At 50.4% G+C, this 139,573-nt stretch overlaps 4 protein-coding genes across 14 annotated transcripts in view; all 4 read right to left on the bottom strand.

Annotated features, from left to right (window-relative positions):
- The window catches only part of Srp68 (signal recognition particle 68), a 33,972-nt gene extending 17,310 nt beyond the window's left edge, over positions 1 to 16,662 (bottom strand). The window contains exons 1-8 of the mRNA XM_069992962.1: positions 16,389 to 16,662; positions 14,011 to 14,077; positions 12,057 to 12,170; positions 9,254 to 9,449; positions 7,467 to 7,549; positions 6,392 to 6,501; positions 5,665 to 5,747; positions 2,660 to 2,800 (exon numbers count right to left, since the gene is read on the bottom strand). Coding sequence (XP_069849063.1) covers positions 2,660 to 2,800; positions 5,665 to 5,747; positions 6,392 to 6,501; positions 7,467 to 7,549; positions 9,254 to 9,449; positions 12,057 to 12,170; positions 14,011 to 14,077; positions 16,389 to 16,578 — 984 coding nt within the window. The 5' untranslated portion in view covers positions 16,579 to 16,662. The remainder of the gene's footprint in view (positions 1 to 2,659; positions 2,801 to 5,664; positions 5,748 to 6,391; positions 6,502 to 7,466; positions 7,550 to 9,253; positions 9,450 to 12,056; positions 12,171 to 14,010; positions 14,078 to 16,388) is intronic.
- A 7,183-nt stretch (positions 16,663 to 23,845) lies between these two features.
- On the bottom strand, positions 23,846 to 41,771 carry Exoc7 (exocyst complex component 7). Of its 9 annotated transcripts, XM_069992953.1 has the most exons (21): positions 41,639 to 41,770; positions 41,488 to 41,553; positions 40,130 to 40,314; positions 39,820 to 39,925; positions 38,162 to 38,384; positions 35,635 to 35,802; positions 32,714 to 32,806; positions 31,807 to 31,875; positions 30,699 to 30,844; positions 30,381 to 30,533; positions 29,979 to 30,077; positions 29,706 to 29,768; positions 29,358 to 29,424; positions 28,587 to 28,625; positions 27,849 to 27,914; positions 27,298 to 27,418; positions 26,978 to 27,073; positions 25,607 to 25,670; positions 25,339 to 25,380; positions 25,100 to 25,233; positions 23,846 to 24,647 (listed from the first exon to the last, which is right to left on the bottom strand). In XM_069992953.1, the coding sequence occupies exons 1-21, from the start codon at positions 41,696 to 41,698 to the stop codon at positions 24,545 to 24,547; spliced, it is 2,163 nt and encodes a 720-aa protein (XP_069849054.1). In that variant the 5' UTR covers positions 41,699 to 41,770; the 3' UTR covers positions 23,846 to 24,544. The 9 variants fall into 9 exon arrangements, with proteins under 9 accessions (XP_069849054.1, XP_069849058.1, XP_069849055.1 ...); XM_069992957.1 differs by lacking the exon at positions 29,979 to 30,077 and having other exon boundaries at positions 41,639 to 41,771; XM_069992954.1 differs by lacking the exon at positions 28,587 to 28,625.
- A 16,350-nt stretch (positions 41,772 to 58,121) lies between these two features.
- Positions 58,122 to 62,835, bottom strand: Foxj1 (forkhead box J1). Its single transcript, XM_069993273.1, has 3 exons — positions 62,761 to 62,835; positions 61,583 to 62,251; positions 58,122 to 59,935 (listed from the first exon to the last, which is right to left on the bottom strand). Exons 2-3 carry the CDS (start codon positions 62,081 to 62,083, stop codon positions 59,168 to 59,170), a joined length of 1,269 nt encoding a protein of 422 aa, XP_069849374.1. The 5' UTR covers positions 62,084 to 62,251; positions 62,761 to 62,835; the 3' UTR covers positions 58,122 to 59,167.
- Positions 62,836 to 66,276: 3,441 nt separating this feature from the next.
- On the bottom strand, positions 66,277 to 132,149 carry Rnf157 (ring finger protein 157). 3 transcript variants are annotated; one of them, XM_069992951.1, is made up of 20 exons: positions 131,889 to 132,149; positions 116,883 to 117,001; positions 95,067 to 95,155; positions 92,187 to 92,333; positions 90,601 to 90,718; positions 90,165 to 90,231; positions 89,749 to 89,792; positions 88,663 to 88,710; positions 85,861 to 85,932; positions 85,218 to 85,377; positions 84,975 to 85,087; positions 79,286 to 79,524; positions 78,445 to 78,553; positions 75,875 to 75,986; positions 75,441 to 75,613; positions 75,163 to 75,225; positions 74,005 to 74,053; positions 72,086 to 72,196; positions 67,839 to 67,879; positions 66,311 to 66,398 (listed from the first exon to the last, which is right to left on the bottom strand). In XM_069992951.1, the coding sequence occupies exons 1-19, from the start codon at positions 131,974 to 131,976 to the stop codon at positions 67,839 to 67,841; spliced, it is 1,962 nt and encodes a 653-aa protein (XP_069849052.1). In that variant the 5' UTR covers positions 131,977 to 132,149; the 3' UTR covers positions 66,311 to 66,398. The 3 variants fall into 3 exon arrangements, with proteins under 3 accessions (XP_069849051.1, XP_069849050.1, XP_069849052.1); XM_069992950.1 differs by lacking the exon at positions 67,839 to 67,879 and having other exon boundaries at positions 66,277 to 66,398; positions 78,463 to 78,553; XM_069992949.1 differs by lacking the exon at positions 67,839 to 67,879 and having other exon boundaries at positions 66,277 to 66,398; positions 131,889 to 132,148.
- Between the last annotated feature and the right edge of the window lie 7,424 nt (positions 132,150 to 139,573).

The raw sequence follows: 139,573 nt of genomic DNA, 5'->3' as shown, positions 1-139,573 counted from the left end.
AGCAATAAGCTAGGGCTAAAAATTTGTGATCCAGTTCTTTGAGGATAGCAGGTGGGATAAGAGGCAAACTAAGTAGTCTATATTTCTAGGGCAAAGCTCTGAGGTTCCCAGGGTAAAGAATAATACACTATAACACAGAACTGTCAGGCAGTGTTATATCCAACCAAATAATCTGACAGTGGCACTATGGGGCAATTCTCCTAAAGATTAACCTCAACGGTCCAAAGGGCATTTCCACATATTTAATAACCCATGAATCACTCAATGGGTATGGATATGTAATTAATTACAGTGTTAGACCTGACATCTAAGAATTTTTTTTTCCTTTTTCTTTTGCCAGTACTAGTACTTGAAATAAGTTTTCACGCTCATGACCAATTTTATTTTTTGGCCAGTCCTGATGCTTAAACTCAGGGCCTAGGCTCTGTGCCTGAGCCTCTTTGTGCTCAAGGCTAGCACTCTACCACTTTAAGCCACATCTCCACTTCTCATTTTTGGGTGGTTAATTGGAGAGAAGAATCTCACAGACTTTTCTGCCCAAGCTAATTTCCAATAAGATCTTCAGATCTCAGTCACCTGAGTAGCTAGGACTACAACCGTGAACAGCTGGTGCAGAGCTTGTTTTTGTTTTTTGAACCAAGATCTTCCTGACATCATCTCCCAAGGGCTGGGATTAACAGCCCTGGTGCAGTACCACATCTTGCTTAGAAGCTAAAGATGGATATTAAGGGCTAGGAACGTGGCTTAGTGGTAGAGTGCTTGCCTAGCATTCGTGAAGCCCTGTGTTCGATTTCTCAGTACCACATAAACAAACAAACAAACAAAAAAGCTGGAAGTGGTGCTGTGGCTCAAGTGGTAGAGTGCTAGCCTTGAGCAAAAGAAGCTCAGGGACAGTGCCCTGGCCCTGAGTTCAAGCCCAAGACTGTCAAAAAAACAAACAAACCAACACCACAGTAGTGTGGCTTATCTTTCACAAAGCCCTAGATTCAATCCCCAGCACAAATCAAATCCAAACCACCACTACTATCTTCTAAAGGATTACTGTTTTATAATCACTTAAACACTGGAGCCTCCACTTACGTGTACCTATGCTCTCATACACTTCCTATTCTTACTAGAATTTGCCCTGTTATCTTTGGTGCCTACTACAGAACTCAAGCAATGATTTTTTTCCCCCCAGCATTTATAACTTAATAAGAAAATGTACTCAATCTCATAATTAAAATAGTTGCTACTAAAGCCCTAGTCCAGGAAGGAACTATAATCCAATTGTGCCAATGAAGTACTCTGCTTAGAGTTCCTCAGACTTTAAGGAAGAGAACTTTTTATTATTGTCATTGAACCAAATAAAAAGGAAATGAGATGGCAAGATGCAACAGACAAGGATACCATCTTCCAATGCTAGAAGCAACCTGAGACCCAAAGTAGCCATTTTAGAGTGAGTCTCTAAAGAGCCTGGATACTTACCACAGTTAATAAGACACCCTTCTATATCCCAACACAAATGATCAGGGCACAAGGGAGGACTGAGGAGTCTTAGAAACTCCTCCAATCCCTGCCAGGCCACAGTCAGCAGCCCAATTGGGGGAAAAAAAAAAAAAAGATACTCTTGGCTGGGTATCAGTGGTTCATGCCTATTATCCTAGCTACTAAGAAGGCTGAAATATGAGGATCATGGTTTAAAGCCAGCCCAGACAAGTAAGTCTGTGAGACTCTTATCTCTAATTAACTACCAAAAACGCCAAAAGTGGAGCTATGGCTCAACTGGTAAAGCTCTAGCCTGAAGCAAAAAACTCATGGACAACACCCAGGACCTGAGTTTAAGCCCCAGGTCTGGCACCAAAAAAAAAGTTTTTTACCTCACACGGGGAGCTCTAATTATGTTCTGCCTCATACAAACTGAGATCATCAAGATCTCTCTTATCTTTGGGTATACATTTGGTTATTCACAGCCAAAAACATGTAATTATATCAGTGTGTAGCTTCAAGTACAGCTTTACATGAATATTACATGTATACCAGATGCAAAACAAGATATTCTGGTTTAACCAGGCTCTTCAGAAAATGCCCAAAAACTCAAGAGGTGAACCCTTAGGGTGGGAAGGTGAGGACAGAGGCTCTAGGAACAACACTTGGGCTGCTGCACCTCCTGCTGGGCCACACATGTCCCTTGCTTTATTCTCATCTTTTTTTTTTTTTTTCTCCCTCCCAGTCCTTGGGCTTGAACTCTGGGCCTGGGCACTGTTCCTGAGCTCCTTTTGCTCAAGGCTAGCTTTGAAACGCAGTCATCAGATGTCAGCCTCCTGAGTAGCTAGGACTACAGATGTGAGCCACCAGTACCAGCTTTTTGTTAACTTTTTTTTTTTTTTTTAACCCAGGGCATTGTACTTTCTTGGCAAGCACTATATCCCACCTCTCACCATTCTTTTTCCCTTGATCACTGTCAATTTCTTTGCCCTGTAAACATAAAGCCCCTATAAGACTGGTTTTCAAAATAACTGTCAAGAAGGTACATTTTCGGACTTATCAACTTGCAAACAGCATTATTATAAATTCTTGTTTTGTGAGAAAGGAACACCCATCAACCAATGCATTGTGAATACCTAGGTCAACTTTCAGGCAAGGACAAAAGAAAACTGGATAGGTCCTTCCTCCTCACCTGGGCGACGGCTGCTTCGTTGTCAGCCAGTCCCAATAAAAAGATCCTCACTTTGTCGATCTTCACTGGGACTGTTCTTCCTCTCCATTCCACTTCGCTCATGGTAGCTGCCTGCTTAGCTCGAGTCTGAGTGATTAAGGCCTGAAAAGTAGTTTAAAAGTTAAAACTTTAATTGGGGACATGTATGACAGTTTATCTACTTCTATAACCAACAAGAAAGGATACAAGGTTCTACTAATCATCTTTTTCCTTCTTTCATTCCTTCCTTTCTGTCCTTTACTACCTCCTTCCCTTGTGTGTGTGTGTGTGTGCGTGTGCGCACGCACACTGCTTCTGGAATTTAAAACTTGGGGCCTGAGTACTGTCCCTGAGCTTTTTTGCTTAAGGTTAGAGCTCTACTACTTGAGCTCTAACTCCACTTCCAGCATTTTATAGTTAAATGAAGAGTCTCACCATCTTTTCTGCCCAGGCTTTTTGAACCGAGATCTTAAGATCTCAGCCAACCGAGAAGCTAGGATTACAGGCCTAAGCCCCCAGCCCCAGCCTTTCCTTTCTTTTCTGTACTAGGGATTAAACCCAGAGTCTCAAACTTGGAAGGCAAGCATTGTACTACTTGAGCCATGTATCCTCAGCTCTTCTGTCTATATCAAGCTAATTTTTCCTAGGCTAGCTTAAACTCAGCTTAAACTCTTCCCCTTGCTTCCAGAGCAGTGAGATCACAAGTGTGTACCAATCCCTCTGACCTACCTACATCTTTTTCTAACTACTTAAAAATAGTAAGCGAATGTGGTTCAAGTGGTAGAGCACTAGCCTTGAGCTGAAGAGCTGAGGGACAGTGCCCAGGCCCAGAGTTCAGGCCCCACAACCGGACCCCCCGGGCCCCCCAAAAAAATAGTAAGTGAAAAGGTACTTTGTTAAAAATATACGATGACGCCGGGCGCCGGTGGCTCACGCCTGTAATCCTAGCTACTCAGGAGGCTGAGATCTGAGAATTGCGGTTCAAAGCCAGCCCGGGCAGGAAAGACTGTGAGACTCCTATCTCCAATAAACCACTAGAAAACCGGAAGTGGCGCTGTAGCTCAAGTGGTAGAGCGCTAGCCTTGAGCTGAAGAGCTGAGGGACAGCGCCCAGGCCCAGAGTTCAAGCCCCATGACCGACAAAAAATAAAAAAATAAAAAAAATAAAATAAAATAAAAATATACGATGGGCACCGGTGGTTCATGTCTGTAGTCCTCGCTACTTAGGCAGCTGAGATGTAGAGGAAAAAAAATCCAAGAGACACTATCTCCAAAGTAACCAGCAAAAAGCAGGACTGCTACACCTATCCAATTTACGAAGATCAGAGATGAGTTTGGTAACATACTGAGAAATGGGTAAGAAGTTGGTGCTCCCTGCCAGAAAATTATTGCCATCTTTAATGGAGCCACCTTCCCAGCCTCAGACATACATTTTGATTAGGACAAATGTGCAAAACCCCCATTGTACAACATATGCTAATTAAAAAAAAAAAAAAGGTACAAGTGGTAAAGCACCAGCCCAGCTAAGTGTAAGGTTTGAAGTCCAAACCCCGGTATCAGCAAACAAAGCAAATACAAATAAGCAAAACTAGACATATGGCTGGGATCAGTGGCTCACAACTGTAATCCCAACTAAACAGGAGGTGGAGATGGTAAAGCTTATGGTTAGAGGCCATTCTGGGCAAAAATTTAATGAGCAGCCGTCGCACAAAAGAAGCTGGGCCAGGGGCTGGGAAGGTGGCTCAGTGATAGAGTGCTTGTCTCACATGCATGAGGCCCTGGGCTTGATTCCTCATAAGCAGAAAAAGCCAGAAGTGGTGCTGTGGCTCAAGTGGTAGAGTACTAGCCTTGAGCTGAAGAGCTGAGGGACAGCACCCAGGCCCAGAGTTCAGGCCCCACAACTGACCAAAAAAAAAAGAAGCTGGGCCAGGTGCTAATGGCTCATATATGTAATCCTAGCTACTACTCAGGAGGCTGAAATTTGAGGATCACAGTTCAAAGTCAGCTTGGACAACTAAGTCTGTGAGATTGTTACTTCCAAAAAGACAAAGTGGACCTGTGGTTCAAGTGGCAGAGCACAAGCCTTAAGCAATAAAGCTCAGAGACAGTGTCCAGGCTCGTAGCTCAACCCCCAGGACCAGTGTACCTACGCGTGCATGCACACACACACACACAAATCACAACTACAGAAAAGAATTGGTGGAAATGGGGCTGGGAAGGTGGCTCAGTGGTAGAGCGCTTGCCTTGCATGCCTGAGGCCCTGGGTTTGATTCCTCAGCACCACATAAGCAAAAAGAAAGAAGTTGGAAGTGGTGCTGTGGCTCAAGTGGTAGAGCGCTAGCCTTGAGCTGAAGAGCTGAGGGACAGCGCCCAGACCCAGAGTTCAGGCCCACAACCAGACACCCCCCCCCCAAAAAAAAAAAAAAAAAAAAGAATTGGTGGAAAGATTTTGCCTAAGACTAGGATCAAAGTACCCCAAAATACCCCACCTAAAAAATAAACCATAAAAGAGCTGCAAGTATAGAGTGCCTAGCTGCCTAGCAAGTACAAGGCTCTAAGTTCAAACCCCAGTTATGAAAGTTTAAAATAAATATATATTACATATATTATATATGTTAGAAATAAAATATATTAGGCTGGGAATGCAGCTTAGTAATGGAGTGCTTGCCTAGATTTAATTCCTGGATTTAATTCCTAGATTTAATTCCTAGAATTAATTGCCTGGATTTAATTCCTCAGTACCACATAAGCAGAAAAAGTTAGAAGTACTGTGGCTCAAGTGGTAGGATGCTAGCCTTTAGCAAAAGCAGCTCAGGGACATTGCCTAGGGTCTGGGTTCAAGCCCCACGACTGGCAAGAAAAAAAAAAAAAAGAAAAAGACAAAAAAAAAAAAAGAGAAATGCATATATTAATAGTAAATTATCCCCAGTGGATAGACTGAACTCTTTCAAGTCAAAGCTTTCCACAAAAATGTACATATAAGATTACCTCTAGTTTTTCAGCAAGGAGACCCTCAGTACCCCCAGATCTCAATCTCATCTGCATGAGTTCATTGATAGCCGACTGGTCCCCTGAGGGAAGAGAGAGAGCGAGCGTCAGTAGACTCATCTCCAGCTCGGGAGCCCTTCCCTCCACAAGCACACTTCTTTGCATCTGAGGCTTGGTCTATCCGGTGTACTCTGAAGACAAATCTTTTCACAAAGAACAAATGTGGAGGAGCAGAGCAAATACTCTGTATGGAAGATGCGTATCATTATATCTTTGTCCAAAAACAAGAGTCTTCAAGGCCAAAAGAGAATGCTAATGCAAACTGTTGATTCTGAGAAATTAGGATCTGTTAATGGGGAATCATTGGTTGTAATAAATGTGCCAATCTCATGGGGGCATGAAGATAATGAAGAGACAATGCACGTGTAGGAACAAGGTATACGTGAAATTATCGTTTTCTTAGTTTTGTTGTGGACTTAAGCTAGTAAAAACATCAATGGCCTCCAGTGGACACTCAAAACTGTTCCTCAAGAGTGGAGCAGAGGGTAAGATGGAGACAGAAGCCAAGCTGCCATCTTGTGCCAAACTAAGCTGGCTGACTTAGAAAGCTCTAAGCTCTCATCCATGAAAAGTTCAGCTATGGATGGAACAAGGGCGGGGGAAGACAGTGACCCCTGCAGGCTCTGACATGGACTTCAACAGAGGCCAGCTGTCAGTGCCTGCTCACCAATATTATATGCACAGTAGCGGATGTTGGGCGAGATTTCCTCCACGCGCTGGTTATAGAGCACAGCCTGTTCCTCTGTGAAAGCACTGGCCAGCTTCTCGTAGATGGTCCTGTGAACAAACAGAGGGCAGCCTTTACAGTCGTCTTATTTTAAGAAAACACAGCCAGGTGCTAGTGGCTCACGCCTAGAATCCCAGAGGAGACTGAGATCTGAGGATCAGGGTTCGAAGCCAACCCAGGCAGAAAAGTCCTAGTGAGACTCTATTTGGTGGGTTGCGGGGCTTCAACTCAGGGCCTGGGAGCTGTCCCTGAGCTTTTGCACTCAGTGCTAGCACTCTACCACTTTGAGCCACAGCGCTACTTCTGGTTTTCTGGTGGTTAACTGGAGATAAGAGTCTCACAGACTTAACCTGCCCAGGCTGGCTTTGAACCACAATCTTCGGATTTCAACCTCTTATCTCTTATCTCCAATTAAGACTGATCTCTAATTAATCTCTCAAAAACCGGCAGCACAGCTGTGGCTCCAAGTGGTAGAGCACTAGCCTTGGGCGAAAGAGCTCAGGGACAGCACTCACACCTTGAGTTCAAGCCCCGTGACCAACTCCCCCCCTCCAAAAAAATTCATTCATAAGAACTGTGTGGTGTCAGATGCTGGTGGACCACGCCTGTAATCCTAGCTACTCAGAAGGCTGAGATCTGAGGATGGCAGTTCAAAGCCAGCCCTGGAAGAAAAGTCTTCGTGAGACTCTTATAATCACTCAAAAATTGGAAGTGGCATTGTGATTCTAAGTGGTAGAGCACTAGCCTTGAGCAAAAGAGCTTAAGGACGGTGCTGAGGCCCTGAGTTCAAGCCCCACAACAACAACAAAAAAGTGACTACAAACAAATCCAGTCCTCCAAAGCTCTGGTATCAACAGTCAGAATGGCGTGTTCTAAGGATAAAAATGAATAATCAACATTTCTAGAGGGGGATATAAAAAACATACTCATAAGCAAACAAGCTATTAAGAGCCTACAGCATAAATATGCCTACCTAGAATGAAAATGCCCACGGCCCCTGAACAAGAGGACTTACTTGCATTTGTTAAAAGCTTCAATGGCAGCTTTCCATTCTTGATGTTCAAAGCGCAGCATTCCTGAGAGGTAAGCTGTGTAAGCCTGTAAGAGACCAGAATGACAACAACCAGAGCACTAGAATCATCTTCCTCTAAAGTTCCTGACTCAGTCAGCGAGAGTGCAAAGGTGAGCCAAACACTGGTGGCTCATACCTGTAATCCTAGCTTACTCAGGAGGCTGAGATCTGAGGATCTCGGTTTAAAGCCAGCCCAGGCAGGAAAGTCCGGGAGAAAAGCACCAGAAAATGGGAAGTGGTGCTATGGCTCAAGTGGTAGCATTCTCACCTTAAGCTGAGGGACAGCACCCAGGCCCAGAGCTCAAGTCCCATGACCGACCAAAAAAAAAAAAGCTGAGACCTGAAGATAGCAGTTCAAAGCCAGCTTGGAAGCCAGCAGGGAAGTCTAAGAGACTTATCTCCAATTAGTTACCAAAAATCTGGGAGTGGAGCTGTAGCTCAAGGTACCCAGGCCCTGAGTTAGGCGCAGTGAAGGCACAAAAATGAGTACTAAGCCAGAGATAATGTGGTTCAGTGTTAAGAATACCTGCCCAGAAAGCCCTAGGCTCTGAGTGTAAACCTCAGAACTGAAAAGAAAAACAGAAAAAAACAAGTGTGCAGACATATTTGGGAGGCAGGGCAGAGGTAGATATCAAAGTCCACACAGCCAGCATGGGGTACATAATGAGTTCAAGGCCAGCATGAGCTACAAGAAACCGTATCTCAAGAAACAACAACAACAACAAAAAAAAGTTCTATTTCAGCTGAGATTATCAGCATTACCACCATGTCCAGGTGTATTCAACTTTTTTTTCCCCCCAGTCTTGGGGCTTGAAGTCATGATCTGGGAGCTGTCCCTGAACTCTTTTGCTACAGATTGGAGCTCTATCACTTGAGTCACATCACCACTTCTAATTTTCTGGTGGTTAATTGGAGTTAAGAGTCTCACAGACTTTCCTGCCTGGGCTGGCTTTGAACCAAGATCCTCATATCTCAGCCTCCTGAGTAGCTAGGATTACAAGCGTGAGCCACGGGTGCCCAGTTCTTCATTTCTCCTTTTAAAAGCACCATCAGGGCTGGGGTAAGCTCAGTAGCAAAGCACTTGCTTAGCATGAGAGGCCCTGGGGTAGGAGAGGGGAAGGAAGGTGGCTCAGTGGTAGAGTGCTTGCCTTGCATGAATGAGGCCTTGGGTTCAATTTCTCAGCACCACATAAGCAGAAAAAGCCAGAAGTGGCACAGTAGCTCAAGTGGTAGAGTGCTAACCTTGAGCTGAAGAGCTGAGGGACAGCGCCCAGGCCCAGAGTTCAGGTCCCACAACTGACAAAAACAAAACAATAACAGAAAAGAGGCCCTGGGTTCCATTCCCAACACCAGGAAAATAAGAAAAAAAGAACAGGGAGCTGGGAAGTTGGCTCAGTGGTAGAGCGCTTGCCTTGCATGCCTGAGGCCCTGGGTTCGATTCCTCAGCACCACATAAGAAAAAAGCCGGAAGTGGCGCTGTAGCTCAAGTGGTAGAGCACTAGCCTTGAGCTGAAGAGCTGAGGGACAGCGCCCAGACCCAGAGTCCAGGCCCCACGACCGGACCCCCCCCCCCAAAAAAAAAAAAGAAAAAAAGAACAGAAAGTTTTTCCTCTTTCACTATCAATTAACAGTGAAAGAAGCTCTTCTGTTTAACTATAGTTCTGTTTAAATTTTTGAAGTCAGACCTCTAATTTGCATAACAAGGCAAAGCTAGATGTGAAGACATTAACCTGAGCCTCTAACTTGGTCTTGGCATCCACACGATTGCTCTCACACAAGCGTTCTAATTCTTCTGCATGCTTCACGGCTTTACGAAGGCGAGAGAGCAAGTGAAACCGTTTTCGAGGTTCAGTGTTGGCTTCCTGTTTGAGCTGCATGGCGTAGCTCCAGGCTCTTTCAGCATCCATCAGGACCAGCAGCAAATATCTAGACGAGACAGAGATGGGAGACTGAACAACAAGGACCAGGAACATTAGACCCCTGTGCATTCTCTAAGACACAATCTCCTGCCTCTTGGCTTTTTTCTCCACCATCCCTTCCCTCCAGGTTCCCCCTTCTCAGTATTAGTCACAAACCAGCATCTCCTATCCCAACCTCGCTCCACCTCAGTCTTCTAGTTATCTACTGGACACGTTGGTGGTAGCTCATGCCTGTAATCCTAGCACTCAGGATATGGAAGCAGGAAGATTTTGTTTTTATTTTGGGCCAGTCTGGGGCTTGAACTGAGGGTCTGGGCACTGTCCCTGAGCTTTTGTGCTCAAGACTAGCGCACTACCACTTCAGAGATACAATTCCATTTCTAGCTTTTTTTTTGGTAGCTAATTGGAGATAAGAGTCTTTATACACTTGCCATCCAAGCTTCTTTTAACTGTGATCCTCAGATCTCAGCCTCCTGAGTACCTAGGATTACAAGTATAAGCCATCAGTGCCTCACCATGAAACAGAATTCTGCCAGGCACCAGTGGCTCACGCCTGTAATCTTACCTACTCAGGAGGCTGAGATCTGAGGATTACGTCAAAGCCAGTCCAGACTCTTTTTTTTTTTTTTTTTTTTTTTTGTCGGTCGTGGGGCTTGAACTCTGGGCCTGGGCGTTGTCCCTTAGCTCTTCAGCTCAAGGCGAGCGCTCTACCACTTGAGCTACAGCGCCACTTCCGGTTTTCTGGTGGTTTTATTGGAGATAGGAGTCTCACAGTCTCTCCTGCCCGGGCTGGCTTTGAACCGCGATCCTCAGATCTCAGCCTCCTGAGTAGCTAGGATTACAGGCGTGAGCCACCAGCGCCCGGCTCCAGTCCAGACTCTTATCTTCAATAAGCCACCAGAAAACCGGAAATGGCATTGTGGCTCAAGTGGTAGAGTGCTCTCCTTGAGCTGAAGAGCTGAGGGACAGCGCTGAGGCCCAGAGTTCAAGCCTCATGATCGACAAAGAAAAAAGAAACAGTACAAGATCAATTTGGGCTATTTAGCAAGACTTTGCTTCTAGAAAGAAGGAAAGAGGAAGGGAGGGGAGGAAATACAGATGAAGATGCAATGTTGCACGGTTTTAAGATGGGGTGCTGGTGGCTTACATTTGTAATCCTAGCTACTAAGAGGCTGAAATCTGGGGATCTCAGTTCAAAGCCAGTCCAGGCTGAAAAGTCTATGAGGCTCTTATCTCCAGTTAACCATAAAAAAGCCAGAAGTGAAGCTGTGGCTCAAGTAGTAGAGTACCAGTCTTGAGTGAAAAAAACTAAGGGAGAAAGCCTGGGTCCTGAATTCAAGCCCTAGTACTAAAGCAAAACAAAACAAAAAAGAATTGTGGGCTTTGTAGGCGGCCAGTCTGTCATAACCACTCTGCTATTTTAACCCAAAAGTACCTATAAACAAAAATTAAATAAATAGGCATGGATGGCTCTGTCCCAATAAATTTTTTTTTGGGGGGAGCAGGTCCTGGAGCTTGAACTCGACCTGGACACTGAGCCTCTTTGAGCTCAAGGCTGAGTGTTCTACCACTTGAGCCACAGTGCCATTTCTGGCTTTTTCTGTGAATGTGGTACTGAGGAATCAAACCCAGGGCTTCATGCATAGTATGCAAGCACTCTACCACTAAGCCACATTCCCAGCCCCCAATAAAATCTTTATTTATGCAACAAGGTAGCTGGAAGCTGGTGGCTCAGAGCTGTAATCTTAGCTCTTCAAGAGGCTGAGATCTGAAGATCATGATTAGAAGCCAGACAGGGCAAGAAAGTCTGTGAGACTTCTATCTCCAATGAACTACTCAGTAAAAGTCAGAAGCGGTGTTATGGCTCAAGTAGTAGAGTACCAGTCTTGTGTACAAAGAGACTCAGAGACAGTGCGCAGGACAAGTTCAAGCCCCACAACTGAAAAGAAAATTAAAACAAGTAGGTGACAGGAAGACAATCTGGTCCAAACTGAAGATAAACCTTCAGCAAATGTTAAGAACTAGTATATTCAGCAGAAAATAGAATGAACCCTTAATACTTCTGTAATAATTTACACAAAACCAGATTTCAGTGTAAACAGACACTGAAATTTACATTTACTTTACCTAATAACTGGTTAGACGCCAGTCACTAATTTTGGTTTTTTGTCCATTGTAGGGCTTTAACTTAGGGCCTGGGTGCTGTCACTGAGCTTTTCCACTCCAGGCGAGCGCTCTACCACTTTGAGCCACATAGCCATTTCCCGTTTTTGAGTGGTTCATTGGAGATGAGAGTCTCATGGACTTTCCTGACCTTGCTGGCTCCAAACTGCAATCCTCAGATCTCAGCCTCCTGAGTAGCTAGGATACCAGGCATGAGCCACTGGTGCCTAGCCAGTCACTAACTTTTAGCATTTACGATCCCAACACAGTTCTCGAAGAAGGAAGTGAACCTCCTGAGCCTCTATAACACAGGAAAAGTAAAAAGCACTCACCCATAGAGCTGCTAAGACAGTCACATGGGGTAAGTTTGACATAATGTCCTGCTCACTCTAGCTGTTCAATAAATGTGCTAGCAAGATGGACTTGGCTCAATGCACTGAGCAGTTAATACCTATTATCAGTCAGAAGATCTTCAGTTACTTTTTTCCCTGTGAATTTGTGTCTGTTCCCCATTTTAAAGTTGAGTGTTTTCCGGAGACGTCTTTGCCTGCGGGAACAGTAGCCCCTGCAATAAAATACAAACAAAACCCAGTCAGACAAGCTACTAGAGTAGCGCAGGTAGGAGATTATATGAAGGTCAGAGGTTGCAGGACTCTATGTGACATAACTGGCAAACATTTATTGAAAATTAAAGCATGCGAGGCAAAGGCTGGGTGCCAGTGGCCCACACCTCTAATCCTAGATAGTCAAGAGCTAAGATCAGCAGATTGCAGTTCAACACCAGCCTGAGCAGGAAAGTCAGTGAGATTTTTTTTTTTTTTTTGGTTGGTCATGGGGCCTAAACTCTGGGCCTGGGCACTGTCTCTCAGCTCTTCAGCTCAAGGCTAGTGCTCTACCACTTGAGCCACAGTGCCACTTCCAGCTTTTTCTGCTTATGTTGTGCTGAGGAATCAAACCCAGGGCCTCATGCATACAAGGCAAGCACTCTACCACTGAGCCATCTTCCCAGCCCCAGTGAGACTCTTATTTTCAGTTAACTTCCCAAAAAACCCTGGAAGCTTTAGATCAAGTTGTAGAGCTACAGCCTTGAGCCAAAGAAGCAAAGGACAGCACCCAGATCCAGAGTTCAAACCTCAGGAGTGACACAAACAAACAAACAATGAAGGCAAAAAATGGTTGGGGGCATGCTGCCTAGCAAGCAGAGGACCTGAATTCAAGCCCTGTACTGCCAAAAAAATATTATTTTTACAGTAAACAAGGAATGAATTACTAGTAATCTTTGCCCAAAGAGTTAGCTACCAGATTTATAATAGACAGGACTCTAGAGTGCAGTTCAACTTTTGATGCCAAAACAAGGAAAAAGGAGCTGAGTACTTGCTTTCTACTACTTGAGCCACACATCTTCTTCCATTTGTTTTTTTCCTTATGTTCTTCCTTTTATTATTATTACTATTATTTCCTACTGTCCTGGTGGTTAAGCTCAGGGATTGGGATCTGTACCTGAGCTTTTCTGCTCAAAGCTAGTACTAACACTGAGTCACAACTCCATTTCTGGCATTTTGGTGGTTAATTGGAGAGAAGAGTTTCACAAGCTTTTCTGTCCAGGCTGGCTTCAAACTTAGATCCTCAGCTCTCCAGCCTCCTGCACAGCTAGGATTACACACATGAGCATACCAATACTCAGCATTGTTGGATTAATCCACTGTTTTTTGTTGTTGTTGTTTTGCTTTGAGCAAAAAAAATGCCAACTGAGAATGTGAGGCCCTGAGTTCAAGCCCCATCATCAACACACACACACACACACACACACACACACACACACACACACACACACACACACACACACACACACACGGTGGGGGGGTAGGAAGGTGGCTCAGCAGTAGAGTGCTTGCTTTGCATACCTGGGGCCCTCAGCACCACATAAACAGAAAAAGCTGGAAGTGGCGCTGTGGCTCAAGCGGTAGAGCATTAGCCTTGAGCTGAAGGACAGCGCCAAGCCCAGAGTTCAGGCCCCACGACTGACAAAAAAATTTAAAGAAAAAAAAAAAAACAGAGGAAGTAGAAAGTTGAGTGTTATAACTGGATTTATGAGCTTCACTGAACTGTCATCTCTACATTTGTGTCTGACAATTTCCTTAATAACTGAAAAGCCAGCATAGGAATGGCCTGCTTAACACTCTCTCATGGCTTTCCATGACATACTCCAGCACCTGAACTCGTTACCCTGGCCTGCTGAGCCCTATATATCCTGGTCTGCCTGTTCTTCCCACTTAATCTCAGACTACGCCCATCTCGCTCAATCTGCATGGGCCAGATATAACAGAAAAAACAGGGTTTTAGCAAAGTAAACCTAGTGTGAAAATCCCACTATGACCTTCATGGATGGTATCCATGATACTAACCTGTACCTCTGAAAGTCTCCATGCCGTAAGCCATGCTGCTGCTGGGATTCCTTAATAATCTGAAGAACTAGAGCCAAGATTAAGGAAAAGCTTTATAATGGCAAGAACCTGAATAAATCAAAACCTGTACTGTTAAGTCTGTATTTGTGATAAACCTCAGCACTTTAAACATTTGTGAAATATTTGTACCCATTTCAAATAGTATCTTGTCATAATATAAGGCTAAGTTTGTAGAAAAGCTAATTCCTCAACCTGTTAATATGATCAAACTTAAAAGGGAAGTTACTGCCACTGGGGAATTGCTGAACCCCAGCAGTTTTTTTTTTGTTGTTGTTGTTTTTGTTTTTAAAGGCAGAGAGCTGGGTGCTAGTGGCTCACAGCTGTAATCCTAGCTACTCAGGAGGCTGAGATCTGAGGATCATGGTTCAAAGCCAGCCCAGACAGGAAAGCCTGTGAGACTCTTATCTCCAATAAAGTACAGAAAATGAGAAGTGGTGCTGTGGCTCAAGTGGTAGAGCTCTTGCCTTAAGCTGAAGAGCTGAGGGACAGCGCCCAGGCCCAGAGTTCAAACCCCATGAATGACAAAAGAAAAAAAAAAAAGGCAGATACTAAATGCTGGCTGTAACTATAGTGGCTTCCATCCATTTCTACTTGTATTACCCATTTTATTATTCACACAGATTCAGATTAGAAGTAACATCTCCTAAACTTCTCTTGCTAAATCTCACTTTCCTTAACAGCTGCAATGCTTCCAGGGAATCTCATTAGCACATATCAACAAAAATAGGCTGCAGTTACCATAAAAATGTTAGAAGTTTTAGGCAGACTCATGTCTGAAATCCTAACTACTTTAGAGGCAGAGATCAGGAGGACTGTGGCTGGAACAAAAGATTCAAGAGACACCTTCTCAAACAATCAAAGCTGGGTATTGTGGTACAGAGCTATCATTTCAGTTACTCAGGAAGTGGAAATGAAAGGACCACAGTCCTTTCAGGTCAGGCTGAGAACAAATGTGAGACCCTATCTTAAAAACAAAGCTAGGCACCACTGGCTCACATCTGTAATCCTGACTATTCAGGAGGCTGAGGTCCTAAGGATCAAGATTCCAAAAATCCATGAGACTCCATCTCCAAAATAATCACCAAAGGGACCAACGTGGTAAAGTGGCAGCTGAGCAAGCACAAAGTCCTGAGTTTAAGCCACAGTCCTAAAAAAAAAAAAAAAATCATCACTGCAAATAGGGCTAGGGTCACGGCTTAAGTGTTAAAGACTGAGTTTAACCCACAGTTCCGAGGAGGAAAATAGGAGGAGATGGGGTTCAATGTCAGCTAACATTCCATAATCCTACTGATTCGGGAGGTTGAGATTTGAGGACTGAGGTTCAAAGCCAGCCTAGACAGTCAAATAGAAGAGACTCCTATCTCCAATTAACCACTAAAATGCCAGAAGTGGAATTGTGGCTCAAGTGATAGACATCAACCTTGGGAGAAAAAAAAGAAAGAAAGAAAGCCAGGAGACAGAGCAGAAGCCCAGAGTTTTCAAGTCCATTTACAAAAATAAACATTTTTTAAAGGTATAAACTAGACGGAAGTAGTAGCAGCGCAGGCACTCAGGAAGTAGGGGCAGGAGGATTACACCGGAAGGCCAGGGTGGGCTACATGATTAGACCTTGTCTCAGGAAACAACAACAAAAACCAACCAAAAGAAAAGAAAAGAAAAAAAAGCTCAGGAAACTAGTGAAATATGCATACAACTGACATCCACAGGAAAACTGGAAACCAATTCCCTCGTGGGTCTTGTGAAGACTCCAAGACAAAATGCCTACAGACCCCTGTTAAAATGAAAACGCCACCCCACACGAACAGGCCAGAAACTTGACTGGACAGGGCCAGCACTTTCCCTCGCAGCGGCCAGCCTTCACCTCTACTTCCAAAGCACCAAGCGGTGATTTTTTTTTAAATTAACAAACAAACAAACAAACAAGGCCAAGTCTATGACAGCTGTCGGGCAAGACTCTCAAAAAGCCAAAAAACGAAACAAACAAACAAAAAAAAAAACCAACCCCAAGACGACAGTTTCCCCACCCCAGTTGGGAGCTGAGCGGGGTGGGCACGAGGTCAAGCCCAGCCCCCAGCCCTCCGACTGGACCCACCGGGGAACCGTGGGGTGGCCGCAGACACCTGCCCAGTACCTGCCCAGTGCCGCCTGGAAGAGGCGGCGGGCCCTCCCCCAGCCCGGCCTGCGGGCGACCCCCCCCCGCCGGCCCAGAGACGGACACCCGGCCTCCGAGGAGAAAGCTTGGCCGCGCGGACCCGCGCCGGGCCCGCCCGCCCGAGCGACACGTCGTCACTGCGACCCAGGCCGAGACTCCAGGATACTCTCCAAACTCAGGCTGTCTCCGAACTCCTTGTTTGCCTTCGATCCGGCCGAAGGGCGTTCGTTCTCTTTATTTTCCTCTCCTCCGCGTCCACCGCCACTACCGCCGCCACCGGCGCCGCCGCCGCCGCCACCACCGCCACCGGCGCCGCCGCCGCCGCCGCCACCCGGGACTTGCTTCTCAGCCGCCATCTTGCCCCTGCGCCGCAGAGCAGGACGGGAAAGAAAAGGCGAGATGGCCAGTGGAGGGAGAGAGCGGGACCTTCCCGGAGGGGCTGATGGGATTTGGGAGGACTGGGCGGCTGACCGCGCCGTTCTGCAGCCTGTACCCATTTGTCGGAGCGCGCGTGCGCGCTTAGGTCGCCTGGTCCGTAGACGGCGAGGCTATGATCCCACCTCCTGTCCATCCAGGTCGTGAGAACTTGGAGCTGGACGTCCGCCTCCTGTATCCCGGCACCAGGAATCAGCCCTGGTCCCGCACATCAGGGTGGGCATCAGGAGGATCACGAGTTCGAGGCCAGCTTGGGATGTAAATGATAGATGGTACAACAAATTTGGCATTTTTATTTAATCGCTGTTGTTCTTATAAAGGTGATGTACAGAGGGGTTACGCTTACATAAGTCAGGTAAAGAGTACGTTTCTTTTTAATCTTATTTATTTTAGTCAGTCACGGGGCTTCCCTGAACTGTTGCAGAGTACACTTCTTTTTTGGACAAGGCCACTCTTTCCCTCACTTTTTTTCCCCCCTCAGTTTTTCTCTCCTGCCCCAACCACTAGTTGTGTAGCTCATTTTCAACATAGTATCTAGTGAGTACCACTGCTGTATTTGTTCACCCTTTGTGCCTCCATTTCTGGGGGGGTAGGGGGTGGAGATACCCGCCCTAATACAGATAAAGGGACAAAGTCAAAAAGAAGAGAGGAAAAAACAAAGAAAAAACAACAACTCATTTCCATTTCCTGGAATTCATCTTGGTAAATATTTTATGTAATCAGATGCACATAAGCATTGTGCTTTTGTGTTCCCCTCCTTTTTTTTTCTTTCTGTTGGCCATGGGGCTTGAACTCTGTCCCTCAACTCTTCAGCTCAAGGCAAGCACTCTACCACTTGAGCCACAGTGCCAGTTCCAGTTTTCAAGTGGTTTATTGGAGATAAGAGTCTCACGGACTTTCCTGCCCGGGCTGGCTTTGAACCACGATCCTTAGATCTCAGCCTCCTGAGTAGCTAGGATTACGGGCGTGAGCCACTGGTGCCCAGCTTGTGCCACCGGTGCCCAGCTTGTGTTCCTCTCCTGAGTGTCCTCCTTTGGTCTCACTGTGTGTGAATGCCCACAGTCCTATATAATTTATCATGTTGCAGTGTATTTTAGGTCTAGTTTGCACGTATAACAGAAAAGATGCACTGTTTGTATCTCTGAGCTTGCCTTACCTCAGCAAAATTGTAGAAACCTTTTGAAGTAAACCTCTAGCCTGTAATTTTTTTTGGGGGGGGTCCGGTTGTGGGGCTTGAACTCTGGGCACTGTCCCTCAGCTCTTCAGCTACACACACACACACACACACACACACACACACACACACACACACACACACACACACACACACACACACACACACACACACACACACACACACACACACACACACACACACTCGGACCCAAACAGGACATGAGAAGCTGAAGCAGAATTTACATTGCAGCAATAAAAGGTGGTGATTTCCCGACTCCAGGAACTGGAGGGTGAAGTCCTATACAATAGCAAAAATAGCAATAATTCAACCACACAAATGACTGATCCTGAAACAGCTATTTAACACCTATGTTAACCTAAGCACCATCCAGAAAAAAATGCTGCAGGTGCATGGAATTTTGCTGTTTTGAATTCTCTGAAAGGATTTCTCTGTGTGTGTGTGTGTGTGTGTGTGTGTGTGTGTGTGTGTGTGTGTGTGTGTGTGTGTGTGTGTGTGTGTGTGTGTGTGGTGTAAAATCTGAATGGGGCAGAGGGAAAAAGATTTGATTCAGATTTAATGAACTGGATTTGGGCTTCATACCTGCCACTCCCTGAGAAGCAATATTCACTGGAGTGTGTGTGTGTTTACACGCACACGTGAGTGCATGCATGTACACCAGTACTGGGGCTTAAAAATCAGGGTCTTGAACTCTTGCTTGGCTCTTTCACTAACAGCTGGTGCTCTACCACTTGAAACACACTTCTACTTCCTGTTTTTTGGTAGTTAATTGGAGATAAGAGCCTAATGGCCTTTGCTGCCTGGGCTGGCTTCAAACTGTGATTCTCGGATCCTGGCTTCCTAAGTAGTAGGATACAGGCATGAGCAACTGTCAACTGGCCTACTTACTAGATGTAATTAAGGGGAGACAGTAAAAGTAAGGAGTGAGAAGACACTAACGTCGTTATTCAGATGCTTATTTTCTGGCTTATGTTTTAGTGCGTGTCTATAATCCCAACACTCATAGAGTGGAGGCAGGAAGATGGTGACTCCAGCCTGGGCTACATAGCAAAACTTGTCAAAAGAAGAAAGAAAAAGAAGCTAAGCGCTGGTGGCTTACACTTATAATCCTAACTACCCAAGAGGCTGAGATCTGAGGATTGCAGTTCAAAGCCAGCCCAGGCAAGGAAAGTCCATGAGACTCTTATCTTCACTTAGCCACCAGAAAACTGGAAGTGGTGCTGTGGCTCAAATGGTAGAGCGCTTGCCCTGAGCTGAAGAGCTGACAGCACCCAGGCCCAGAGTTCAAGCTCCACAACCCACAAAAAAAAAAAAAGGAAGGAAAGAGAAAGAAGGAAAAAGGAAATCTCTTCCTTCATACAGCTGTTATCTGGGATTCCTGTGAAACCTGCCATTCAGGCAATTAGAAGCAGGCAGAGACTTGGAGCACATGACCAGCCGTCCCACTTGCCAGTTTTGGGGAAAGCCGGCATCAACACCTGCCCCCTTCCCCAGAACTCTTCAGGTATCTCCCGCTGGCTCTGGGAAGACCATGGTGCACAGCCAGGCTGCGGCCCAGCATCTCAGGATGCACCTTCCAGGCGCCAGCAACAGGACCAGGTGCTCCTGCAGGAGAGACACCCTCTGCCACTCTTGGTCTTCAGGGAAGTTAGTTCACCAGACGCAGCTGGGATCAGGCTGGAGATCCAGAGCATCCCCAAGGTCACTTCAGCCAGAGCCAAGGAGCCACTGCAGGGGACCGCCCCATGTCTGGCACCCTTTGGCTGTTGTTTCCTTCCCCTGGCCCCAGCACAGCGGGGCTCAGCCCAGCCACCTGCAGCTCAATGGGGTCTGGTTCCCAGACTGGCTGCTGCTGGAGCCCCAGGAAGCCTCAGGCTCTGCGTGCAACATGAACATCTCAGGCGGCCTGGGAGCAGGGCTAGTGGCGGGCTCAGCCGGCAACTCAAGGCAGTCCTGGTGCCCCTGTTTTTGTGCTCATTTTCCTCGTGGGCACTTTGGACAACGCACTACTGCTGGCTGTGCTAGTGCTGGGATGGAGGGACACTCAGGATGGGGACACCAAGACAAGCAAAGGAATGGGGGCAGTATGACACAAGTGGGCACAAGAAGTTCGAAGTACTAAGAACAGACCATGCTGGGGTTGCTCAAGTAGATCCTGCCTAGGGCCTAAGGCCAAAGAATTTGGCTCTCCAGCACCTCCTACATCTGACAGAAGTAGCATTTCTCCACGCCAGGCTGGTACTAGAGAAACTGCTGTGCCCATTTTCACTGAAGAGCTCTAGTTCGTTAATAACTCAGCTCAGAGAGCCAGCTGGTAACAGTTTGCATGAAGTGAACTGCCTCTTAGCTTGCTGGCTTGGGTCCTGACTGTGAAACTTGGGTCCTCCTGGAAAATCCATGCCCGAGTCAAGCATCTCCAACTCAGACCAGGCCTGCCCTACCACCCCTGCCCCCAGGTCAAGGAACATGTGCTGTGGCTCCCCATCCCTAGCCAGGGGCCAGAGAGGAGCCTTCTGGAGCATTCAGGACTCAAGTGGAGCTTGGAAAGACACCAGGATGAATCCTGGGGTCAGGTGTGATATAGGTTTACTGCACTATCTCCAGTGTGCTGGTACTGGGCCCTCAACTCGGGGCCTGGGTGCTGTCCCTTAGCTTTTTCCAACTCGAGGTTGCTACTTCACCACTCGAGCTATCCCTCCATTTCTGGATATTTTTGCTGCCCAGGCTGTCTCTGAGCCATGATCAAGACCAGGGATCTTGTCTCAAGACCCCCCTACACCCCTTCCCCATCTCAGGCCCAGAGACTTCTCAGTGAGGAGTTCCTCCTCCTAGCTGCCACTGCTGTGGTACTCTCATTCTAGCCAGAACCCAGGAGCTAGGCAGGGCTGGTGGCACCTGTCCCACAGCTCAGAGTGGCGTGGAAGGCCCAAGCAGGACCAGGAGACAAGGATGTAGGTGGGTGGGGTTTAGGCTGGCCTCACTACAGAGGCCAGCTGCGACTAGAGACCCTTCCACTTTCCCAGGGACCACAGTGACCAACTGCAGCTTCAGCACATTAGTGCTGGGGGAAAGGGGGAAAAGACCAGGATGGTGCCTCCAGCACACATCTCACATGAAGTTCTGTCTTCTACCTTCGGGCTTAGGCTGCATCTCCTACTCCAGCTGCAGCCCCTTTCCGGTTCTCTCTGCTGTAGCCTCACCACCCTCGTCCAGGGCCACAGTTCCAATCATCACAGCTGCTCCACCATCACAAGATCCTGGTCACTTCCCAGGGGAGGAGATGAGAACCTGGGTCCAGCCTCAGAGCCGAGCTGTGGTGGCTGGGCCACTTACAAGCCAGAGGCTCAGGCGGCCGCAGCTTTGTTCCTCAAAGGGTAGCCACCGATAAATATCCACAAACCCTTCAGGTGATGTCCTAGCGCCTTGGCCCCATGGTCTCCAGTATTTCAGGTGTGATGGCTTGTTAGAGGATGAGTCTATACCCCTTTCCCTGCTATGAAACAACACAAAGTGCATTTATTTTTTCAGGGCAAACATCTCTGAATAATAAGGACCTTTCTTTAGCTGGAGACCATCTGAGATGCTGAAAAAGGTCCTCCTGTGGTCCAAGGGGGTGCCCCAGAAGCCACCAGAGAGCTGAATCATCTTTGGGCTCCAGTTCCTACTCACAAGAGATCTACGGGCAGGGTTATCTTCCTAGTGCCCCTTTCCCAGCCCTGGAGGTCCAGACGTGTGTGGTGAGAGGCTGTGGCTGTCGAGGGAATGTGAAACTGGGTGCTACTGGCATACACTTGTAATCCTCGCTCCTCAGGAGGGAGGGGTCAAGGATTGTGGTTCAGAGGCAGCCTTGGCAAGAAGAGTCTGTGATGCTTCTCTCCAATGAACCAGCAAAAAGCTAGAAGCATAGGTATGGATCAAGTAGTAGAGTACCAGCCTTGAGTGGTGGGGGGGAGAACTCAAGCGAGAATGCAAGGCTCTGAGTGCAAACCCTAGTACTAAAACACACACACACACACACACACACACACACACACACACACACACACACACACACACACACACACACACACACACACACACACAGAGGGAGTATGTAGTTCATGCTTTGAAAACTCAGGCTTTACATAGCATCTAGTGCCCTGCTTCCAGGTGATGAGTCAAAACGGAGAGAATATAGAGGCTGATGGAGGGCACAGAGTGGAGGCACGGCGCCCTCCCTCCACACCCTGGCAAAGGCCTGACTTTTTTCTACAGTCCCCCCTGGTGCCTGGGTACTGGTGAGCTGCTGCTATTGGCTGATGGGGGGGGGGAGGGGAGGGAGCTGTGGACTTGTGAGAGGCACAGGGACAGGACAGCTCTACCTGGCCCATCTCTTTCCTCCGCCATCTGCTGCCGCCTGAGCCAGCCCAGCCAGGCCTCGTCTTGACACCCCCTTGTACTTGCAGTTTACTTTAAAGCCAGGCTGCTGCAGCTCTTCTCTGCACCTGTGGAGAACAGGCTGCTGGCCCAAGGCAGCCTTGGACACAAGAGCAGCACTGGCTCAGGGCAAGAGGAGGATGAGGGGGTGAGGAGAACTCAGGGTCCCACCCTGAGGGTGGGCAGAGGCCAAGGCCCCTCTGAGGTGGTGAGGGTCGGTCTGGGCAGGGGAGCATGCGCCAGAGCAGAGCTGACAGGCTGCATGCCCAAGCCCCGGCTGGGTGTGCTGGAAGCTGCCTTCCCATTGACGCTCCAGGCCCTGGGGCCACAGCCTGATAGCGGGGAAGAAGCAGGTCTGTGTGGAGCAGCCGAGCCTCCCGAACAGCCCAGATGAGCTCTGGTCCCTGAAATAAGCTCACAAGGTCCTGAAGAGCTCTCCTACGAGGATGCTCACTCCCCTGGAGGTGGCCGAGGTGAGCCAGACCCAAACTTTCCTAGCTGAGAATCCAAGGAAGGAATAGTATCATCTGATGATTCCTCCTCAGTAAGAGCATTTTGGAGAAGTCTCTCCACCCCTTGAACTCCCGGAAGAGGGAAGGGGTCAAGGAGGAGCTGGACTGAGGCTGCTGTCCACATCCTCGGGGCGGTGGCCAGCATGGTATACAACAAGCTCATCTTCACTCGAGTCTGGACTTAGGAAGTGTGAGACCCGCCCCTGCTCAGGTTGCCCATCATGGCCGCATGCCTTAGAACATGGTGTGGTTCCCTACAGCTGGAGTGAAGGCCAGAACAGGGTCTTCAGAGAGGAGGAGCACAGCTCTATCCTCTTCCCTTGGAGGGCTCCAAGCACCGTGCTGTCCCCTCTGTATGCACACACATGGCGGGTGAGACAGACCCAACCCCCAAGGACCCGCCTCCCTGAATTCAGACCTGTTCCCTATTATCACAAATAGGTGGGGCGGACCCCATACACTGACCTCCCACTTCCGCGCCCCCCCCCCCCCCACCTGCTCCTCCTCCAGCTACTGTGGTCTAGCCATGGGCCAGGAGGTCCTCATACCGGGGATCAGGGGCAGGTGCTTGAGCAGCTGGCCTCAGAATGAGGGTCAGAACTCCTCTTGCAGTGGACTGAACCCAGAAAGGAATGGAAGCAGGGCATACCTATTCCCTGTCACCGACAGGTCTCTTGGGAGGCTTAAGACTATGGAAAACATACTCAATCCAAGAGAGCAGGGCAACTCTGTTTTTGTTTTGTTTTGTTTTGTTTGTGAGTCGTGGGGCTTGAATTTAGGACCTGGCCACTGTCCCTGAGCTTCTTTGCTCAAGACTAGTGCTCTACCATGTTGAGGCACAGCTCCACTTCTGGTTTTCTGGTGGGGTTCATTGGAGATAAGAGTCTCACGGACTTTCTTGCCTAGGCTAGTTTAGAACCTCAATCCTCAGATTGCAGCGTCATAGGCTGGAGTGTGGCTTAGTGGTAGAGTGCTTGCCTTGCATGCATGAAGCCCTGGGTTCGATTCCTCAGTACCACATAAGCAGAAAAAGCCAGAAATGGTGCTGTGGCTCAACTGGTAGAGTTCTTTTTTTTTTTTTTTTTTTCCAGGGCTGAGGACCGAACCCAGGGCCTTGCGCGCGTAGGGCGGGTGCCTTTCCACTGGGCTAAACCCCCAGCGCCTCAACTGGTAGAGTTCTTACCTTGAGCAAAAGAAGTTTAGGGACAGTGCCCCAGCCCTGAGTTCAAGCCCCAGGAATGGCAAAACAAAGACAAAAACAAGATTTCAGCCTCTTGAGTAGCTAGAATTACAGACATAGGCACCAGCTTCTAGGTGCTTTTTCTTTAGGTCAGTGACGACATGATCTGCTCCCGAGCCCCAGCCACATTTCTGAGCTGAAGAAGAGTTCTCTACCCCAGATGCTCAACTAGGTCAAGGGCGGGGCTTCACCCTTGTTCTCAGTATACACAAGGCAGTGGAAGCCTGGGCCTCGGCTTCCTTCTTTCTTGTCACAGAAGCCACCTGTTGCCGGCTGCTGGCTGTGTTTAGGTGTGAATGGACTCCACATTCTGGGAGAGTTCTGGTTTGACAGAGACTGTGGGCTGCTGGGAGGAGGGGGCCTGGGACTACAAGGCCGAGGGACAGAGCTCCTGATTGGGGAAGTGAAGGAAGCTCTCTGTTGCAAAGGACTTCAAACTCACCCAGCCCAGAAGGAAGTTAACACTGGTTTATCTGTCCAATGACAGGGTTACTGTGTGGAACCAGGCGGGGACACTGGCGAGCTCAGGCGGAGGTGTCGAAAAGGCGATCGATCATGTCGCCCACCTGATCCACTTGGTACTTGACATACTTCTCAGGGTTCTTGGTGAAGGGCACGTTGTTGTACCTGACCAGGCAGGCACCAGGGTCAGGGGTCAGGGACCAGGGGAGGGTTGGTATCACCCTCAACCCAAGCACTTTTTTTTTCTTTTGGTCAGTTGTTGGGCTTGAACTCTGGGCCTGGGCGCTGTCCCTCAGCTCTTCAGCTCAAGGCGAGTGCTCTACCACTTGAGCCACAGCGCCACTTCCAACTTATTCTGCTTATGTGGTGCTGAGGAATCGAACCCAGGGCCTCATGCATGCAAGGCAAGCGCTCTACCACTGAGCCACCTTCCTAGCCCAACCCAAGCACTTCTGACACGGTCTCAGAGATGGCAGGCAGTGCCCTGAGTGACGCCCCACAGCCCACAGCACCGCTCGTACTGCCCAGCCCTCCCTCCCCCTCCTTCTTTCCCTGAGGGAACGTGCAGGGCCCATTAGGAAGTGGGAGGTAGAAGGCTGGGAGAGGGAAGGGCTCACCTTTGCAGAAAGGCTCCATAGGTCTCCTTGACGATATTCTTCTGGACCTGGCGGATCTTGTCTCTCTGCTCTGTGTCTGGAATGGCCCAGGCCTTCTGGATCTTGCATAGTTCTTCAAGGCCATCATTGAAGCCCTGGCCAATGAGTAGGAAAGAAAGCAATGGAGTCAAGAGATAGAGCTCAGGGTCTGTGTTGTTCCATCCATGGAAGCAAGCAGAGGGGAGAGGATCTAGAATCACCTTAAAACGTTCCTTGATCATTTGACGCTCCTTGTCTCGCAGCTAGAGGCGGGGATGGGGGGGGGGAAGGCAGAGAAAGCTCAGAAGCCGCTCTGCCCTGCCCCTGCCCTCCAACATGGTGGTGGGCTTGGTCCTTGATCCTGCTGTCCTCACAGCTGCAAACATTGTCCATCCTCTGGACAATGTTTGTCCAGAGGGATGTTTGTCCATTCTCCCCCAAGATACAACACAAAGAACCACATCTGCTCAATATCCATCCTCAGCTCACCTTGACTCCAGACTGGAACACAGGTAGATTCTTCTCTGAGATGTAATCTGTCACCTTTAACCAGCTGCCAGACACCAGAGAGAGACGTGTGAGGCCAGGGAGGCCTCTCAGAGAGAGAGAGAGAGAGAGAGAGAGAGAGAGAGAGAGAGAGAGAGAGTGTGTCCTGGGGCTTGAACTGGGAGCCTGGGTGCTGTCTCTGAGTTTTTTCTTTGTTTTTTGTTTTTGTTCAAGGCTAGTGCTCTACCACTTAAGCCACAGCTCCACTTCCAGCTTTGTGGTTGGAGATAAGAGTCTCATGGTCTTTCCTACCTCAGCTGGCTTAAACCATGATCCTCCGATCTCAGCTTCCTGAGTAGCTAGGATTATAGACGTGAGCCACCAGCATCCAGCAGAAACAGAGAAGTCCAAGAGACTCCATCTAATAAACCATCCAAAGCTAGGCTGGAGGCATGGCTCAAGGGATAAAATGCAACCTGAGCAAAGCTCAAGGCCCCGAGTCCAAACTCTGGTGGTGACAAAAATAAAAATGGAGCTGGGAGACTCTTATCTCCAATTAACCACGACAAAATGGAAAGTGGCGCTGTGGTTCAAGTGGTAGAGTGCTTGCCTTGAGCTGAAGAGTTCAGGGACAGTACCCAAGCCCAGAGTTCAAGCCCCTCAACCAACAAAACAAATAAATAAATAAAAATGGAAGACAGGAAGCTAGGTTAGGTTCACACCATAAGGCTAGCTACTAGAAAAACTAAGAGTGGAAAGCCATTTTATTTAAAAAAAAAAAAAAGTTCACGCGATGCCATCTGAACAGAACAAAGCTGTGCGTGATGACACACACCCGCCATCCCAGCTGTGGGCGAGAAGCACCAAACAGGATGGGTGGTCCAGGTACAGGCCTGGGCAAAATGTGAGAGACCCTATCTCAAAATATTCAGTGCAAAAAAGTGGACGCTTGTATTGTCCAGTGGAGGAATACCTGCCTAGCAAGCATGAGGCCCTGCGTTTAAACCCGAGCACAAGCAAAACAAAGAAACACGCAGAGAAGAAGCTGGGGGTGGTGGCTCATGCCTGGAATGTCAGTACTCAGGATGCAAAGGCAGGAGGATCATGAGTCTGAGGCCTGGGCTACATGGTAGTAGCCTCTCTCAAAGAAACAAGTCAATGAGTGAATAAATAAACAGAAGGTTAGGGGTACAGCTAAGTGGTGGGCCCCACACTTAGCATGCACAGAGCCTTGTGGACTGGGTCCATGGGACATCAGTTGCTGAACCTAACACGCTGAGTCGCTGATAAGGCACAGCGTGTGGAGGTGGCCCAGGTGTGCAGGGAGTGGAGACCCCTGCGGCCAGACAGCAGGGTAGATAGATGGTTGCGCACCTGCGCTGGTAGGTTTGGATCTGCTGCTCAATGTGCTCCCGGTAGGATCGCTCAGCAGTCTTCTGGGTCACAGCCACCAGCTGGATCAGCTCAGACCTGGGTGCAGGTTGGGGAGAAAGGAGAGAAGCAGAGAATTGGCCCAGAGGCTGCTGGCCTTGGCAGCAACACGAGGAAGGAAGCCCCCCTCCCCCATCCCACTTTGTCTTCCCAAGCTGTAAGCCAGCAGCACTCACCCCTCCGGGGATGGAGGATTGAGAAGAGGCTGCAGAGGGCAGAGGCCTGCATGGTCAAGCCCCGCAGCTAGGCCTGCAGCCACTTACTTCTCTAGGGACTTGAGGATGTAATTATAGTTGTTGTGCAGGAAGATGGCGCTCAGTGCTGGATCCTCATACACCTTGGATTTGCTCAGCAAATTCAGCTGCAGGTTGCCCAGCACTTTACCTGCACAGGGAAAGATGGAGTTGCAGGCTGGGAAGGTGGCTCAGTGGTAGAGCGCTTGCCTAGCATGCATGAAGCCCTGGGTTCGATTCCTCAGCACCACATACACAGAAAAAGCTGGAAGTGGTGTTTTGGCTCAAGCAGTAGAGCGCTAGCTTTGAGCCAAAGAAGCTCAGGGACAGTGTCCAGGCCCTGAGTTCCAGCCCCCAGAACTGGCAAAAAAAAAAAAAAAAAAAAAGTTAGGGCTGCAGCCACCAAGGCAGTCTGCAGCCACCAAATGCCCCAACCTCAGGGCCTACTACCCAATTCCTGTCCATTGCTCCTTACCCTGGAGCTTGGTTTGCTATTCTGAGGTCAGAAAGAGGGACCCAGGAATAGCTGGAGGAAAGGGAGGGAGAAGGCAGGGAGTAGGCTCTCCCCAAAAGACACTCACAGATATAGGTGCTCAGAAGTCGCTTGCTGAACTCGGAGCTGTAGCTGGTGGCTGAAGAACTGGTTTCTGAGAGGAAAAGTCCTGTTACTGGGTGGCCGAGGTTAAGACCTCTGACAGCCTTTTCCCACCCAAGGAGCAGCAGGGAAAGTGCTAGAAGAGGATGGAGGAGCTCAGGAAGAGCCGCGTGCCTACTGAGCTGAGGGCTGGCCCTCTGCTGGGAAATGCTGCCTCTGGTCTCATTCTGGATCCCAGGGCTATCTGACAGGGAGATGGAATGAAGGCTACCCAGGTTGGCAGGAAAGCTGGTTAGGCACAAGCAGGCCCTCCTGTTTTTCTCCCCTTGGCAGGAAACTAGGCCCCCTTTTCCCTATTTTCCAACAACAGTCTCAAAACAGAGCCCCCAGCCTGCCTCTCCACCATCTCCCCATTTCCCTTAATCCCCCTCTTCTAGGCCTCTGAGAAGGTGAAGACCTGCTGATGGCAGAGCTGAAGGCCAAGCAGGAGGGACGGGGCTAGCCAGGAGCGGGCATCGAGGTGCTAGATTCGGCAGTGCTGCCCAGATAGGCTCAGAGACAGAAGCTGGCCATGAAGGGAGCAGGGAGAGGTGAGAGGGCCCGGAAGTTCTTGTATCCCCACTGAACCTGCTGTCCCCCAGCAGGTCCTGAGAGCGCATCCCCAGGGAACTTCACCCCCGGGGCTTCGGAGGGGAGGAGGGGGCTGTGGAGCCATACTGCTTACCTCGGGGGTCTAAAGGAATATTGTATGTGTCCCCAAGAACTACGGAGTGAAAGGCAGTGCACACAGAAGGGGGTGGGGGGGCAGAGGGAGACAGAGAGGGAGAAAGATGCAAAGTGCAAAAAAACAGGTTAGAAATGGCTGTGGTCACCCGAGTCAAGCAGAACCTCTCTACCCACTACAGCCAGACAGCAGGGCACACCAGGCCAGGCCCTCTCCAGATGTGCTGGACGTACTGGACAACACACATCTGGAGAAGAGACCAGTGACAGCCCCTTGGCTTCTTGTCCCCAAAATGGAGGTGGAAGGGAGGGCCTGGAAAGACCTACAAGAGAGCTCCTCCTTGCATGCAAATCCCCCCCCCCAAAAAAAAACCCCAGTCCCAGGGTGGTGGCCAGCAGGCCCTGAGAGGCTAGCCCACTAAGAGTCAGCTGTGAGGCCAAGCAGAAGTACAGGTAGACGAGAGGCAGTGGAGAAGCATGGAAGGAGCGCGGGAAGGGCACCTTCGGGGCAGCAGTACCCTCCCCGGAGCGAGGATGGCCAAGGGAGGGGCTGAGAGCACCAGCAAATCTTGCTCTCCAGCATGGCCCTGGGGGTTCGGAGCCCCCACAGGTTATGGCTCATTCCTACTCCATGCAGGAAACCCCTCACCAAGCCCTGCTCTCACCTAGTAGAGGTCACAGCCTCCTGGGGCAGGGGGCGGGTCAAGGGTCTAAGCTCCTATCCCTAGGCAAGAGAGAGGGCCAGGGCACAGGCAGCAGGGGTGCCAAGTACCTTGGGAGGCCAGCATGGCGCCTGCTGTTTCTTGGAAATCCAGCAGCTGCTGCAGGAAGAGGATGGCCTGGCAGGGAGAAGACAGCAGGGAAGAAGTTCAGGGGCAGGGCCCAGGCTGATGGCCTCCCCTCCCAGCTGTTCTGGTCAGCAGGACGGGACTCAGGCCAGGGGTCTGCTCAGGTGAGATTTCACAGGTCACCCTCTGGCCCTGTCTGCAGGAGACATTGCACTTTGTCCATCTGCCACTGGTAACCAGCCATGGATGTGAGGACTCCGGGGTACCTCAGGTCCTCTACACAGTGCAGTGCCCAGAGCCTCACCTTCTCTGAGTCCTCAGGCAGCACTTACATTGCTCGTGAGCTCATGCACGGTGCCATCCTTGGGCATGTTGTATTCCTTGTCTGGATCATTCTGGGGAAAAAACAGCCCGGATTGCCTGAAAGGGCTCCCTGACCGCCTCCGGCCCACCCCAAGCCCATCGGCCTGCTTATGGCGCCACCTGCTGGAAGATGCAGCCTCCAGCTGAGAGAGAGGCAGGAAGGAAGGGAGGGCTTCCTGTCTGAAGGTTCCAGAGCCAGGCCACCCACCTAAACGGGAGGCGAGCAAAGGGAGGGCAGGCACCTTGATGTTGTCTGCAAAGTCCTCCAGGGCTTTGGCGCCAATGGTCTCCATGGAGGTGATGAGACTGGGCAGCTTGTTCTTGGTGCTGGCCGCTGTGCCCTGTGGAAGCACATGGCTGCGCAGGCAGGCCAGAGCCCCGGCAGCATCTGTGCATGCAGCCTAACTTCCAGCTGCTTCCCTGTCCTCATGCTGGCCCTCCGTCTCTAGCCCAAGGCAGCCACTACCTCTTCTTCAGTCACCTTGTGTCTGTCCTGACGCATCCGGGGCCCCCCCGCTCTATTCACTCAGAAGTGAGGTGTGGGAGCACAGGATGGGCTATCCCCGAGATGGGGGGGCGGGGAGGCCGTGCAGGGAAGCCGAGGTCCTCCTTCCCGCTTCCGCAGGGCCTCCCGGTCCACCTACCTGGAGCACGTGGTCGAACTCAGGCTTGGTCTGCTTCAGGTGCCGCAGGATGGGGAAGACGGTGAGCACTGTGGAGAAGTCATGGCGAATGATGGCCTTCCGGGCAGCAGACACGATGTTCTCCCCCTCGAGCATCAGGCCATCCAGTGCATCCTGGGAGGTGGACAAGCACCCGGCTCAGGGAGGAGCGGAACAGACAGCCCGGCTCCCCGGCGGCGGGAAGGACACTGGAGGGCTGTGTGGCCTGGCCCATGCTAGGCCACAGGGTCGGAGCCTCTGTGCAGGGCGAGGTGGGGGGGGGGGGGGGGAGAGCGGGACCTGTATCAAGGAGTCAAAGGTTTTCTTCTGATGGTGTTCAGGAATGATGTCGGTCAGCAACTGGTACTCGCTCTGGGCCAGCTTGACAAAGGCGCTGACGCAGTGAATGTAGGCGTCTGTCTCCACGTCCAGCATGTCATCTCTCCCTGGGGGGACAGCAGAGCCCCAGAGTTGCTGGGCTGGGAGGGGCCGCTCAGCCTGCTGGAGGGGGGTATGGGTCTCCCCAGCTCCTGGCCTGTAGCCCAGGCCATCAGCCGTTGGGAAGAGGCAGGCTGTTCTGTCAGGAAGCCATGAGGACTCTGGCAGGCCCAACCAGCTGGCTGGGGAGGGGAAGGGGGGAGGGAGGGGAGGATATCAAGAGCTGAGTGCAGCCTTTGTCCTGGCATCGGGTTCAACTCTGGGCAGACGGTACTTAGTCCCCAGAGCACCAGATACAAGACATGTGGGAGAAGGACAGAAGGAGGGAGGATTCCTAAACAAAAGGCCAGGCGAGGCCTTCTGGAATACGTAAGAGGGGGTGTTGGGATGCCCGTGAAGAAGGCCGGCCCAGGGTCAAAATGTGAGAAGAGGCTGGTTGTAATGGTTCACACCTGTCATCCCAGCACTTGGGAGGAGGAGGCGGGAAGACAGTGAGTTCAAGGCCAGCTTGCACTACAAAGGAGACATTGTCTCAAAAAAAAAAAAAGCAAAACAAAAACAAATAAAACTGACCAAACGAAGCAAAAGTGGGAGAAGAGTTAAGTGAGCTCCAGACAGGAAGGGGTCCTTGCTGGTCAGCTGTTCCAGGAAGAGCGCGCATCCGCTATTGCAGGCCAGCGAAGGACAGCCTGGCCCTGTGTGGCGAAGGGCCGGGCTCTGAGCAGCCTCCTTCCCTCCTGCCTGCCTCCAAGCAGTGAGCAGCAGCTTTTGCCCTGGCTAAGGCCTGACAGCCAGGCACGCGCTCCCCTCTCAAGAGAGAAAGGCCCAAGAGACTGGAGTGGGAGCCAGGCCATGGGCCTGGTCGGTCCTCAGAGCAGAGCGGCCCGCCTGGGCTCAGCAGGAGCAGGCATCCCGGACGGCTGCACGGGGAGTATCAGCAGCTGCCCTGGGGCTGGGCGTCGATACTCACCGGCCACTGGCCCGTGCTTGTCGTTCAGGGCCTCGGACAGGTGCTTAACTCGGAAATCATGCTCGTGACCTAGCGAGACGTCAGCCGCACAAACACAAGCAGCGTTTATCCAGGGGGGCTGGGCAGCTGCCCCTTGGGGTGTGGGGAAGAAGCCCTTGATCTCCAGAAGGGGGATGTGAGATGGGGAAGGAGGGAGGGGGCCTGGGGAAGGGCTCTGAGCCCCTCTGCTGCCTCAAACCACGGTGGGAACAGCCCTTTCAAGCTTGACTTGCAGGGAATTCTCGGGACCATCCTTGCCTGACAGAAAGGCAGGTGGACTGCAGCGGGTCTGATGTCAGAGACGCCCCCAGGGGCCCTCCTGTCCTCGCCATGTTTGGGACAGGCCCAGGGTAAGGAATGAGGCCAACCTTTCCTTGCTCTCCAGAGTGATTCTTTATAGGAAGTGTCAAGGTTCACCAGGACAGCTGGCCTCTCTGGATAGAAGGGAGGACATGGCCTCTAGGGAGCCTGTCCCCTTGCCCCATGCTGTCCCCTTTCTAGAGGAGGGGGGTGGCCAGGAGGCCGTGGCCAGCTTGGTCCTGCCCTGCTGATCTGAGCGTGAAAGGGCTGCCCCAAGACAAAGAACTTTCTCTGAGTTCACACAGGAGACAAGGACAGAGACGGGGATGGGGGGGAGGGAGCCTGAGGGAGGGCAGAGCTGCCATCGAGCCAGATCGGACCAGGCTGAGGGCCACAAACGCTGTCCCTGGACCTGCTGAAGCCGGAGTGGTACCAGGGACAGGTGTCCCACCCTGCTCCCCCTTACGGTTGCTCCCGAGGCCCTGCTGGGGGGAGGCTCTGCCCTGCCCAGTGACTGGACACACAGTGGAGAAGGAGGGAACGGAGGAGAACGTGGGGTGATGATTACCTTCCAGAGGAATGAGGTTAGAGCCCCCCTTTTTCCCATCTAGACCATGCTGGGAATACTGTTTCAGAAGGTTCTGAGCCTTACGGATCGTCCCTGTCACCAGAGCCACACAGAGAGGAGATAAGAAGACCTAGGAAACGAGTGAGAGAAAACAGCAGCGGCCCTCCACCTGCCCAGCCCGGGGCCCACCCCAACAGCGAGCATGCCCGACACCTCTCAGCAGGCCTGGCCCCAGGGCCACTGTGGGCCCCAGGGATGGAGAGAAAGAAACAGCTCTGGGCTCAGCAGAGTTCTGGACTTAAGTTCATTTTAGGAGGTGCAGAGGGTGAAGGAGATCAGATGAACAAAGAGCCACCAGGAAAAGTAAAAAGTCAAAAAGGAAAACAAACGCTACCAATGGCATTTTAGTCAGCACGGATGGAGGCGCTGGTAGCTAGGATCTCAGAGCCAGCCCCAAACCCAGGCTGAGCTCCCGGAGAATGCTCGGTGTTGGGATGTAGGCCAAATAGCAGTCCACGGCAAGCAGCCCCTGGGGGTTGGTGACACGGAGGCACAGAGCCCCAGAGGCAGGAGCCCCCTTCGCCACGGAGTCACCCAAGCCACCACAGCAGTGGGTACACATCAAAAAGCCAGGAAGGGGCCAACAGATGCCACCACCCAGGAGGGGACAGCAGGAGGAGGGGACACATGCTCTTGGCATGGGGGCGGGGAGAAAAAGAACAGTTAGTATCACAAGTAAAAACAACCATGAAACTGCCACCCCCACAGCGTCCAGGGAGGAGACACCTCAGGGCAGAAAAATGGGGGAGCATAAAACAGAAGCACTGAGGCGGGCAGTACCGCTGCCCGCGTGGCACTTGTCCTGGGGAGGGGACGCTGCTCCATCTTTCCTGGAGACCCCCCCTACCATATCTGGACCCAGCAAGCCTGCTGTATCCTGGCAGCTCCCCACAGGCTGGAGGAGCCAGGGTGAAGTCCAGCGGGCTCCTCTCTGTCCGCACCTCACTACAGTTAGTTACTGACAGCTCAGTCTGGCGGCCGGTTCTGTCTACCCGGCACATCCTCCTCCAGCCAGGGCCTTGCTAATGAATGAATCGGATTCCTGCTCTACCACCGACCAGGTGCAGATTGTCTGCAGGCTCGGAGGACACCCAAGCACTCCAGTGGCTTGCAGGAGACTGGCCAAGGCAATCAGGTGCCCCAATCAGCGGGGGGCAGGGGTATGGCTGAGGCCACAAGCAAGCCGCCCGCTCTGCTCCCTTCCTTGAGTGAGCACAGGTGTCCTAGGAGCCTGCTCTGTCTTCACTAGCTCTACCCACTCTTAAAAACCCATAAAATAGCCGGGCGCTGGTGGCTCATGCCTGTCACCCTAGCTCCTCAGGAGACTGAGATTTGAGGATCAGGGTTCAAAGCCAGCCTGGGCAGGAAAGTCCATGAGACTCTTATCTCCACAGAAAACTGGAAGTGACCCTGTGGCTCAAGTGGTAGAGTGCTCACCTTGAGCTGAAGAATTGAGGGACAGCGCCCAGGCCTAGAGTTCAAGCCCCGTGACTGACAAAAAAGTAAAAATAAACCGTAAAATCACAGGGCCCTCACAGCCAAGTCTGCCTCTTGTGACTCCATGCCAAGGGCAGATTGGAGACAGAGAGAGGGTCTTATCTTCCTCCCAAAAGCCCAGGGGGTGGGGTAGGAGGACCCTGCATGACCAGGGGGCATTTGTGGGGGTGCTGCAAAAGAGTCCTAGGGTCTCTGGAGGGCTGCTCAGAGTACAAGGCAGAAGAGGAAGCAAGCACAGAGGCCTGGACAGCCAGAGGCCGCACGGATGAAGGTCCAGACACGAGCCAGCCATCCACGAAGGCTGGCAGGCCAGGACATGCACCTGAAGGTTAGAAGACATCACACTTCCTGCTGGGGTCCCCAGACTGGCACCCTCCACCCCCAGAGTGGGGCCTGACTTCCTGCCCTCAGGTTATCACTTTAACCTGAATCCACTGGCTCCTGCCAACTCACAAATCCCTGGAAAATCTCCGCTATTCACCTGGGTCCCTGAGGGAAAACTCGAGCAGCCATTGGCCCCAAACCTGGTCGCCCATGAACAGACCCCTCACTGTCTGCACCAGCAGGCGCTGTCCAAAGGCATGTCTTCTGGGCCACACCAAGGGAAGGGCCTGCAGGAGCAGGACTCTGGAACGGAGTGGGTGTAGCCTCTGGCCTCACTGGCTTCCTTTCCTGATGCTACATCTCAATTTCCACCCCAACCCCCAGCCCTTCTGGAGCTGAGGTCAGGCTCCCCGGACTGTGGTGGACACACGCAGATTCAGTTTACCTGGCACACAGGTAACTGGGGACATGATGAAGGGAGGATGAATAGAGAGTGGGCTGCTTCTGGGATGCCCAAACCCCACAGTCCAGGCCTCTGTCCCCCACGGTCTTCACTGAGTTTCCCCCTGCCAGGCACAACCTCTGTACTGGAGCCCAAACGCCTGAGAATGCTCCAGATTTCCGTCCTTTCTAGATCACTGTTCTAGATTTCTGTTGTCCTGGCTTTCTGGAAGGCGAAGGCTCGAGAGTCTGCCACCTGCCACCCCCACCATGGCTGTGCAAGCATGCCTAGTCTCTGGACAGGACCGAGTCAAGGAAGGGGACCCAGAGAATGACCAGTCCTGAGGCCCCTGTGACCCTGCCTTGGGCAAGAGAACTGACTGCATCTGTGAACCCCACACCCACTCCAAAGAGACTGTACAGCCCCCGAAACTCTGCTAGGAGTAAGAGCTCCCTTACTGGGCCTTGCTCGACAAGACACTTGCTTTTGGCTCACGTAACTAAGGCTAGGGCTACCACAGGACAGGCTAGAGGGTCTGCTCCTAAGCCCAGACTGACGTCAGCATTCCAGGACCCAGATGGCAGGGCAGGGGGCTCACCTGGCCGCTTGACTGGCTTCTTGGTGGGTGTGTCCTTCCTCTTATTGGGGATAGCGGGGGAGTAGGGAACCCCAGAGGAAGAACTGCTTTTCCGAAAATGTTCCTTCAGACCCTTGATGGAGCGGTCCAGCTGGCTGGAGCGGATCTGGTAGTAGACGTTCATGAAATCTGAGGAGAGTCAGCAACAGAGATATGGCAGCTGGGGTGGTGACCTGTGCCATGCGCGGTGCCCCCTCTGCCCCACGGCAGGGAGCCTGCCGGGTGAGCGTCAACCCCTTGCTAGCCGCCGCCGTGGCCCGCAGCCAGCCATGGGGCCTCATCTCAACCCAGGCAGTGTTAAAGAGAAAACCATCCCTTCCAACAGGACTTTGAATTATGAGACGTTTGTTGTTGCTCTGTGGTGCCAAGGATCAAAACCAGGGCCTCATGCATGCTGGTCACATGCTCTACCACTCAGCTCCACCCCAAACCCTGCTTCTCTGCTTATAAGTTTTGAATGTTTGTGTGTTGGTTTGTTTTTAAGATGTGATCTAACTATGTAGCCCAGAATGGCCTTGAGTTCTTGGGCTCAAGCGATCTTCCTACCTCAGCCTCCTAAGCAGCTCAGCTTACAAGACTGTTCCACCTTGCGTGGCTCTTCTAAAATTATTAATATATTTATCGACTTTTTGGCAGTGGTGGGGCTTGAACTCAGGGTCTGGTCGCTGTCCCGGAGCTTTTTAATTAAAGCTAGTGCTCGACCAGTTTGAGCCACAGTGCCGCTTCCTATACTGGTGGCTCATTGGAGTGAAGAGTCTCATGGACTGGCTGGCTTTGAACCTCCATCCTCAGATCCCAGCCTCCTGAGTAGCTAGGATGACAGACTTGAGCCACTGGCACTGGCTAATTTTTCTTTCTTTTTTTTTTAAGCCCAGGTTGCCCTTAAACTTGAGATCCTCTTGCTTCAGCCTTCAGACTGTTTGGATTATAGGCATGCACCACCATACCTGGATATAAGTTGTAGAAAGTTAAACATTCAGATTTCATTGGGGCAAAAGATATTCATAATTTGTGGAGGACAAAAAAACAATTAATGTCAATGAATACAAAGAGGCTGGGAAGGTGGCTCAGTGGTAGAGCGCTTGCTTTGCATGCCTGAGGCCCTGGGTTCGATTCCTCAGCACCACTTATAAGCAAAAAAGAAAAAAATGCGAAGTGGCACTGTGGCTCAAGTGGTAAAGTGCTAGCCTTGAGCTGAAAAGCTGAGGGACAGCGCCCAGGCCCAGAGTTCAGGCCCCACAACCGGACCCCAAAAAAAACAAATGAATAAAAAGATATCCTGGGCTGGGAATGTGGCTTAGTGGTAGAGTGCTTGCCTAGCATGCATGAAGCCCTGGGTTCAATTCCTCAGTACCACATACACAGAAAAAGCCAGAAGTGGTACTGTGGCTCAAGTGGTAGAGTGCTAGCTTTGAGTCAAAGAAGCTCAGGAACAGTGTCCAGGCCCTGAGTTCAAGCCACAGGACTGGCCAAAAAAAGAAAGAAAGAAAGAAGGGGCTGGGAAGGTGGCTCAGTGGTAGAGCACTTGCCTTGCATGCCTGAGTCCCTGGGTTCGATTCCTCAGCACCACATAAGCAAAAAGAAAAAAGCCAGAAGTGGTGCTGTGGCTCAAGTGGTAGAGTGCTAGCCTTGAGCTGAAGAGCTGAGGGACAGTGCCCAGGCCCAGAGTTCAGGCTCCACGACCCCCCCCCAAAAAAAAAAAGAAAAGAAAGGAAATCCCCAAAGGAACAAAGCAAATCCCTACAAATACGTTCACCATGGCACCAGATCAATACCGGGGAAACTGGAAAATTCCAGAGTGCATGCAAGCGTGGAGACAAATATGGAAACCATGGCACATTTCATCATTTGCCAACAAATACTGAACCACGAACCTTGACGTAATGAAAGAAACAGAGAGGCTCTGGCTTAAGGGTGCTCAAGGGTCAGGAGGCTGCCCACTGGTCTCCCTCTCCACCCCAAAAAGAGCCCCTGCAAATCTTCCACCAAGCTCTAGCTTCCCTTAGCGCAGTTCCCGAGCCACACATAATCAACACGTTCAAATCTACCACAAACGTAAGACTGCCACTAGTCTTTGTGGAAAGCTGGAAATTAAACATAGATAAGACCATGTACACATGGAGAAAGAAAAGGAGCGTTTAGGGCTGAGAAGTATACACTGTAAGATCCACTGGAGCTTTTATTTTCTGAAATTCTTGCTCAATTCAAGATTTTTTTTTTAGTGAGGTACTGATGGCTCACACCTGTCATCCTAGCAACTTGGGAGGCTGAGATCTGAGGATTGGGGTTCAAAGCCACCCCAGGCAGGAAAGTCCATAAGATTCTTATCTCCAACTAAGCACCATAAGAAGTCAAGTGGTAGAGCACTTAGCCTTGAGCAAAAAATGCTCAGGGCTGGCACCCAGGCCCTGAGTTCAAGCCCCAGGACTGGCACCAAAAAAGGATTGGGAAAGCCGTGGGTGCGCAGAGTTCACAGGTGGCTTCTCACCATGGTTGCGGCCGTATTCCACCAGCCAGCGGGAGATGCGGACCACGTCCTGGAGCGCACTCTCCGGCAGGTGCTCCAGCACCACCTCCTCCTGGACCTCTAGCTCATCATCACCACTGATCAGATCCAGGATGAGCACGGGGGAGACGACCTTACTGTGCCGGGTCATCAGGCTGCGGAACTCAGACTCCAGAGACTCCTTCCCCCTCTCAAACAGCAGCTTCTGCAGGGACAAGAGAGCAGCAAGTTGTTGTCTATGCTGCTGCTGCTCGCATTGCATTCTGCCGCCCTCACCCTCCTCTGTCCTCCTGGCTCAGGCCTCTGCACTGACGGCACTGCCCTCCTCCCTCTATATAACCCAGGGAAGAAACACCAGGAAATCTGACTTGTTTATATTCTTTCAAAATTGATGCTCACAGGTAAAACCCAGGGTTTTACAAGAATGAGCTGTTTAGCCATTCACTGGTGGCATACACTTGTTAACCTAGTTACTCAGGAGGCCAAGATCTGAGGACTACGGTTCAAAGCCAGCCTGGTCAGAGACAAATCCAAAAGACTCTCCAATTAGCCAGCAAAAAAAGCTGGAACTGGAGCTGTGGCTCAAGAGGTAGAGTGCTACCCTTGAGCAAAAAAAGCTCTGTGCACATGTGCGTGTGCGTGTGCGTGTGTGTGTGTGTGTGTGTGTGATAATACCAGGGCTTCCACTCAAGGCCTTGTACTTTTGCTCAGCTTTCTTGTTCACAGCTGGTGAGCCATGCCTCTAGTCCAGCTTTTTTGCTGATTAACTAGAGATGAAGTCTCACAGACTTTTCTGCCTGAGGTGTCTTCTATTTGTGATCCTCTAGATCTTGGCCTCTTGAGTAGCTAGTATTACAGGCATGAGCCACCAGGGCCTACCTATGATGTATTTTTTTGACACAATGAAGAAACCACAAGTGCACTTATAAAAACCAAATGTCAGGCCAGGTGCTGGTGGCTCATGCCTGTAATACTACCTTTTCAGGAGGGTGAGATCTGGCATCATAGTTCAAAGCCAGCCTGGGCAGGAAAGTGCATGAGACTCTTATGTCCAATAAACCACTCAGAAAAAGCCAGAAATGGAGTGATGGCTCAAGTGGTAGAGCAAAAGAAGCTCATGGATAGCATGTAGGCCCTGAGTTCAAGCCTCAGGACAGGCTAATTAATTAATTAAAATAAATTAAATGTCAAACTTACATTTGAAGTACAATTCATAATTTAGCTAATTATCAAATATAATAAAAATGTATACTTACCATTCCTGAGGCAAAAAAACTTAACATCTGTAACCTGCATACTGTATTCTATATCTACCTATTCTTCTATTCACTTCTTTTTAAAAAATTGTTATTATAAAGGTGATGTACAGAGGGATTATAGTTTTGTAAGTGAGGTAAAGGGTTCATTTCTTTTTGGACAATGTTACCCCTTCCCTCCCTCTCTCCCAGCTTTTCCCTCCCATTCCTACCCACGTTGGATAACAACAAAGAAAAAAACCTTATTTTCATTTCCTGGAGTTCATTTCAATAAGTATTATTTTATATGGTCAGATGTCTTTTCACGTCTTTGAAATGGCCAGGTGCCCTGCAGGAGACTGATATCCCCAAATGTCTCACATTATTCACAGATCCCTTACTTACCACTTTGTTGAGCTCTGGGCTGTCTGGACTGTTGTCCTGGAAATACTCCACAGCCTTCTGGATCTTGGCCATGCTTCCCAAGTATTCTTCCAGTCTACCTGTGGGGCTGGGAAGGCAAAGGGCTAGTTCAGCCTGGAAGGATGGAGGATGAAGAGAAGGGATGAAGGGCATGGTATGTGGAGGAGAAAGAATTCACACAGGACAGGAGAGCTCCAAGCATAGATCTATTCTAGGCCCGCCACTTCTCACTGAGTACTAGTGCCACTGGTCCAGAAAGCACTAGGGATGTGCCAGTCTGCACGTAGCTCACCCCTCCCTGATGATCTTCTCAGTGTCGCTAGCCACATGGTAGTAGCTGATGACATGATCCAGGCAGGACAATGTCTTCTCCACATTCTCCTGCAGCCGCTGTAGATTCTCGGTCTGCTTGTGTACAGGGATGATGGAGTTCTCCAGTTTCATAAGGCGGCTCTCAAAAGATGACAAGATAGACACCTGCAGGAGGAAAGCAGGGCCAGCATGGATTTCACCCACTCCTGGGCATTTGGAGCTTTCTGCCTTTTCTCTGGTTATCCAGATAATAAGCTTGGCACAGGAAGGGACATGGTTTAACTGTTCACTGCATTCCTAACACCTACCACTTGTCTAGTACATGGTACGTGATCAAAATATGCTGGTTGACATTTGATTTGAATGCAAATCAAGCACCAAACTAATTCTCCCTAAGATAGTCACTCCCACGATAGCATCTTCTAACTTTTTTCTTTGGCATATGCCAGTACTCAGGGCTTTTTCCACTTTTAGCTTTTTAGCTTTTTCCACTCAAGGCTGCAACACTTGAGCTACAGCTCCACTTTTACCTTTTTGCTCATTAACTGGAGATAAGAGTCTTCTAGATTTGTCTGCCCAGTCTGGCTTTGAACCATGATCCTCAGGCCTCAGCTTCCTGAGTAGCTAGGATTACAGGTGTGAGCCACTGGCACTCAGCCTCTTCTACCCTCTAAAGACAAATCTTAATTTATGTTCTCTCTGAAGCTTTCCTAAAGAGATAGCAGCCTCATAAAGAGTAGAATGAAATATATCACTGGTACCTTCAAAACCCTGTCTTAAGAGTGAGACTCAAGAAGGACTACAACCTTGCAATGACTTAATCTATATTTTTCCCTTAGGAATAAAGCGCTATTTGCTGAACATCTATCGTCTACCAGACTCTGCACAAGGTGAATTACGCTGCTCAGTACTTCACAGACTTATGGGGGAGGGGAGAGGGATTGGCCTGGTCTCCGTTTCAGCAAACAAGTTAATGAAAATTCAGATTTATCTACCAGGAACCACACGGATAAGCAAGCTGCCCAGCAAGGACGAGCCCCTCTTGGGAAGGCTGAGTATCCCCATCACTTGAATTGCCGGCACCTGACCGATGCCAGCTGTCTACGTCACCCGTTAAGTGACCACAGAAGCCGATTGGGGAGAAAGCTAGGGGTCGGACAGAGAGTCCAGCGCTCGGGGGCCGCGGTGTCTGTCCTCCGGGAGGGGAATTGGGGAAGAGGGACGCGAGGCCACTTGGAGATGACACCATCCAGGGCCGCCATCACGGCCCGCGCCCCCGGGCCCGCAGGATCCGGCTGCCGACGCTCCTCCGCTGGGTCTGTCTGCAGGGCTACTCACCATGTTCTTGGTGAGCTGGTCGCTCTTCTCCAGGCTGTCTCGGATGAAGGACAGCGTCTCCTCCTCCTACGAGGAACCAAGCGGGAAGCTAAGGGGAGCCCGCGGCTTCCCACCGCCCTCCCCGGCTCGCGCCCCCGGGCCCTCGCCGCACCTGCTTCAGCTTGTCCTCGATCTCCCGCCGCCGGGCGGAGGCCTCCTGCGGGGGGATCATGGCCCCGCGCCCCGCCGCTGCGCGCCTCAAGAGTGTTTTCTGAGGTCCCCGCTCGGCTTCCGTCGCTGTCACACCCACTTCCGCCTTCCGCCCCGCCCCGGAGCGGCGCGGGGAGCCACTGGGGGGGGGGGGCGTGGCGCGCGATAGTGCGCCTGCGCAGAAGGCACGCGCGAGCCCGGCTCTGGAGCCATTTTGAGTGTGGCTGGAAAGTGAGTATTTCCCAGAGCTTGAGCTGTCCTCTCTCCAAGGTCGGACCTCTGCATTAGGGGAGAAGGTTCTGGAAGGGCCTGTTGTCTCTCGCGGCTGGCCGTCTTTGTTGAAAGGCGGATCCGTTTGATAAAGGCTTCTTGGAGGGACAAGTTCCTTTCCCCAGATAACATTCTGGGTGCTGGTCCCAAGGCCCTGTTCATACACTGATGTCTTCTGTGGCATCTGTGTGTGTGTGTGTGTGTGTGTGTCCTGAAGGTATCCATGAGCTTTTTCACTCAAGGCTGGTGCTCTACCACTTGAGCCACAGCTCCACTTCCGGTTTTCTAGTGGTTTATTGGAGCTAAGAGTCTAATGGACTTTCCTGCCCAGGCTGGCTTTGAACCGTGATCCTCAGATCTCAGCTTCTTGAAATAGCTAGGATTATAGGTGTGAGCCACCAGGACCCAGCCACTGTGGCATTTTAAGGGATTGTTTCTCCTTCTGTCTCATATTGTGCTGGTCCGTTGGCTCCTACAGGACTGGCATGGCCGCTTTGGCCCCTTGTCCACTGCAGACCATGCAGGTTCTCCTAACCATCTCCAGAGCACTGGATCAAGGCCCCATCAGGGCTGGATATTCTGGACCAGTTCCTGAAAAATCTAGCATTAACCCTCCTTCCATTCCAAATTCCCTGGCTCTGGCTGAGAAGGTGGCTTAGTGGTAGAGCAGTTGCCTTGCATGCATGAAGCCCTAGATTCAATTCCTCAGTACCACATACACAGAAAAAGCCAGACGTTCAAGTGGTAGAGTGCTAGCCTTGAGCAAAAGAAGCTCAAGGACAGTGTCCAGACCAAGAAGAGTTCAAGCCCCAGGACTGGCAAACTGGCGAGAGAGAGAGAGAGAGAGAGAGAGAGAGAGAGAGAGAGAGAGAGAGAGAGAGAGAGAGAGAGAGAGAGAGAATCCAAATTCCCTAGCTCTCCTGTCTGTGTGGGAAGAAAATGGCCATTGGGCTTTGTTCAGCCCCTCAGTGGGCTTTGTGTCCTGGCACAGGAAGATAAGCAATGAGGCAGGGACTACTAGTGGGTGAGAAGTTTTGAAGTCAAGTTTTCTTCCAGGTCCCAAATAACCAAAGAAGAAGAGGAAATGAGTCACAGAGCTTGGAGAAGGATTAGTCAGTTTTCACTGGGACCAGAGAGCATTTTCAGCGTTTTAGAACTTGTGCATCACTATGAAGATGGTTGTTTCCAGAATGGGAACCAGTGAAGTTTCAGGGAAGAGGTCCCCAAATGGGAGGACTCTGTGTAGGTTTCAGGAAATGAATCCTTATGCTTCTCAATAAACAGATGTCTTAATTTTGTACACTATCACTTCATGTTTTGTAAAGAAACTAGTGTGCATTTTTGCATTTTTTTTCAAATTGCCTTCCATGTTTTCAGTGTCTAAGTGTGATTTTTGCATTGAGAGCCTGCTGTTTGCTCATCTCTGTTACAAACACCATCTTTGCATTATCTCCTGTAATCCTCATAGTAAACCTCCAAGCAGAGTTGGGAGTAGCTGTTGTCTCCGGTAGGCAGAAGAGGAAGCTCAGGCTCAGGGAGGTGAACTGTACTGAGTCAACACAGCTGGCCAGGAGAGGCTCCCTCCTCCCTCCTCAGGGTGGTCAGCTCAGGATATTTGCTTGCTATCACGCAGACCTGCCAACCTGACTTTGACACAGTTCATTGTGAGCCAGGTTCAGGAGAGTCACGCCTGTAATCCTAGCTACTCAGGAGGCTGAGATCCAAGGATTGCAATTCCAAGCCAGCCTGGTCAGGAAAGTGAGACTTATCTTCAGTTAACTACCAAAAAGCTGGTAGTGGGGATATGGCTAAAGTAGTAGAGAGCCAGCAATGAGTAGAAAAAAGCCAACTAAGAGGTAGGTCCTGAAATCAAGCCCAAGTACCAGCACAAAAAACTAATGCAAAAGGGGCCTGGAAGTTGGGTGCTGGTGGCTCATGCCTGTAATCCTAGTTACTCAGGAGGTTGAGATCTGAGGATTGTGGTACAAATCCAGCCTGGGCAGGAAAGTCTGTGAGATTCTTTATCTCCAATCAACCACCAGAAAACCAAAAGTGGCACTGTGGCTCAAAGTGGTAGAGCACTGGCCTTGAGCTAAAAGAGCTCAGGGACAGCACCCAGGCCCTTAGTTCAAGCCCCACGACTGACAAAAATAAGGGGGAGGCTGGAGGCATAGCTTAAGTGGTATAACCTTTTTTTAACAAGTTCAGAGCCCTGAGTTCCATCTTGAGTTTAATTGTAAGGACTGCAACAAAACTAATTAAGCAAGCTTTCCTACTGAATTATACATTTAATGTAAACTTCCTATGTTTTATCCTTGTACTTGTTTTTCAGGTGCACTTTTAATTCCTCTTCACAACTCCAAATTGTCCCCTGAACAGCTGTTTGGTGTTTCAGACCTTTCAAGTGGCTGGGGCATCCCTTGGGAAAACCATGTCCTTTTAAGGGGTGAAGGTAACACGGGAGCCTGGAGAAGGACCTTCCTGTGGAGCTTGTAGGTGGCATCAGAGAGAGGCCCACGGTGGGGACAGACAGATTCCTGGGCCTCACGGGCAGTAACGGAGGACATGAGTAGCTGGTCCAGCAGGAGCCCCAGTAGACAGATGGAACGCAAGTGTGGGGCCACGCTCTTCACAGCTGACTGACATAGCAGGAGGAGAGCCGGCAGCCAGCTGATAGGATCACCATGACAACCGGGGGACCTCCACAGGCCCTCCACAGGACTGCAGATTCTCTCCCTGCTCCTGGCCTTGGCCCAACATGGGATAGTTACGATGTGCAATAAATCTAAGTGAACAAATAAGCAACTAAGTCCAGGAGGACTAAATCCAGAAAGGTGGGGGAGAGCCAATGGGAAAGTGATGCCATCCCACTGGGGAAATGGGGAATGGGGAAAGAGGCTACCGTGAACCTGTCTGACCTGAGACACCGCTAGGGGCTCACAAGCAACACTGTAGGCCTTTCTGCCTCTCTTGTGGCCCTTAGCCTCGCATCCCCACTTCTTGTCTTAACTCAGGGCAGGTCCAGGAGAGGGCTGCAGAGCACGTGGAATTCGGGGTGGGGTGGGGTGGGGTGGGAGAATCCTGGACCGTGTGCTCCCATGGGTGGCTGGTTGCTTGTGGTGGTTGATTGCTGTCAAAGTTGATGCTTGTATCATAAAAGGCTCAGGGTGGAGGAGAAAAAGTCCAGGTGAAAGGTCAGACAGGACTCTGCCCATCCCAGTCCTGCCACCTGTGTGTGCGGCCTCAGCCAGGGGAGGGTCGTTCCGCATAATGTCCCTTGTGCCCCAATGGATCCCTTAGATGTGGGGTGAAGCAGTGAATAGTACCCCACGGCCCCTGGTGCCTGTGGCTCTCATTCTTTAAGGAACCCATCCAGCACTTGGCACTAACTATCTGGCTGGTGACTTGGTTTCCCTGATCTTTAAGAACAGCCTCCCTGGGGAGGGGGAGTATCAAGGTAGCGCAAGATGCTATCAAGGACTTGGGACTGCTTTGTGGATGATGGTTTTCTGGATAAATCTGCAGTGTGGAACTCAAAACCCTGGGAAGCACAGGTTTCCTCATGACATATTAGGCCGACTCACACAATGTCAGGATGGCCCTCTAGTAAAAAGACCTGTCTGGGGACCATCCGGAACATTCTGTGATGACCGCTACAGTCCCAATGTGCTTGGAACTAACAGCAGCCAGGGCTCCTGGGGCATCCTGAACACCCAAGTCCAGCTAGGGGACTTGGGGTGGAGTCCACACCACACCAGGCAGACACATGAGCAAGCAGGTCAAAGGGGGACCCAGCTGTTAACCACACTCCTGCTGTCCCCAGGCCAGGACTTCTGCTGTCCTGAAGCCTGCGGAACTTTTGCCTCCTGTCACTTGAAGCCCCTGGCTTTGGGACATCCACATTGACATTGACCATTAGACACCAGCTTCTCCACCATCTGTACTTGGAGGGTGACAAGGGCTTAGGAAAATCTTCCCATTTTATCATCATTATCATCATCATCATCGTCATCATCTTTGAGTAGTTGTATAAACCAATCAGTTTATAAGTGCAATGCATCTTGATGGAAGTCAGCCCTTCCATCTTTGTCCCCCACCTTTCCCACCCATTCCCACTGGATTGTCAAGCTCAGCATCTTCGGTGGCTGGAGGGGTGTGGACTGGTGAGCCCGTGCAGCCCAAGGCCTGGTAATCAGCAGGAGAGGCCTAGCTGCTTGTCCTGCTCATGTCCCTGGACCCTGGAGTCAGTTCCCATCTCTACCCCTGCTACAACACCACACAAACACACAACTACAGCACCACCACCACATGCAAGTGCGTGCAATACAACACATAGAGTACAACACAACTTGCACACAGCACACAGTGCACACAGCACAGAGTGCACACAGCACACACATAGTACACACAGCACATATACAACATATAGCACACAGTACACACAGCACACACAATGCACACAGTGCACAGCACACAATGCACCCAGAGCACACAGCACACACACAGCACATATACAACATATAGCACACAGCACACACAACACACACAATGCACACAGCGCACAGCACACAATGCACCCAGATCACAGCACACACACACAGCACCCAGCGCGCACCGCGCGCACAGCTCGGCCTCCTCCGTCCTGGGACCCCGCCGGCCGCCGGGGGGCGCTCACCAGCCTTGGCGTCCACGTCCGGGGCCGGGCCGCGCCCGGGAGCCCGCGCGGGCGGCGCGGCGGGAGGCCGGGGGGGGGGGGCGCCCGGAGGAGGGCGGCCGCGGGCTGGGGCGCAGCCCGCCCGGGGCCCCGCGCGTGCCCCCACACTCCTCCGCGGCCCGGGCGGGGTCGCAGTGACGTCACGGAGGGGGCCCCCCTCGGATAGCGCCTGGGCGTGGGGGGCGTGGGGGGGACCCGGGGACACCCAGGCCTCAGCGGCTCTGAAGGTGGAGAGAGGGGTCCCCAGGAGGGGCCTGGGTGACCTGAGCTGCATTTGGGGCGCAGCCTCGCAGGGACACGAGTGACCCAGCCAAAGGGAGCGGGGGAGCTGGCCAGGACTGGAGCAGACTCCACCTGGGGAGCCGAAGGCATACCCCAAAACAGGGCCCTGAAGTGGGGGTACCCTGGTATACTCTTGGGACCCAGTTTTGACTCCGCCTGCCTGCCTGCCTGTTTGTATCTGTCTGTCTGTCTGTCTGTCTGTCTGTCTGTGTGTATGTATGTATGTATGTATATATGTATGCATGTATGTATTAGTGTCAGTACTGGGGCTTGAACTCAAGGCCTAGATGCTTTCACCTGACTTTTTTTTTTGGGGGGGGGTCCGGTCATGGGGCTTGAACTCTGGGCCTGGGTGCTGTCCCTCAGTTCTTCAGCTCAAGACAAGCACTCTACCACTGAGCCACCTTCCCAGCCCCATCTGACTTTTTCATTCAAGGCTAAGGCTCTATCACATGAGCCACAGCTCCAACTTTTTGGTAGTTCATTGGAGATAAGAATCTCAGGGCGATGGGGCTGGGAAGGTGGCTCAGTGGTAGAGTCCTTGCCTTGCATGCCTGAGGCCCTGGGTTCGATTCCTCAGCACCACATAAGCAAAAAGAAAAAAGCTGGAAGTGGCGCTGTGGCTCAAGTGGTAGAGCGCTAGCCTTGAGCTGAAGAGCTGAGGGACAGCGCCCAGGCCCAGAGTTCAGGCCCCACGACCGGACCCCCCCCCAAAAAAAAAATAATCTTAGGGCAGGGCTGGGAAGGTGGCTCAGTGGTAGAGCGCTTGCCTTGCATGCTTAAGGCCCTAGGTTCAATTCCTCAGCACCACATAAGCAGAAAAAAAAGCCAGAAGTGGCACTGTGGCTCAAGTGGTAGAGGGCTAGCCTTGAGCTGAAGAGCTGAGGGACAGTGCCCAGGCCCAGAGTTCAGGCCCCATGACCGGACCCTCCCCCCCCAAAAAAAAAATCTCAGGGCCCTTCCTGCCCCCAGCTGGCTTCGAACTATGATCCTGAGATCTCAACCTCCTGCGGAACTAGGATTACAAGCAGTACTTGGCTATCTCTTTGTTGGGAGTTGATGAATGAGTGAATGAATGAATGAATGAATGAGCAGAGAGGCGCCAGTGAAGGATGTGCAGTTCTCCGTGTATCTTACCTGGCAAGACACGCACACAACTAGACCTTCAGAAAGAGCTTATGTAAGTGAGGCCGGGAAGGAAGCCTGGGGAATGCCGGGATCGAGGAGGACAGGCCTTCGCTGCATTTCCCACGGCTGCCCAGTCACAGGCTCGGGCCTTGATGTAGAGCTCTGCTGGTAAGTCTGAGCGAGAGCTGGGCACAGCCCGCCACCTCTATCCATTCTGCCATGCTCAGTGGAGCACGGCTGCTACTCCCTGCGGCCCACAGATGCCAGGGAGAACCAGGCACCGACTGTGTCCTCCAGCCAAGCAAACCTGCAGTGCCCAAAGGAGGGCGGCCTGTGTTGGCAGCAGGGCAGGCCATGAGTACCAGAGGACGGGGTCCCCCACCCCACGAGCCATACAGCTGCCAGACAAAAGGGGTTCAGGGTCAGGAGGAGGGGGAGCTAGAACCCTGACTACACCAGCCACTGTGGGCTGGTGACCGAGTAACCTGCCAAGTGCCGGCTCAGAGAGGGGGTAGGAAAGGCCGGGGATGGGGCGCTTGGGGGAGGTCCTGGCAGGATGGTCCATGGGTACTGGGTGCCTGCCATCTTGCTGGGTACAGGAGGCCCCTGCGAACATGGGCTTTCCCAGCCAGGCAGTGGCGTGACAGCAAGAGTGTGTTGGGGATGCGGTGGGAGCCCCCACCTCACAGGTAAGCTAAGTGGAATGATGGGGTGGGGGTAGGTGAAGGGCAAAGGGCAAAGGGCATCAGAAGAGTCAGACCTTGACCAGGAAGCCACTGCAGCGATCAGGTCAGAGGAATGACATGGCGGAAGTGCTATGGGTAGGGGTCACACTGGCTTGGTCCTGCCCAGGGTTGAGGGGCTGCGGTTCCCTGGGTGTACCAGCAGGGCTTCCTCTCCGTGCCTTCCACACCCCAGCTGCCTCTTCCTGTCTCTGCTGGAGCGACCTAAGAATCAGCTTGGGAAGCCGGGCCCAGTGCTACTCAGGAGGCTGAGATCTGAGGATTGAGGTCCCAAGCCAGCCCAGGTAGGAAAGTCCATGAGACTCTTATCTCCAATTAATCTCCAAAAAAGGCTGGAAGTGGCACTGGGGCTCAAGTAGTAGAGTACTAGCCTTGAGCAAAAGAAGCTCCAGGCTCTGAGTTCAAGACCCAGGGCTGGCACAATAAAAACCCTAAAAAACATCAGAGTGGTCCACTTAACTTGAGTCTGGCAGACAGATACAGATGAGTACGTCTTCTCTTTCCAAACCCCACCCAAGTGAAAGTCAAAGAGATTTTAAAAAACACACACAAAAGCTCTGCTACAAAATACCCTGTACAAAGATGTTCACAGCCACTTATTTACAACCGCCCCAAACTAGAAAGAGCCCAGCTTCCATCAAGAAGAGAACAGGAAAACAAACAGAATACTTAGCCAATGGAGTACTACTCAGCCATAGAAGGGACAAACCACTGTTGCATGCAACAACAGAGTTAAGTTTCCAAAATGATATGCCAAAGGAGAGGAACACGAAGGGCTGGCTGGATGATGGATGCCGTGTACATGAAATTCTAGAATAGACAAGATAGATCCTGGCAATAGAAATTCAGGTAGTGGTTGGTTGAGGGTGGGATGGAGCAGTGGTGGGGGTTGACAGGAATGGGGTGGGAGGGAACTTCTTGTGTCTTGATAGACAGCTGTCAAAATTAATGGAGCAGGGGCTGGGAAGGTGGCTCAGTGGTAGAGTGCTTGCCTTGCATGCATGAGGCCCTGGGTTCCATTCCTCAGCATCACATAAGCAGAAAAGGCCAGAAGTGGTGCTGTGGCTCAAGTGGTAGAGTGCTAGCCTTGAGCTGAAGAGCTGAGGGACAGCACCCAGGCCCAGAGTTCAGGCCCTACGACCAACAACAATAACAACAACAATTAATGGAGCAGTATGTGTACTGAAGATCTGAGCATTTGGTTAATGATATGCAGATTTCACCTCAATTTTAAAAAATCCAAAGTTTGTGTGGGGGGAACAGAAGGGGAAAAGAGAAAATGACTGAAGAGAGATTCTACACATTGAGGCCGAGTTCAGATGAGGATGAAGACGGGAAGCCGCCGCCTGTGGGGCTGCAGGAGGGGTGGAGGGGCTCCACAGTGCTCTCCCACCGTCTGTGACATTCAGAACACAGCGCGCAGCTGCAGCTGCGTGACTGCTGTGCTCTGAGCAGGCCTCAGGCCTCGCCTCCTCTTGCTGCCTCCTCCCCAGTGCAACCTGACCTCTCTGGAGCAACTGAACCAGGCCATGGGCCAAGGGAAAGCAGGCAGCTTGGGTGGGAGGGATCAGATGCTGGTCTGCACTTGGCTTTTCTCTCTCCTTCCCTCCCTCTTTTCCTCCCTCTTCCCTCCTTTCCCTCTCCTCCCTCTCCTTTCCTTTTTCTTTTAACTCAGGTCCTCAGGAATGCTAGCAAGCACCCTACTACTAGAGCTCCACCTTTTATGTGGGGCTTGAACTCTGGGCCTGGGCACTGTCCCTGTGCTCTTCAGCTCAAGGCGAGCACTCTAACACTTGAGCCACAGCACCACTTCTGGTTTTCTGGTGGTTTATTGGAGATAAAAGTCTCATGGACTTTCCTGCCCAGGCTGGCTTTGAAGTGAGATCCTCAGATCTCAGCCTCCTGAGTAGCTAGGATGACAGGCGTGAGCCACCAGCGCCTGGCTTTTATTATTTTTTGAGACAGCCTGAACTCAAACTGCAGATCCTATTGCCTCTGACTCCTTTGATTTTTTTTTTTCTGGAATATTAAAATGGCCGCCTTAGAAGAAAGGACCGGAACTGATCATTAGTGCTTCTCAACAAAACTACGTCATTATCCTACAGTGACGTAGGATAACTGAGCTTTTAACCAATTTTGTGTGTGTGTGTGTGTGTGTGTGTGTGTGTGTGTGTGTGTGTGTGTGTTGCTGAGGTTTGAACTCACGGTGGGCTCCATCACTGAGCTGCAGTACCACGATCTGTGTTTTAGAGTTTCCATTTTAACTGTGAATCTACAGCCACATGAACATTTGAAGAAAGCCATCAACTCCATAGCAAGAGATTAAAAACAAGTACCTCCCCCCAAACAAAACAAAAACACAACAAACTTTGCAAGGAAAAGGATAAAATGGGCACCGTGTGTCAAGCCTGTAATCCTAGCTATTTGGGAGGTGAAGATTGGGGGATTGTGGTTCAAGGCCATCCCAGGCATAAAAGTCCTTGAGACTATCTCAACCGATGGCTGAGTGTACTAGCATGCACCTGCTATCGCAGCTACAGGGAAAGCACAATGGCTGGGTACAGTGGGGGGGGTGCCTGTCACAAGTGGGACCCTACCTCAACAATAAACGGTGTAAAATGGCTGGAGGAATGGTTCAGGTAGTAGAGCTTCTGCCTAGCAAGCATGATCCACTGAGCTCAAGCCTTAGTACCAAGGAAAGAGAGAGAGAGAGGGAAAGAATGTGAGAAAATGCAAGAGAAAGTGGGAGAAAGAAAGAGAATAGGAAAGGCAATGCAACTTAAGTCTAAACAGCTGAAAACAGTGGTTCCAGACAAAATGAAGGGAAAGAAGTTCTTAGATAAATCACTCACGTTAAAAAGGCCCAGGGCATACCTATAATCCCAGCCCTTGGGAAACGGAGGCAGGTTTGAGACTTTGGCACCAGCCAAAGTCTCAAACCAACATGGCAAGACCCTGTGTCAAAAATCAAACCAAACTGGGTGCTGGGAGGCTGAGATCTGTGGGTTGGTTGCGGGGCCTGAACTCTGGGCCTGGGCGCTGCCCCTCAGCTCTTCAGCTCAAGGCTAGCGCTCTACCACTTGGGCCACAGGGCTACTTCCAGCTTTTTCTGCTCATATGGTGCTGAGGAATCAAACCCAGGGCCTCATGCATGCAAGGCAAGCGCTCTACCACTGAGCCACCTTCCTAGCCCAGCCATGAGAATTTTGATCTCCAATTAACCTCTAAACAGGCAGAAGTGAACTGTGGTTCAAGTATTGGAGCACCAACCTTGAGCTAAGAGATAGCATCTAGGCCCTGAGTTCATCTCTCTCTCTCTCTCTCTCTCTCTCTCTCTCTCTCTCTCTCTCTCTCACACACACACACACACACACACACACACACACACACACACACACACATAGCTGTTTCTCTGGAAAATGAGGGTGTTTGGCTTACTCCAGGGCACGTCCAGAAGCTGGTGGTCCTTCTTCTTTTTCACTCTGCCCTGGGCCCAACTGGGGAGCAGTCTGGATTAACTGGGACCCTCTTGATGTTCTTCGCCTCCCAGAATAACCCACATGGGAACTAGAGAATGGCAGAGAATCAGGGAGGAGGATTTAAGGTCCACCTGACCACCCACTCCCATCCTGCCCCATCCACCCAGGCAGGTGGAGATTAACCCAAGCCAGGGTTAATCTGCAGCCAAAGGCCGGTTTGTGGAGCTCTGTGGCCTCTTCTAGGTTCTCCTGCTTAGCATAGGCCTGATGCTGGGGTTACCAGGGGATCAAGCCTGGCGGCTCCAGGGCCCTATTCCATCCAGGAATGGGGTGGGGCAGCTATGCCCTGGTGACCTTGCATCTGGGGCATAAATAGGTGGAAGACTCATTGGCTGAGGGAGTGAGGGAGGCGTGGGGAGGTGGATGCGGGTTACCCGCTCCACCCTGGTTTAGCACCTTCTGTGAAGCCCCTGGAACTCAGCCCCTGGGGATGTGGGGAGGAGGAGGAATGGGTGAGAATGAGCAAGACCTTCTCCATCCCTCCTCCTACCACCCGCCTCTCTCCATCCCTTCCTCTTCACCCACAAATCCAGGCAGGGCAGCATTCGAGGCCCCCCACTTCCACAGGTGGAAGAGACCCAAATCCACAGGGCCCCCATATGGGCTTCTTCCTGGCTTCTAGAACAAGCAGCATGTGAAGGTGCCCAGTGGTCCCTGGACCTTCTGGAGCTTCAAGAATGTCCCCAGCCCAGCGGTCCCAGCTCTCTTGGTGTTGACTCCACAGCTCTTGGCCAAGGCTTCTTTGCTGATTTTCTTTTTTTTCCTCTCTTTTTTTAAAAATTATTGTTATAAAGGTGATGTACAGAGGGGTTACATTTAATTTTCATTCTTTCATTGCTCTGCCAGCCAATATGTTCATCCATCCAGTCATTCAGGGAATAACTACTCAACCAGCTGGTCTCTAGGACGGATGCTTCAGAGACCTGAGAATTGGGTGTCGGTGGCTCTTGCCTGTAATCCTAACTACTCAGGAGGCTGAGATCTGAGGATCGTTGTTCAAAGCCAGCCTGGGCAGGAAAGTCCATGAGACTCTAATCTCCAGTGAACCACCAGAAAGTCAGAAGTGGTGCTGTGGCTCAAAGTGGTGGAGCGCTCACCTTGAGCCAAAAGAGACAGGGACAGTGCCCAGCCATCAGTTCAAGCCCTATGACCAAACAAAACCAAAACACAGAGGCAGGATGGATGATGGAATGAGCTATGGACAAGTGAGACTTAAACCACTCAGAGGCTCTGTGTGCCGCCCTGCCTCAGCCCTCCCTGCCCAGCTCAGACACGGTTAACTTCAGACCAGTTGGAGGCAACCGGGATGCTGTGTCATGACCAGTAAGACAGGAGGTGGGGGCAGGCAGGGGGAGCAGACACTGGCAGAGCTCACGGGTGGCTGAGTGCGGGGAGCACAGTTGGCAGATTCCCAGTCTCGGCTTAATGTCCTGGGCAAACAGCAGCGCTGTGGGGGCTGCCTGTGGCTTGGACTTCAAGGGGCCCCAAGGGTGGGCTGGGCTGATGGGGCGAGGCGGGTGGAGGGGTAGGGGTACAGTGACATGCTCAGGGGCGCTGTGGCTGCCTCCCAGGCCTGGGGCCTAGGTCATAATAAGTTCAGGCTTTGCACTCAGAGCAGGTCTGAAGGGGAGGGGGTGTTCTGGGTCTAGGACTCCAGCGTATCTGCGGGGGTAGGGGCAGCAGGGAGGACTTTGGTCAGGCTGGTTGGTTACTGGGGGACAGCGTCCTGCAAGGTACCCCTCCCGTTCCTGATGCACACAGGACATGTGCAGGCCTCGGCTTGCCCATCTGTCGGGGTGGCTCTGACCTAGGGCGGCAGAGCCGGACAGACATGCATGGTCTGGGGGGGCAGGCAACCCCACGGGGCTTCCTCAGGCTGCACCCCCTGACCCCCTGCCCCTGTCCATGCTGGTGAACACAGCGTTCCCCCTGCCACCACCCCCAGTGGCATCTGAGAGCCCCATCCCCTGTTCTTCTCCCCCACCTCCTCCCCTCCGTGACACCTGTGTTTTCCTTCTCCCACAAGAATGTTTCAACCATCCTGGGCCCCAGTCCCACCCCATTGTGAACAACACCCCATTTCCCCACCTTGACAGGCCCAGGCCTGCCTCAAGGGCCCAGCCTGCTACCCCCTGCTGGAGAAGGCCAAATATACCTGTTTACCTTTGGGCCTCAGCCCAGCAAGGAGCTGCACCTGACTCCTGTCCACCTGCCCACTTCCTTCCCGGCCTGCAGCCTTTGCCAGGAAGCTGGGGGCAGGATGAGGGGCCTGTGTACTGCCCAGGGGGAGGGGGGAGGGCTGATGGTGGGATGGACTGCCATATTCCTGCCCCTGGTGTAGCTCAGCGCTGAAGAGGGCCTTGGCCAGTTTGCTCCAGGAAAGCAGAATACAAAGCAAGGCTGGAGGAGAACTCCAGGGGCTTTTAGGTCTGAGGGTCACTGCCCTCCCCCCATTGTGGCTTGTCCTATGGAATAGGAAGTACTTAGGGTGGGAGGGGAAGGCCCCAAGGCCCCAGCTCCAATCCTTTCTTCTCCCCTCCTGCTGTAGAATTCTTGGCTGGGGGTTTTCGTGGGGAAAGGGAAGAGGCAGGAGTTTCAGGGACAGAAGGCTGGCTCCTTCTTTTGGGTCCTTGAGAATGCAATCACCTCACCCTGTCACTAGAGTTCTAGAGGTCCAGCCACTCTCCTCAACACATAGAATAAAGAAAGCAACAATGAAGCTGGGAGTCGGGGGCTCACACCTGTCATCCTAGCTACTCAGGAGGTTGAGATCTGAGGATCACAGTCCCAAGCTAACCTGGGAAGGAAAGTCCATGAAACATTTCATTCTAATTGATCACCAAAAAAAGCCAGAGGTGGAGCTGTGGCTCCAGTGGTAGAGTGCTAGCCCTGAGCAAAAGAAGCCCAAGCACAGCACCCAGGCCCTGAGTTCGAGCTCCGGGACTAGAACAGAAACAAAAATAAATCAGACAGTATGGGAAGAAGCAAAGGGCGAGTTCCAGCTCATCTTAGGGTAGAGGTAGGAGCTTTAGGTTTAACTAGAGGAAAGATGAGGGGAGACAACTTGACTTGAGTGAAGGGTGATCTGGCTGATCGTGACCTCTGACATTGTCATGGCTGCCCCTCACTGGAGAGGAGTGATCTAGAACTCTTACTCGGGGTACAGGCTCCTCCTCAGAGATAACTGTCCTCATTTGGGGAATAATGTCCCATCCTGTGAGGCTCTGGGGTTCCTTCCATTGCAGGTAGTTTTGATCACTTGTCATAGAGGTGTTTTCCATCCATCCTGTCCTTCCTGGAACCCAAGGGGATCACAGGAGAGACTCAGCAAAGGAGACAGACACAACATAGATGCAGAGATGCTAAACTTTTGTCCTGCTTTTAAGTTCAATCCTAAGGAAGGGGTTGGTTTGCTTTCCAGCCAAAGCTGTTTCTAAGTCCCTGTTGTCAACCTGTTTAGAGAACCTGTCATGGGCTCAAAAGAAGTAAGGTATCGAAGGTACCAGGAGATTTTGAACTAAAGAGCTGGCACAGAGCTTGCACATGCTCTGTGGATGGGTGACACTAAGACCCAAATCCTGGTTATAGGAGGTTCCAGAGAGTGCATCCTTGCTTTAGGGACATCATACTGAGATTAAATGAACTTTTTTTTTTTTTTTTTTTAAAGAAAGAGCTACCCTGCTGATTGGTTAGAGCAGGGATGCTGAACTGGGCTGGGAATGTGGCTTAGTGGTAGAGCGCTTGCCTAGCACACATGAAGCCCTGGGTTCCGATTCCTCAGTACCATATACACAGAAAGAGCCAGAAGTGGTGCTGTGGCTCAAGTGGTAGAGTGCTAGCTTTGAGCATAGAGAGGCTCAGGGACAGCGCCCAGGCCTTGAGTTCAGGCCCCAGGACTGGCAAAAAAAGAAATACACTGAACTGAAAATTCAGACTTGCCCAACCCCTAGTTCTGCCCTCTGAAAAGGTTATGCAACTCCCCCCCCTCTCCTGTTTTGACTGCAATATTGGTGATTTTGTGTGTTTGTATGCCAGTGCTAGGGCTTGAACTCAAGGCCTCATGCTGTCCCTTGGCCTTTTTTTTTTTTTTTGCCAGTCTTGGGGCTTGAACTCAAGGCCTGGGCACTGTCTCTGAGCTTCTTTTGCTCAAGGCTAGTGATCTACCACATGAGTCACAGCACCACTTCCAGCTTTTCCTGTTTATGTGGTACTGAGGAATTGAACCCAGGGCTTCATGCACCCAGGGCTTCATGCATGCTAGGCAAGCGCTCTACTAAGCCACCTTCCCAGCCCCTCTCTGAGCTTGGCTTTTTCACACAAGGCTGAAGCACTTGAGCCACAGCTCTACTTCTGGCTTTTCGGGCGGGGGGGGGGGGGCGGGGGGGCGGGGAGGGGTGGTTAATTGGAGATAACAGTCTCATGGACTTTTCTGCCTGGGTTGGCTTCCAACTGTGATCCTCAGATCTCAGACTCCTGAGCTAGGATTACAGGTGTGGCCACTGATACCAGGCTCCTGTTTCTAGGGATCTCAAAGAGAATAAGGTGGATTCTGGGCCCCACTAGAGATCTGGCCTCAGACTGTGTCCTTCTCCCTTTCAGCATGGGCCTGGAGCAGGCTGTGACACACCAACTGTCCTTCTAGAATGTTCCCATCTTGGCCATGGCCCGAAGCTGATCTTGGGGGGCTGGTGGAGAAGGCTGGTGCTCCCCTTGTTCCCCTCATGTTGCATGGGTCTGTGAAGAGGAGGTGGGGGAGGAGGGGAGGTGTGAAGAGTTGGGGCTGTGCTAAGCCAGCCCCTTCTGGGTGCCGCACTGGGAGAGGAGGATGGGCGGGCTGACTTCTGGGCTCAGAGAGGCCTCAGCCCTTCCTGCTGTGCAGTGAGTGTGCCCTTCTGGAATATTTGAAATAATTAGCAAATGAAAGCAGCGAGTTAGCCCCAAGAATGCCAGGTTGGCCTACCGCCAAACTTGAGGACAGAGAAAGAAAGGGACATGGAGAGAAAAGAGGTCTGCGGAGCTGGGCAGGAGTGTGTGTGTGTGGGGGGGGGGCTGGGTGGGGAGGTGGGTCCCAAGCAAACCTAGGGGAAAGGCACTGAAAGGTTCTGGACCCTCAGTCACACACATCTCGTGCCTCAGTTTCCCCATCAAGACCCTAGTGGTCTGGACCCTCATAAAGTGAGTCTGCCAGTGTGAATGAGTGGGGGAGGAAGATCTGAACACACTCCCCCCTCCCCCTCCATCTCCATTCTCTGGGGTTCTTCCTCCTCCCTAGCCTTGCCCTGGGCTGGGCCAGGTAAATAAACACACCAGAGTGGAGAAACAGAACCCTGGAGCCCCCCCCCAACCTCCCAGCCCATCCTTCCACACGGGAGGACCAGGGAGGGAGGTGCTGGGAACAGACCCAGGCCAGGGATGCAGACGAGCCTGGGCAGGCCCTCTTTGTGGGGGATGGCAGGAGCCTGGGGCACGCTGGCCTTTGTGAGTCCGTGGGGCCTGGCAGGGTGAACCTCCTCCAGGCCTCCAGCCCCCCAGAGCTCTGGGCAACGGCTCTCCTCAGTGCCTGGACGGAGCCCCTGAGGTGCAGGCCTCCTCTCAGCCCCTTCTTCCTCCAGGGACCCTGAGGCGGCGAGGAGGGGTGCTCATGGGGGGGGGGGGTCCCTGCAGGTCCTCACTCTTCTTCTGCCCCCCTTACCCCCCAACCAAAACAATAGGTTCTCCATCTTCCCAGGGAAAGATCTGAGGACATTTTGATGTTTTTTTTCTCCAAATTTTATTTTTAAAAATGTCTTTTATTGTAAATACGTTTCCATGAAAAATGTTAACTCGCTTCCATGTGGAAAGGTGGATGCAGGTCACAGACCCCGGGGTGGGGGTGGGGGTGGGCGGTCAGGGAAGAGCCAGGCCCGGCTGCCCCTCCCCCAGTGCAGGCAGGGGGGGGTGAGGCCGCCCCTTCCTGTGCCCGCAGGTTCCAGTGAGCTGGGCACATCTCGGTGAAGGCTTAGCTACGGCTACAGTGTGCACTACCTTAGTCTGGCTGTCCCCACCCCCACCCCTGCAGCTTGGCTGCTCCTTCCCGACACCCCCCCAGCCCCATCTTCCTGCTGCTCTCAGCCTCAAGTCGGGCTCAAAGATTAGGGGGTTCGTATCCTCTGCCCCATCTCTATGGATGGGGCCAGGCGAAGGTCCCAGAGGCCTCAGGGAACATCTTGCCCCCCTGGGCATCCCCTTACCTCCGTTCTGCCTTTCTGCGCCCCTCCCCCAGCCCAGCCCCTTCCCTGCTCCTTCCTAGCAGCAGCAGGGACCCCAGGGAGGCGCTGCTGGGAGAGGCCTCCCGGGGCTTAATTTGCTGTCAGCTAATGAGCATTTGTTGTACCTGGGAACTTTCTCTGGATGGAGGCCTGGGGGGAGGCAGGAGGCAGTGGGTGAGGAGGGAAAGTGGAGGTGCTCTGGGGAAGACCCAGTTCTGCTCCTCCCCAGCCCAGCTGGGCCCTCCAGGCCTCGGCTCTCTTCAGTTCCGGGGGTGGGGGAGAGGGGCAGGGAGGTGTGAATCAATGAAACACTGTGTGTACATGGGGGAGGGGGGTGCCGACGAGGGGAGGCAGCAATTCTGGTCCTGGACCCCCCCAGTTCGCAGCCTCCTGGGCTTGGATCTGAGGACATCCTCGGCTGGCAGCAGTGTGACCTGGTGGAGCCAGCCCCGGGAGACCTGGCCCAGCCCCTGCCTGGGAGGGTGGGCTTGTCCATGGGCCGGTGTGGGGGGACAGTTCTGGGCCCTGACTTGGGCACTGTCCGGAGGTGGGGTGGGGTCTGGCCTCTTACAAGAAAGCACCCACACTGGCCCAGTCCTGCAGGTCAGCGGCCAGGGTGGCATCCCCCACCTCAAAGAGGGGCTCGGGGGGCAGGCAGCTGCTACCACTCTCGTCCCATGGGTGCTGCAAGAAGGACGTAGCCAGGAAGGTCTCGTCAAAGTCCAGGCTGTCGGCGGCCTGGTCCACGGAAGGACCCCAGGTAGCGGGGCAGTCGATGTGGTGGCCGTGGACGGTGAGGTCCACGTCCCCGTGGGAGGCGGGGCTCAGCGGCGGGCTCAGCTCCAGGGCCTCCAGGGTGCTCAGCTCCCCCCCCAGAGTCCCAGCCTCAAAGATGGCCTCCCAGTCGAAGTTGCCTTTGAGGGGCTCCAGCTCCCCCTGCTCCTCCTGGGTCAGCAGCAGCGTGGTGGAGGGCCGCAGCACCTTGGCCACACGCTTGGGCAAGGGCTGCTTGCGCTTATGCCCCAGCCTACCCTCGCCCGCTCCCCAGCCCCCCTCCCCCGTGGCCTCCTCAAACTCCCGCAGCAGCTGCTGGGCCTCCGTGTTCACGGTCAGCGGCCCGGCCCAGGGGGCGGCACTGGGCTCCGGGGGCGCCTGTCGGGCGAAGGCCGGGTGGATGTGGACCGGAGGCAGCCGTCGCTTCTTGAAGGCCCCGCTCAGCAGCCGCTCCGCATACTGGGGGTCGATGCGCCAGAAGCCCCCCTTGCCTGGCTCGTCCTTCTCCCGGGGCACTTTGATGAAGCACTTGTTCAAGGACAGGTTGTGGCGAATGGAATTCTGGGCCGGGGAGAGAGCAAGAGGAAAAGAAGGGCTAGGGGTCAGGGGGCAGCGGTGACGGAGGGACACCGGGGGCTCCTCATGCCTCCTCCTCCGCTCCCCCCCCACCCCAACTTTCCGATGGGGGCGGGGAGGGAAGGGGAGGACAGATCCACTCTCCCTGACCAGGCATCTGAGGCTCTGGGACACCAGCCACAGGGCGCTGGGGGCCCCCGAGTGCTGCTGGGGACTTTTGTTCTCTGTTGCCGGGATATCTGCCTGCTCAGTCATCCGAGCTCTGAGCTGCGGGGTGGCTCTGAGCGCTCCCCCCACCTCCCTACCACCGTCCAGTTGAGTCCCCTGCTGTCCCTCCCTTAGACTGCTGTTTGTGGCTTGGCCAAAGCCCTAGGCTCCCCCAGGGCCTGGACTGCCATCTCCTAGCTGGCCCTCTATGAAGCGAGTGAGGTGTGTGTGTGTGTGTGTGTGTGTGGTGTGTGTGTGTGTGTGTGTGTGTGTGTGTGTGTGTGTGTCCGAGGAGGGTGTGTGTAGGGATGAGGGGTGGGGGGGGGGAATCTAGTAATTCCTTGTTTGTTGAGCCAGCTGCTGGCCCGGGCCTTCACCCCTGCAACAAACCCTCTCTTTCCACTCAGGCTCCGTTGATTATTACCCAGCCAAGAGCATGGGGCTCATTCCTGAGGCCTGAGCTGCACAGCACCCGAGCTGCACAAGCCGTGGGTCATGGTGGGGTGGGCTCTCCTGCCCTCAGGTCAGGGAATTTGGAATGGCCTGGCACTATGAGCCGGTGCACTGCCCCAGGGAACACTGGGCATCCTTAGATCCCGATGGCTGAAGACTCTCAGGGCAATGTCTACTCAGCCGTACACCCATCCTCCTCCTGTCTTGTCCGTTCTTGGATTCTTAGTTCTGTCCACACCATGTCAGGGGTCAGGGGTCCTGGCTAGAATAGCAAGTGAGGCAAGGTGGGCAGTGACCTCAGCGAGGCTAGGATGTTTACATGGCGGCCTGGGCCCCTTGGCTGCTCTGTGCCGGGTTCCGGAGACTGGGAACATGAAGCCAGTGCAGCAAGAAGAGCCCCTGTGGAAAGCACCTGGCTCAGGTAATTGTTCCCCTAGGGAGCCTAGCTGACAAGGGGAAGAGTGAAGGCAGGAAAGTGGGGAGAGGTTGAAGTGGAGGCTGGGACGGTGGCGTTAGGAAGGCCCCGTACCCCCTGCGCTGGGCAGCGGCGGGCCCTCACCCCCCCCCCAGCGCTCTGCCCTGCCCGGCCCGCCTTCAAACCAGCGGCCTGCAAGGCACCAGGGCAGAGGCAGGCAGGCAGGACTGCCTTTCCTCTTCTGAGCCTGGGTCCCTGAGAAAGTCCTGGGTCAGTTTGTCTAGGAATTCTAGAACTTGGGACAAGAATCTTCCCTCCACCAGTCACCCTCCCTGGGAGACGATGCTGGTCCCTTAGAACCTGGAAATCTGCGTCCTGAAGCCCTGTGTCCCCCTCTTCCCCCATCGTCTCCTCCCTCCGTCCTCTGAAGTCAAGAACTGGATTCCACACGTCGGGGTGTCCTAGCTGCACCCCCCAACACGTGGCCTGGCAGATCCGGGAGGAGGCCCGATGCGGGGCCGGGAGGACGGAGCGGCGGCCACCCGCGCCTCCCCTACCTGCCAGGTGGGGTCGGCGTGGCGGAAGTAGCAGAAGTTGTCGGTGATCCACTTGTAGATGGCCGACAGCGTGATCTTGGTGGCCTTGCTGGCCTGCATGGCCATGCAGATGAGCGTGGCGTACGAGTAGGGCGGCTTCACGTGCGGGTTGGTGGCGTAGTCCACGTCGTCGGGGGGCGGGGCCTGCAGGCCCGGGGGCGCGCTCCGCGACGTGCAGGACGACGTGGGCTTGCCCGGCGTGTGCGGCTGCCCGAGGCAGGCGGGGTCGGCCGCCAGGGGGGACCCGGGCGCCACCGAGCCGGGCACCTGGCGGTAGCCGTGGGGGTCCGTGAGCCCCGGGGGCAGGGTGGGCGCCTTGGCGTTGAGGATGGAGAACTCCTGCAGCCACTGCAGGCTGGTGAGGCTGTCGTCCAGGGCGTCCGGCTCCTCCAGGCCGCCCTCAGGCCCGGCCTCCTCCGCCGCCGGCCCCGCTCCCGAGAGGCGCAGCCAGCTCTCCGCCATGTCTGCGGGAACTCTCCGAGGGGGCGGTCAACAGGCACGGGCCGAGCCCGGCTGGCCCGCCGCGCTCTCCGGCCCGCCGCTTCCCGAGGCTCCAGTTACGCGGCCTCCGGGATTCGCGCTTCCATCCCGCGACCCGGGGGTCGCCTCCTCCAAACACCAATGCGGGGCCTGCGGGAGCAGGGGGGGGGGGCTGAGCGCTCTCCCGCCCCCCCGGGAAGGGCAGAGGGGGCGGAGGGGGCGCTGCGCGTTCACCCCGCCGGGGAGGGCTCTGCAGCGCCCGGGCCTGACCCCCGCCGCTCCCGCCCCATCTCTCCCATTGCCCTTCGACGGTTCTTTCGCCACACAGGGAAGCGGGGGAGAGGAGGGCAGCGGAGTCCAAGCGCGGGAAATCGGGACGACCCCCAGCAAGCAGGAGGAAAATAAAAGTGGGGGGACAGAGGGGGCAGAACCACGGCTGGGGCGAGGAAGGTGATCCGGACCCCGAAAGGAGGCTCTAGGATCAGGGATCCCGGGACGAGAGGGGAAATGAGTTACGGGGGAGGGGGCAGGAGCGGGGTCCCCGAAACCCCTCAAATGTCAGTCCCCAGCCCCACCGTTTCCGTCGGGGATCGGTGGGCAGAGCAGGCTGGTAGCGACGCCCTGGCTTCCCGTGACCCGCAGCCCTCCCGGTCCCTTACCTGGCTCAGAGCGCAGCCCGGGCCAGAGGAAGGTTCTGGAAGAAGTTCCTCCCACACCCCCGCGGCTCTGTGCCCCCAGCTCGAGGGCCCCGCCAGCGCCTCTCGATGCCCCCCCCCTCGCCCGACGGCGCTTCTCCGAGTGCCCGCGGCCTGGGGACCGGCATTAAGTAGCCGTTCCGAAGGCTTCTCCCGCTGCCATGGCGACGCCCCGCCCCCGTAAACAGCTTCCGCTGCTGCTATTGGCCAGCGCGTCGCCAAGGAGACCCCGGGCTCGCGCTCCTCTCGGCGGCGGCGACCCTGTCGGAACTCCCTCCCCGTGCCGCCCTCTCCCGCGCCACCCAGCCCCCTACCCGCCGCGGGTCGGGGTGCGTTCCCGCCGGAGGGCCCCGCGCTGGGTCGCCCAAGCGCGCGACTCGCGCCCGAGGCCCCGGGAACGGCCACGCCCGCCCCTGCCCGCGTCGGGCTTCGGGCGGCGCGGAGGCCCGGCCGGCTGGGCGGCGGGGTCGGGAGGCCAGCGCTGGGCCCCTGCCCGCGGGCTCGGGCTCCTCCACCCCCCCCCCCGCCTTGGGCCCTGGCCGGTGGCCGCGGGCAGGTCTGACTCTCCGAGGCCACCTGCCGCCCACACCCGCAGAGCCGGACCCGCGGCTCGCACCCCGCGCCGGGCAGGGTACCCCAGCGCCTCCCGGTAAGCGGCTCTCTCCCTCCCTGTGCCGCAAGCTCCTGGAAGCTGGCATTCCAGAAGCTTCTGCAGGGCTGCTCACCCCCCCCCCCCCCGCCTACCCCACGCCATTCCAGTGGCCATGGGGGGGAAGGTCTCCGGTTTAAGGCGGCCGGGCCCAGAGCTGGAGCTGAGGCTGCAGGCAGGTCAGGAAGTGGAGGCAGGAAGGCCACACACGAATCCACCGTGGGGTTCACACCTCTCCTTCCCATGTAAACAGTTTTATTCATTTTTAAGAATCATGCAGCAATCCATAAATATTGCATCCTCGACGTCCCCACTGCAGTGCGCGTGCGCCTCCTCCGGCGGACGGCGCCCGCAGCGCGCACGCGCACACACCAGGTATGCCAACACCAGGTGGGCAGGACCTCGCTTCCAGAAAGCCAGCTTAGTGTTTGGGTCTGTGCCTGGGAGGTGCCCCTTGCGGGGGAGCATATACTCTGGTGGGATAGAACGGGGTAGAAGGCAAGAAGATTCTTTGAGGGAATCAAGACCACTAAGAAAGCAAGAGCACCCCGGGGCCAGGCTGTGTGGTCTCAGAGACAGGCCTCCGTCACACTCCCTGGGCAAATTCAACATGAATGCCTCTGTAACAGACTAGGGCAGGAGTGAAGGTTGTCCTGTTCCTGGTCAGGCTGACGGAGGCCCATTCGGGCGGATGGGCTGTTTCTGCTTACCATGAGCTCAATGAGAAGGGGAGCAGGAATTGGACAAGGCAGTATAAAGGGCACGCTGACTACCCTAGGTGTGTCTTGACCACAGAGCCGAGGCCCACCTAGGAGGGTTATGGCGCACTGGCTTGGGAGGAAGGGCTGGCCATAATGGCTTCCTCTTGAGAGTTCCTGCTGTTTACCTGAGTCTCCTGCACCTTGGCTGTGGATCACACCACACCGTGAACACTGCCTGCCTGCTGGGTGAGGGGGTGGGCCTGTGCGCCACCACCCAGGCGGAGGGACCCTCCCTGTTGCCTGCTGCTTCTAGGGTCATACTGCAAGGAAGTTAGGAAGTAGGGTTATTGCTCAACTTATACTGGCTCAAACCTGGAATATCAAAAGGGTCTGAGAATGTCGGAAAGGACGTCCTGGTGGGGGCGGGGCTAGGTGGGTTGGAAACAGCAGAGTCCACTGTGGTACTTGGAGAGGGTGGGCACGACATGGGAACTCAAGCTCACCGGGCAGGACAGAGGCCCCTCTCTAGAAGGGCAGGCCATGTGCCACAACCACTAGGCAGAGTGACAATCACCGTACTCCTGGGCCTCTGCCGCTACACCAAAAAGAGCCACAGCTCCTTTTTTTTGGAAAGCTCACCTAGGTAGGCAACAACTGTCAATCCTAACACATAGTAGGCACAGCCCAAGGGCCTTCCGCTTCTAACAGTAATCACTTCTGGTTCTATTTTCCAGGCTATCACATGTCCCACTAAATAAGCACATTTTTCAGAAGCCAGAAGACAGGAGGAATACCTTGAGATGAGAAAGGTGGACAGCCAACAACTTCCAGGCCAGCCCTGCTGATTACAGGCATGGTTTGGTAGCCAACTGAGCATCCCTAAATCGCCTCTACCTGCCCCTTGCCTGTCCCGCTCAGGAGATCTGGAAGGCTGGGAATACCTCAAAGCTGCGGAGGGACCTCCACGGGAAGGCTCTGACCCCAGTCCTCTCTCTGGCTTCCAGGCCACTGCTTCTGGCCTGGGGCTCTGCACCATGTTCTTTGGTGACCCTGAACACTTTTTTTTTTTTTTGGTCGGTGGTGGGGCTTTTATTCTGGGCCTGAGCGCTGTCCCTCAGCTCTTCAGCTCAAGGTCAACGCTCTACCACTTGAGCTATACAGCGCCACTTCTGGTTTTCTGGCGGTTTACTGGAGCTAAGAGTCTCACGGGCTTTCCTGTCTGGGCTGGCTTTGAACCATGATCCTCAGATCTCAGCCTCCTGAGTGGCTAGGATGACAGGCGTGAGCCACCAGCGCCAGCTTGAACACCACTTTTGAGTGGCACTAGTCTATAGTTTCCTTAGCCTATTTTTTCAGTTATTTAAGAAAAAAAAAAAAGGTGGAGATGAGGGCAGTAGTATAAAAGACCCCCTTGCTCCCTGCCCCTGGATATGCACGGAGAGGTGTTCCAGAAATGAGCTTCTTGCAGAGGTGCCTTCCTGACCACTCCTGATGAGGCCTTGGGCGGGGGGAGGGGGTAAGTGCTCCTACCTGGGGTCTCAGACAGGCACGTGAACACAGGAGCCCAGCCCCACGACCACAAGGAAGAGCTGGCTGCCAACTCATACCTGGGTTGCCCCATCTCCCTGCCCTTCAGAAAGCAGCTCTGGGTGCCCTAGGAGGGGGCAAGTCCACAGAGTGCAAGCTGGCCCTCCCTTCTCATAGGGGCCTTCCCCACACCCATACCGCGGTTCTGAAGTGATTACGAGGCGCAGAGACCAGAAACTGCCAGAGATGGGTGTCTGTAACGAAGCTGCCCGAACTCTTGCTGCTTGGTCCACCGTCTCAGGAGAAGAGGGGCATCCCCAGCTCCACCTGCTGAGCAGATCAACGGGCATATGCCAGTCTCTGCGAAGGGTCTCATGGGCGTGAGCCCACAGGAGAAAGGAGAGCTTCTGGTCTCTTCTGAGAGGGTGTGTTTGGGGGGGGGTCAGGTATAGGAAACCAGGTTGGGAAGAAGAGTGGGCTGATTCCGTGTCCAGCTTCCCTTGAAGTGTGCACATCTCGTGGAGGACGCCCAGGAGGCCAGTGGTCCAGTGAGGATGGATGGAATGCACACAGGAGGGGCCTGGATACAGGGGGTGGGTGTTCTCAGACAGCCAACGGACCCCACGCACAGGGCCTGTTCTCCTCGGGGTCCTCCAGGCTGCTGGATGATAAGCGCCGGCGCTGGCTGTTCCGGTGGCTGACAACATTGTCAGCCTGCCAGGTACCTGGAGAAAACAAAATGAAGGTTACAAGAGCCAGGCCGCAGGGCAAGTCCACACAGCGTCTCCCACAGGGCAGTGCAGCTCAGCGGAAGCTAGCAGGATGCTTGGGACCTGAAACTCCTGTGTGTGCAAGCCACAGTAAGGAAGAACGGGAGAAAGGGGTGCCGACATATGCAGGGCCGCGGAAGCATCACTGTGGCACGTGCCAGGTGCTCTCTGTTCGGGAACGTACCCTAGGATCCACTGGGGTGTGTAAATTATTTGGGTCTGGAGTTCACCTGTTCCGTGGACGAGGACAAGGCAGTGGCCTCGCTGAGCTGCGTCTTGCAGAGCAGGGGAAGTGGGAGGAGTGAGAAGGTGCATGTGTTGGCTGGGCGCGGGGGGTGCTGGCTGAGGACAGGCAGGAAGGGGCTAGCCAACCAGCAGGGTCCAGGGGTCAGACAGTCTGGGTGGGACTCAGCTTCCCTCCCCCACGTGACTGCATTGCTGGTGCTGTCCCCACAGGAGACACTAGCACTGATTGAACTTCAGTGCCTGGGGTCCCCTGTGTCACTGACTATATTCATCTTACTGTCCTGGAAACCTGCCAGGCCTGGAAACCCACTCCCAGCACACCTCTACGCCACATCTGCCAGCATGTCCCATTCCCGTTATCTACACCAACCAGGGCCTCACGCCTGGTTTACAGCACACTGGGCACTTGGGCATCCCTTTGATGGTGACACCCTTTGATGGTGATCCCAGGATCATATAGTGTGCTGAGCAGAGTCCTGTCTTCCAGAATTTGTTCAGGCCTCCCTGTCTCCCCAGGGTCTCCCTTTGATTGTCCTCCAGCCAGCAGGTGGCTCCATAATCATTCTCTCCAGGGAAGCTAGAGTGGTCCATCGATGATGAAAGGCAGGGTTCTGGCCTCTACCCCTGGCTCTGCTGTGGGCTTGGGCCGCCTTTCACAAGGCGCCTCCTAGCTGCTCCCTAGCAGCTTGGACCCCACTCCGTTCACCTACACTGAGGAAGCTGTGGCCTTTCACACACCTATCAGACACCAGTTCCCCCTGGGGGGTGGGGGTGGGCATATACACCATGGCACCTGGTGCCCATGGGGAGGTGTGACTGAGCATGGTCCAGAGGCCAGGTCAGCCTTGGGTCTGGCCAGCCCAAGACACACAGCTCTGTAAGTGGCAAATCACCAGGATGAAGCAGGATTGTGGGCTGATTCCCCATAAATGCCCTTAGTGAAAATCCATCCTGAGGCTGTCATAGAATGTGGCCAGAGCCCACAGACTGCCTGCGGGCTCCAGACCCTTAGGACCCAAGTCCAAACGTCCTTCTTCCCTCTGAGGGTGGTGCTCCGGGCAGTGTCGGGGTGGGGGATTATCAGGTGGTTGAGTTTGGAACCCCAAATAAAGTAGATTGTTCATTTACATAATTTGGTAGATGTCATACCTATTCCTCAATGTTTATGGGGCAGGACTCCGGAGCTGCGGCTGTTTAGTAGGAAAGACCAAAAGCAAATGGTAAACAAGAGATAAGACACACATGCACGCACACACAAAAAACAGCAGCAGCCACATCACTACAACCACTGCCACTGCGCCTGTGTGGGAGAAGGTGCCCAGGAGGGTCATCCTGACCAAATGCACAGGTGTCCTTGTACGGACTCTACCACCCTGGGAGCCTTGGCCAGGATGCCCATTAGCTCCTGTAGAACAGACTCAGATGGGCAGTCTAGGGAGGGGAGGCTGGCAGAATGCAGAGCCTTTTGGCCTGGATGGCTGGAAAGGGCCTGCAGCACCCCGACTGCGGCCCCTCCTCGGTGGGCCCACAGGGCGCCTTGTGGCTGGACACGTCTGGGTGCTGAGGACGTCCCCGTGGCAGCCAGGCCCTGTAGCCAGAAAACGGAACGGGAAACTTGAAATTGCTACAGGGAAATAAGGGGACATTCCTTCAGTTCCCTTTAGGAGAGCTAGAAAAGAGAATGAGGCGTTGACAGGCAGATTTGGGGAGCTCATTAGGGAGATCTGGCATACCCCCTTCCTGCCTCTACCAAGCACTGATTGAACTTAAGCATTATGATGGTTCGATTGTATTTGCAGTTTCTGTCTGGAGAAAAGAGAAGCTTAACTCTTATTCCCTTAGAATGCATGATGTGCAACGTGATTTTCAACAGGTATTTTTAGCCTTGTTATGAGGCTTGAAGGGAAGAGTAGACAATGTCAGGTCTCCACAAATTATTTTTGTCATTTCTGGGACTTGAACTCAGGGTCTGGGCTCTGTTCCTGAGCTTTTTGCTCAAGGCTAGCGTGCTTCTACTTTGAGCCACAGCGCCACTTCCAGTTTTCTAGTAGTTAATTGGAGCTAAGTCTCACAGACTTTCCTTCCCCAGGCTGGCTTTGAACCTCGACTCTCAGATCTCAGCCTCCTGAGTAGGTAGGATTACAAGCATGAACCACCAGTGCCCAGCCACAAATATTTTTATCTTCTTTTAGTTTTTGGTGGTATAAGAGACTGAACTCAGGGTCTCATGCTCTATGAACTTGAGCTACCCCGGCAATCCCTTTTGCTATAGTTACTTTTCTGGGAAGGCCTTGCATCTTCTTGCCCAGATGGGCCTGGAATGTGATCCTCCTATTCATGCCTCCTGCATCTCTAACTTTTTGCCTAGGAGTGAGTACAATCCTCTGGATCTCCACCTCCCTGAGTTAGCTGGGATTACAGGCATGGGCCCGTGTGAGGGCTTCCACAGTACTTTTAGGTTTACTGACCAGGCCCACTGCTGTATGTAGATTCCTCTCACAAGTGCTGGTCTAGAAGTATCACTTGCCCCTCCCCTGTCACTGTGTCACGTTCCACTCAGCTGGAACCACACTGACTTGGCAGCATGGTCCTGAAACTCTAATTCTTTTTTTTTCCCCGCCGGTTGTGGGGCCTGAACTCTGGGCCTGGGCGCTGTCCCTCAGCTCTTCAGCTCAAGGCTAGCGCTCTACCACTTGAGCCACAGTGTCACTTTTGACTTTTTCTGCTTATGTGGTGCTAAGGAATCAAACCCAGGGCCTCATGCATCCAAGGTCAGCACTCTACCACTGAGCCACCTTCCCAGCCCCTGCAACTCTAATTCTAAGTAGATCTATGTCAGCCTGCTTAGACACCACTAGCCCCAGATCCTTCCAGAATCCGTCTCAGAACATACCATCCCCTAGTATAAAGAACCAGAAATCTATGCTGGGTCTTGAGGCCCCAGAAAACCTGGAAGCTTCTTTGAGGAGGAGTGGCTGGTGACCCAGGTGCCCTCTGAGCCCGCGAGTTGGGGGAGTCACTTGGTGAAGTGGTGTGTGCCCAGCCCAGGGCACAGAGCAGCGCAAGGTGCCTCCCTGGATTCCCTTCCCTGGTGGTCCTCATGAAGGGCAGGCATGCACGCAAGGGGCACCGTTTGCACCAGGAGCAGTCTCCAGGGAGGAGTCCTACCCAGAGAAGCTGGAAGAGCCGTGACAGCCTACAGATCCCATGGTAAGATGGAAGTCTGGCCCTACGGCTGGGTGTGAAGAGGCCCTGATAGTCCATGGACGTTCCAGGTGATCTCCTGTCTTTGACCCAAGAGATGCTTTGCCACAGGCATTTTCCCTGGGAGAGCCTTCAGACTCTGCTGAGGAGACAGGGAACTCTTCCCCGATCCGTACCACCAGCCTTTGATTTCATGTCTGGCCACACAGTGAACTGCTGCTTCTAGAAGTCGCACTAAAGGCCCTAAAGGCTGCTTTTCCTCTTTCCTGGGCTTTCAGCCCTTCCCCTCTCCCCTCCAGAAGTGGAATAAATATAAGCAGCTTGGCTGGAGGGAGGTAGAAGAGGAAGCAGAACAAATAAGCTCATTTCCACAGCCCCGTTGGCTCAAACCACTCCCAGCAGTTTCCTCTGCCAAAATCAGGGTTGTGCTGGGGAGCTTTGAGGGGACAGGCTGCTGGCAGAGCTGGGCTTAGGCACCATCCTCACCTAACTATCAACTGAGGAGGCCAATTACAAACAAATCCCCCTCACCAGCCTGGTCTCTCAAGCACGCCCACTTTCGATGAACAGATGTTTGTATAACCTCGCAAGCATTTTTTCCTTGGAAGCTCTTGGTGCAGTGAACGCAGCAGACCCTTTTGGGTAGGACCTGAAAGCCTGCCTACAGCCCTAAGCAAGAGCCCTCGAAGTGCACACGCCAGCAGCTTGGTGTGGGACCCAGCAAGGCAGGGAGGACGGTGCTGGCGCAGAGTGAACATGAACTTTCACACTAGTCAGAGAACAGAAATGAGCCGAATAAAAAAAACAAACCAAAAAACCAAAATCAAAACCGAAAACAAACCAAAACCACACAGACAGGAGCTACATTTGGTAAAAAGACGTGAAACACAAATGGACAGACAGAGCAAGGTCGGAAATGGGGAAGGCAGGGAGTGAGCTGAGCCAAGGTCCCGAGCAGCTCTGGTCCAGGCTGAACTGGGCAGGCGGTGGCCAAGTGGGAAGTGGGTGCGCGTCCCTTCACCATGCTCAGGAAGGGGGAACGCCCTGGCCGAGGGCGGGGGAAGCAGGTGAGCTGATACTGTCCCCTGCGCCTCACCGAGGCCCCGGGTAGTATCTGCAGGACAATCTGCAGAATGACTGAGGTGCCCTTGGAAAGGCGGGACCACGAGTCTCTTGGCTTCCCACAGGCTGGCGTGCGACCAGGGCCTGCTGGGACCGTGACTGGCACAGGCTGATGGAGAGTGGCAACCACGGACGGCCGTGTGGCTCCAACACCTCCAGCCACTTCGCTCAACGAGTAAAGCACTGGACCCAGGAGTGGCCGTTCTGAAGCTGAAGCAGGTCTTCACGCCGCCATGTTGGGAGGATTGCAAAGAGCACAGCATGGAGACAATCTCTGCGGTGAAGCCAGGGGGGAGGGGACTTTTGACCCAGTCTAGTTGGGCAAGACTTTTCACAAGTGGTTCTTAGAGCCCTTGAATGTGCTCAGAGTGTTCTGAGTAGCATGGCTGCTTGAACATGGAATTAATTATCCTGGATTCAGTTTGGTATCGTGAAGGGGAATAGGGACAAATTGAAAGCTGGGGCTCTGGGGAGCAGGCATCCCTGACCCCGGCCTCTCCTTTGGCATCTGAACCTATTATGTGCAATGCATCTGGCAACCTGAAGCTCACTGGCTCACAAAGCCATTCGCTGGCCTATAAAATGCTGCCTTTGAAATTCCTTTCTGATACCCACTAAGCACACATCCTCTGAGGAGTATGGTTTCACTGTTAATGGGCTCAGGCTATGGTTCCAAGACTTGGGCGGGGGAGGATGGGAGAATGGGGGGAGGTGCTTGTCTGCTCAGACTTCCTGCTGATGATAACAAGATAGGCCACCTGACACGGCATCTGCAGGATGGCAACGGAGGGCATACTGTCTGGCCAAATTGCAAGGAGACGAATTTTTGCCCTTTTCTTCCTACCCCATTATTCTCAGAGCAGGACTTGCTCTTTGTAAAAAGCTCAAGGACTGTCCTGAGGCCTCCTCATTTGCCTCTCAGCGAACTGGTCTCCAGCACCTGAGCACACCCCAGGCTGTCTTGGCAGGAACTGCGGGGCTCCCGGGAGATGGGTGCACCAGGGGGAGAGCGGGGGCAAGAGCAGAGGGGTGTCTCCCACCAAGTTCATGTTCAGTAGACTGCCACTCACCAGGTAAGCAGACCTCAGAGCACAGCTTATTGTCCAGTGCTTTCACGCTTGCGATGTCAAAGTCATTGTTATTGTCACACTCCATACCTAGAAATGCGCATGTCCTCTGGCCTGAAACGGAGTTAATGCAGTTAGAGAGAGGGGCTGGCTGGGTTTTTCCTCTACTTTGCTGTCCTTAAAATAAAAATCTTAAGGATGGAGACAAAAAAAAAAATCAAATCATATGCTTAAAAAAAAAAAGACAATAATTAAGTGGGTAAAGAGCAGACAAAAAAAAAAAAAAAAAAAAAAGGAATCGAATTGTGTGGGCATGTCCGAGTCCTGGCGCCATCCTGACCGGCTCCTTACTCAGGCCTCTCCTCGCCACTGTTCACTGGGAGAGTGGCCACTGCAGAGTGGCACTATGGAGAAAGCCGTGCTGGGCGGGGCCTCAAAGGCTGTGCGTGGCTGGCCCCGGTTCATGGTACCTTCATGGTACCTGTGCCTCCAGCGTGATGTTTTTATGACCAGATGTGTTTATGACCAGAAGGCCCTGAAAACTGATACGTACATAAAACAACAACTAAAGACCTTCACTTCCCTATCTGAAACATCAAACTGGAATGATCATATTCACAAACGTATGTTTCACTGTCTTTTGGTGCCAGGGCCTAGGTGTTGTCCCTGAGCTTTTTTGCCCACAGCTAGTGCTCTACTGCTTGAGCTATAGCTCCGCTTCTAAGTTTTTTTGGTGCTTAATTGGACCTAAGAGTCTCACGGAGTTTCTGCCGGGCTGGCTTTGAACCGTGATCCTCAGATCTCAGCCTGACAAGTGGCTAGGATTACAATTGTAAGCCACCAACCCCTAGCTTGTTTTACTGTCTTCTGAGACTGAATCTATTGAGTAGCTGCCTGGAAACCCGCAGGCAGGTAGGAGGGGAAGGGAAGTTGTAGGAATGATTTTTTTTTGAGCTCCCCCTTTCTCCTTGGTGAAAGGAGAGAAGCCACTTTGTGTGGGCTGCGAGGGTCAGGTGGAAACAAGCTGGCCCCGTACTTCTTGGAAGCAAGTACTCTGTGGGGGAGCCATCCCCCAGGATGATCTGGAGCCGTGGGCCCTGAAATCATCCACTGAGGTGGTGAAGCTTCAAGCCCTGGCAGGGGTGCAGGAGTGGGAGGGCCGGCCTGGCGGCATGCCTCTCCTCCAGGCTCCCCTAGCAGGAGCTGACCAGTCCACATGCACACCCCGGACATCCCAAAGCAATGGCCAGTGCTAAAGCTGAAGCAACTAGGATGACATCTGCTGGCGTGACTGCATGTAGGCCACAGCACTCCGGTGCTCTGAGTGCCCCGGGCAGAGAGGAGGGCGGCCCCGAGCTGTGGCTGCCTCCTCTTTCCTTGCCCTGGGGGGCCAAACTCTTCCAAATGAAGACATCAAGGAGGCCTGGGTCATAGTAAGGCGGCCCAGGACAGCCTGCAGGTCCTTGACTAGGCTGAGCGCCCTTTGTGTGTCTGCTGCCTCCTAAGATCACACACTCTACATTCTCCCACTAAAGCAAGCCCAGACAAGCTGCCAAAACTCCTGCCTATGTCACTGAAGACTGTGCTTCTGCTGCTCTGCCTGGTGCTCCTGGAGGCTACCTGGGCTCAGCTGTAGCAGGAGGCCAGTGGGAGTGGCCAAGAAGCATCAGAGTCTTAAACTGCACATGTGTCCTCTGCAGCATCCTTACCCTGGCTCCCTGAGCTGAGTCCTGGGAGGAGCTGGGAAGGTCACTAAGGCCACTAAGATCTTACTTGTGTTGTCACACCATCAAGAAGACAACCATTCCCCCAACAGACACACAGCTGAGCACTGCCATCAGTCACAGTGGTTCCCCTTTCTTTGCCCCCTAGAGAATACCCAGGCAAGAATCAACACGAGGACAAAGGACTGGGTCTTTTACCATCTTCTTGCATGGGAGATCCATCCTCTTCCTCTATGACGTCATTTCCCTAGGATGAAAGGAAGGCCCTATGAGTCTACAGCAGTCAGAGGCACGGAATGACTGGCTGAAGACAATGTGGTGATGCCTGGCTCCTAGGTCTCTGTCCATAGTGCACTTCCCACCTAATGTGGTAAGAGGGTCAGGGGGAGCTGAGAGCAGAGAGGGCAGCCACACTGCAGGCATATGCTCATAGTATGTCAGGGATAACCTTGTTAGCAGCTTAGTTGATCCTGTTTCTCTGAGATGGAAACAGAAGTTGTTAAATAAAAAAGCAAATTGTAGCCAGGTGCCGGTGGCTCACACCTGTAATCCTAGCTACTCAGGAGGCTGAGATCTGAGGATCATAGTTCAAAGCCAGCCCAGGCAGGAACGTCCGTGAGACTCTTATCTCCAGTGAACCACTAGAAAACCAGAAGTGGTGCTGTGGCTCAAATGGTAGAGCTGAAGAGCTCAGTGAGTAAAAAAAAAAAAAAAAAATATATATATATATATATATATATATATATATATAGCAAATTGTGAGATCATAAATCATTTGGAAAAGCCTTAGGCTCCCAAAGCATACTCTGAGAGGATTTGGCTCCAGAAAACTAAGGCCTGAGAAGTGTGTGTGGTGGTGCGCAGGGGGGAGGAGGGGGTGGGGAGAGGGGAGGGGGTGGCGGCAAATGGTATAGCTCATGCTGAGTTGTAGCCCTGCTTGCCCTGGTTGGGGGCTCCTGGGTGGGGTGCTGGGATAGGGGCTGGCAGAAGCTTCTTCACTCAGTCTTGTTCACATCCCGGTGCCAGTGAACACTTGTGACCCAGTCACCCTATTCCACCCAGGTCACCAAGGCCAGCATGTTCTCCAGGCTCAAGTAGGGCCTAGCATGGGAAGGCCCCTCTTGAACTCAGTCCACCATAGCTCATGCTGGAACTAGTGTCCCCTAGTAATGGACACTGGATAGAGTCCAGGCCAGAGGGTGGGGCTGCGCTCACTGGGACCCCTCCCCCCCCACTCCTTCTAGATATATCACCAGGAAGCCTTCAAATATCCCCCTACCCACTCAAGCCAAGGCACCCAAGCCAAGGCAGGAGCTCCTGCAGTGGGAGAGGCGCCGCTGCCTGCCGTCTGGTTACCTCTGCATCCTGCTCTGCCTGGAAGCCAGCGAAATTGCTGTCTGGAGACTCTGCCGGCGTCCCCTGCGAGAGAAAAGAAGCCAAGCGCACAGCTGCCACAGGCTCTCGGGTCAAGCATGGCCTCAAACTCAAGCCCAGTCTGCACCAAGCCAGCAGCGGCCCGGAGTCTGGTCCCTGGGACCAGCCTCAGCACCCCGCTCTGGAGAGGCCTTTATTAAGCTACTTGGGCCTACAAGTGAAACACAGGGAGCAGGGCAGCGCGTGAGCCTTCCCCTTACCTCGTCTTCTTCTGAGGGGGCTCTGCTGGCACCCTGCGGCGAGGGGACAGCCTCTCCTTCCTCTTCGTTGCCAGGCGCCATGTAGGAGCCCGACATGGAGGAGACTGTGTCAGTGCTGATCTGGGAGGAGGCCATGGACATGACCGACTGGGCCAGGCTGCTGCTGGCGGGGTCTGTGGAGGAGGAAGAGGAAGGAAGCCTGGTCAAGCTGGCCAGAGCAGAGCTCCTTCCTTGCACGCAGGCCTTAGAGTCTAAGATCCTGCTCCTCTATAGTTGGAGCTCCGAACTCAGCTCAGGGACCAGGGGTACCCGTCCTGCCGCAGGTTGAGGCCTGAGTCTCCTCCCTCCCCAGCTAGCTTCTCCCACCGGAGGAAGGACAGCGCTGGCTACAGAGCAGAGGGAGCACGGGCAGCCCCTCCCTGCCCGCTCTGTACCTTCAGGGGAGGAGATGGTGGAGGAGAGCGGAGTCCCTGTGCAAGACGACTGGTCAATAGCCCCTGATGAAGACAGGGTGAGGTTTTCGCTTTCTGGGGTCACACCACATTCCTGGGGATGGAGGACACAACAGGACACAGAGTAAGCACACCCTCAGCCTGTGGGAGGAAGGGGGTGAGCGCAGGGGCTGGAGAGGAAAGGGGACATGGAGGGACAAGGGTTCCTTGCGGACAAGAGAAGAGGTATCATGGCGTCTCTCCTGTCAGCACCTCCCCAGCCTGGGCCTGGGGAATGTCTCCCAGGGGAGGTGGAAGTGGCAGTCAGCATCTCCTGTCCGAGGGCCAGCATCTGCTGGGCCACACAAAGACTGCAGCTCGGGTGACACAGGTCACCCAGCAGCTGTGACATGGGGACACCCCCTGCTTCCCCAGGAAGAAAAGAATAGGCCAGCAGGGGCCCCACTGTGTGTGCACGACTGGTGAGTTTCTGCCCCATTGAACTGAAAGGAAAAACCTCACCTCTGCTCCTGTTCCCCCACCCCATCGGCCAGGCGGCCAGCCGGCACACAGCCTCGCCAGATCAAGCCTAGTCCTGTGGAGCCACTTTCCTGCTCCTCCAGCTCCTGTCTGACCAGGTCAGCGCATGCGCATCAGTCAGGTGACGCAGCATTCTCACTGGACCCCTGGCCTGCTCCTGCCCTACCTGGCTGCTTCTCTCCCCTAGCTTTCTTTTTCTTTGGTTGTGGGGCTTGAACTCAGGGCCTGGGGGCTGTCCCTGGGCTCTTCAGCTCAAGGCAAGCATTCTACCACTTCACAGCACCACTTCCTCTCTTTCCCTTTCTTTCAGGTCTAAAGAGTTCCAAGATTCAGCTCAAATGCTGCTTTTGATCTTCCCTACAAAATGATATGAAATTTTGTGTATCTCTATTACTATACTTTAATGGTCTGTGTTTAGATTCTCCCCTTCCCCATGGTGTATGTATGTGTGTGTGTGTGGGGGGGGGGATGGCTCTGGGATTTGAACTCAGGGCCTGGGCACTGTCTCTGAGATTTTTGCTCAAGGCTAGAGCTCTACCACTTGAGCCACAGCTCCATCTTTCTTACTTTTTTGGTGATTAATTGCAGATAAGAGTCTCATGGACTTTTCTGCCTGGGCTAGCTTTGAACTGAGATGTTCAGATCTCAACCTCCTGAGTAGCTAGGATTACAGGTGTGAGCCACCAGAATCTGGCTCAATTTTTCTATTTGAGACACATCACTGTAACTGTTGCAGACTGGTCTATACTTTGATACTCTCCAGCCTCAGTCTCCCCAGTGCTGGGATTACAGGTGCACATCACTACATCTGGCTGAGGGCTCTTTCTATAATTAAGATTCATTCATAATTTGCTGGGTGCTGGTGGTTTACGCCTGTAATCTAGCTATTTGGAAGGCTGAGATCTGATGATCACAGTTTGAAGCCAGCCTGGGCAGGTATGTGTGTGAGACTTTATCTCCAATAAGCTATGGAAAAAGCTAGAAATAAAGCTGTGGCTCAAGGGGAAGAGTTGTAGCCTTGAGCAAAAAAGCAGCTCAGAGCTGGGTGCTGGTGGCTCACGCCCGTAATCCTACCTACTCAGGAGGCTGAGATTTGAGGATTGTAGGGTTCAAAGCCAGCACCAGCAGGAAAGTAGGACTCTTATCTCCAACAAACCACTAGAAAACCAGAAGTGGTGTTGTGGCTCAAGTGGTAGAGCGCTTGCCTTGAGCTGAAGAGCTGAGGGATAACACCCAAGCCCAGAGTTCAAACCCCACAACTGACAAAAAAAAAAAAAGAAGAAAAAAGAAAGTATCATCATTTGACAAGCACTTGCTCAGGAATGACGCCATGCCAGCACAGCGCTGTCCCAGATAGACCTGGGTTTTTAGGGCTGAGTTACTTTGTCTACAAATGTGCCACCACCCCTAGCTCAGTGCCACTGAGAGCAGGTGGCTAAAGAAAGCCTGTAGAGACCCACAGGAAGTTTGTCCTCTGCCACTGCACCCCAGCGGCCTCCCCGTAGCTTGCCCTCTACTTTCCCACATCTAGAACCCTCTTCTCAGCTCTCAGCTCTGCCGCTCCCTGCTCCTGGGCCACTGGTTAAGTGGCAGTGCTACTTCGGGCCTCCAGGGTCTACACCCCTGTCTCCCGTTGCACACACACACACACACACACACACACACACACACACACGGCACACACACACACACACACACACACACACACACACACACACACACACGGCACACACATTTTCACCCCGCTCTTGTGTCAAGCTCCATCCCGGTTGCAGGATGGAAGCACCAGGAGGCCAGCGCCTTCCGTGCTCTCCTCATGGCTTCCATCTCTGCTTGCAGGACAGGACAAGGCCACAGTGACCAGGCTCTGCACACCGAGGAGCACGTGACTCTCATGACACTTTGTGGCCACCGCCTGGGAGGGGCTGAGGGTTTAGTAAACACATGAAATAGGTGGACATGAGGAGCTGGGGGGGTGGGGGCATGGCAGTGCCTGGCACCAGCACCCAGGGAGGGAGAAGAGAACCAGTCACCTCCCCGGGATGCTGAACCTCGGGTCTCTGAGATAGCTGGGTCTCTGACTCGCTGCAGGAGTGCTCGTCTTCCTCTTCGTGAAGCACAGAAGAATTCTGGGAAACAGATCTGTAAAAGTCCAGAGGGAAAAGCAGTTGCACCCACTGTCCACGCAGAGTTGGGAGCTGGCCCGCACTCCTCTCCTGCAGACGGCATGGGAAGATGACACCAGGGGAGCCAGCCAACACCAGGCCCCAGGGTGAGGGGAGAGGTGTGGAGAGCGGGGACAGGAGAGACAGAGACCCCTTCTGCTTCTTGCTCCTTTAAGGAAATGCTGCCTGATCTTAGGGGAGAAAATGACCAACACTGCTAGGGTCTCAATACTTCCACGTGCAATACCCTCTGTGGTAGACGCTGTGGTGGTTATCCCCCCATTGGATTTAGCTATTTAAGAGTTAGGGTCATGAGGTGCCTTCAGTCTCAGAGTCTGGTACTGGGGTTTGAACTCAGGACCTTGCACTTGCTAGGCGAGTGTTCTCTACTGAGCCATGCTTCCAGCTAGATCTTTCTGTCTTCAGAGTAAGCCACGGTCCCCAGGGGCCTGAGTGGTCCTGTCCCCTCATTGGTTCAATGTCTTCTGCCCTGTGCCCCTGGCTCCCTCTCAAATGAACAAGTGGCAGGTTCATCTAAGGGGAATTCTCCAGACAATTTGTTTCATCTCCTAGGGATGGATGACCTTTCCCCCGGGGACTGCTCAGGGGTGTGGTGAAGCAGCTCTGGGCCCAGGATATGACAGCATGCGGAGAAGGGACAGGACGGTTTGGAATATGGCCCAGGGAGGCACACGTGCTGGCTACTCACTTGGAGAGACTCTTTTTGAGCTTGAGTCCTTGGCTGCTGCAGTCAGACAGGCGGTCAAGGGGGGACAGTGTCCTGACGGGGGGCAGGTGGCTGTCACTGCCGTACGAGGGCAGCATTCCTGAGAGGTGGCCGTCCCCAAGCACATGAAGTGGAGGCACCGCCGGGGACGGGCTCAGAGGCCCGTTGAGGGCTTCCAGAAGAGACACCACTTCATAGCCTGGTGGAATGTTCTCCGAGGACTAGGGAACCAGAGACAAGTTGAAAAATTACTTAAGTGCGTATTGTTTGGGGGGCACCATCACGTTTCTTTCATTTTTTTTCTTTTCTGTGGGTTGTAGGACTTAAACTCAGAGTCTGGGCGCTGTCCTAGAGCTTTTCTGTTCAAGGCTAGCACTGTACCACTTTGAGCCACAGCTCCACTTCCAGTTTTCTGGTGGTTAATTGGAGATAAGAGTCTCACGGACTTTTCTGCCCGGGCTGGCTTCGAACTGTGGTTCTCAGATCTCAGCCTCCTGAGCAGCTGGGATTATGGGCATGAATGACAAATTGCTGGCTTCATGTTTCTTACTATACGCTAAAATTTGCTTTCTTTACATCTGGTAAGAAAAGTTTCTGTGTCAGATGTAAAGGAAACATAAAAAGTCAAAGAACCAGGCTCCTAGCTCATTCTTCACAATAGCTAATAATAATATACATAAATAAGCACTAAGGACATTTGGAAAACATCAAAATAGAAGGAAAAAATTCCAATAATGAGTTATCCAGAGAAACTTTTTTATTTTTTATTTTTTTGGTGCTGGGGCTTGAGCTATTGTGCTCAAGGCTGATGCTTTACCACTTGAGCTAAGGTTCCACTTCCCACTTTTTGTGGTTAATTGGAGATAAGAGTCTCACAGACTTTCCTGCCCAGGATGGCTTCAAACCATGATCCTCCAGATCACAGCCTCCTAAGTACCTAGGATTGTCCGCATGAGCCACCGGTACTTAGACCAAAGTAACTTTTGTTAGCATTCTAGTACAATTTCTTCCAACTATTTTCTTTGTACTATTTACACATTAATGCTCAATCTGTTAAAAAAAATGCAAGGCTGGTTTAACACACACAAATCAATAAATGTAATTCACTACATCAACAGAGCCAAAAACAATAACCACAGATCACAGATCACGCTGGGCGTCGGTGGCTCACACCTGTAATCCTAGCTACTCAGGAGGCTGAGATCTGAGGATCATGGTTCAAAGCCAGCCCGGGCAGGAACTCTGTGAGACTATCTCCAATAAACCACTAGAAAACCGGAAGTGGTGCTGGAGCTCAAGTAGTAGAGCACTCACCTTGAGTTGAAGAGCGCAGGGAAAGCGCCCAGGCCCAGAGTTCAAGCCCTGTGACGGACAAAAAAAAACAACAACAAAAAGCAATAAAAGTGGTATCAAAGACCTCAAACTCTATTACAGAGCCATTATAACAAAAATAGCTTGGTACTGGCACCAAAAAAATCAGACTGGGAAGGTGGCTCAGTGGGAGAGTACTTGCCTAGCATGCATGAGGCCCTGGGTTCGATTCCTCAGCACCACATAAGCAGAAAAAAATGGAAGTGGCCCTGTAGATCAAGTGGTAGAGCACTAGCCTTGAGCTAAAGAGCACAGAGACAGTGCCAGGCCCAGTATTCAAGCCTCACGACCAACAAAAATTAAAAACAAACCACCCCCTCCCCTCTACCAAACATAGACCTTTCCTATGACCCAGCCATACGTTCCTAGGCATCTACCCTGAACATCAAGAACCAGGATATAAGGACACTCATATATCCATGTTTATTTACATTAGCCAAGATATGAAAACAGCCCAGATTCCCGACAATAGATGAGGGAATCCAAAAACTGTGGAAAGAATAAAATAGAATAGGGGATTGGGGAGGTGGCTCAGTGGTAGAGTGCTTGCTTTGCATGCATGAGGCCCTGGGTTCAATTCCTCAGCACCACATAAGCAGAAAAAGCTGGAAGTGGCGCTGTGGCTCAAGTGGTAGAGCGCTAGCCTTGAGCTGAAGAGCTCAGGGACAAAGCCCAGGCGCAGTTCAGTCCCCATGACTGACAAAAAAAAAAAAGAAAGAAAAAAGAAAGAAAGGAAGAAAGAAAGAAAGAAAGAAAAGAAAAAGAATAAAATAGAATAAATACAAATATATAATAATAAATATCATTTGCAGGGAAACTGATGGAACTAGAACAAATCACGTTAACTGAGTTAAGCCAAGCTCAGAGAGACCAATGGTGCATGTTCTGATATGTGGAAATTAGATCTAAAATGCACTGGACTATGATAAATTATACAGGATTCTAGAAACTCACAGAGAGTGAGACCAAAAGAGGATACTCTTAGGAAAGAAACACAAGGCACAATGCCTAATTGACTCTTCATAATTCTATAAAATAATACACATACTGAAATGAACTCTATGATACAGAAACAAGAGACTTTTTCCCCCCTTTCCCTTTCTTTCTTTTTCCTTTAGTTTTTATTTTTTGATGATTCTGTCTTCTTTATCTATGTACAGTGCATTCAGAGTACATCTCTGGAAGGGTTGTGGGGAAGGTACAGGACTTGAAGAGCAAAAAAGTGCAGCAGTTGAGTTCACTGGACATGGATAAAAGTGAACTATACAATTCATGGGTGGAGATGGGAGGAGGGGCTGGGAGAGAATGAGGGAATAGAAGACACCGTATGAAAGAAAATGTACTTATTGGGCTGGGAAGGTGGCTCAGTGGTAGAGCGCTTGCCTTGCATGCCTGAGGCCCTGGGTTCGATTCCTCAGCACCACATAAGCAAAAAGAAAAAAGCCGGAAGTGGCGCTGTGGCTCAAGTGGTAGAGCGCTAGCCTTGAGCTAAAGAGCTGAGGGACAGCGCCCAGGCCCAGAGTTCAGGCCCCACGACCAGACCCCCCCACAAAAAAAAAAAAAAGAAAAGAAAAGAAAATGTACTTATTACCTGACTCATGTAAATGTAATCCCTCTGTACATCACCTCTATAATAACAAAAAGTCAACCAACTAAAAAACAACAATTCTAGTTAGGCACCTATGACTCATGCTTTTCATCCTACTGACTCAGGAGGCTGAGGTCTCAGGATTGAGGTTCAAAGTTAGTTTAGACAGATAAGTCTATGAGACAGATCTCCAATTAACTAGCAAAAAACCACAAGTGGAGCTGGGCCTCAAGTGGCTGAGCACCAGCCTTGAGCAGTGGGGAAAAAAAGCTATTAAGGGCCAGTGCCCAGGACCTTAGTTCAAGTCCCAGTACTAGTACAAACAATAAAAAGAAGAAAAGAAAGGAAGAAACAATTCTATATCTTATTTCACCCAACATAAATATTTGCCTACCTTTCTGAAACCTTTTCAGATCTGTCCCTTTTTTATAGACAACTGTAAGTTTCCTAACTACTCTACCAGTGCTGATATTGAGCTATGGCAGACATGTCCTACTGTTGGCTCCCATGAACCTCCTTATATATGTTTATGAAGCTCTTTCCTAGCTGGATGTGAAGCTCACTGGCCAGAATGCATATAAGCCCCAAATTCAACCCCTAGAACTGTAAACAAAACAAAAATACCTTCTTCAGATTTTCTTTCCTTCTTTTTTCGTTTGGTACCAGTCCTGGGGCTTGAACTCAGGGACTGGGTACTGTCCCTGAGCTTTTTTGGGCAAGGTTGGTGCTCTACCACTTGAGCTATTACAGCTTTACTTCTGGCTTTTCAGTGGTTAATTGAAGATAAGAGTCTCACTGACTTTCCAGATGGGTTGGCTTCAAATTGTGATCCTTAGATTTCAGCTTCTGTAGCTAGGGCTACAGGTATGAGCCATGAGTGTCCAGAGATCATAATTTTTGTTAATATCCTTTTGCTAACTTATCTACTGCTTTATTAGGCTTTCTTCTGATATAAAAGCTGCCAATAATTTAATTTGTTTTTTAATTTTGACTTTTTTTTGGGGGGGGGTTGGTTTCCGGGCTTTAACTCTGGGCCTGGGTGCTGTCCCTCAGCTCTTTAGCTCAAGGCTAGTGCTCTACCACTTGAGCCACAGTGCCACTTCTGTTTTTCTGAGTGGTTTATTGGACATAAGAGACTCATGGACTTTTCCTGCCCAGGCTGGCTTTGAACCACGATGCTCAGATCTCACTCAGCCTACTGAGCAGCCTGACTTAACTCTGAAGTTTTGAGTAGATTTAGATTTTTTTCTTTGTAGTTTTCTATTGCTGAGAACTTAAAGGAATCTTTCTCTATCCAAATAGTCATGCATAATTTATTTAAGATTTTTAATGCACCATTTGCACTTTTAACAAAGCTAACAATTATCTGCAATTTGTTATCTGATAAGAATTAAAGTGCTGGGCTGGGAAGGTGGCTCAGTGGTAGAGTGCTTGCCTTGCATGCCTGAGGCCCTGGGTTCAATTCCTCAGCACCACATAAGCAAAGAGAAAAAAGCCAGAAGTGGCGCTGTGGCTCAAGTGGTAGAGCGCTAGCCTTGAGCTGAAGAGCTGAGGGACAGTGCCCAGGGCCAGAGTTCAGGCTCCACGACCAGATCCCAAAAAAAAAAAAAAAAAAGAAGTGCTATACTGATTTTTCCTCTCTGAACAGTAAACGAATTATACCGATACCATTCACTGCACAGTAAATCTCTCCCATCAGTGGGTTGACGTAAGAACAAAAGTGTCTTCTTTTTCCAGTGCTGGGGATGGAACCAAGGACCTCAGGCATACCAGGGCCAGCACTCTACCTGAGTTTATCCCAGCCCACAGCCGCTGCCCTACAGCTGTGAGGCACTTGATCCCAGCATTGTTCTTATATGGTTGTATGGGGTCAGTTACTGTCCACTTGACTCCCAGTCACCGAAACCATGAAATGGGACAGAGAAAAAGTTACCTTCCTGATGGGTTGAATTGAAACCCTTTTATACAACTACTTATAGACAATAAAAATAAAATAAACCCAAAATAGTAACAAAAAAGGTCAACTTCCTCAAGGATTCAAATAAAGATAGTACAATTTTATTCAAATAAAAACAATCATCCACTGGGTGCCCGTGGCTCACGCCAGTCATCCTAGCTACTCAGGAGGCTGCGATCTGAGGATCTGGGTTCAAAGCCAGCTTAGGAAGGAAAGTCCGTGAGATTCTTATCTCCAATTAACCACCAGAAAACCAGAAGTGGTGTTGTGACTCAGTGGTAGAGTGCTTGCCTTGAGCTGAAAAGCTGAGGGACAGTATTCAGGCCCAGAGTTCAAGCCCCATGACCACCAAAAAAAAAACCCCAAAACAAAACCAAAAATGCAATCATCCCTGTTTCTGCTTGGGGAGCTATAGAGGTGGGCCCTCCTGTAGTGAACCACAGCAAATTGTTTTTAGGAATGTAAGTATTCATTGGACAGGATGCCTGAGTAATATTAATAGACCATGAGCTTAGTCTAGCAAATCTATCAGTCTGGCCAGGTTCAATTTCATGCTGTAAAGCCGGGTAAAGAAGGTCAAAGCCAGCAAGTGTGAGGCCAGCTTGGGCTACATGGTGAGACCCTGTCTAAAGACCAAAAAAAAAAAAAAAAAAAAAAGGGACAAAAGGTAAAAGCTTTAAAAAGAAAAAAAAAAAAAGAGTTAAACTCCATGAAAGCCTTAGCGCTCGAATCCCATGGTTCTGTGCCCAACTCACCGAGTGTTCCTCAGAGTCAGATGTCTGAGAGGAGATGATGGGATTAAAGCTGGTTGGGGACAAGGGGCCCAGTTTTTTCCTCATGGCTCGGATCTGAAGCAGTGCCCGGAAGGCTGTGAAGAAGAAAACAGGCAATCAGGACATCCTGCTCCAGGATTAAGGTGAACCTTGGTCCCTCCCTATGGCAATCAGGGTAATGCCATTCTCGGGTTCCCTGCCTTCCCTCTACCACCTAGGGCTTACGGAGCCGGCAGATGGGGCAGTTGTTGGCCTGGTAGCGCAGGGTGTCCGCACAGGTGTTACACAAGCAGAGGTGGCGGCAGGGCAGGATCAAGGTGTCCCGGACATCCGAGAGACACACCACACACTCAGCACTGTTGTCGCTCACTTCATCCTCGGCCACCTACCAGGGAGACAGTTATATAGGCAATGACATAAAACCTCAATGTCCTGTACTTTATTTACAAAGCAGCTAGTTGAAGAGCAGAGACAAGGACTAGGAACAAGACCTAGGCCAGTGCTTTATGGTGCACAGTCTCACTGCCTCTGAGAACAGCTCATCTGCAGGAGAGAGGTGGGGGTTAGGGAGCTTGGAGGGGAGGGCAGCTCAGAGCTCAGCCTCAGAGGCCCAACTCTGGCATTCCTCTGATCATCTGAGCTGAAGGAACCTAGTAGCCCACGCAGATCAGGGCAAATGGGGAGTGAACTCCATCAAATGGAGTTCAACAGAGCCTAGTGCAGAAGAACAAGTCCTGGGTAGCCTACTTCATTTCCACAGACAGAAATCAGATGAGCTGAATGCTTTCCAACAGCTCTAGACCTGGCTCACCAGGCTCCTCAGCCCTAGCCCCACAGAGTATACAACAAAACTTTGAACCAAACTTGCCTTAGAATCCTGTGTGTTGTACTTGTTTTCTATTCCGTAGATCTCCTGAAGGAGGTAGCTGACCCCATCTACCTGAAGGGCCAACAGAGAAGCTGAAGGAGACAGTAGAGGAGCCCCCACCAGCCGCCGCTGAGCTCAGGATGATGGGTTCACAGTGAAGAATCACATCTTAATTTACCCACTGAATGGTGGCTCCCTTTTATGAATGGTTAGGAAAGGCATAGATCAGAAAGAGGACAGAAGAGTATGTATAAAAGGGAAATAAATACAGCTGGTGCTGGTGGCTCACGCCTGCCATCTCAGGAGGCTGAGATCTGAGGATCATGGTTTGAAGCCATCCTGGGCAGGAAAGTCCATGGACTCTTTTTTTTTTTTTTTGTAGGTCGTGGGGCTTGAACTCTGGGCTTGGGTGCTGTCCCTGCGCTCTTCAGTTCAAGGCAAGCACTCTACCGCTTGAGCCACAGTGCCACTTCTGGTTTTCTAATGGTTTATCGGAGATAAGAGTCTCATGGACTTTCCTGCCTGGGCTGGCTTTGAACCGTGATCTTCAGATCTCAGCCTCCTGAGTAGCTAGGATTACAGGTGTGAGCCACCGGCTCCCGGTTTCCATAAGACTCTTATCTCCAATTAACAACTAGAAAGCCAGAAGTGTGCTGTGGCTCAAAGTTGCAGAGTGCTAGCCTTGAGTGAAAAAGCTCAGGGACAGACCCCAGGCAGAGTTCAAGCCCCACAACCAATGGGGAAAAAAAAGTAACACTATGTGAGAAAATTTCACTTCAGACATAATAAGGACAAAAGTATAGAAAAGTGAAAGAAGAAGAAATGTGCAGGGAGAAAGAGGGAGAGAGAAAAACATAGATGGCCAAGGAATCCAAGTGGAACATCCTTTGTCTAACATGTCTAACTCTTGGCCTGGTTACTTTTTTTGTTTTTCTTTTTCTTTGTTCTTTCTTTCTTTCTTTCCGTCTTTTTTTTTTTTTGGTTGGTTGTGGGGCCTGAACTCTGGACCTGAGCGCTGTCCCTCAGCTCTTCAGCTCAAGGCCAGCACTCTACCACTGGAGCCACAGCGCCACTTCCAGCTTTTTCTGCTTATGTGATGCTGAGGAATCGAACCCAGGATCTCATGTATGCGAGGCAAGCACTCTCCCACTGAGCCACCTTCCCAGCCCCTTTTTCTTGGTTCTTGTTTTGAGACAGGATCTCACTGTGTAGCCCAGGCTAGCTTCAAATCCCCAAATTCTTCCCTCTACCTCCTGAGTACTTACGAGTCTGTATACCATGCCCAGCTTGGTTTTTTGGAGACATGTTGCCTATGCTGGTCTCAGACTTCTGAGTAGCAGGGACTATCTAATAGCACCACACAACTTGGCTTTTGAAACTTCAGCTATCAACGTTGAATCCTAAGGTCGTGTTGGTGCCAAAGCTGGCTCTCCCTTTATTTCCCTCCAGAAGTCTACTTCTCCTATTTCCTCATCTCTGCTTTCAGACACCCCATTATCTCGGAGTTGACAGCTTCCTCTCCAGTGGGATGGTTTATTACTAATGCAAATCCAACAAGAGGAAAATAGACTATTTCCTTCAAGCTATGCTTCCCTCTTGGCTAACTAAGCCTTCCCTGTAAGTACTCAAGGCTGGACTGCCTAGACAGCACCCTGGGCTCAGGAGCTATGGTCTCTCTGAGTGTGTGTGTGTGTGTGTGTGTGCGTGCGTGCGCGTGCGCGCATGCAGGTACTGAGGCTTTAACTCAGGGTCTGGTTTTTGTCCCTTAGCTTTCTTTCACTCAAGGCTGGCATTCTACCACTTGAGCCACAGCTCTGCTGTGACGTTTTTGCGAGTTAATTGAAAAGCCTCATGCACTACCCCACCCAGGCTAGCTTTAAACTGCAATCCTCAGATCTCAGCCTCCTGTATAGCTAGTAACAGGTATGAGCCATCTGGTGCCTACCCTCCCTGCTTTGTTCTAAAATTTGTTTCAACATAATAACTATGCGGAAAGTATACAAAAGTATTATTGGCTACTATTGGCTTCATTAACCGAGGGGCAAGTACCTAAAACAGAAGAATGTACTCATGTAGAATCGGACGCCTATCACTCATCTGAAGCAAGGCCTCTCTTGTGTCTCTCTTGTGTCAGCCCTGCCCTTCCCACCTGCTCCCACCTCCTCGTGGCGACTGTGATGATTCACCTCTCCACCAGGCTATAACCAGTGCCAGGGCAGCACCGCCCCTCACCCTCCACGGAGGATCCTCCCACCTATGGAGGAGGGCAAAGCAAAGTGTGACACATGGTGTGGGCTCAGCTTCTAGCTGACATATTCGGACCTTGCTGTTATGCTGGAAGGGCCAAAGGTCTGCAAACCGAATTGTGGGAAAGGAATGGGGGAATAAATGAAGCCAAGGGCGCTAATAGCCTCTGAATTGCACCCCGATACTTTAGACCTTTTGCTTGAAGTGTTTCTCACCCTGACATTTGAAATAAAAAAAGCCTCCCAGTCTAATGCCAAGAGATAAATCTTGTCCTTTCATTTCTCGAGTCCTTGTGCAGATAGAGAGCCTCAGCACTGGCAATTCCCCAGCCTTAGAGACCCACAGTCCGTGTTCCTTCCAGGCCACCCAAGTGGTTTCTAGCACACAAAAGTGCTCCTTTTTTCTTTTTCCCCTTGATTACACAAAAGAAAGAAGAGAGGGAAAAAGAATATTGAGCAAAAGAGTTAGAGAGAGAGAGAGAGAGAGAGAGAGAGAGAGAGAGAGAGAGAGAGAGAGAGAGAGAGATCCAGTAGCCCCTGGCCCTCAGATACTTACCACCTGCTTCTGTTTGAGGGGCTTGACACAGAAAGTCCCATCTGTGTGCTGGAATGAAAATATGATGGTTACAACCAAAGCAGAAAGCTCACCGCACCTCACACCTGTGGTTGTTCTATAACGTTACATGTTCTTGGGCCTACACAAAATGGAATTGCAAAATCTAATGACTATGAAGGTCTTGCAGTGATCACATTAACTGGTAATTTTAGAATGAGGCTGAGGCTGAGGCTTGAGGGGTCAAAGGTCATGCAGCATTGAAAACTTGTCAGAGCCAGCTGCATTCTAATACCTGTTTAATACCTCCCCAAGCCCAACTATTCTGAGCTCAGGCGAGCCTGAAAACAAGGTTAACCTCTTAGGAAAGAAAGTGTTAAATGTTGGCCAGGCGCTGGTGGTTCACACCTGTAATCCTAGCTACTCAGGAGGCTAAGATCTGAGGATCACAGTTCGAAGCCAGCCCAAGCAGAAAAGTCTACGAGATTTTCTTTTTTGGGGGGGTCCAGTCGTGGGGCCTGAACTCTGGGCCTGGGCACTGTCTCTCAGCTCTCCAGCTCAAGGCTAGCGCTCTACCACTTGAGCCACAGCGCCACTTCTGGCTTTTTTTTTCCTGCTTATGTGGTGCTGAGGAATCGAACCCAGGGCCTCATGCAGGCAAAGCAAGCGCTCTACCACTGAGCCACCTTCCCAGCCCCCAGGAGATTTTCTTATCTCCAATAAACTATTCAGAAAAAGCCAGAAATAGTGCCAAGGCTCAACTGGTAGAGTGCTAGCTATGAGCACAAAGAGGCTCAGGGACAGTGCCCAGGCCCAGAGTTCAAGCCCAAGGACCAGAAAAAAAATAAATAAAACAAGAGCTTAAGGACAGTACCTGAGTTCAAGCCCTACAACCGACACACAAACAAACAAACAAAAAGAAAGTGTTAAATGTAAATGGGTGAGAATGTTGAAAGGTGACATGGACCAAAATATACGGCATCCATTAACTGCTTTGTGAAATGGCAACTCCTTTGCATAACTACTCGAAGATAATTTTACAAAATTAAAAAAAGAAAGCCTTAAATGTATGTTGAAGTGATAATTTACCTTTTCAAACGTACCCAGCAATACATGGCAATGGCCGAAATATTCTGAAAGAAACAGGCACACAGGTAAAGAAGGCCCACTGCACCTCTGATGCCCACCTTCCACTTCCCACGGTCTGTAGCCACGGTACTGGAAATGGAGCAGTGGCTCAAGTGGCAGAGCACCAGAACTGAATGATAAAGCTAAGGAAGAGTGAGAGGACCTGAGTTCAAGCCCCAGTACTGGCATATTCCCCCTCCCCACACAAAGCCATGGTGTTGTAGGCCCAGCACTTCTCCGTTGTAGCCCAAGGAGCTGGACTCAGATAGGAAGGGCTAAGACCCTCCAGAGAAGGTGTGTTATACTGGCCACAGCTTCTGCAGGACTGTGCCCCATCAGGGCAGCATACACCCAAAGGAAGACGGAGACGCCCCTACCGTCGCCTTCATCCACCACAGCGTGCACCACCAGAGGGTAAACCTCTCGGTCCAGGTCAAAGCTGAGCTGCAGGGGGGAAGAGAACAAAACAGGACACAACACATGTAGATGGCTGAAACACCTACCAAAAATGAAGGCACTGGCAGGAAATGTTACCCCCATCTATTGTGCCTTATTCATCAACCTCCCCAAGACTGTTGAACTGAAGACCCCCAGTTAAAGCCTCTAACCTTCAGTTCCTCTTCTCAGAGAGGCCTAGGTAACGAGGCTACATCAGCATGGGAGGAACAAGGACAGGTATTTCCTTTAGGGGAATGAAGAAGTCACTGGGTATAAAGGTGAACATGGTCCTAAGTGTCCAGGCAGAGCCTCTGCTGCTGGCCTGGGTCCCAGGAAGCTCCTGGGTGCTGGCCATCTCCAGCAAAGGCCACTCACCTCCTCTTCGGCCCACTCCGAGGGGTCCACGGTGTGGGAGGGCAGGCAGAACTGCTGGCACACCCCTCGCTTGTAGTGCACAGTCTCCGATTGCAGGCTGTTGTCTTTTGGAATGTAGCTGTACATCAAGTGGGAAGCAGAACTAAAGTTAGAATCTAGACCAGACAGTCTCACAGCCCCCTCAATCTCATGTCTGTTTCTCAATTCCAACAGGCTCAAGCACAGGAAAAAATAAAAATAAAAGGCCTACAGACAGGTAGCTAAGTAGTTTTCCTTTTTGTTTTAAGGTATTGGGGTTTGATGTCATGACTTGTGCTTGCTGCACTCAACTGCTGAGCCATGACTCCAGCCCTTTGTTTTTGGTCGGTCATAGGGCTTGAACTCTGGGCCTGGGCGCTGTCACTCAGCTCTTCAGCTCAAGGCTAGCGCTCTATCACTTAAGCCACAGAACCATTTGAGGCTTTTTTCTGCTTATGTGGTGCTGAGGAATCAAACCCAGGGCCTCATGCAGGCAAGGCAAGCACTGAGCCACCTTCCCAGACCCTCCAGCCCTTTTTTGTGAGGGCTATTTTTGGGGGTGGAGGGTGGGGGGTGGTGGGGGGACTTAATCTCTGGGTCTGGGTGCTGAGCCTGAACTCTTCAGCTCAAGGCGAATGCTCTACAACTTGAGCCACAGTGCCACTTCTGGTTTTCTGGTAGTTAATTGGAGATATGAGTCTCAGGATTTTCCTGCCAAGGTCGGCTTTGAACCATTATCCTCAGATCTCAACCTCTTGAGTAGCTACGATTATAGGCATAAGCCACCAGCACCTGGCTTATGCTAGCTACTTTCAAGAGGATCTTGATTCCTGCCCAGCGTATGCCTCGACTATGATAATCTGCCAGTTTTAGGCTCCCAGTCAAAGTTGAGATGACAGGCATACAACATCAGGCCTGTGGAAATGGGGTCTTGTGAACTCTTTTCTGCCTAGGATAGTCTGGAACCAGGTTCCACCCAATCTCAGTCTCCCACAGAATTTAGGATGATAGGCATGTACCACCATGCCCAGCCACCTGTTGAGGGCTCTCTCATACTTTCCTGCGTAAGCTGGCCTTGAACCACAATCTTCCCATTCTCAGCCTACCATGGGTAACCAACTGCTAAACAGGTTTTTAACAGCATCTAAGGTCACTGTCCACCAAAGACACAAATGAAAGCAAAAAAGACATTTTTGGAAAAGAAAGTATACATTCAAGAATGAGATCTCACTTGATTAGAAAAACATTTCCCAAGCTGGGGGCTGGTGGCTCACGCCTGTAATCCTACTACTCAGGAGGCTGAGATCTAAGGATCATGGTTCAAAGCCAGCAGGGGCAGGAAAGTCTGTGAGATTTTTATCTCCAATTGACCACCAGGAAACTGGAAGTGGTGCTGTGGCTCAAGTGGTAGAGCACTAGCTTTGAGCTGAAGAGCTCAAGGACAGTGCCCAGGCCCAGAGTTCAAGCCCCATGAACAACAGAAAAAAAAAAAAAAAGTTTCCCTCAAAGGGTAAGTAGCTTGGCCTGGCCCCTCCTATCTGGGAAGGAAGTACAGTCTCTGCTCTTACCTGGCGATACCATTTTGGAACTCCTCAGTGGCTTGATAATAGATGGTGATGGCCACCCGAGCATCTGTGTCAAAGGTAAACTCGACGTTGTAGTGGACCTTAGCTTTACCAGTCTCTTCTCCCGGGCTTTTGATTTCCTCAGCGCATCTAGAAAACCAGAAAAGACTCAGCATTCTGGGGCAGCACACCAGAACTAAGACTTACCTTGTTTTTTAAAACAACACGTGGGGTTCTCTCTGTGGTCATTAACATATATGTACATCTTTATTATGAAAGATCACAGGGACAGTTGCTGGTGACTCATGTCTGTAACCCTAGCTACTCAGGAGGTTAAGATCTCAGGATGGTAGTTCGAAGCCAGCCAGGGCAGAAAAGTCCCAGTGAGACTTCTTATGTCCAATTAACCACTTAAAAAACCAGAAGTGCAGCTGTGGCTCAAAGTGGTAGAACACTAGCCTTGAGCAAAAGAGCTCAGGGACAGCACCCAGCCTCTGAGTTCAAGTGTTATTATGTTATTAAGTTACACCTATGCTAGATTATTTTTTAAGTATTAGGGGTTTGAATTTGGGGCTTTATGCTTGCTTAGGTCCCTTTGAGCCATATCTTCAACTCTTTTTCAAAAAGAGTTCATTTTGCCTGAGGTTAATCTCAGATTGTGACCCTTCTACCTATGTTTTAGCAAATAGTTTGGTTTATAGACATACTCCTACCACTACCCAGCTTCTTTGTTGAGATGGAATCTTGCTTTTTTTTTTGTCTAGGCTGGCCTCAAATTGTGATCCTCCTGATTTCCATCTCCTGATATGGCTGGGATTATAGGCAAGAACACTGCATCCAGCCTGGATTAATTTTTTTATTTAATCAAGGTTATTAGTCACATAGTTTAAATAGTTTCCAACAGACTTGTTAAAAAAAACACACACACAACAAAAAACAAAACAGCAGGCCTTCTTCCTTCCCTGTCTACCTCTTCAGAGGAGATCTGTTCTGGCTGAGCATTTCACATTTAACCACATTTCTAAACAGCGTGCCAGGTTCACTGGTTCTTGATTTTCAGTTTTTGGCATTATCTATTGGCTGCCTCAGGTAGAAATGAGGTCTTGGTCTCTGCCTTCATGTGTGCCATGGAGGAGCTCCGCCGTCCCCATCCCCACAATATAGGACTCTCGCAATAAACCAGCAATCACTTCAGCGTCTGCAGTTCCTTCTGGTTAGCTAGAGTCACCTGATACTGTCCTGAACTTGGTGCTCATCACGTCCCTTTCAGTTGCTGGTCTCCTACACACCACCCCAATTCTAACCCAAACTCTCTGCAGGCCCCTGAGATTTTTTTTTTGCTCAAAGCTAATGCTCTAACACTTTGAACCACATCTCCACTTTTGGTTTTCTACTGGTAAACTGGAGCTAAGAGTCTCATTGACTTTCCTGACCAAGCTGGCTTTGAACCCAAATCCTCAGATCTCAGCTTCCTGAGTAGCTAGGATTACTAACATGGGTCACCAGTGGCTGGTTTTCTTCTTTTTTTGGCATAGGTTCTCACTACATAGACCAGGCTGGTCTCTAACCCTCTATCTTCCAATCTGCCTCCCAAGTCCTGAGATTGTAGCTGTGAGCCATCATGCCTTGTCAGCTCAGCATCTTGGGGTCCTTTCTGGGGTCCTCTTGGCTCTTGTCTGAATGTGGGCACAGCAACTACCCTAGACTCTCTCACACTCATTCTGAGCCCCCTTTGCCTCCATCCCATAGGCACTCATGATCCCTGCACCTCCTAGCTTCTCAGAGCTGGGGCATGGCTCAAGGAGTAGAGTGACTACAGCTAGCAAGTGCAAGCTCCGGAGTTCAAACCCCAGTACTTCTCAAAAAAGCAAGGTGTGACCAGGCACCAGTGGCTCATCCCTATAATCCTAGCTACTTCAGAGGCTGAGATCTGAGGACTGTTGTTCAAAGCCAGCCCAGGTAGGAAAGGCCACGAGACTCTTTATCTCCAATTAACCACCAGAAACCTGGAAGCAGCCCTAGGTCTCAAAGTGATAGTGTTAGCCTTGAGCAAAGAGCTCAGGGCCAGGCTCATGACTAACCAAAAATTTAAAAAAAAAAAAAATATATATATATATATAAAAGCAGTAAAGCTGGGCACCAGTGGCTGACACCTGTAATTCTAGCTACTTACAAGACTGAAGATAATGATTCAAAGCCAGCCCAGGCAGACAAATCTGTGAGACTCTTATCTCTAATTAACTAGCAAAAAGCTAGACACAAGCTGGGCGCTATTAGCTCATGCATATAATCCTAGCCACTCAGGGAGCTGAGATCCGAGATCAGGGTTCAAAGGCAGCCCAGGCAGAACAGAAAAGTCCCCATGAGACTCCAATTAACCCCTCAAAAAAAACCCTTGAAGTTGAGTTGCGGCTCAAAGCAATAGAGTGCTAGCCTTGAGCAAAGGAACTCAAGGACAGTGCCTAGGCCCTGAGTTCAAGCCCTACAACCAAGAACAACAATAAAAAGCCAGAAGTAGACATGTGACCCAGCCCGAGTTCAAGCCCCAGTGCCTGCATAAATAAATAGTAACATAAGGATCTTATATTTCAAATTCGAACAGCTCAGTATTATAATGAAGTATATAATATAATGGGGTGTCTACAAAATTCCTCTTTTCCCTCAAAGCAGGAATAGTATTTATCAGCTCTAGGCAAGTGAAAGGCCTTCCTTCCCTCCCAAGCCAGTTCAGAGGCCTCATTTGTGCAGATACAGGGCTCCAGCAGTGAACTACCAGCTGGCATTAAGGCCTAAGGCAGAGGCTCTAGGTCGGGCTGAGGAGTCTCATGAGAAGTCCACTGTCCCAAAAGGAGGGCAGCTAGGAATAGGCCCTAGGGCACTTACTTGACAAGTCGTAGCGTGTCCTTTCGGATGTTGATCAAGCTTCTCAGAGTCTTCACTGGTTCTTGGGGAGGTGGGGCAGCATAAGGAAACTGCCAGAAGCAAAATGAGAGAAGAATGTTCACAAAGATGGTCACTGTGCCTCTCAGAACACCGCTGTGTGGCTGATGGAAGATCAGCCTTGTTAGGTGAGGCAGGAAAAGCTACTTTCTGTACAGGCCAGGAGACAGAGAGGATGTGCTCAAGGTCACAGCTAGTAGGAGAATGGGGATTTGATTTGCTGTCAACAGACTGAGATTTATTTGCTTTTGTTTTTGTTTTTGTTTTTGCTTTAACTGGGCTACTGTCCTTGAGCTCTTTTGCTCAAGGCTAGCATGTTACCACTTTGAGCCACAGCTCCACTTCTGGTTTCCTGGTGATTCACTGGAGATCAGAGTCTCTTGGAGGGCTGGGAATGTGGCTTAGTGGTTCAGGGCTATATGTGGTAGAGTGCTTGCCTAGCATGCATGAAGCCCTGTGTTCAATTCCTCAGTACCACATAAACAGAAAAGGCCAGAAGTGGTGCTGTGGCTCAAGTGGTAGAGTGCTAGGCTTGAACAAAAGAAACTCAAGGGTAGTGCCTCCGGCCCTGAGTTCAAGCAAGCTTCAGGACTGGCAAAAAAAAATTCTCTCTTGCCCAGGCTGGGCACCAGAAAACTGGAAGTAGCCCTAGGTCTCAAAGTGATAGAGTGCTAGCCTTGAGCAAAGAGCTCAGCAACAGGCCCAGGTCCCTCGTTCAAGCCTCATGACTAACCAAAAAAAAAAAAAATCTCAGATCTCAGTTTCCTGAGTACTCAGGATCACAGGCATGAGCTACCAGTGCCAGGCTGTTTTATTTTGTTTTTGCTTGTCCTGGGGCCTGAACTTAGGGCCTGGACATTGTCCCTGGGCTTCTTTGATCAAGCTCTACCACTTGAGCCACAATTTTACTTCTGGCTTTTTTGGTACTTACTTGGAGATTAAAAGTCTCACAGACGGGGCTAGGAAGGTGGCTCAGTGGTAGAGCTCTTGCTTTGCATGCTCGAGGCCCTGGGTTCGATTCCTCAGCCCCACATAAGCAAAAAGAAAAAAGCCGGAAGTGGTGTTGTGGCTCAAGTGGTAGAGCGCTAGCCTTGAGCTGAAGAGCTGAGGGACTGCGCCAAGGCCCAGAGTTCAGGCCCCACGACCGGACCAAAAAAAAAAAAAAAAGTCTCACAGACTTTCCTGCCTGGACTGGCTTTGAACCACAGTCCTCAGATCTCAGCCTCTTGAGTAGCTAGGATTACAGGGGTGAGTGACAGGGCATCTGTTCTTTATTTTTGTTTTTATTTGTTTGTTTTCCCCCCTCATTCCATGAAGCTTAAACATTGGTTTAAAACACAGAGAATTAATTTTAAAAAAACAAGAGGCAAGCCTGTAAGCTCTTCTTCCAGCGGCGTGGTGAGCTACCCGAGGAATTCAGGAACTTCAAGTAAAAAGGAACTCTGCCGAGGGCACAGAGCTGACAGTTCAGACAATGCAGAATGAATGCCCCTGGAGCTGGGCCTGTGTACGCGAGCTGAGGTACTTGGGGGTCTCAGAGGCCTATGGTGGTCTTCCATATTTATCATGTGTTCTCTCTCACTCAGCATCTGGGTTTGAAGTTCTGAGCTAATGATAATGAAAGGTTAAGGAAAAGGTAAAAAGTACAAATCTTCACTGGGGATGATTTAAAATGTTTCCATTATTTGGGCAATATAATTCTTTTTGGTGGCACTGGGGCTTGAACTCGGAGGCTTAGGCTTGCTAGACATAAGCCCGACTAATGTGTCACGAGTCCAGCAAGGGAAAAGCCCTGGGTTCAAATCCCCGTATTGACAAAGACCAACAACTACAACAAAAACAAAAAAAAATTTTTTTTAAATCATAGTTTTTTTTAAGGTAGCTATTTTTACCAATGAAACATTACATGTATAAGCAGAAAAGTTAAGAAATACAAAGAAGGACAAAATAGTCCTAACTTTATTATCCAGTGATACCAAAGTTACACAATGTGTTTTACCACAAAATAAAATCCCTCCCTCCATCCGTTCCCCCTTACGCCCCAATCTAGTGTTACTTGGTATTGTGCACATTTCCAGGCTCTCTTCCATGTAAGACACCCACAGCTGGATAGCGAGCATGGAGGTAACTGCCTCCTCTACTTAATCAAGTCCGCATTCTTCAGTGTTTTAAGTTGGCTTTTGCTGATGTAGAGGCTGTGAATACCTTTGCCCCAGCGTTCTGCAAGCTTGTTTCATTATTTCCTTGGGACACATTCCTAGGAGTGGAATTACTGGATCAAAGAATAAGCATATTTTTAAGACTTTGGGAACCATTCTGCCAAGTCGTGGTACCCAAGGCTGAGTCCGGCTCCTACCTGCAGCCTTCTCTATTTCCCCATCCTATTGGTCTCAGACCGGAGACTGTCAGACTCTAGGAATTTAAAACAATTTACAAATAAGCTTAAGCAAAAAGTAATTAGGCAGGAAAAGCCGACACAAATGCTAGTCTACTCTAAAGCCAAAATAAATGACTTTGGGATTAGAAAAAAACTTTTTTTTTTCAGGAGTAGCAAAATTAATCACTTCATTTGTGTAGTTACTCAGGAGTTATCCAGAACCTGAGTTAGAAAAGAATATTTTTTTAAAAGATAGGCTTTTTTCCCCTCTCTCTTTATCCTTTCTCCTCTCCATCCCTCACTGAAGAAATGCAAAAGGAGAGAAAGCCCCAGCACTCCATCCAGTCTGATGACTTTGGCAGAAAACACAAGATATTCAGGGAAGAGACAGATGGCAGCCCTGTTAAGGCCACTGTTACACTTTATCCCGTCCCCGTCCCCCATACAGAGCAGAAAATCTGTCTAGTAGAATCTCATTCTGTCCACAGACTCGTACCAACCCCTTAGTGTTTTGGGGGCCTTGTGTTTATGCCCCGCATTCTATGTGTAACATCAGGGCGAGGTCTAAGCAGAGGTTTAAAGTGGGAAAGAAAAGGCCCTGCCTTCAGGGAGCTGTGTTGGTAGATAATGAGAAAGCCACATGAATAACTACGGTGTGTGTGTGTATGTGTGTGTGTGTGTGTGTGTGTGTGTGTGTGTGTGTGTGTGTGTGTGTGCGTGTGTGTGCGTGTGTGTGTGTGTGTGTGTGTGTGTAAAAGGCAATGAAGGAACAATCACTTCTGGTTGAGGTAACCTGGGAGGGGCTTCAGGGAAGAAGTAGTGTGTGATCTGGGGGTCTCGAAGGAGAAATGGAATTGGTAATGGGACACATGAGGAAATACTCACCATTCCTGGCCATAAAGAAATGCAAATCAGGGCTGGGAAGGTGGCTCAGTGGTAGAGCGCTTGCCTTGTATGCATGAGGCCCTGGGGTCCATGCCTCAGCATCACATAAGCAGAAAAAGCCAGAAGTGGCGCTGTGGCTCAAGTGATAGAGCGTTAGCCTTGAGCTGAGGGACAGTGCTCAGGCCCAGAGCTCAGGCCCCACAACTGACTGCCCCCCCCCAAAAAAAAAGAAAGAAGAAGAAACCTCTTACTTCAGGGTAAAACCAGAGGTTCACTTCCTCTAGTTATAGCTTATATAAAAGGAAAAGCGACTGACAGTCTTTCACTCACTGCCCCTTCCAGAGTCCGTGACACGCTGCCCCAGAAAGCTTCCCTCAGCCCTGCCCAGGCCTCTGCCTCCCTGCCTTCCGTGCCGGGTGGAGCCCAGAACCTTGGGCGTGCTAGGCTAGCACTGTCACTGAGCTATACCCCAGCTCAGGGTCTCTGTGTGTGCGTGTGCGTGTGCGTGCCGGTCCTGGGGCTTGAACTCTGGGCCTGGGCACTGTCTTTGAGTCTTTTTTCACTCAAGGCTAGTTCTCTGCCACTTGAACCACAGCTCTATTTCCAAGGGTTTTTTTTGTTTTTTGTTTTGGTGGTTAACTGGAGATAAAGAGTGCCTTCCTCTTCTTTAGACCACATTCTAGGGCACATAAACTCAAGGCCTTTTACATACATCAGTGCCATTAAGTATAGTCTCATTCGTTCTGTTGAATGACCATCATACACCTACTGGTCAGATAATCCTTTTTCCTTCTTTGTTTGCACTATTGGGATTTGAACTCAGGGCCTTGTACTTGCTAAGCTAGTGCTCTACCATTTAAGTCACATCCTAGCCCTTCTGCATTAGGTTATTTTTCAGATAGGATCTTATGTTTTCCAAGATCTTCTGACCTATGCCTTCCACATAGCTTATTTACTGAAACAGAGTTTTGCTGTTTGCCCAGGCTAGCCTCAAACAGTTATCTTCTTTCTAAGCAGCTGAGATTACAGGCATGTGCCACTGTAGCTGTTCATATATAGTCTTATTTCCTGTTCTCAACATGAAGTAACATGTCTTCCTCTCCCTCCAAACCTTAAGCTCTTGAAGGACAGATTGACACCGAACCCAAACTATGGTGACTGGTTGGGAGAATGAAGAAGGTCAGTGTTAACAGATCCACTGAGCAGATGAAGAACTGAGGCTCAAAAGGCTCATGTAGCAGGCGCTGGTGGCTCACGCCTGTCATCCTAGCTACTCAGGAGGCTGAGATCTGGGGATTGTGGTTTGAAGCCAACCTGGGCAGAGAAGTCCCCATGAGACTCTTATCTCCAATTAACTACTCAAAAACTAAAAGTGGTGCTATGGCTCAAGTGGTAGAGCGCTAGCCTTGAGCACAAAGAGGCTTAGGACAGCATCTAGGCCTGAGTTCAAGCCCTACAACCAAAAAGCAAAAAACGAAGGAAGGAAGGAAGGAAGGAAGGAAGGAAGGAAGGAAGGAAGGAAGGAAGGAAGGAAGGAAGGAAGGAAGGAAGGAAAGAACAGACAAAAAAGACTTATGTAATTATCTGAGGTCCAGGGCTAGAGAGTAGCGGAAAGGCTCTGGGAATGCAGGTATGTCTGAGGGCAGAAGCCACACTGGCTCCTGCAGCTGTGTGGGGCCAGCACATCTGCTCACACATCTGCAAACTGCTCTCAGACAGGGACCTGTAGGAACCTGGGAGGGGACAGGGCTGCAAGCGGTGCCAGCTGTGTGCCAGTGTGGAAGCAGGCGCAGCTCCACCCACGTCGAACCCAGGCTCCTTTTAGACTTTCACAGGAGTCCTCAAAGTCTCTCTCCACAGAGCAGGGCTGACTAGGAGCACAGCATAACCAAATCCTTTTTCTGTGGTGGGCTCTAATAGACCCTGTGCACAACACAAACGTACATCCAGGCGGGGCCATGTCGAGGAACTGGCAGCAGCCATAGAGCTTCTTCCCCCCACAGTTTCTGAGGAACAAGGACATTGACTTGTTCACTCAGCATTCTCACTACCTTCTGAGCACTGAACCAGGCCCAGGAGGCAGTGAAGGCCCAGTAAACCCCTTTAGTTCAGGCTGCCAGGGACCCAGTACCTTGTATCTGGTGCCCAGTGAACTTGAGTATAATACTCTCCCAGGACTGGCCTGCCTGTGTCTGTACTAAATAAGCCTGAATCGGAGAATGATTTACATTCCAAACACCTCCAGCCAGGGACAGAAGCATAGCTGAGGCTCAGCCTGAAAGGCTGCTTCAAGCCGTCGCTGGGAGCCCGCGGGGCAAGGCTCAGAGCTCTGCTGTTTCTCCTTAGCTTCCAGGTTCCTCGCATTCCTAACTTCCTGAATGTGCGCTGTGCATGAGCCAAATGCCACCTGGTGCCTAAAGTTGGAACTGCAGGTTTACACTCAGTCGACCACACACACATTGTGAGCATGCTTATTATGTACACATGTAAACAGCAACCCTAGGTTATGGATTGTTTTAACCTTTCTTAAAAATACAATCACAGTGTATGAAATGAGAACAGTACTCCACTTCTAAATTATTGGGTATTTTCTCATAGTCTATATAAAAAGACTATAACCACTCATAAAAATAAATTATTACTTTTGATAAAAAGCTTTCTAACAGCACATCATTTTCTCATTTTCTATCCTTTGATATTTGAGTCATGCCAGATCACACTCAGGCAGCATGTGTAAGTGTGAACCACGAGGTTACATCCCTGTCAATTCTCAAAGCATTGGTACTATATATTTTGTGTATGGTTTATTTCTCTTTATTTGGGACTATTTCATTTAATCATAATATTCTGGCTTTTCTTTAGTTAATAGAAACCATTCAATTTGTGTGTGTGTGTGTGTGTGTGTGTGTGTGTGTGTGTGTGTGTGTGTGTGTGTGTGTGTGTGTGTGTGTGTGTGTGTGTGTGTGTGTGTGTGTGTGTGTGTGTGTGTGTGTGTGTGTGTGTGTGTGTGTGTGTGTGTGTGTGTGTGTGTGTGTGTGTGTGTGTGTGTGCGCCAGTCCTGAAGCTTGAACTCAGGGTCTGGGTACTGTCCTTTAAATTTCTCAGCTCAAGGCTGGTGCTCTACCACTTGAGTCACACCTGCACTTCTGGCTTTTTAGTAGTTAATTAGTGGTAAAAATCTCACAAGACATTCATGCCCTAGTTGGCTTTGGACTATAATTCTCAGATCTGTCTCCTGAGTGATGAGGATCAGACAGGTATAAGCCATAAGTTCCTGACTAAAACCATTTCCATTTTTAGGTCCACCTTGGGAACAGGACATCATCATTGCAAAGAGTCTACACTGAGCAACTCCAGATGGGGCACTGGGAAGTGCAGGGTGTATGCTTATGCACATGGACGAGGTAACCAAGAGCTTGCCTGTGGTGTTCTTTGCTCCACTTACACAGTCAGCCTCTAAGTGTGCAGTTCTCAAACTAAACAGGAGCCAAAAATCATATATGGGGGCATTTAGAAAAGTACACCAGGCACCAGTGACTCATGCCTGTAATCCTAGCTACTCAGGAGGCTGAGATCTGAGGATCATGGTTCAAAGCCAGCCTGGGCAGGAAATTCCATGAGACTCTTATCTCCAACAAACCACTAGAAAACCAGAAGTGGCGCTATGGCTCAAGCGGTAGAGTGCTCGCCTTGTGCTGAAGAGTGCAGGGACAGCGCCCAGGCCCAGAGTTCAAGCCACACGACCGACCAAAAAGAAAAGCACAGCTGGCTGGATGCCGGAAATTCACGCCTGACCCTAGATACCCAGGAGGCTGAGATCTGAAGATCATGGTACCAAGGGAGGGACAGCATCCAGGGCCTGAGTTCAAGCCCCAGTACCAGCAAATACATGCAAACACACATACAACACAGATGCACATGCACATGAATAGACATACAAAAAGTTACTATGGAAACCCAACATCTGGATCATATTAATCACCTATTCATGACTATATAAAGTAGTTTTTATGACTTTTTTTTCCCCAGTACTGGGGCTTGAACTCAGCCTGGGCACTGTCCCTGAACTTCTTTTGCTCAAGGTTAGCACTCTACCACTTGAGCCACTGTACCACTTCCTGCTTTGGAGATGAGTCTCACCGGCCCGGTGCTGGTAATCCTAGCTACTCAGGAGGCTGAGATCTGAGGATTCTGGTTCAAAGCCAGCCCAGGCAGGAAAGTCCATGAAACACTTATCTCCAATAAACCACTAGAAAACTGGAAGTGGTGCCATGGCTCAAGGGGTAGAGCACTTGCCTTGAGCTGAAAAGCGCAGGGACAGTGCCCAGGCCCACAACCAACCAAAAAAAAAAAAAAGAATCTCACAGACTATCCTGCCTGGGCTGGCTTCAAACCTTGAACCTCAAATGTCAGCCTCCTGAGTAGCTAGGATTATAGGCATGAATCACTGGTGGCTGGCAGTTTTTAGGACTTTTATATTTCACGTTATACTTTTATATTCAAACTTCATATCTGATGCCTTATTTTTCTTCTAGTCTCTTTGCTTCTCCTCTCAGATAGTAATGTGTCCAAAGCTTACTTATCAGAGGCTGATTTTACACTGCTGATGCATTCGGACATTTTCTTAACTCTCTGTCCTGTGATGTGAATACAGATTTGCGTATTTAACCAGCTGCAGCCCTGAGACAGACTATCATGCCTGATCTATGTTTTTTATTAATTTCCCATCCAGTCCTTGGAAGAAGCTGATCATTATTAAAAAGACCAGTATTTACAAAGCTGACAGGATGACTTTTTTTTCCATTCATACCAAAGATATGAAGAACATATAAACAAGGTATCACAAGATGACCTTGAACACAAAAATGTTTTGTGTTCAGACTTGGCTACCAAAGAAATCCATCAAAAAAGGCAGGGTATTAATAGTCTTCAAGGTTTCCTGGTAGGAAGTCACTGGACCAATGTCATGGCTACATGACATCACAGTTAATGCTGATCTTTTCCAAAATATTTAATTAAGTAATTATATTGAGCAACTGTCCAATTAAGCAATTCTGTCTGTTCACCTAAGATGTCAAGAGGAGTGTGGGAAAGCCAGGTGCTGGTAGCTCACACCCGTAATCCTTAGCTAGGAGGATCACCGTTTGAGGCCAGCCCAGGAAGAAAAGTGTGCCAGACTCCATTTCCAAAACAACCAGCTGGAGGCATGGCTCAAAGAGTAGAATGCTAGTCATGTAAGCTCCAGGCCCTAGGCCACAATGAATGTGGGGAAAAACACACATCCTAGAACTGCATGGATCTTGCTTACTGAGCACAGTACTCCTGTTTTCTCTTCCCTCTTCTTCAGGCTGGGGTGTGGCCTGAGATCTCAGGACCACTCTGACGTCACGTGTGTACACATAGTAGTTGACAACTGAAACTCTTCTACTTCTAGGTCCCCGTAAGGGGCCTCCTTTCTTCTCAGATCCAAACCATAGTGTCACACTGTGCTTCTAAAATAAAAACTGCCCTTCTGAAGATGGGCCGCTTTTAGTTGTGAAGAATTTTGCCTAAATGCAGCTCATCTGAGGTGGCGCTAAAGAGAGAAAGCAGCACTTCAGTAAAGCACAAATAGTCACCTCTCCCCTCCAGCAATGGTAAATAATGACTAAGTGGAAACCACTCTGCACAGACAGGCAACCCTTCCTCCATACTGCACATCTGACCCCATCCGGTCAGGAGACTCACCATCCACTCACAAACAAGAATCCACTTTCAAGGAGATTCTGAGCTGCCTTATCTGTTGGGAAGAATATGCTCAGAGAGGCAGCCGCCACTGTCAGTTGAAACAGGTAGTAAAAACGCTCCAACTTCCCGCACATACTGGCCAATGATGAAGTTCAGGTTATAAATGGGGCATGGAAGATATTAGCAACATAACTAATGACACATCAGGACAGTTATAACAACTTGCATACTGCTGCAGCTAAATTTTTTTTAAAAAGCTATATAATACACACGTTGGCAGTTTAACGCCTGAGCTTTGAACCCTGATCCTCAGATCTCAGCTTCCAGAGTAGCTAGGATTATAGACGTGAGCCACCAGACCTGGCTTCTCTATGCATCTCTTAAAAAGCATAAAAATGCCAAGTGTCTTCCTGCACACCTGTAATCTCAGCACTGACACATTGGAAGCAGAGGCAGGAGGATTCCAAGTGTTAAAGCCAACCTGGACTACAGTGAGACCTTGTCTAAAATAGTAAGAGAAAAGCCAGGTGCCGGTGGCTCACACCTGGAATCCTAGCTCAGCCTCTCAAGAGGCTGAGCTCTGAGGATCACAGTTTGAAGCCAGTCCAAACTCTTATCTCCAATTAACCACTCAAAAGCCAGAAGTAGTGTTGTGGCTGAAATGGTAGAGCACTAGGCTTGAGCACAAAGAGGCCCAGGGATAGCACTCAGGCCCTGAGTTCAAGCCCCACAATTGACAAGGGGGGAGGAGAGGGAGAGACAGAGGGAGAGACAGAGGTAGAGCGAGAGAGAGAGAGAGAGAGAGAGAGAGAGAGAGAGAGAGAGAGAGAGAGAGAGAGAGAGGAGAGAGAGAGAGAGAGAGAGAGAGAGAGAGAGAGAGAGAGAGAGAGGAGAAACTAAAAAGCAGAAAAATTAACCAATTTTTTTTCTTTAAAACACAACCCCAGAAAGGGCAGTTTCCTGTAAAATGGGGCATCAATGACAACAGGAAATAGAGGTGAGAGTTCATATTTGTGGTTTCAGTATGTTTCAAAGAAACTTCGAGGAAATTCCTGCAGCCCACATGTTTTTATCTGCTGAACACCCCAGCAAGCCAGAAAGTGTGGGCTTGGGCAGCTTGCTGTGGGGCACGGAGGCTTTCCTGAGCAGTCCTTCTCTCCATCCTCTGGGAGAATGCCGCACACCTCCTCCCCTCCCTCTTTCTATCGGGGCTCTGTGTGCTGTGTGTGGGCTCATCTGGGGTGTGGCACTGACGAGCAAACACAGCCCATATCAGAGCCATTTTTTGTCCCATCCTGAGCCATAAGTGCAAAGACGCAGAAGCAGGTGTGGGCGAACAATGCACAGATGACAAGATCTTCAGAAAGGCACCGCGTGTGATCCAGTGATGGGCTGGAAAGCAGAGATCTGCCCCTCAGACTACATACACAACTGACTGGTGCCTCCAGCCCCACCCCAGCCCCCCCAAAAAAGAAAAAGGAAAATATAGCCTACTGAGAGAGTTTTTTTTAAATTAAGGATTTGTGGAGCAGTTCAGCTCAGCCGGCATATTTCTCAAGCTAAGACCTGGTCCTGCCAGTGAGCTGTGGCTGGACTGGAGGAAGAAAGCGAGGTGACCTAATAACATGCGTGTGACGCAGAGGCAGGGAAATCCAGGCCTCCCTCCCACTGCCTGGATATCCAACCTGCTGGGAGGCAATTTAATGCTCTGGCATCAGTGTAAAATGGGATTCCCAGCCCCTGTCTGGCTCATAGGGTGACTGAGATCAAATAAAAATGTTCTGAAAGCCAGGCGCTGGTGGTACACACCTGTAATCCTACCTACTCAGGAGACCATGATCTGAGGATCACAGTTCGAAGACAGCCTGGGCAGAAAATTCCATGAGACTCTTGTCTCCAATTAACCAGAAGTGGCACTGTGGTTTAAAGTGGTAGAACACTATCTTTGAGCGGAAAAAGCTCAGGGACAGTGTCCAGGCCCTGAGTTCAAGCCCCATGACCACCACCACCAAACAACAAATGTTCTGAAAGGGCATAAAATAACCATGAAAACACAGGTTATGACAAATAATAGCTTATCTTAAAGGAGCCCACTAGGAATGCCACAGTGAATGCCTGGAGAACAGTGAAAAATAAAAGCCACGCAATAAGGACCTCTTATCTATAAATCCCAAGGCACTTGGAGTAGAAACAATTAGGACACACTTTACTTTGTTGGGCCCCTGGAGAACTGCTGCAAATCTCTACTGGAATTTAGCTTCCTGAAAACTTCAGACCCCCCACAGACACTTATAAACTCCTACCCCAGGGACCCATAGGCTGTGTGGGTTCTTGATTTACCATCAGAAAGGAGATGGGCCAGTGAGACCTAAGTAAGTTCTTCTTTTGTCTAAGACCCTTGTATCTAACAAAAAAGAAAATAAAGGCCTTATCGGAGACAGCTTCCGGGCCAGCCATCTTCCGGCCACCCATGCTGTATACAAGGAGACCCAGGCTACCACACCTGCTCTGCTTGAGACCTGGTCAGTGGCTCCCTTCCCATCTGGCCCCCACAGCTAATGGACAATGCATGGGACATGTCACAGACACTCCTGAGGCTCTGTGGAAACCAGGCCACTCTATTAACCACCCCTCCTTTCTGTGTTCATTAAAATATAACTATAGACAGTAAATGTCTCCTTTCCTCTACAGTGCTATGAATTTTGATGGACAAACTGCGCAATTCCATCTAAGGGACATGTGCGCCCCATCATGATGCCCTTATAGTCAACCCCCGAGCATCCCAGGCCCTGAAAAACCATGTAGATCATTCCTGTTCTTTCCAGAATGACAGTCACAGATTTTCCAATTCTTCTCTTCTTTGGGGGAGGGGGGAGGGGAGGATGGGGATATATTATTGGAGTATCTTGCTAGGCAAGTACTCTACCACTTGAACCACACCCTTAGCCTTTTTTTGATTTAGTAATTTTTCAGGTACGGTCAAGTTATTCATATTGTAATCCTTCTACTTATAGTCTATTCCACAGCTGAGACTGCAGACATGAATCACCGTGTCTGGCTTATTGATTGAGGTGGGGACTCACTGATTTCCCGAGCCAGCCCAGTACCATGGTCCTGTTGATCTCTGCTTCCCTGGAATTACAGACATGAACTACTGTGCCCAGCCTAGTCGTCCCAATTCTTAAGTAAGATAACCAAATAACCTCATCTGAGCCATGCAGACACCATATACCCACCTGCCACGTGTGGAATAGCAGTGGTGGTCAGCGTGTATTGCATGGGAGGGACAGTGAATTCTCTACAGCCTGGGATCATTCTTCAGGCATCACTGAAAACTCCTGGAAGCAGACACTTTTAGTGAGATGTGAAGCAGCTAACTGAAATCCAAAGATAAAGAACTCTTACTTTAAATGGTTCCTACAGAGATGGCCTAGATCCACTCCTATGACTACACACTAGACCTGATTAGAGTGCCTTCCATTTTAGATGAACTTTGGCAATAGAAGAAAATACTGACTGCTGTAGCAGGAACTGAATATAGACTAATAAGAAAGTTTTGTTATGCTAAAAAAAAAAAGCTGTAGTTTCTTTTCATTTTCTTTCCTTCTTTTTTTGAGACAAGGTCTTACTGTGTAGCACTAGCTGGCCTTGAACTTGTATTCTTGCTGTCTCTACGTCCCCAGTGCTGGGATGACAGGCTTGAGCCACTATGCACAGTAAAAGCTTCAATTCTGACAAGACATGCTTCCTGCTGTCAGATGTGGTTTGAAGGCACACTGCATCGCTTATATCCAGTGCAATAGTGATGGTTTTCCAAATGGTGGGACCCGCTCAGGCTGTCTGCACAGCTCCAGGCAGACACAAAGGGAGGGGCGAAAGAGGGCCGCAAAGAGCCTGGCAGTAAATCTGAGGCCAAGGTACCTGTCAAAGAGGATTCTTTCAGCTACTACTGATTATACTGAAAACACCTTACCAAAGGAAAAAGTCGTGTCCTATCTCAACCATTTGCGTTGTTACTCAATTCTTTGTCTGCTAGGCACTATGTTGCTTAGGCACAGTTTATACTCTAAGTTAGAGCTGTATGGAATTAGTGACCAGATTCTGAGGTGCAGTTTGGTAGAAAACTTGAGTCAGAGAGGACTGCTTCTCCACCTGCAGGTCTGAATAGCTGTGGGACAGGGCACAGAGGCGCAGCGTGCATGGAGATCTCGCTGTACATCTGGACCCCGGTGCTATTGAAAGGACAGCAGAGCATCTAAAAGCAGAGCAAACCCAGCCAGGCACCGGTGGCTCACGCCTGGAATCCTAGCTAGTTGAAATATGAAGGCACATGAGACTCTTATCTCCAACTTACCACCAAAAAGCTGAAAGTAGAGGCATGGCTCAAGTGGTAAAGTGCCAGACTTTAGTGAAAAATCCAAGTGAGAACATGAGGCCCTGAGTTCAAGCCCCAGAAAGAAGAAAGGAAGGAAGGAATAGAAAGGAAAGAAAGAGAAAGAAAAAAAGGAAGGAAGGAAGAGAGGAGGAGGGAGGGAAGAGAAGAGGAGTGGGGAAAGAAGGAAAGGAAGAAGAGAAAGAAAGAGAGAAAGGAAGAGAGAGGGGGAGGGAAGGAGGAAAAGAAAAGGGAAGGAGGAATGAAAGAAAGGAAAGAGAGCAAAAGGAAGGAAGGAAGGAAGGAAGTCAGGAGGGGAGGAAGGGAGGAAAGGAGCAAGGAAGGAAGGAAGGAAGGAAGGAAGGAAGGAAGGAAGGAAGGAAGGAAGGAAGGAAGGATAGTACAGAAGTCAAATAGTACAGAAGTCAAATTAAGATAAGAAGGCAGGTGTTGATGGCTCATGTCTGTAATCCTAGCTACTAAGGAGGCTGAGATCTGAGGAATGCAGTTCAAAGCCAGACCAGGCAAGAAAATCCATGAGACTCTTATCTCCAGATAACCATCAGAAAACCGGAAGTGATGCTGTGGCTCAAGTGGTCAAACTCTCACCCTGAGCTGAAACGCTCAAGGACAGTGCCCAGGCCCAGAGTTCAAGCCCCACCACCGACAAAAAAAAAAGACCAAGTCAGATGCTGGTGTACCATGCCTACTATTCAAGAGGCTGAGATCCGAGGATCACAGTACAAATCCAGCCCAGCAGCAAAGTCTGTGAGATTTTTTTTTTTTTTTTTTTGGTCGGTCATGGGGCTTGAACTCTGGGTCTGGGCGCTGTCCCTCAGCTCTTCAGCTCAAGGCTAGCACTCTACCGCTTAGGCCACAGCATCACTTCTGGTTTTCTGGTGGTTAATTGGAGGTAAGAGTCTCATGGACATTCCTGCCCAGGCTGGCTTTGAACCGTGACCCTCAGCTCTCAGCCTCCTGAGTAGTTAGGATTACAGCCATGAGCCACCGGCACCCAGCCTGATGAGATTATCTCCAATAAATTACCAAGAAGCTGGAAATGGAGCTGTGACTCAAGTGGTAGAGAGCTAGCCTTTAGAAAAAAAAAAAAAAAAAAGCTCAGGGACAGCACCGAGGCCTTGAGTTCAACTGAGCAGCTGAGCAGGTGCCACAAATGGGGAGAGGCTAAAAGAAGGAGACTGCATAAGAATGTCATATTTTTAAAGCTGTTAAACAGCATCCGCTGAAGCTCTAAGCCATTTACAAAGTGTGAATTCCTTCTTCACAGGAGCTCATTTGCAGTCTGGACTTTCTTCTACTCTCAGGTTGTTAAAAGCAGGTCATATTCACATTAAATCCAGGGTTTCTTTCTTCTTTTTTGGAGTTACTGAGGTTTGATCTTGGGATGCCAAACTTGCTAGGTAAGCACTCTACTGCTTGAGCCACACCCTCATTTTTCTTTTGCTTGGGCTGGCCTGAGACCTCCACCTCCTGATTAGCTAGGGTTACAAGCAAACAGTGCTATACCTAGTACTGAATCCAGAATTAATTAATTAATTGATTGATTCTTGGTCATGGGGCTTGAATTCTGGGCCTGAGCGCTGTCCCTCAGCAGCTCTTCAGCTCAAGGCTAGCGGTCTACCACTTGAGCCACAGTGGCACTTCCAGTTTTCTGAGTGGTTTATTGGAGATAAGAGTCTCATGGAGTTTCCTGCCTGGGCTGGCTTTGAACCATGATCCTCAGGTCTTAGCCTCCAAAGTAGCTAGGATTACAGGCATGAGCCAATGGCGCCCAGCTTCAAAATTTATTTTCATTTTTATTTTTCTTGTTAGTCATGGGTCTTGAACTCTGGGTCTGGGTACTGTCCCTGAGCTCTTCAGCTCAAGGCGAGTGCTCTACCACTTGAGCCACATGCCACTTCTGGTTTTCTGGTGTTTTTTTGTTTTTTTGGGTCCGGTTGTGGGGCCTGAACTCTGGGCCTGGGCGCTGTCCCTCAGCTCTTCAGCTCAAGGCTAGCGCTCTACCACTTGAGCCACAGCGCCACTTCCGGCTTTTTTTCTTTTTGCTTATATGGTGCTGAGGAATCGAACCCAGGGCCTCAGGCTTGCAAGGCAAGCGCTCTACCACTGAGCCACCTTCCCAGCCCCTGGTTTTCTGGTGTTTAATTGGAGATAAGAATCTCCAGACATTCCTGCTTGGGCTGGCTTTGAACTATGATCCTCAGATCTCAGCCTCTTGAATAGTTAGGATTATAAGCATGAGCCACTGGAACCCAGCTTGAATCTACCATTTTTAAAGGTAGATCATTGTAGCTGGCATCAAGAGGATGCAACCTGAGGCTCTGCCCTGGGTGCCCTGCTCACTTAGCCTGGTGATGTCATTTTGCCCAAGCCTGCAGCCACTGCATCTACCTAGCCCTATGACAGACGTGCCCCTGGCACCCAGTGAATACAGCATACCACTTATAGAAACAGGATCTGAGTCTGTCTCAGCAGAAAGAGAAGTAAGGTTTACTGTACACATTCAGTTCTTACCAGTATCGCCAGGGGCACAGCCTGGGTGCAGGAAGCATGAGGCAGAGAAGGCTGGGCCACTGGGCCTGCTATAGAATACCACAGATGAAGTGGGCTGGGCAGAGTTAGACAAACTCAGTGGCTTTCCCTCTAAGATGGGAGGAAGGAGGTAAATTTGTTCCAAACAGCAAGAGGAATCAGGGCATTGCTTGACAGAATGTCAATCTTAAGTTCACTAAGCTTCTAAATTACTTAGAGCCTTAGTAACTTATCTCAACAAAACAAGACCTAACTCAATGAGGAAGCCCAGCATTGGTGGCTCATTCCTGTAATCCTAGCTACTCAGGAGGCTGGGATCTGAGGATCATGGGTTGAAGCCATCCTGGATAGAAAAGTCTGTGAGACTCTTATCTACAATTAACCAGCAAAAAGCCAGGTATGGAAGCTTGGTTCAAGTGACAGAACTCCAGCCTTGTTTAAAAAAAAAAAAAAAAAAAAAAGCCGGGCGCCAGTGGCTCCCACCTGCAATCCTAGCTACTCAGGAGGCTGAAATCTTACCATCTCTGTTCAAAGCCAGCCTGGGCAGGAAAGTCCGTGAGACTCTTATCTCCAATTAACTAAAACCGGAAAACCGGAAGTGGTGCCGTGGCTCAAGTGGTAGAACGCTCGCCTTGAGCTGAAGAGCTGAGGGACAGCACTCAGGCCCAGAGTTCAAGCCCCACATCCAAAAAACAACAACAACAACAAAAAATGTTTAAAGAAGCCAGGTATGTGGTTCTTTTTTGGCTCACATGCATGATGATGGGGTGGTTGTGTTTTGTGTTATGACCTCAGCTCATCAGTACATTACTCAGAGAGGGAGAAGAAGGAAGTGGGGAGGAAGAGGATACAGAGGAAGAGTAGCAGCAGTGGCCTGATACAGTGGCACACATTTATAATCCCAGCACTTGGGGAGCTGAGGTGAGAGGATCTCAAGCTTGCAGGTAGTCTGTCTGGGCTATAACTAGACCATGCCTAAAACAGAACAAAACAAAAACTTGCACTCACAACCCAGCGTGTGTACGGCCGGTGGGGAGTTCAGTGGTAGATCACGTGCCTAGTATGCATGAAGCCCTGGTTCGGTCCCTACCCAAGACCAGTGCAGACTTCCTCCACCCATGGCCCCAGTGGGTACAGAAACAACAGACTTTGGGAAATGGTGGCCAGCCGGCTATCACTGCTCCAGGCTGGTTTCCATCCAGCAGCCCGCGGGCATCTTCCAAGCACTTCGTTCCTCCAACGTCAGAACCATCCCACTTGTAAAGTGAGAGCCTGGTGTCTGGTGTATCAAGGCAACAGCGTGCTTCATGGCAAGATATAAATAAAATTTGACATTGCACCTCTCATGCTCCTCACCTGTCTTTCTGGACATACACAGACTCGAGTTTCTTTAGATCTGACCTTGAAGACTTGATAATGAAGTTGCTGTGATGAAGCTGGGCACAGGTAGCTCATGCCTGTAATCCCAGCTACTTAGAAGGCTGAGATCTGGGTATTGCAGTTCAGAGCTAGTTGGGGCAGGAAAAGTCTGGGAGACTCTTATCCTCTAAGTTACCAAAAAAGGCTGGAAGTGAAGCTGTGGCTCAAATGCTAGAGAGCTAGTCTTGAGCAAAAGAGATCAGGGACAGCGCCCAGGCCCTGAGTCCAAGCTTTGGCACGCGTGTGCGCGCCCTCCCCCCCCCACGCACACGTATGCACACACACATACATACGTATGCATGCACACGCGCGCGCGCGCACACACACACACACACACACACACACACACAATTGCTGTGATGGATTATACTGACAGATCTGTCGTGCTACTTGGTGGAATGATCTGCTTTCTAGTGTGCTCCCTCGGAAATGATGGGCAATACCTACCACAAGTCGTAGGAGCCAGGAAGTCTATGGCATTTATATTTTAATATGACAGTTCATTTTGGCTGGTTCCTCTGCCCATCCTCTCGTGCTGTGTGCTGCTAGATGGCTTTAAAAGGCTGGCCTCTCTGCTCTGTAACCTGATGCCCACTTGCTGACACCAGCCCTGTCACTTGAGAGTGGAAGTCAGTTCCTCAGAACTCAAGCTTCATGTCAACCCTTAGTTGGGGCCTGTCCCTAAGGAAGCATGAAGAGCAGTCACAGCGATACCCAGAGGTCAGCTGGGTGGATGGAATTACACCCGCATACCCATTCTCCCAGGGATGCTCCCTCAGGAGCACCACACCCCACCCGTTCCCGTTCCCTTCTACCTTTAGATCTCTACCCAAATCCCCACCCAGACTGATTCACAGATAGGATACAAACATAATACACCTGACTTCTTCCCCAAAGGGGCATAGTGGCTCCAGCTCGGGGCCAGGTTGCCCAGTCCAAGTCCTCACTCCATCCCTTACAGGCTTCGTAGTTGTGATTTAAACTCCCTGGGGTGTGTGCTCTTCACCTGGGAAACCACAACCTCCCTCAGTAGGCTGTGAGGTCAAAATGGGGTAACATATTTAAAGCACACAGGACAGCCAGGTCTGGCAAATTAGGAAGTGTTCAGTAACTGCTAGCCATTATTATCGTTAAATGGCATGTGGGGCAGCATGCTACATTTGTCCTGTATATATCCATGTAGTATTTGAGTTGGCTGACTCTATTTTCTTTTCTTGGTAGTATTAGGGTTCAAACTCAGGACCTAGGCCTTGCTAGGCAGGTACTCTACTGCTTAGCCATATCTTCAACTCATTTTTGGTGCTGGTTATTTTTGAGATGGGATCAAAATGATCCTATTTATACTTCCTGTGTGGCTGGGATGACAGGAACATGCTATCACACCTAGCTTTTATTGGCTGAGATGGGGTCTTTCAAACTTTTTGCCCCGGCTGGTTTCAAACCATAATCCTCCAGACCTCTCTTTCCCAAGTGGCTAGGATTACAGGCATGAGCCACCATGTCTGGCCCTTTTTGGTTTTATTCATTTATTATTATTATTTGCAATACTGGTGTTTGAATCCAGAGATATACAGGCCTTCTACCACTTGAGCCACACCTGCAGTCCTTGGTTTGTTTTTTAAGATAGGGCCTTACAAAGCAGCCCAGGCTTGCCTGGGACTGACCATTCTTCTACCTCTGCCTCCCTAGTGCTAGGATTATAGGAGTGTGCCACCATACCTGGCTAAATGTTTTTTTTTTGTTTGTTTGTTTGTTTAGTTTTGCTCTGCACAGCATTAAACATACTTAATGACTACGACAGAACAACAAATCACCAGTGTTCATACTCCCTGAGAAGAGCCTCCAATTTAAGGTCAAGGCTGCTACCTAGTCATTGAGGAAGCACCCAGCCACTCGCGGGCCTCCACGGAACCATCAACACAGTGACTCCACTTTGGGAAAGTCTGCCAGCCAGCTTAAATCTCAATACGATGCTAAAGAAGCACTCACTGTTTTTTCTTTTTCTTTGTTTTTGCCAGTCCTGGGGTTTGAACTCAGGGCCTGGGCACTGTCCCTGCTTCTGTAGCTCAAGGCCAGCCTCTACCACTTAAGCCACAGCGCCACTTCCAGCTTTTTCTGTGTATGTGGTGCTGAGGAATGAAACCCAGGGCTTCATGCTTCATGCATGCTAGGCAAGTGCTCTACCACTGAGCCACCTTCTCAGCCCCACATTTGCTTATTTTTAAATCATGTTTACAACCAGGAAAAGGCTGATTTTAAAAGTAAATATATGAACTCTTCTGATATCACAGGAAAGAAACTGACACAAATGGCAAGTCCATGTAATAAGGAGGAGCTAACTCTTACCTGCCCTATCAGAAACAAGGAAAGTTCTTCTCCAGGGCTAAGGAAGCAGAAGCAAGGTCAAAGAGTAGTAGAGTGGTCAGTATTCATCTTTTCCCTTCCTCTCCTCCTCTTCCACTCCCTCCCTCCCTTCATTTTGAGACAGGGCCTTGCTTTGTAACCCAGACTGACTTCAAACTCTCAATTGCAGCCAAGATTAGACTCAATTAGAAGAAAACTATGACAACCAACAACAACAAAGAATTTTGTAAATCAAGGCCCACTAAAAGATCATCATCAAACTGGCACTGGTGGCTCACCGATAATCCTAGCTGTGCAGGAGGCTGAGATCTGAGGACCGAGGCTCAAGCTGTCTAGGGCAGACAAATCCTGGAGACTCTTATCTCCAATTAACCAGCAAAAAGCACAAAGCAGAACAGCAGCTGTGTGTGGAAGAAGCCTAGTGAGGGCTCAGGAAGAAGGAGAAGATGGGGCTGACACGCCACCACCAGCCTGGTCTTCCTAAAAAACAATTTCTCCAGCTCCTGCTCATGCCTAAAATGCTCCCTATGGGAAAGAGTGAAAACCTCTCAAAATAATGGAGGCCTGGCCAACTCTGCTATCTTGTTTAACTATCAGACCAGACAAGTTTCCTTATTTGTCCCAGGGAGGAGCGAACGTGCTCCTTTCAGTTCTATCTACAGCACCCATCACCGTATCTGGCACATAGTAGTTGCTCAGTAAATGCTTGCTGATTCACAACAAATATGAATGCTTTAGGGCCTATTCTCTGCCTGTGAGATCCTCCTTTCCCACCCACCCAGCCATCCCAGTCATTCTTCATTGCCTAACTCTACTCCCCGGCTTGTCCTCCCCTCACCGAAACCATTCTCTCCCCGACCCTCAATTTCTATAGGAACCAGCCGCCTCGGCTCTACTGCTGTCCAGCATTTTCTGATGACATGCTATGTCAGCCCCATTGGCCTGGATGATTTTCTGGGGCAATGGAGCCATTACTGCTTGTGGCCAGGCAGCCCAGTCACAGGCTTTGAGAAAAACCTGTGTAAGACACCAAAACAGGCCTCAAACACAGCACACACCCCTCACTAACTACTGCCATGCCGGGAACAGGAGGCTCTCACTGATGGACCGACAGTAACAATACATCCTCTGAGCTCTGGAAATGGAGTTCATGCCTCAAATGCTTGCCCAGTATGTATAAAGCCATGGGTTCTATCCCCAGTACTGCACAGGAAAAAAAAAAAAGAAGTCTTCTGCCAGGTGGGTTTTCATGGACAGTAGGAACAGTGTCTGATCGTCTGCATGATCTTCCTAAGCACACAGGGCTGCTCAAGAGCCACCCGGCAGCCACTGCCACACCCACACCGCAGCCCCATGATGCAGTGCAGAGAAGAGACTCAACACAAGTTTACAGAGCAGGCACAGTAGCCTGTGCCTAGAGTCCCAGCTACTTAAGAGGCTGAGGCATAAGGATATGAAAGAAGGAAAGAAGGAAGGAAGGGAGGGTGGGAGGGAGAGAGGGAAAGAAGGAGGAGAGAAGGAGGGAGGGAGGGGAGAGAAACAGAGAAATGGAGAGAGGGAAGGAGGTGGGTGGATGAGAAGGTTGGTTTATGGAATGAGCTGAACAAAAGCCTGAAACATATTCTGATATCAACACAGACCCAAGACAACTCTGCAGTCACTCACTCAGTACATATTTACTAGGGCTCATCATTGTTTACTGGGCTCTGTTTTAGGTTTCGCACTGGACAGTAAACACAGCCGTCACCTTCACAGAGGGGCAGACAATAAACAGAAAGAGACAAACGAACGGGCCCTTGTGGTAAGTGACAAGAAGCGAGGGCTGTCTGAAGAGGTGACTTTAGGAGAAATCTGAGTCCCTAGGAGAGTGTGGGCTCCCCTCGCCAGCCTGAAGCGCCTTTCCAGGGGCTCCCTCAGCCCTGCACGGCTATTACACATGGCTCCTAGAGCGCCTCCCAGCTCACACCAATTTGCACACTTTTCTAGGCCAGCCAATGCAATTTTATTTTACAGGGCTGTTAGCCCTGAACCCCAAAAGAGAGTAAAGAGATTATGGCCCTACCACCACGGGCCTGTTCCCCAGGAAGTTCAGATCGCTGTTCTCGCCAAACAGGTAACCTTCTGGATGTGTGGAGTCAAACTTCTCTCCTCCCATGATGAAGTGGCTGGCAAAATAGCTGCCTACAGAGGGCACAGACAGAAAAAGAGTTAGACAAGCAGCCACTGGATTAAATGAAGCAAAAAAAAAATAATGAGTTTTTACAATTTTTTATTTATTTATTTATTTATTTTTGGGTCTGGTCGTGGGCCCTGAACTCTGGGCCTGGGCGCTGTCCCTCAGCTCTTCAGCTCAAGGCTAGCGCTCTACCACTTGAGCCACAGCGCCACTTCCGGCTTTTTTCTTTTTGCTTATGTGGTGCTGAGGAATCGAACCCAGGGCTTCAGGCATGCAAGGCAAGCGCTCTACCACTGAGCCACCTTCCCAGCCCCCTTACAATTTTTTTTTTTTTTTTTTTGCCAGTCATGGTGCCTGAACCCTGGGCCTGAGCACTGTCCCTCAGCTCTTCAGCTCAAGGCTAGGGCTCTACCACTTGAGCCACAGCACCACTTCCAGCTTTTTCTGCTTATGTGGTGCTGAGGAATCGAACCCAGGGCCTCATGCATGCAAGGCAAGCACTCTACCACTGAGCCACCTTCCCAGCCCCCCTTACAATTTTTTTAAGTTAAGCCTTCAAACAAATTAACAGATCTCTTCCTTTCTCCTTCCTTTCTTTTTCTTTCTTTCTTTCCTTCTTTCTTTCTTTTTCTTTCTTTCTTTCTCTTTCTCTCTTTCTCCCTCCCTCCTTCCCTCCCTCCCTCCCTCCCCCTCTCTCTCTCTTTCTTTTTTTTCTTTCTTTCTTTCATTGATCATAGGGCTTGAACTCAGGGCCTGGGCGCTGTCTCTGAATTCTTTTGCTCAAGACTAGCACTCTACCACTTTTGAGCCACAGCTCCACTCTCAGTTTTTGGGTGGTTAATTAGTGAAAAGAGTCTCAAGGGGACTTTTCTGCCCAGGCTGGCTTCAGACCATGATTTTCAGATCTCAGTCTCCTGAGTAGCTAGGATTACAGGCAGGAGTCATCAGTGCACAGCTTAGATCCATTTCTAATGTCCCTCATTTGGGACAATGGCACAAAATCACAGCAGGAAAACCCAAGGTAACAAACATAAAAAATAGATCATCATTTTCTTTTGAAGTTCTAGAGTGTTCATTATGATCTGTCAAAAATACCATCAGCCAAAAGACTAAAAGAACCCATAATGCCCATTAGTGAACATGTTTGTGTATTTTATTTCTCGGCGCTGTCTCTTAGATTTTCACTCAAGGCTAGTACTCTACCATTTGAACCACAATTCCACTAGTTAATTGAAGATAAGAGTCTCACAGACTTTCCTGCCCAGGTTGGCTTCAAGCAGCAATCCTTAGCTCTTCTAAGTAGCTAGGATTTCAGGCGTGAGCCACTGATTCCAGTCCTTGATTTCTTTTTTTTCTCCCAGCACTCTCTAGTTTGAGCTGAGGACCCTCCTCTTGAGCCATGCATTTCATTTTTTTTCTTTAGGTATTTTCTGATAGAGTCTCATATTTCATGTCCAGTGGAGTGGAACTATGACAATTGTATTATACCTTCCTCATACCTAGGTTCAAAAGCTTGGACCACCATCCTCAGAATACTGATTGAGATGGGGGTGTCGGTAACTTTTGTCCAGGGTGGCTTCACCCTTAACTTTCTCCATCTCTACCTCTAAGCAGCTGGCCTTGTAGCTGTGAGGCCTGCTTTTTAAAATAATGTAATTTTATTGTTATTAATAAGGTGTTGTATAGAGGGGTTACCATTTCATAAGTCAGGTAATGAGTACTTTTTTTTGGACAATGTCACCCCTTCCTTCTCTTTCACCCCTTCCTGCATTTAGCCTGTTTGTTTTTAGAGACAGGATTTTATTATGTGGCCCAGGCTACAATCCTCCTGTCTCAGCCTCCTAAATGCTAGGATTGCAGATGTGTGATACCACACCCAACATATTTTTTACTTTTCTAGACACAGAATTTCAGTATGGAGCGGAGTGCTGGTGGTTCATGCCTGTAATCCTAGCTACTCAGGAGGCTGAGATATGAGGATCACGGTTCAAAGCCAGCCCAGCAAGGAAAGTCCTTAAGACTTTTATCTCCAATTAACCACCAGAAAACCAGAAGCAGCACTGTGGCTCAAAGTGGTAGACTGCTAGCCTTGAAAAAGAAAGTCAGGGACAGTTCCCAGACCCTGAGTTCAAGCCCCATGACTGACAGAATAAAAAAGAATATCAGTGTGGAAACACCTATTAAACTAAACAACGTGGACACAAATCACTCATCACAAAGTGAGGCAGTTCTCAAATTAACAATCAGGAAAATATTCTGCGAAAGTGATGGTGTCAACCACTGAAGAACTGTTGGAAATTATCCACCAAATGTTAGAAACAGGGCTGGGAAGGTGGCTTAGTGGTAGAGTGCTTGCCTAGCATGCATCAAGCCCTGGGTTTATTCCTCCATACCACATAAACAGAAAAGGCTGGATGTGGCGCTGTGGCTCAAGTGGTAGAGTGCTAGCCTTGAGCAAAAGCAGCTCAGGGACAGTGCCCAGGTCCTGAGTTCAAGCCCCAGGACTGGCCAAAAAATAAAAAAGGCAAAAACAGTAGCTAGGTGCCGGTGGCTCACACCTGTAATCATAGCTACTCAGGAGGCTGAGATTTGAGGATTGCAGCTTGAAACCAGAGCAGGCAGGAAAGTGTGTGAAACTCTTAACTCCAATTAACCACTAAAATGCCAAAAGAAGACCTGTAGCTCCAGTATGAGAGTGCTAGCCTTGAGCAAAAACAGCTCAGGGATGTGCCCAAGTCCCGAGGTCGAGCCCCAGGACTGACCCCCCCATCCCCCCCCCAAAAAAAGTTAGAAACAGGCTAAGCAACAGTGGCTCATACCTGCAATCCTAGCTACCCTGGAAGCTGAGATCTCAGCATCATGGTTCAAAGCCAGCCCATGCAGAAAAGTCTTTTTTTTGGTCATGGGGCTTGAACTCTGGGCCTGGGCGCTGTCCCTCAGCTCTTCAGGTCAAGACGAGCACTCTATGACTCGAACTACAGTGCCATTTCTGGTTTTCTGATGGTTTACTGGAGATAAGAGTTTCATGGAGGGCTGGGAAGGTGGCTCAGTGGTATAGTGCTTGCCTTGCATGCATGAGGTCCTGGGTTCAATTCCTCAGCACCACATAAGCACATAAGCAAAAAAAAAAAAAAAAAGCCGGAAGTGGTGCTGTGGCTCAAGTGGTAGAGCACTAGCCTTGAGCTGAAGAGCTGAGGGACAGCGCCCAGGCCCAGAGTTCAGGCCTCACGACCGGACCCCCCCCCTCCATAAAAAAAAAAAAAAAGTTTCATGGACTTTCCTACCTGGGCTGGTTTTGAACCATGATTCTCAGATCTCAGCCTCCTGAGTAACTAGCATTACCGGCATGAGGCACTGGCGCCTGGCTACAGCCAGGAAAGTCTTTAGCTCCAATTAACCAACAAAAAAAAGCCAGGAGTGGAAGTGTGGTTCAAGCGGTAGGAGTACCAGCGTCAAGCAACAAAGCTAAGCAAGAGTGTGAGGCCCTGGGTTCAAGCCCCAGTACACTCCCTCTCTCTTTCTCTCCCTCTCTCCCTCTCCCCCACCCCTTCTCACACACACACACAGAAGTTAGAAACAAGAATAACCACTGTGGAACTCTGGGAAGTCACTCATCAAAACAGCAACACCGAGCAACCATCTGCAGTGATGCAGCATGTAGTTCACCACTTAGGAAAGCTAAATTATCCATTATTTATGACTTGCACTTGCCTAGCCCTATTTTCCAAGTGCATAATTTATAGAGGAAGGTGCCTCGCTGCCTTTAGTAGAAAGCAGCCTTCTCAAGTTCATGTGAATCATTCACTGCTGAGCTTAGCAAAATGTATTTTCTATACATTAGGTGAAATTAGAAAAGCTCCAGCTTTAGCTGTGTGTGCTGGCACAGGTCTGCAGCTATGATGCCCGAGCTACATTGGCAAACCCTGCCTCAGAACACTAAGGGCTAGCTGGGATGTAACTCAGTGGTAGAGCACACACAGGATCAAGGTCTGATTGCCAGCACTGGAAAACAAAAGTGTATTGATGGGGCTGGGAAGGTGGCTCAGTGGTAGAGCGCTTGCCTTGTATGCATGAGGCCCTGGGTTCGATTCCTCAGCACCACATAAGCAAAAAGAAAAAAAAGCTGGAAGTGGTACTGTGGCTCAAGTGGTAGAGCGCTAGCCTGGAGCTGAAGAGCTGAGGGACAGCGCCCAGGCCCAGAGTTCAGGCCCCACAGCCGGACCAAAAAAAAAAAAAAAAGTGTATTGAAGGATGGCTCACTGAGAGACGAGTAAGAGTGGAATGGAGAGGGGTATGTTTGGGGTCTGGAGCTGTCCAGCTTGAGTTCAGCATGTGAGCAGGCAGGCAGGAAAACAGGGCAGAGATCCACCTGCAGATTTAACCTCATGAGAGGAGGGGACTCTCCTGCTAAGGGGTAACAATTTAAAGCAAGTTGCCAGGCTGGTGGCTCACATCTGTAATCCTAGCTACTCAGGGGGCTGAGATCTGAGGACTGCAGCCAGCTAGGGCAGGAGAGTCTGTAAGACATGAGCCTTAGCTCTAGTTAACCAGCAAAAAGCTGGAAGTGAGCTGTGGCCCAAATGGTAGAGTGTCTAGCCTTGAGCAAAAAAGCTCAGGGACAGTACCCAGGCCCTGAGTTCAAACCCCAGTACTAGTGCCCACATACACGTGCGCACACACACCCCAAAACAGAAGTTGAGTGCCAGTGGCGTACACCTGTAATCCTAGCTACTCAAGAAGCTGAGATCTGAGGATGCAGGTTTGAAGCCAGCCCAAGCAGACAAATCTAAGAGAGATTTATCTTAAGCATTTATTTTTCCTTGCCTACATTACCTGTACCTCTGAATAGGTGACCAATTAGTAGATGAGAAGTTTCTCTTATAGGAATATACAAGCTAAGAAACAACAAAAGAATGACAGAATATCATTGTTTTATAATCCTTAACAAATTAACCAACCACTGATGATCCCCACCAAAAAAAGATAATCAGATCTGGACAACAGTGACTCACGCCTGTAATCCTAGCTATTCAGGAGGCTGAGACCTGAGGACTGTGGTTCCAACCCAGCAGGGGCAGGAATATCTGTGAGACTCATCTCCAATGAACCACCAAAAAGCTGGAAGTAGAGCTGTGGCTCAAGTGACAGAGCACTAGCCTTGAGCAAAAGGTGCAGGGACAGTGCCTAGGCCCTTAGTTCCAGTGCCAGAACCAGAACACGCACACAAGAAAATTTCCAGCTGCCCCCAAGCATCTGGTCATGCTTAATTGTCTAACTGTTAATTCCTACTGCCATCCTCAGCCTGAAACGTGAACTAGAAATGAGCTGCTTCTAGCTATACATCAACAGGTGAGTCACACAGTCTTGCATTGGGCTTCTCCTTAGAGGATGTTCGTGAAGTTCAATCATGTTCTATGTAACATAGTCCTACACTTACTGAATAATGTCTCCTTGCATGAATACCTCACATTTTGTTTAGCCATTCACTGACTGGTGGAAATCTGGGTTCTTTCCAGTTTTATATGTGTGTGTTTGTGTCAGTCAGGGGGCTTGAACTAAGATCCTGGGCACTGTCCTTGAGTTTTTTGCTCAAAGCTAGTGCTCTTACACTGGAGCTAGTGCTCTAGCCACAGCCCTACTCTCAGCTTTTTGGTGGTTAACTGAAGATAAGAGTCTCATAGACCTTCCTGCTCTGGCTGGAAACATCCTCAGATCTCGGCCTCTTGAGTAGCAAGGATTACAGGCATGAGCCACCAATCCCAGATCACATATTGTCTTCTTCATATCTTTTGAAGAGCCAATGTTTTTATTTTAAAGAAGTCCACTTTATCATTTTTTATTTTTATGAACTTTTGGGGGGGGATTGTGATGCAAGTCCAGGGGCTGCAATTCAGAGCCTGGGCATTGTCCCTGAGTATTTTTGCTCAAGGCTAGTACTCTACCACTTGAGCCACAGCTCCACTTCTGACATTTTTGGTGATTAACTGGAAATAAGAGCCTCACAGACTTCCCTGCCTGGGCTGGCTTTGAACTTCAATCCATAGATCTCAGCCTCTTGAATAGCTAGGATTACAAGCAAGTGCCACCGTGCCTGGTTTTGATTATGCTTTTAAGGGCTGAAGGTATAGCTCAGTAGTAGAATGCCTAACATACATGAGATCCTGGGTTCAACACCCAGGACTGAAGAAAGGGAAAGGAAAAGAAAGCTCATTAGATTGTGCTAAGTGCTGGTGGCTCATGTCAGTTTTCCTCAAGAAGCTGAGATCTGAGGGTTGCAGTTTGAAGCCAGCCTGGGCAGGAAAAGTCTGTGAGACTTTTATTTTTAATTTAACCACCAGAAAACTGGAAGTGGAGCTGTGGCCCAAGAGGTAGAGTGCTAGCCTTGAGCACATAAGCTTAAGTCCCAAAACTGACCAAAAGAGAGAGAAAAAGAAAGAGAGAGAGAGAGAGAGAGAGAGAGAGAGAGAGAGAGAGAGAGAGAGAGAGAGAGAGAGAGAGAGAACTTTTTAAATAGTCCAAATCACATAAAATTTTCTCCCATATCTTTTTCTAAACTTCAACTCTTTTTTTTTTTTTTTTTTTTTTTTGTTGGTCGTGGGGCTTGAACTCTGGGCCTGGGCGCTGTCCCTCAGCTCTTCAGCTCAAGGCAAGCGCTCTACCACTTGAGCTACAGCGCCACTTCCGGTTTTCTGGTGGTTTATTGGAGATAGGAGTCTCACGGTCTCTCCTGCCCGGGCTGGCTTTGAACCGCGATCCTCAGATCTCAGCCTCCTGAGTAGCTAGGATTACAGGCGTGAGCCACCAGCGCCCAGCTCAACTCTTTTGTGTGTGTGTGGTGGGGGGGGGGGTTGTGGGGCTTGAACTCTGGGCTTGGGCGCTATCCCTCAGCTCTTCAGCTCAAGGCAAGCACTCTACCACTTGAGCCACAGCACCACTTCCAGTTTTCTAGTGGTTTATTGGAGATAAGAGTCTCAAGAACTTTCCTGCCCGGGCTGGCTTTGAACCGAGATTCTGAGATCTCAGCCTCCTGAGTAACTAGGATTACAGGCGTGAGCCACCTGCACCTGGCAAAACTTCAATTCTTATATTTAGGTCTCTGACTCATTTTTCAAATAGCTTTGAGATATATTTTATATACCATCCAACTTTCCTATTTAACGTATATAAGCTGGGCTGGATGCATGGCTTAAGTGGTAAAGCATCTGTTTTGTAAGCACAAGGACATGAGTTCAAACCCCTATACTGTCAATAAGGAAACAAAAATAAAGCATATAATATAGTGGATTTTTAGCATGTTCACAGAATTGTGCAGTAATTCACCATTAATCTAATTTTAGAACAGCCTGATTATCTCAAAAGAAAAGAATTAGCAGCCAACACCTCATTTCTCCCTCACCCTAGTCTGGCAGTCACTAATCTATTTTCTTTCTATATGGGTTTGTCTCTTGATATTTCATATAACTGAGATTATATAATATATGCCTTTTTGAATTTAGCTTATTTTACTTGGGATAATTATTTTCAGGATTCTTCTATGCTGTAGTATTAGTATTTCATTCCTCTTTTTAATCAAATATTCTATTGTTTGAATTTATCATATTTTACTTATCAATTGTTCCACTTATGTGTTTATGAACATCTGGGTTAGTTCTACCTTTTTGCTACCTTTATATGCAAAGTCTCAATGAATGTTTGTTTTTCCTTGGCAACAAGAAAAAAAGTTAATAAGTGTAGCTGATAAATCATACATTAATTAGCTCATTGAGAAACCCTGCTTTTCTGTGCATGCATGCGTGCATGCCTGTGTGTATATGCGTGTGTGTATCTGTGTGTGTGTTTGCCAGTGGAGCTTGAACTCAGGGCCTTTTGCTCTCACTTGGCTTTTTCACTCAAGACCAACTGGTTAATTTCTTTTTTAAGCCTATCAAAAGCCAGGTGCTGATGACTCATGCCTATAATACCTAGCCTTGAACACCAAAGCTCAGACACCATGCCCAGGCTCTGAGTTCAAGTGTCACTACCCCTCTCCCTCAACAACAACAACAAAAAAAACTGTTGATATTATGAAGGGGATACATTCAATTATTATAGATCAATTTTGATTACAGTGGCATCTTCATTATATTGTCTTCCAATCCATGAACATGAAAAGCCTGCATTGATTCGGATCTTTTAAATTTTCTCTAAAGCATCAATGTCAGCAACAATTTGGAATTTTCAGTATATCAGTCTTATACCTCCTTTGTAATTTTTTTTTTAGGTCTGAGGCTGGACGCAATGCTGGTCTCTGATGCTTTTGCTCATTGGCTAGAGCTCTACCAACTGAGCCACATCTCCAACTCCACCTTTATTAATTTTATTCATTTTTTTGGGGTGTCTGGTCGTGGGGCCTGAACTCTGGGCCTGGGCGCTGTCCCTCAGCTCTTCAGCTCAAGGCTAGTGCTCTACCACTTGAGCCACAGCACCACTTCTGGCTTTTTTTTTTCTTTTTTTTTGGGTCCAGTCATGGGGCCTGAACTCTGGGCCTGGGCGCTGTCCCTCAGCTCTTCAGCTCAAGGCTAGCACTCTACCACTTGAGCCACAGTGCCACTTCCAGCTTTTTTCTTTTTGCTTATGTGGTGCTGAGGAATCGAACCCAGGGTCTCATGCATGCAAGACAAGCACTCTACCACTGAGCCACCTTCCCAGCCCCCTAATTTTATTCATTTTGATGCTATTGGGAATAGAACTGTTTTCATTTCTGGATTTGATGTCAACAGTGTATACACATGTAACTCAACTGATCTGAAACTATGTGTCAAACTTAAGCTCCTCCTGCCTCAGCCTCCCAAATTCTGAGATTATCACAAACACAATCACACTCAGCCTTCAGCTGACTTTTGTATGTTGATCTTCTATTTGCAGTTTTTTTTTTTTTTTGTCGGTTGTGGGGCTTGAACTCTGGGCCTGGGTGCTGTCCCTCAGCTCTTCAGCTCAAGGCAAGCGCTCTACCACTTGAGCTACAGCGCCACTTCCGGTTTTCTGGTGGTTTATTGGAGATAGGAGTCTCACGGTCTCTCCTGCCCGGGCTGGCTTTGAACCGCGATCCTCAGATCTCAGCCTCCTGAGTAGCTAGGATTACAGGCGTGAGCCACCAGCGCCCGGCCTATTTTCAGTTTTTAAAATTTATTAGTTCTAGTGTGTTTGTATATAATCCTTCATATTTTCTACACATAAAATCATGTCATCTGTGAATAAAGTTTTAGTTCTTCCTTTATGACTTTAAATTTTTAGCTTTATCAGACTAATTAGAATTTTGTTGTTGTTCGTTGTGGGGCTTGAACTCAGGGCCTGGATGCTGTCCCTGAGCTCTCTCGCTCAAGGCTAGCGCTCTACCACTTTAAGCTACAGCTCCACTTACAGTTTTTGAGTGGTTAATTGGAGATTAGTAGCCAGGCGCCGGTGGCTCACGCCTGTAATCCTAGTTACTCAGGAGGCTGAGATCTGAGGATCACGGTTCAAAGCCAGCCTGGGCAGGAAAAGTCTGTGAGACTCTTATCTCCAATAAACCACTAGAAAACCAGAAGCAGGAAGTGGCGCTGTAGCTCAAGTGGTAGAGTGCTCGCCTTGAGCTGAAGAGCTGAGGGACAGCGCCCAGGCCCAGAGTTCAAGCCCCACAACCGACAAAAAATAAAATAAAATAAAATAAAATAAATAAATAAAAAATTGTTAAAAAAAAAAAAAAAAGAAAACCAGAAGCAGCGCTGTGGCTCAAGCGGTAAAGCGCTCTCCTTGAGCTGAAGAGCTAAGCCCCATGACCAAAAAAAAAAAAAAAATTGGATATGAGTATTTCAGGGACTTTTCTGCCCAGGCTTTGAATTGCAATCCTCAGATCTCAGCTTCCTAAGTAGCTAGGATTACAGGTGTGATCCACCAGAGCCCAGCCTAATTACAATTTTTAATGCAATACAGAACTGCAAAAGCAGGTATCTTTTTCTGATCCCGATATTAGTAGGAGAGTATTCAGTATTTCACCATTAAGTATAATTATAGATTGAGATGGAGGTCCTAAGAACTTTTTGCCCAAACTAGCCCAAAGCAGGGATCCTCCTAATCTCTAGTTCCCAAGCAGTCAGGTTTATAGAGATGATCTACTATGCCCAACTTAGTTCTTATTCTTCATTTTATTAGTCATAGTGTATTAACATTGATTTTCAGCTATTGAGCCAACCTTGCATTCCTGGGAGAGATACTATTTTATTCTTATATATTTGGTACTATTTATTTCTGTGTGCACACATCCTATTTGTGACAGTAAATGAACAATAAAGAGCATAATTTTTAAATAATCATTTTTAAATATTGTAATTTTTAATTTTGTTTTACATATTTAAGCACTCTTTTGGCAACTAAAAACTCACATATACAGCCTAGTTAGAGTATTTAAACAGAATCAGGCATAGTTGCCTACCTTTAATTCTAGCTACTTGAGACCACAGGTGGAAAGATCATGAGTTCGAGGCTAACTTGGGCTACATGGTAAGATCCTGTCTCAAAAAAAAAACAAAAAAAAAACAACAATCCATTGAAAATATAGAAAGGATATTAGCTGGATGCTGGTAGCTCATGGCTATAATCCTAGCTGAGGAGGCTGAGATCTGAGGACAGCAGTTTGAAGCCAGCCCAGGCAGGAAAGTCCATGATACCTCATCTCCAGTTAAGCACCAAAAAAGCTGGAAGTGAAGCTAAAGTGGTTCAAGTGGTAGAGTACCAGCCTTGAGGAAAAAAGGTCAGAGATAGTACCCAGACCCTGAGTTTAAGCCCCAGGACCAGCACGTATGAGTATGAGCGCACGCGCGCACACACACACACACACACACACACACACACACACACACACACACACACACACGTGCAAACTGTCAGCGGCTTATGCCTGTAATCCAAGCTATTCAGTAGGCTGAGATCTACTGGATCATGGATTGAAGCCAGCCAGGGCTGAAAAGTCCTTGAGACTCCATCTCCAAAATAACAAAGTAAAAAGCAGGACTGTAAGTATAGCTCAAATGGTAGACCACCTAGCAAGATGAACAAGCACAAAGTCCTGAATTCAAACTGCTCCTGGGCCCAGAGTTTAAGCCCAGGACTTGGGGGAAAAAAAAAAAAAGGACTAGTGATGTGAGGCTCTGGGCTCAATCTGTGGTATTACACACAATAAAAACAAAGCTTACTGGGAAGTGGATGCTCTAATCCTATATTTTCTGCTTCACTGTCCATATAAACTTAATGTAAAGATTTCTCTCATAGCCGGGCACTGGCTATGATCCTAGCTATTCAGGAGACTAAGATCTGAGCATCTCAGTTCAAAGCCACCTAGGGTAGGAAAGTCCGTGAGACTCTTATCTCCAATAAACCATTCAGAAAACCGGAACTGGTGCTATGACTCAAATGGTAGAGAGCTTTCCTTGAGCTGAAGAGCTGAGGGACAGCGCCAGGCTGAGTTCAAGTCCCACAACTGACCCCCCCAATTTTTTTTTCTCTCATATAGAACTTTTGGTTTAAAAAAAAAAAAAAAAAAGCCGGGCACCAGTGGCTCACACCTGTAATGCTAGCTACTCAGGAGGCTGAGATCTGAGGATCATGGTTCAAAGCCAGCCCGAGTAGGAAAGTCCATGAAACTCTTATCTCTAATAAACCACTCAGAAAACCAGAAGTGGCACAGTGACTCAAGTGGTAAAGCGCTAGACTTGAGATGAAAAGCTGAGGTACAGTGTTTAGGCCCAGAGTTCAAGCCCCATGACCAACAACAACAACAAAAAGTGAATTGGGAACCATAATCCAAATTTTTTACTGTTTGCCAGTCCTGGGGCTTGAACTCAGGACCTGGACACTGTCCCTGAGCTTCTTTTGCTTAAGGCTAGCACTCTACCACTTGAGCCATGGCACCACTTCTGGCCTTTTCTGTATATGTGGTACTGAGGAATCAAACCCAGGGCCTCACGCATGCTAGGTGAGAACTCTACCACTAAGCTACATTCCCAGCCCCCCCCACAAAAAAAAACAACTTGAGTTGAGGGAGGATGGGCATGGTGGTGGTGCATGCCTGTAATACCATCAATAAGAAGGCTACAGTAAGGGGACCTTGAATTTGAGGCCAGCCTGGACTACACAGCAAGTTCAAAGCCAGCCTGGGCTATATCAAGACTGTCTCAAAATAAAACAAAACAAAAACACAAGTTATGGCTTTGTTATACCAAACACAGTAGGCACAGGGCCCTGAATTCAAACCCTGTACCCTAATACCAAAAACAAAAAACAAAAAAAACAACCCACAACATGCAGCTGGGAAGGTGGTGGCTCAGTGGTAGAGTGCTTGCCTTGAATACATGAATCCCTGGGTTCGATTCCTCAGTACCATATACACAGAAAAAGCCAGAAGTGGTGCTGTGGCTCAAGTGATAGAGCACTAGCCTTGAGCAAAAAGAAGCTCAGGGACAGTGCCCAGGCCCAGAGTTCAAGCCCCAGGAAAAAAAAAAAAAAAATATATATATATATATATATATAATATATGTATATATATATATATATATATATATTTACTTTTTATTATACTGGCAAGTCACAATGGGACACACCTATAATCCTAACATTTGGGAGGCTGAGATAGGAAGATCAAAAGTTTGAGGCCAGCCAGCTACATCTCAAAACCTTATAGTAAGATATAAATGAATGGATGCATGAGGCATAATTAGGTAAAACTTGTTAAAGAACGACAGCATGGGGTGGAGAATGACTTTCCACTGTGTTAGTGAAGGAAGGTTTTAGTTTGGCCTACTATCCTTTTGCTACCATCATCCAATAGTGACACTTGTATCCCATGGGGAACACTTTCCAGAGATCTACCCTTGTTGATTCCGATATGTGATGGAGGGATGAATAGTCTCCTGCAGAAGCAACCCCTACTGAAAACTCCAAGCTCAGCAAAACACGACCACATTCCTTTCAATAAAAGCCAAGTGATTTTTTTTTTTAATTTTTTTGGGTCCAGTTGTGGGGCTTGAACTCTGGGCCTGGGCGCTGTCCCTCAGCTCTTCAGCCCAAGGCTAGCGCTCTACCACTTGAGCCTCAGCGCCACTTCCGAAAGCCAAGTGATTTAAAGGAAGAAAACAAAAATCCAGGGCTGGGAAGGAGGCTCAGTGGTGGAGCGCTTGCCTCGTGTGCATGAGGCTCTGGGTTTGATTCCTCAGCACCACATAAGCAGAAAAGGCCAGAAGTGGCACTGTGGCTCCAGTGGTAGAGCGCTAGCCTTGAGCTGAAGAGCTGAGGGTCAGAGCGCCCAGGCCCAGAGTTCAGGCCCCATGACCGGCAAAAAAACAACAACAAAAAAAAAATCCACAAAACTGCTTCATAGTTTTGTTTTTAAAAAATAAAATACATGCCTTTCTTGCTTGCTTTTTGTGGGGTGGGGTGTGTGTGTGTGTGTGTGTGTGTGTGTGTGTGTGTGTGTGTGTGTGTGTGTGTGTGTGTGTGTGTGTGTGTGTGTGTGTGTGTGTGTGTGTGTGTGTGTGTGTGTGTGTGTGTGTGTTGTGCATTGTTTCGGGGATTTTTGTTTTCTTTTGAGACAGGATCTCACTGGGTAGCTCAGGGCTGGAACTTCCTATGCAATCCAGGCAGACCTGCCTCAGCCTCCTAAGAGCTGGCATGACAGGCGTTCATCACTTTACAACATGCTTTCTTTGTATGCATTTTTAATAGACAAAACTATTTATATAGTCCATAATTAGCAAGAGCTTTATTACAATACTAGTGACTCACAGCTTTATCTTTTAAGAGCCTTTCCTGAAAACAGCTCTTACACTCATCCCTGCAAGGATCCATTCTCTGGCACAATAGCAAGAAACCATTCTGGCAGGCACTCTGCAGGGAGGCAGGTTCATTGTCTGGTCCCAGCTTTCACCTGGCAGAAACTGGAGCCACTGCTGAGAAAGCCGCTAGACTCATTAGCATGTCTTTATTCTACGGAAAGGAGACCGGGATGCGCTCCAATTCTGACACCTCACTCCATGATCACCAAATTCCCAACAAATCGCCTAAGCCAGAGAGTCCGTAGTGGTCGCACGGGTCCCCAGAAATTGTGAGCACAGTAAGGACCAAAAAAGAAAGAAAGAAAAAGAGAGAGAGAGAGAGAGAAGAGGGCAGATAGCTGGGTCACCAGCCAGCAGCCCGCACTGGCCTGGTACTCACTCCATTGGACTACCTTGGGATTCTTTCTCCTGTGCTGTCAAAATCCTCCCGCACCTCCGAGGCCCAGGCCAAAGCCACAGAGGAGGCCCGAGGCGGTTACCTCTCTGGGCGAAGGTCCGCATCTGAAAACAAACCGCCCTTCCATGCATTTGCAACGCGGCTGCCAGCCGCAGCTCGGTCCCCGCGCCCGGGAGCCGGCCCTGCGGTGCCTGGCGCAGAAGGAGATGCCAGGGACGCTCCGCTCCGCACGCAGACCCCGCACACTGCCGTCCGCACGCGCGTGTTTTTGTTTTGTTGTGTTTCCCTTCTGACAGCGCTAGCCTCCCCGCACCCCCACCCCCGCGGGGGGGGGGACCCCGCGGGGACACCGGGGGTCCACACCGGGCTCGGCCGCCTGTCACCGGTGCGCGGCCCTCGGCGTGGCCGGGGCGTGCCGGGCACGGCTGGGTCCCCTCCAGCCCCCCGCCCCGGGCCGGACCGGTGCTCGTCCCCGACTGTGTCAGGGCAGATTACCGGGGGCCGCTCCGGCCTCCGCGGGGGCTGACCTCCGTGACCCCGCCGGCTGCCGGCGCGGCCTCGGCGGCTCCCCGAGTCCCCCCGCGGGGCCTTCTCGATCTCCCCGCACCCGGATCGTCGCCCGCGCCCCCCGCACTCCCTCCCGGCGCTCACCGGACTTGGGCGGGTAGCGGTACACGGAGTTGGACGGGATGTCCACCTCCTCCACGCCCGCGTGCTGCCGGCTGGTCAGGGCCCCCATGGCCGCGGCGGCGCCCGCCGGCCCCTCCGCGCCTCACCGCCGACGCCGGCCCCACGCCGGGTACGGGGGTCGGCTGCCCACCGCGGCCGGCTCGGCTGCGGCGGCGGCGCTGCGGCTCTGGCGACGGGGAGCCCCGGGCGCGCCGCGCACCATCCTCCGCGGGGCACCGCGGCGCCTCCTCTGCCCGCGGGGGGCTGCGGGGGGCTGGGCCGGGGGCTCCGCCACCACCGCCGCGGCCGCCGCCTCAGGCCGCGTGATGTCAGCGGCGGCTCGCGCCCCCCGCCCCCCGAGGCAGTCTCGGCCAATCACAAGGCGGAACGGGAGCGCCCCGTGCCCGGCCAGCCAATCATCGGCGAGCTGCGGCGGGAGCGGCGGCGCGTGCCTCGCGCTGGGGGCCGCGGCGGGACCTGCAGCGGGGCAGCACCGCGCGGACACCCAGGCCCGGGCCTGGGGAGCGGGAGGAGGAAGCGGGGGTCCCCGCCCACGGCCTAATTGCCTGCGGCTCGGACCCCACGCAGGGGTCTTCCCTCCCTCCTCCCCCCCAAACCCTAAGGCCCGCGAGGACGGCCCCGGAGCTCGATTGCTTTTGTCCCAGCCTCCCCCAAAAGCCTGCTGCCCGGGCCTCAGCTCCTCGGCCTGGACGAGCCTTCCCCGGCCTCCACGGAGACCGAGCACTGCCCCCCGCGTGGACCCGGCGCCTTAACACCCCCCCAGCACCCGAACCGAACCCCGAGTGCGGGGCTCACTAAGCCCATCTCCCCACTGTTGGCAAGATAAAGTACTGCTTGATGCGGGTGACGGCTCCTGGAGGCCTGACCTGGGGTCTGTGGCCCCTTGCACACTCAGGTAACCTTTAGGGTTGGGGTTTGGAGATCATCAACTCAAGATCAAGACGTTCACCCACCGCCTGGACCCTGGAAACTTCGCCAAGGCCCCTGGGTGGGTGTGTTGGTGAGCAGAGTGGTCGCAGTGAACCAGGCGAAGGAGATCTGAGCTCCTTTGGTGGCAACAAAACAAAACCTCACACCAGTCTGGTGTGGTGGCTCATGCCTGTAATTTCTGCACTAAGAAGGCTGAGGCAGGAGGATGAGTTTCTGGGTTACATAGCTAAATCCTGTCTCAAAAACAATACACACACACACACACACACATACACACTCACCAGTGGGAAGCTTGAGCAAGCAGAAGACGTCATTCCAAAACTTAATTACAGACATTTGTGTTTTCAACCTTTTATTTTATTTGTGGGTCTGGTGTTTATTTCTGAGAGGACAGACTGGTCAGCAAAAAAATTTCCTACAGCTAGAACATGACCTCAACCACGTTCGGAGTGCAGTTTGGGGTGGCTGGTTCCCTTGATTTGCTGTTGTTGTTATTGCTGTTAAAATGTGTTCTTTTCAACAGAAAGCAATTGATCCAGTGCTAAAGTTACTTACAATTGCCTTAGTTTCCCCCCAGAATGGTAGGAACTCAATATTGTTATTTATTTATTTAATCATTTATTTTGGGGGCTAGTACTGAGGCTTGAATTCAGGGCCTGGGGCCCTGGCACTTTCACTCAAGACAGGGACTCTACCACTTGAGCCTCAACTCCACTTCTGGCTTTTTGGTGGCTAATTAGACTTTGCTGCCTGGGCTGGCTTCAAACTGGGATCCTCAAATCTCAGCCTCCAGGTGGACTCTATTGGCAGGCTTACTATGGTCATTTCTATTGACTTGCTGAGGCAGTCTGAACTCCCAAGCAGGTCCCTGCTCCAGGCAGGCCTAGAACTCCCTGGGTAGTGTTCAAAACTCTCCCAGCATCCTCTAGCCCTCACCAAGTTCCAGACATGCCTTTGGGAAGGAACTGGGATTCTTGTCGGTACTTTTCCCATTGGTAAAAGTCAAGTCGAAGGTACAAAAAATCTAGAACCAGCTCCTAACAGGCCTTCAACCATGTCACAGAGTAAAATATGTTACCTTATAATCTTGGGCTCTGTTCTGAAGGCTTTGTTCTTTCTGCCCTGGGAGGGTTGCGCAGGGTCATCCCTCCCCTTCATCGGTTTATCTGTGTCTGCCTTTCCTCCTGTTAGCCTGCAGCAGGCAGGCAGCTGGGTCCTGTTGCTTTTCCATCTCAGCTTGCTCCACGCCTGGGAAACAGACTCTTTCCCATCCTCCACCGCCTTCCAAGCTAGGAGTTGGCTCCCCTCCTACAAATAAGTTGGACCAATGTTTACTGGAGTAAACAAACGGGTGGTCTAGACAGATTTTAGTGGATGCTTATCAACCATTCTTTCTGTGCCAGACCTATTTTTCTTTTCCTTTCTTTTTGTTATTTAAATTTATTTATTTATGTATTTATTTTTCCCCTTACCATCCCTTCTCATCTCTCCCCTCACCGCCCTCCCTCCCCCCCATTTTTCTTTTTATTATTATTATTTTTTTTTTTTTTGTCGGTCGTGGGGCTTGAACTCTGGGCCTGGGCGTTGTCCCTCAGCTCTTCAGCTCAAGGCGAGCACTCTACCACTTGAGCTACAGCGCCACTTCCGGTTTTCTGGTGGTTTATTGGAGATAGGAGTCTCACGGTCTCTCCTGCCCGGGCTGGCTTTGAACCGCGATCCTCAGATCTCAGCCTCCTGAGTAGCTAGGATTACAGGCGTGAGCCACCAGCGCACGGCTTCTTTTTATTATTTTTGTGTTGATTCTGGGGCTTGAACTCAGGGCCTGGACACTATCCCTGATCCTCTTTGTGCTCAAGGCTAGCACTCTGCCACTTAAGCCACAGCACCACTTCCAACTTTTTCTGAGTAGTTTATTAGAGATAAGAATCTCATAGAGGGCTGGGAAGGTGGCTCAGTGGTAGAGTGCTTGCCTTGCATGCATGAGGCCCTGGGTTCGATTCCTCAGCACCACATAAGCAGGGGGGAAAAAAAGCCAGAAGTGGAGCTGTGGCTCAAGTGGTAGAGCGCTAGCCTTGAGCTGAAGAGCTGAGGGACGGTGCCCAGGCCCAGAGTTCAGGCCCCATGACTGGACCCAAAAAAAAAAAAAAAAAAAAAAAAAGAATCTCATGGACTTTCCTGCCCAGTCTGGCTTTGAACAGCAATCCTCAGGTCTCAGCCTCCTCAGTAGCTAGGATTATAAGTATGGGCCACCAGCACTCAGCTTCTTCTTTTTTTAAGATGGTCACTGGTGGCTAATGCCTGTAATCCTAGCTATTCTGGAGGCTGAGATCTAAGAATCGAGGTTCAAAGGCAGCCTGGGAAGACAAATCTGAGAGACTGTTATCTCCAGTGAACCAGCAAAATACTGGAAGTGGAGATATGGCTGGAGCCATATACAATAAATAAATAAATAACAAGAGGGAAAAGTCTTTATTTTAACTCACAATGTTGGAGCCCAAAATTCTTTACAGGATGATAGAAACTCTAGTGAGAGCAGTCTTTACTGTGTCCTACCATGACTGAGTTCGTGAAGAATAGCACTAGGCCCTATTTTAGACACTAGATGTAGGGCTGGGAAGGTGGCTCAGTGGTAGAGCGCTTGCCTTGCATGCCTGAGGCCCTGGGTTCGATTCCTCAGCACCCATAAGCAAAAAGAAAAAAGCTGGAAGTGGCGCTGTGGCTCAAGTGGTAGAGCGCTAGCCTTGAGCTGAAGAGCTGAGAGACAGCGTCCAGACCCAGAGTACAAGCCCCACGATTGGACCCCCCCAAAAAATTGTGGATAGACACTTGATGTACAGCAAAGCATTCAGCCTTCAGAGTACCCATATGAAGCATATATATCATTAACATCTCAATTTTGTAGTTGAAGAAACTGAGGCAGGGAAAACACACTGGGCTTGAGATAGAAAAATCAAGACTGAGCAGTTGTGTAGCCTTGGACTAGGCCCTTAGTTTCCTTGTTTGAAAATAGCTAAGCTTCCACTGGCAATTGTGAAAACGCAATGCCTGAGTTAAGATTCATTTTAAGCCAGGTATGGCGGTACATGACTCTAATCTAAGCTAGGGAAGCAGAGATCAAGAGGATTGCATTTTGAAGCCAGCCTGAGCAAAAGGTTAGCAAGACTGTTTCAACACTAACCCCAGCTATGTGGGAGGCCTAAGTAGGAGGATTGTTGTCTAGGGCCAGTCCTGGGTTAGAAAAGCAGGAGAGCTGATCTGAAAACATTCCTGAAATGAAAACAGACTAGGGGTAGAGCACCTGCCTAGTAAGTGTAAAGCCTTGAGTTTGAACTCCAGTACTAACAAACCATCAAGAAAAAAAAGGGGGGGCTGGGAAGGTGGCTCAGTGGTAGAGCGCTAGCCTTGAGCTGAAGAGCTGAGGGACAGCGCCCAGGCCCAGAGTTCAGGCCCCACAACCGGACCCCCCCCCAAAAAAAAAAACAAAACTCACTTCAGCTAGGTGTGGCAGTGTACATCTAATTAATTCCAGCGTGCAGGAGACCTGGTTAAGAGAATATTGGGGGGGCTGGGAAGGTGGCTCAGTGGTAGAGTGCTTGCCTTGCATGCATGAGGCCCTGGGTTCAATTCCTCAGCACCACATAAGCAAAAAGAAAAAAGCCAGAAGTGGCGCTGTGGCTCAAGTGGTAGAGCGCTAACCTTGAGCAAAAAAAAAAAGCTCGGGGACAGTGCCCAGGCCCTGAGTTCAAGCCACAGTACTGACAAAAAAAAAAAAAATACAAAAGGACTGGAAGAGTGTCTCAGTGGTAAAACAGAGAGGGGGGGGGGGAGGAGGAAGAAGAAGAAGAAGAAGAAGAAGAAGAAGAAGAAGAAGAAGAAGAAGAAAAGGAGGAATGAGGGAGAGGGAGAAAGAAGAGAAAAAGAGAAAGGGGGAGGGGTAGGAAGTGAGGAGAAGGGAGGAAGAATGATGAACACAGACCAAAAAGAAAAAGGGGAGGCTGTAGTTCAGAGAAACTTCTAGATGGGGGGGGAGGGGGGGATTAACTGAGTTAGAATCCCACAGTTACAATGTAATCACAGTGTTTCAGCCAGTACCTAGGACAAAGGTGAGACCAGGGGGAAGGGCCTGAATCCTGCATTCCTCTCCCTTCTCTTCTTTCCGGAGCTGTGAGGGAGAAGACAGCCTGGAGGAAAGGAAAACTCCAGAGCTCCAGTTATATAAAACTGCTTCAAACTTAACATGGTCTGGAGAGGATTCCAAACAGGGCGCAGGGAGGTTCCTCCTGCTGCCCTTCCTGCTCCCCAGTCAATGCCAGCTGCATCCCTTGATGTTGCCTCTGGGGAAATCCCCACAGAGGACCCAGCATTTGAGCAGCTCTAAACATCTGGGGAAGACCCAGTATAGCCAACGATCTCATCCAGTTCAAGCTCTGGTCCTGGAGAGTAAAGAGCAGGCAGGGGAGAACACTGGGACAAGGCATTTTGTAGGTCAGCTCATTCCTCTGAGCTTTTCATTTGGCTCTTTTTGGCTGTCCAGGTTTCAGTCCAAAAGCACATTTTCTATGCTGTAACACATGCAGTCATTTCAACAGACTCCCCTCACAGGAAGAGCCCGAGAGAGAGCCTGCAGGTGAAAGCTGAGAGATCTGCCTTGGAGCACAGCATTCCAGAGGGAACAGGACCAGAATACCCAGAGAAGGCCTCGGGTGACCTGCAGGGCTCTGCTCTGCACAGGAACGGGAAGAGTACAACCCTGGCTGGTCGGAATAAGCAGGGATGTCTCCAGAATTCTGGGATCCAATCAGCTCTTTTCTCTCTCTCAATCCACCACTTCAGTGGATTAAAGCAACACCAGCAGGAGGGAATTGCACATTCTGCCCCATCCCGCTCAGCAGGGCTATGCTAATGCTGGCAGAGGGGTCTGATACTCAATGCCTTAGGATCTTACTAATGGTTCCTCTGAAAGCCCATCCAGTAGGAAGTTGGCAATTGAGCTTTCATATTTTGCTTTTAGCCAAATGTGAATTCTTTGTTGTTAATTTCAGCTGTGAGGTAGAACAAAGGAGAACTGTTCTGAAGGCTTACCAATGTCAGTAGGATCTACAGCTTCGTGTGTGTGCCTTGAACTCAGAACCTAGGTGCTGTCCCTGAGCTTTGTTGCTTAAGACCAACACACTTGGGCTGGGAAGTTGGCTTAGTGGTAGAGTGTTTGCTTCCCATTCATGAAGCCCTGGGTTCGATTCCTCAGTACACAGAAAAAGCCAGAAGCAGCACTGTGCCACCTTGAGCAAAAGCTCAGGAACAGTGCCAATGCCCTGGGACTGGCGAAAAAAAACATGCCAGGCACTGGTGGCTCACACCTGTAATCCTAGGAGGCTGAGATCTGAGGATCATGCTTCAAAGCCAGCCCAGGCAAGAAAGTTTGTGAGACTCTTATCTCCAATAAACCACCAGAAAACCAGAAGTGGCGCCATGGCTCAAGTGGTAGAGTGCTGGCCTTGAGCTGAAGAGCTGAGGGACAGTACCTAGGCCCAAGGTTCAAGCCCCATGACCAACCAAAAAAAAAAAAGGGGGGGGTGAACATGATCCAAGTATGTTTCCTGCCCGCAAGAAAATGCTGTAATGAGCTGTGCACTGGTGGCTCACGGCTGCCATCCTACCTACTCAGGAGGCTGAGTTCTGAGAATCCCACTCTGAAGCCAGCTCAGGCAGACAAATCTTCAAGACCCTCATCTCCAGTTAACCAGCAAAAAAATGTCAGGAGTGGAGGTCTGGTTCAAGGGGTTAAGCACTAGCTATGAGTACTACTCATAATTGGGGGGAGGGTAAGAGCTCCAGGTCCTGAGTTGATACCCCAGCACCAACACTCACACACAAAAATTGGGTGTGGCACTGTACTCCCAGTACCTGAGAAGCTAAGAGGAAGATTGAAAGTTTGGGATACATGGGGAAATTGTCTCAAAAAGCCAAAATGGCTGGGCACCAGTGGCTCATGCCTGTAATCCAGGAGGCTGAGATCTGAAGATCATGGTTCAAAGCCAGCCCAGGCAGGAAAGTCTATGAGACTCTTATCTCCAATAAACCACTAGAAAACCAGAAGTGGTACTGTGGCTCAAGCAGTAGAGTGCTCGCCTTGAGCTGAAGAGCTGAGGGACAGGGCCCAGGTCCAGAGTTCAAGCCCCACGACCGACAAAACAAAACTAGAAAAGCCAAAATGAAGCCGGGCGCTGGTGGCTCACGCCTGTAATCCTAGCTATTCAGGAGGCTGAGATCTGAGGATCGCGGTTCAAAGCCAGCCCGGGCAGGAAAGACTGTGAGACTCCTATCTCCAGTAAACCACCGGAAAACCGGAAGTGGCGCTGTAGCTCAAGTGGTAGAGCGCTCGCCTTGAGCTGAAGAGCTGAGGGACAGCGCCCAGGCCCAGAGTTCAAGCCCTACGACCGACAAAAAAATAAAGCCAAAATGAGTTCGGTGCTGGTGGCTCGGGCCTGTAATCCTAACTATTCAGGAAGCTGAGATCTGAAGCTTGTGGTTCAAAGCCAGCTTGGGCAGAAAAGGCCATGAGATTTTTATCTCCAATTAATCACCTAAAAACTGGAAGTTTTTGAAGTTTTTAAAAACTGGAGCTGTGGCTCAAAGCGGTAGAGCACTAGCCTTGAGCAAACATGCTCAGGGACCTGAGTTCAAGCCCCACTACCAAACCCTTCCCCCCTCCCAAG

Source organism: Dipodomys merriami, unplaced genomic scaffold, assembly GCF_024711535.1.
Source record: "Dipodomys merriami isolate MVZ:Mamm:240054 unplaced genomic scaffold, mDipMer1.0.p SCAF_42, whole genome shotgun sequence".
NCBI lineage: Eukaryota > Metazoa > Chordata > Mammalia > Rodentia > Heteromyidae > Dipodomys > Dipodomys merriami.
The sequence above is the reverse complement of the archived record's forward strand: the minus strand, read 5'-3'. Positions and strand labels throughout refer to the sequence as shown.

Coding starts and splice junctions, on each gene's coding strand:
- Foxj1 (XM_069993273.1), bottom strand. CDS start 62,083: ATGGCGGAGAGCTGGCTGCGCCTCTCGGGAGCGGGGCCGGCGGCGGAG. Junction 59,936..61,582: donor ACGCCGACCCCACCTGGCAG/GTAGGGGAGGCG, acceptor TCCCCGGCCCAG/AATTCCATTCGCCACAACCT.
- Exoc7 (XM_069992953.1), bottom strand. CDS start 41,698: ATGATCCCCCCGCAGGAGGCCTCCGCCCGGCGGCGGGAGATCGAGGAC. Junction 27,915..28,586: donor TATTCCTTTAGACCCCCGAG/GTAAGCAGTATG, acceptor TTTTCCTCTCAG/AAACCAGTTCTTCAGCCACC. Junction 25,671..26,977: donor ATCCAAACCTACCAGCGCAG/GTGCGCAACCAT, acceptor GGTGTCTGGCAG/CTGGTTAAAGGTGACAGATT.
- Rnf157 (XM_069992949.1), bottom strand. CDS start 131,976: ATGGGGGCCCTGACCAGCCGGCAGCACGCGGGCGTGGAGGAGGTGGAC. Junction 117,002..131,888: donor CCGCTACCCGCCCAAGTCCG/GTGAGCGCCGGG, acceptor TGCCCTCTGTAG/GCAGCTATTTTGCCAGCCAC. Junction 75,614..75,874: donor CACCATCTCCTCCCCTGAAG/GTACAGAGCGGG, acceptor CCTCCTCCACAG/ACCCCGCCAGCAGCAGCCTG.